At 43.9% G+C, this 121,896-nt stretch overlaps 2 protein-coding genes across 2 annotated transcripts; both read right to left on the minus strand.

Moving 5' to 3' along the window:
- Positions 1-11,956: 11,956 nt before the first annotated feature.
- LAMB4 (laminin subunit beta 4) lies at positions 11,957-97,112 on the minus strand. Its single transcript, XM_054016153.1, has 35 exons — positions 97,030-97,112; positions 95,466-95,531; positions 93,786-93,943; positions 87,161-87,296; positions 80,868-80,941; positions 79,846-80,034; positions 73,032-73,095; positions 72,623-72,837; positions 71,400-71,520; positions 68,296-68,484; positions 67,321-67,500; positions 65,171-65,280; positions 64,131-64,210; positions 62,959-63,109; positions 57,401-57,532; positions 53,093-53,278; positions 50,212-50,333; positions 49,156-49,276; positions 47,910-48,087; positions 43,173-43,316; positions 42,422-42,653; positions 40,875-41,032; positions 38,616-38,840; positions 37,992-38,212; positions 36,163-36,259; positions 34,784-35,159; positions 32,883-33,043; positions 29,800-30,005; positions 28,687-28,890; positions 21,202-21,346; positions 16,814-17,021; positions 15,901-16,039; positions 15,416-15,592; positions 14,230-14,383; positions 11,957-12,314 (listed from the first exon to the last, which is right to left on the minus strand). Exons 2-35 carry the CDS (start codon positions 95,497-95,499, stop codon positions 12,175-12,177), a joined length of 5,427 nt encoding a protein of 1,808 aa, XP_053872128.1. The 5' UTR covers positions 95,500-95,531; positions 97,030-97,112; the 3' UTR covers positions 11,957-12,174.
- Positions 97,113-101,827: 4,715 nt separating this feature from the next.
- Positions 101,828-114,134, minus strand: LOC128830457 (integumentary mucin B.1-like). Its single transcript, XM_054016285.1, has 4 exons — positions 113,945-114,134; positions 109,254-109,290; positions 108,431-108,539; positions 101,828-103,332 (listed from the first exon to the last, which is right to left on the minus strand). The coding sequence occupies exons 1-4, from the start codon at positions 114,089-114,091 to the stop codon at positions 103,185-103,187; spliced, it is 441 nt and encodes a 146-aa protein (XP_053872260.1). The 5' UTR covers positions 114,092-114,134; the 3' UTR covers positions 101,828-103,184.
- Positions 114,135-121,896: the final 7,762 nt, after the last annotated feature.

The raw sequence follows: 121,896 nt of genomic DNA on the forward strand, positions 1-121,896 counted from the left end.
AGCCTGATATTAATACAAATGTTTTCATGAAATAGTTCAGTGAAAATAGGGTTTGTGTATGTGTTGGACTGAATTGTTCCCCTGCAGTTTGTGATCCAAATGTTGCAGCATATGAGCACTGGGAAGAGAAACTGACCAGTCTGTTTTCATTGTCAAAGCTAAGTGTAAGGAAGAAAAACAAACAATATAAATGGTGAAAGTTAGAAGTTTTCAGTTTCAATAATCTAAGGCATTATTAGTAACACAGGAAAAGAATTTTTAAATACTATTTTTAACCCAGAAGTAAAACTTTAAAGGATAAAACAAGATGAACTGAATAGATTGTTTCATTCTGTGATCTGTGTGTGTCTGCTCACGCACACATGAGCAACCAGTGGAGACTTAAGGTCCTCCTCACTACAAACAGTGCTGTATAAAGGGATCTAGTTATTACACAGTTGTCCCTCAACCCAATTGCAAGATGATTCCATTTTAGTCCTGTTCACTCTGCAACTCCAGCTATGGTTTTGTAACCAGTTGCAAGTAACTCAGTTTACTTTATGTCTATACAGCAGCTTTTCTGTCATCACAGCTGTGTGTTTGCATTCATTCATTCAGCCATTAGTGATTATCTTCAAAAACTCATGGAAGATGGGAGAGATTCCAGGGGACTGGAAGAGGGAAAATATAGTGCCAATCTATAAAACCCAGGGAATTACAGATCTAGTCAGTTTAATTTTAGTACCCGGAAAGATAATGGAGTAAATAATTAAGCTATCAATTTGCAAACACAAAGAAGATAATAAGTAACAGTCAACATAGGTTTGTCAAGAACAAATCATATCAACCAATCTAATAGTTTTCTTTGACAGGGTAACAAGCCTTGTGTTTAGGTGGAAGTATAAACGTGGTATATCTTGACTTTAGTAAGGCTTTTGATACTGTCTCACATGACCTTCTCATAAACAAACTAGGGAAATATAACCTAGATGGAGCTACTATAACAAGGGTGGGCAAACTTTTTGCCCCGAGGGCCACGTCGGGGAATAGAAATTGTATGGCAGGCCATGAATGCTCACAAAATTGGGGTTGGGGTGCAGGAGGGGTGTGTGGGCTGGGACCAAGGGGTTCAGAGGGCGGGAGGGGGATCAGGGCTGGGGAAGGAGTGTGGGCTCTGGGGTGGGGCTGGGGATGAGAGGTTTGGGATGCAAGAGGATGCTCTGGCCTGGGATTTAGGGGTTTGGAGAGCAGGAGGGGGATCAGGGCTTGGTCAGGGGGTTGGGGCATGGGGAGAGGCTCTGGGGTGCAGGTTCCAAGCAGCACTTACCTCAAGCAGCTCCTGGAAGCAGAAGCATGTCCCTTCTCAGGCTCCTACGCGGAGGCACAGCCAGGTGGCTCTGCACGCTGCACTATCCGGAGGCACCGCCCCTGCAATTCTCATTGGACCGCTGGAGGGGGCCATTGGAGTGCATAGGAGGTAGAGCGGGGCCATGCTGTGGCTTCCAGGAGCCGTGTGGTGTGGCCCCCGACCCTGCTCCCCGTCTGGAGCGGAGCCGAGCCGTGTGGTCCAGCCCCTGACCCAGCGCCCCAGCCGGAGCGGGGCCGAGTCTCTGGTGTGGCTTGCGGGCTGGCTTAAAACAGCTTGTGGGCCAGATTTGCTATAGACAACCCTGTACTATAAGGTGGATGGATAACTGGTTGGAAAACCTTTCCTGGAGAGTAGTTATCAGTGGTTCACAGTCAAGCTGGAAGGGCATATCGAATGGGGTCCCACAGGGATCTGTCGTGGGTCCGGTTCTGTTCAATATCTTTATAAATTATTTAGATAAAGGCATAGAGAGTACAGTTATAAAGATTGCAGATGATACCAAACTGGGAGGGGTTGCAAGTGCTTTGGAGGATAGGATTACAATTCAAAATGATCTGGACAAACTGGAGAAAATGGTCTGAAGTAAATAGGAAGAAATTCAATAAGGACAAATACAAGTACTCCACTTCGGAAGGAACAATCAGTTGCACACATACTAAATGGGAAGTGACTGCCTAGGAAGGAATACTGCGGAAAGGGATCTGGGTGTTATAGTGGATCACAAGCTAAATATGAGTCAACAATGTAGTACTGTTGCAAAAAAAGCAAACATAATTCTGGGATGTATTAGCAGGAGTGTTGTAAGCAAGACAGGAAATAATTCTTCCACTCCACGCTGATAAGGATCAGTTGGAGAATTGTGTCCAGTTCTAAGTGCCACATTTCAGGAAAGGTGTGGACAAATTGGAGAAAGCCCAGAGGTGAGCAACAAAAATGAATAAATGACTAGAAAACATGATCTTTGAGGAAAGATTGAAAATATTGAGTTTGTTTAGTCTGTAGAAGAGAAGACTAAGGGAGGGGATATGATAACAGTTTTCAAGTACATGAAAGGTTGTTACAAAGAGGAGGGTGAAAAATTGTTCTCGTTAACTTCTGATGATAGGACAAGAAGCAATGGGCTTAAATTGCAGCAAAGGAGGTTTAAGTTGGACATTAGGAAAAACTTCCTAAGTGCCAGGGTAGTTAAGCACTGAAACAAATTGCCTAGGAAGGTTGTGGAATCTCCGTCATTGAAGGTTTTTAAGAACAGGTTAGACAAACACCTGTCAGGAATGGTCTAGTCATTATGTAGTTCTGTCTTGAGTGCAGGTGATTGGACTAGATGACCAGGTGAGGTCCCTTCCCATCCTACACTTCTATGATTCTGCTTAACCATTACTTGAGTATATTCTGGGAAGGCAGCTGTAACATTTTAGGGTGGAATCCAGACCAATGAGAGATTCTGTCACCACCTGCCCTTTGGGTGCCTTAAAATGCTCTACTGCTGTGGCTCACAGCCCAGCCCCCAACAGCATGCAGACAAACATGCAGTTCCCTGAGCCCCTGTGTGCTGTGCAGCCCTAGTTCAGTGCTCTGACCCCAGCAACCCCACTGTGCTCTCCACCAACCTTGGTTACTGCTTACCTCAACACCCCTCCCTCCCCGGTCCCAAATTTCCCCAAGACCCTCTGCCCTGAAATGTCCAGCCCTCTCCCAGAACACTCAGAGAATTAATAAGGTTTGTTGCTCCTTTAAAGAAACAAAAGCACAACTTATCACTTTAACTGGAGTTAACGATCACTTCAATTCAAACACAGCATGAGGTTGGCTTAGACTAAAAGTAAAACAGGTTTATTAACAAAAAGAGAGAGGTTTTAAGTTTGTTCAAATACAAGATATAAAGACAAAATGATCACAAGCAAATAAAAGTAAAAAATATTTTCTAATGGCTAAGACCTAATTTAACAAGCTACAGTCTTTGTTCAAGGGAGATTTCTTAACAAATTTTTAATCTTTGCCATCTTCTCTCAGTCAGGACCTTCCACAGATGTACAAGGGGCTTGTTTCACTTGTCTTCCTAGGTGAAAGATCTTTACCTAAGCTGGTTTCTCACCTATATTGAGTTCCCAGAGACTTCAACCCCCTTGGCTGAAGGACCAATCTTTCTCTGGCCCCTTGTGTCTGTCCAGTGATGGATGTCAAGATGGTTTCTTCTCTCTCCTTATATCTTCCCAAACTCACGGTTTTGTCCCCAGACTCAGGATGATCTTTTGCTGTTCTTCTCTTCCTGTGGACTTCTCATCTCCTTGCTGATTCGTATGTAAATAGGAATTCCATTATTTTTCGTCATATCTTGCTTAATTTCATTGCAGAGAGGTAGATAGCTGCCTTCCCTCTTGTCTGGGGGAAAAAACCTGTGTTTGGTCACAGACTTTAAAGCATAATATAAGTGAGTATTAATAATTCCTTATATAGTGTTAATACATACATTTTGCAATGATATTAATCATCAATGTCTCATTAGCTTTCATGAAAGATCTTACCTGGCATACTTTTATAGTACAGTAATATTGTATACCGTTAGTTGATTCAATTATTTATCATTTGAAGTTCAGACCCCCTGTCTTTACAGTTCAGTAAACTCACAACTTCTGTGAAAAGATGCCATGCAGTCTGGTGAAGACTTCATGCTGGTTCCTTCCCCCCACTAGTGACAATTGAGTTGTTACCTCCTCCCCTTGTCAGTTTGATGGCTTTGTTTACCTTTTATGTAAATGCACCTTCATTGTCTCTGCCTGATGACCAGGATGGTCAGCCAAGCAAATACACATTCCACTGTTTAGGGCAGACTGGCCTTATGCATTACTTGCCTGACACATTTTAAGAACATAATTCTAGCACATATCCATAACTCTTTGTACATGTCCTGTACATACACCACACAAGAATATCAATGATCTATTAGTTTTCCAATGATATTACTTGCCACCTTTTGGGTCTATATCATGACAACAGTGTGTTAGGTGTAGTGAGTCTGGCGGGCCTGACAAGAATTGCTGACACAGAGTAAGTGAACTACAGATGGACTGTGTCACTGTATCCCATAGTGCCTCAGCATCAGCTGCCTGTGCCAAGACCTCTGTGTATTTTGATTTTGTTCCCCCTTGTCCCTTCTGCCTAGATTTATGGGAAGAAGAGGCTGTTCTGCAGCTAACAATGTTCAGCTATTTAGACAATGTCCAGCAAGAGACAGTGCTGGGAATTTTAAACCAGCCCACATCTCCTGGGTGAAGGAGCCAGGTACACGCTCTGGGGCAGAGTCCCCAGAGATCAGGCACACCAAATGGCACCCTCATGGTGGAGGGAATGTGCACCGTGGGACGGATGTCTGACAGCTTACTAGTTAACATTAGCATGGCTGGAATGGTCAATGCAATAAAATACCAGTGTGCATGACTGCTGACAGGAACTGAACCACGTCCCAGATGAGGCAGCTTACTGCACAGTTAATATTCAACAGTTAGTAACCAATTATTAAGCATATGCTGTCGGGACGGAAATCATGTGTTTAACCAGCCATGCCCCTAACTCTTTAACAGCACTGTAAAAAGTTGGTGTGTGTGGATGGGGCCTCTGAATGTACATGAGGATCTTACTCATCTATCAGCACATGTCTAAGGTCTCATCTACCAAATGGAAGCATGCTGCAGCCGGCTTCTCAGTCACAGTTCTACTTGAAGTGCAGTCTGGCCCTAAGGCTGTTTCTCATTAGTGGTGAATACTGAAACTGAGCATTTCTGCATGCAGAATTCTCCTTTCTTCTCCTGGACTCTGTGGGGGCAGGAGGGGATGTGGGTGAGACAGAATTTGCTGGGAGAGTGGAGCAGTTTGTTATTGTAATGGTAGCTTTACTACCTCATCATCAATCACTGGGAAGGCAGGGGGGAGGGGATTGAGCAGCTGAGAGGGGCAAACAGTCACTTCTCAACTCCTACTCCTCTTCTTCTGACCTAATTATTAAACTCCCTGGGCTCCAGAAAGGGGCACATATGGGCTTAATCATTAGGCAACAAAGTTAGTTTAGTGCTGAGAGGAAAGTTTTACTAGTAAATAGATACCGGTAAGCTGGCCTGAAAGATGAAAGTATTTGCCTCCTGCTGTGGTTGCTGCTTTCTGGAAACTGTGCAAACAGCGAGAGGAAACATTTAGGCTGAAAGCAGAGCATAATTGCGGACTGGTAATTCAAAGAGTTACTTATTGAATATGGCCCCAGTCCTGAAAAGGCTTACACAGATGCCCAACTTTCTGCTCATGAGAAATCAGTGAGACTGCTCACATGGAGAAAGGTTACAAACATGCTGTGATGCTGGTTGTTGGCATCCTTTCATCTGCGAGAGATGGTGGGAATTGCAGCCTATGATGTAGATGGTTTGCAATGTCTCATGTGACTGAATAGTCCAATCCGAAATTTGCATGATCTTTGACAGTTATTGCAAATGTCTGTATCTTGGTTTGGAGCTTCTTGCTTCCTATGGGCTCTTTTCTCTTCAAGCTGTAGGAGCCAGCTTCTGTCATGGACTTTGATACCCTGGTGGAAACGATGGCACCACTTGTTATAATCACTTGCCAAGATTGTTCCTGGTCAGGATCAATTTCAAATTCCTTCATATCTTGCTTGCATGTGTCTTTATAGAGAAGCTTGCGACATCCTGTTGTTCTTGTTACCTCTGATAGCTCCCTGTATACCATGTCCTTGGGTATGCATCCATCTTCCAACCTACTCAGATGGCCCAGCCAGCACAGTCATCTTAGCTTGAGCAGGGCTGTCACACTTGGTAAATTTGCCTTTCAAAGAACCTCTGCACTGGTGACTTTATCCTGCCATTTGGTGTTGAGTATGCAGCGTAAACAACGTAGGTTGAAGCTGTTTAACCTTTTCTCCTGATGAGCATAAGTTGTCCATGTTTCCCCCACCATACATGAGAGTTCTGCTTGGTGCACTAGGATTTTGGTCTTGATGGTAAGTTTTGAGTTGTTCCATGCTTTTTTAGTTAGTCTGCTAAAGGTGGTGGCAGCCTTTCCAATGCGATCATTTACTTCTTCATCCAGTGAGAGATTGGTGATCACTGTAGAACCTAAATAGTTGAACTTTTGGACTACTTCTAGCTGGTTTGTATTTAAGGTGATTGAAGGATCTTGTGGAACCCCCTGTCCTAATACAACCATTTTCTTGATGCTGATGGTGAGAGCAAATGCCTGACAGGCACTTGAAAAGCGGTCTATGAGTTCTTGTAGTAGATCTTCATTGTGGGCTATGAGGGCAGTATCATCAGTGAATAGACATTCCCTGATTAGTACCTTTTTGACTTTGGTCTTTGACTTAAGTTGGGACAGGTTGAAGAGTTTCCCATCTGATCTTGTGTGGAGATACACTCCATTTTTCATGTCCTTAAACGCATAGTTCAAGAGTACCAAGAAGATTCCAAAGAGTGTAGGAGCAAGAACACATCCTTGCTTCACTCCGCTTTTCATCTCAAAGCTGTCTGAAGTGGACTCGTCAAATTGGACAGTTGCTCTCATGTTTTGTGGAATGAACGTATAAGACTTAACAGGGTTGGTGGGCATCCTATCTTTTCAAATATTGCAAATAGACCTGCTCTGCTGACTGTGCTGAATGTTTTGGTTAGGTCCATAAAGGTGATGTATAATGGTAGGTTTTGCTCTCCGCATTTTTCTTGGAGTTGACGCAGAGAAAATATCATGTCTATAGTTGATCTTCCAGCTCTGAATCCGCACTGTGATTCGGAGTAGACATAGGGTGACCAGATCACTGACGGGAAATATCGGGACGCGGGGGAGTGGGGGGGAGGAGGGCGGAGCAAAAAAAAAGTCAAAAAAAGTCAAAAAAAAAAAAAAAAAAAAAAAAGCTGTTTTGCAGGTGCCGGCCGCGCCGTGGCTGCTGCCCCTCCCGCCCCCCCTGGGCACATGCGGCACGTCCCGCCGCCCCACAGGGAAGGAGCTGCTGGAGTGAGAGGTGCGGGGCTCCGGATCCCGGCAGCGGCGGGGGAGAGCGGCTCAGGGCCGCGCAAGTGGGCACATAAAGTTTATCGGCTGGGGGGGACCCCGGCCGGCTCCTCGCCCTGCCCTGTAGGGGGGTAGTGTCCCCGCCCCTCCCCAAATCCCCGCCCTGGCCCCGCCTCTTCCCCATGCATGTGACACTCCTCCTCCCTTCCAGGCTTGCTGCTGTAAAGGTGGGGCAAGCCTGGAGGGAGGGGGTGGTGGCTGGCTTCCAGTTCCTGGAGCTGGTGAGTAGGGGCACTGGGCGGGCCAGGGGGGCTTGCCAGGGGGCTGCTCCCCCAGGAGGTAGAGGGGGGGGCCCCGGACCCCAGCAGAGGCGGGGGAGAGCGGCTCGGGGCCACACGAGTGGCCATGTAAAGTTTATAAGCTTGGACGGGACCCCGGCCGGGTCCCCGCCCTGCGCCAGCATGTTGCGCCGGCCTCCACAGGCCAGGTAAGGAACCGAGTCCCCCCTCCCTCCTTGTCCTGGCTCCTCAGCTGAGCGGCATTCCTCCTCCCTCCCAGGCTTGCAGCTGGAATGTCGGCGCAAGCCTGGAGGGAGGGGGTGGTGGCCGGCTTCCAGTTCCTGCGGCTTGTGAGTACAGGCACCGGGCGGGCAAGGGGGGCTGACAAGGGGGCTGCTCCCCCAGGAGGGTGACGGGGGGGGCTCAGCTGAAGATCCAGGATGAGGGGGAGAGGGCGACTCGGCTCCTTACCTGGCCGGTGGAGGCCGGCGCGACATGCTGGCGCGGGGCGGGGAGCCGGCCGGGGTCCCGTCCAAGTTTATAAACTTTACATGGCCACTCGTGCGGCCCCGAGCCACTCTCCCCCGCCTCTGCTGGGGTCCGGGGCCCCCCCTCTACCTCCTGGGGGAGCAGCCCCCTGGCCAGCCCCCCTTGTCTGCCCAGTGCCCCTACTCACCAGCTCCAGGAACTGGAAGCCGGCCACCACCCCCTCCCTCCTGGCTTGCCCCGCCATTACAGCAGCAAGCCTGGAAGGGAGGAGGAGTGCCACATGCATAGGGAAGAGGCGGGGCCAGGGCGGGGATTTGGGGAGGGAGCCAATGGGGGATGGAGGAGGCGGAGTCGGGGGGGGGTAAGAGCCCTTCCGGGAGGTCAAAATTGCTTGTTTGTCCAGTGTCCCAACCGCACATTGGTTGGGACGCGAGACAAACAAGCAAATATCGGGACGTCTGGTCACCCTAAGTAGACATGATTCGCCAACTGCTGTAGGTGCACTAAGATGACTTTTGCAAAAGCTTTTCCTGATACACTTAATAGCGAGATACCCCTGTATTTGTTGCAGTCACCCTTTTCGCCTTTATTTTTATACAAAGTGATGTTTGCATCACACATCTCTTGTGGTACCTCACTCTCTTCCAGCATTTAAGTAGCAGCTGATGAAGATATGGTAATAGGCTGTCTTTCCCGCACTCGAGGATTTCCACTGGGATGCCATCTTTTCCAGGAGCCTTGCCACTTGATAGCAAATCAATGGCCTAGCTTAGCTCTTCTACAGTGGGCTCCACATCTAGCTCTGGCATGACTGTAGAGCTGGTATTTGGTCCAGTGATTCGCTGGTGATGTTTCTTTCTTGTGCATATAGCTCTGAATAGTACTAGATATTGGATGCTAAATTAACTTCATTCTTCTGGGGGATGCTCTTTACTTTCTTGCTTTTCTGCCCACCATTTTCACTGTACCCCCTAAAGAGGTTTAACATAGTCCTATCCAACTTCCTTATGCCATACATACTCTTTCTTACAGCTTAGCAAGAACAATATGGCAACTATCACACTGATTATACTCAATCCAGTTGACAATTTCTCCTCTCCCTCCACCTTCTAGAAGCTTGAAAATTGGACTTTCAAAGCCAGGAGTGGACTAGCATTTTTATATTCATTCTTAATTTTATGTAAACAGTTTTAGTTAAAATATAGTTGGCCATGTTCAAAGCTAAAAGAAAGTTGAGCGACTTTTCTCTAGAGCTAGAGAGAGACGTATTTATCTAAACAGCTGAAATTGGCAGTGTTTTCCAACTACGAGCGTTGATTGATTTTGTTATAGCACTTTTTAAAAAAGTGATAAAAATGTAAAACACTAAACCAGAAATTATTTGCATACCAACATTAAGATGCCTTTGTTGGCATTAATCAAAGTTGTAGTTTGGCGCCATCATTTTCACAATGAAAGCTATTACACTGTTAATACATATTGTGCACTGCCTTGGAGCACATTTGTTTTGAATAATAAGAATATCTCTACAATCTCATCTATTCCAGTAATTCCCCCACCCTACTACCTCAGCTCTCATGGCCATAAAGCTACAACTCTGGAATTTTCTCTTTTATGGATCAAAATGCTGCTTGCCGTTAGATAACGAATGTTTCACACAACACCCCAGCATTAGAACATGTAAGGGCCTTTTATTACTGCAGAAAATTCTGAATTCTGTAAATGCCGGTGTGATTGCAAGAGCCTGGGGTTCATTTTAACACTCAGCGCTGATCTTTGCACATGGCAGTAGCCATACAGGTCCTTCAGAAAAACTGAACAAAGTAGATAATGGGATATCCTTTATTGGACAAGGGAGGTGAGAGTTAACAGTAGTAATTTTACCCAAGTTAGAACCATTGTTACTCCATAAAGAAGACAGAAATATAGAGGAGTTTGAAATACTGCCTGATAATACTAAGCACTGAAACTGGGATTTTCAAATCCTAGGATTTGGAGGCCTAACTCCCTCCAGCTCCTTTGAATATCCCAGCCTGATGCTTTCTGTTTCCTGTGCTTTGCCTTAGACACGCCTATACCAAAAAAAAAAAAAATCACATCTTTGTGTCTTATATGGTAACATTCTTCTTATGTTCTTGTTGAAAAAAGCAAGTCTTAGCATGTTAAATCTGATTTTCCTGAAATGCTGTATCAGTGGAGATATTAGGAACCACGGAACACAGATTTTCAAAACTTCATAGTCCTTTATATTCACTATTTAATAATAAATATTCTCAGAATGGTTTTTGTTGCACTAATGAAAAATGTGGGCAATCTCCAATGGCAAAACTAATACCTCTCAGTGTTCATGAATAGTAACCAAACAAGTTGTAGCCTATAGAGGTATTGATTTCAAATTCTGCTAAGATTGTTCTTTCATTGCACAGTTAGTACTTTTTTAAAACACTGATTCAGTTGTAGATTAATTAGAGCTAAACTGGTCTTTCCCATCTTCAATCAGAGCTTCGAGATGTGGGTTTATGAATCCCAGGAGTGGGTTGAGTTAACCCTCAGTATCTTGTTTGACCATTTAAGTGCCACACCCTTTATGATATAGGGCCTTGCTCCATAAACACTATGGGCAGGTGCATACTACAAACTTGCATCAGCATAGGCACTGCTGTAGCTCTTCTGGTGAAGATGCTCTAAGCTGATGGGAGAGAACTCTCCTGTTGGCTTAATAACTCCACCTCAACGAGAGGGGGTAGCTACATCAGTGGGAGACGCTCTCCTGCCCACATAGCGCCGTCTACACGGGGGTTAGATCAGTATAACTATGTCACTCAGGGCTGTGGATTTTTTACACTCCTGAGCAATGTAGTTATACTGATGTAAGTGTGTAGTGTAGACCTGGCCCACCAAACGTAAGTGCTCACTAGGACTGCTCTGGTAGTAATCACTATGCCGGGTAGTGTTTGCAGAATCAGGTGCATCATTGGTTTTTATAGCTATGACATCTTTATTATACAGCACTGTAACGTGGCTTTTTTCATGTGGATTAGATCAATTATATTACACGAGCTTTTGATCAAAACATTTCTTTAACCAAAGTTAGTGAATTTACAACTTATTCTAGTCACATTGGGAAGACTAGGAGTACTTGTGGCACCTTAGAGACTAACAAATTTATTAGAGCATAAGCTTTCGTGGACTACAGCCCACTTCTTCGGATGCATATACAGCCACCTAGTGTGGGAGAGGAAAATTGCAACCCATCACCTATGTCCTTTAATGGTCCGATGCTACATGAGGATACCTTCTGTGAACAAAGAGGCCGCATGCTTCACTGGGCTGAGCAAGGCTTGCTCCTCCCTGCTTTGTCCCAGCGAAGGTGACCAGATTTTTGAAGTGAATCCTGGGACCTCTGTCATGGGGGGACAGGGGTGGTGGTGAGGGTACGTAGGGGACAGTTCTGCTTAGCATCCAGAGGGTGTGCATGGGAGGATGACAAAGAAAAAGCACCTTTTCTTCAGCCATGCAAACTCTCCATCCTCACACTTCTCAGTTTCCACACCACCCTGTACAATTTGTCACTACACACACCAGAGGGCCACTGAGAGGACTCTCACAGGCATGAGTGGAGGTTCATTGAAAGGCCTGGTGGTGATGGTAGGTTGTCAACAGGTGAAAAACCTGGTGGGGAATAGCCCTCGTGGTGCACGTGTCCTTTGAGCCTGTTACCTGTGTCACTGGCTGAGCTACATTCAGATTCTCCCCTTTTCATCAAGAGGAGCTAGTGGGCTTACTGCTGGGCGTGTCTGTAAGAGTCAGCATGAAAAACAGCCCCCGCTAACTTCTTCAAGTATTTTATTAACAGGTTTTTTCCTAGTGCCATGTAAATTAAACTGGACTAAAAACCAACAGAAAATTAGATGATTCCATGTATCTAAGTACTGTACATGGCACTGGCTTAGCAGAATACAACCATTCAATTCTGAAAAGTTCAGAAAATGGTAAAAAGAGAGGCTTGAGCCAATTTCCATTGCCATTTGAGACAGGATGTTTTACCAGATCCTAACTTTTGCATGTAGCATATTTGTTTTCTTGCTCAGTAATGTCATTTTTTATGGCTATTACTTGATCCTCTAGTTGCTTTAGTTGATCAGCCTTATCTTGTTTAGTCTGATTCAGATCTTGGAGCTTCTTTGCCAAATCTGAAAGAAGAAAGTAACATTTAATGATGCATTTATTGTTGTGCAAGTAAAAACTGTGGATAAAACACAAGTGTTTTCTCCAGGGGATTCCCTGGAGAAATGTGTGATGCCGCTAAAACTATTTGATAAGAACACGTGTGTTTTATCCGCAGATTACAACAGCCTTCAAGATGTTTATTTTTCCAAGTGTGCTTTTATTGTTAGCCATTGTGAGTAAGGCTTTGTCTATGCTACACAGCTTTTAGCGACACAGCTGTGCCGCTACAGCCATGCCGTTAAAAGGCACACCGTGTAGTCACTATTTGTTGACAGGAGAGAGCTCTCCTGCCGACAAAAAACTTCCACCCCCCCACGAACGGCATTAGCTTTATCGGCAGGAGTGTGCTCCTGCTGACAAAGCGCTGGCGCTTTTCCTCAACAAAACTTTTGTCTTTTTCGGGTGGGGTGTGTGTGTGTGGTTTTTTTTTTTTTTTTTTAACACCTCTGAACAACAGAAGTTTTGTCGGTCACTTGCCAGTGTAGACATAGCCTTAGTTTGTGGAGACATTGTTTTGGTCAGCTGGTTCCAGTGGCAATGACTCAAAGGAACTGAGCACTCAGCAGTGTAAATAAAGGCTCACAGTCTGGCTCCAAATAACTCATGCTACTCTCCTTTATGGGAGTTTTATGCAAGTAATTCCACTGGCTTCTACGCAGTTACTCCAGATTTACACAAGGGTTGTTCAGAGGCCCCCAGTCCTTATCATGAAAACACGTGCATTGACGATGAATCAAAACTGCATTTCTTCATGATGTGCAGTCCTAGGATCCCCATCATCATCGTTTGGACTGGGGAATGCTCGGAGACAACAGAACAGGGTTATTTTTCTTCAGTGGCTTTTCTCAAGGTTTATTTCCTCTTGTGCTCCCCTTCCTATCCCCCATTAACATCCAAAAGGATTTACTCCCATGCTGGCATTTGCTGTTTGGTTATTTTTATAGGTTGCTCAGCCTGGTAGGAACAAGCCCAGTACTGGTCCCAGTGCTCCTTTCTTTGAAATCAGTGATAAAACTTCCATATGTGTCAATGGATGCAGGATTGGGCCATTCAGTAGACTGCTGCTATGTACTTTGATGGTTTGCTAGTGATATTACTGTGATTTACTATTGACACACAGTCTGTGACGCTAATAAAAGTAAAAACAATGAGGAGTCCTTGTGGCACTCTAAGGTGCCACAAGAACTCCTCATTGTTTTTGCTGATACAGACTAACACGGCTACCACTCTGAAACCTGTCTAATAAAAGTGAAAAGCCTAATGCTCAAACACCATCCCACCAGAATGTCCCAGCCACTCGGTGTTTGCATTCAGTTATGCTTTACAGATGTGCACAGAATCCCATCAGGACACAAAGGGCCTGATCTTACAAGGTGCCGAATATCCTCACTTCCCATTGGCTCCACTGGTGCTTGTTGTATTCCACCCCTCCCCACCCAACCCAAATTTTCACCACTTGAATAACTTTTCCCCATTCCCCAGGCAAACCTGCTGATTCCAATGGGAACCAACGGTGCTCAGTACTGGGCAGGATTGTGCTTTAGGATTGTTGCGACCGGTCTGTTTTTAAATCAATTTGGTTAAATCATTGCAGAACCCCGTGTGGACACTCTGACACTGATGTAAGCTTGGCTTATAGCAGCTTGTGTTAGAAAATGTACAGGCACAGCTAAACCAAAGTAACCAGTTTGAAACTTTGCACCAGTTTAACTACACTGGTTTTTAAACTGATTGTAGGTAAGGTAGTGCAGTGTGTGTGTGTGTGTGTGTGTGTGTGTGTGTGTGTGTGTGTGTAGACAAGACCTTCAGGTTATATTTCCGTCTTTCAGCATTTGCATATGTATTTCACTGCTGGGCATGGAAATGAAAGTGGGACACCTGTTATTCTTTTGATTTTTTCTTCAGTCTCTTCAGCCAGTTTCTCTGCTGCTTCTTTCAGCTGCTTCAGTTTCTCTAATGTTGCTCTTGGAAGCCCCTTTATTTTTACTTTTTCTTGCAGAATGGTGTATTTTCTCTTAAGGTTTGCAAATTCCTGCAACAACAAACAACCAAACAAACAAACCCCACTTTATTTTGTGTAACGATGTGCCCTGTAATTTATTTGACCTACGAAGAAAGCAGAGATTTTTCTACCTCATTTACCACTCCTCTCTGAATCACACATTATGTCTTTCATTCTTTTTAATCTAAAACTCACCCAGGATAAATATCCATTGGATGAAGCCCTAAAAATGCAAAATCCAGCAGAAATCAAAATAAAAACAATCTTGTCTGTTGAACAATCCAAAATAAAGAGAGGATGGAGCTGGATAATAAACATAATTTAAGCAGGATTTTAAAAGATTGTGTTATTCCTAGTTTATTTCCCTTTCTTGGTTTTGCGTTTGCTTCCATTTTAGACACAAGGCTCAATTCAGTTTTAATGAACTAGGCATAGCATAATTTTTACAAATTTGGTTTAATAATATTTACTTTCTGGCTCCATGCCTACTTGGTTTTGGTTACTGCGAAGGTTGCAATTTGATTTCTGCTGGAATTCATGTAGTGTAATGGCTCATTCAGTGCATACTTTGGGTTTTGATCTGTGCCTGTTTGTTATCCATACACAGAATTCTGGAAAATTTCTACCTAGCTCAGTGGGTATTTAAGAATTTGAGCTATATTGAGCATCAAGGGGAAAACACAAAACAGTTTTCTCTGAAGTCAAGTGTGTTAAATGCAAGGGACAAGATTGTGATACCTTCACTCACAATGAGTAGTATCTTGCCCCAGGATGTAATGTACTATTCAATGGGAGTAAGGATATCACAGTCTGGCCCAAGATTTGTGTTTGTTTAAACTGATGTAAGAAAACAGGACTATTGTTTGCTGGATAAGTTAAAATGGGAAGGAAATGCTTCTGATTCTGTGCCACTCTAAACTGGATGGCATAATGGAAAATTTAAATAAATCTTGGGAGGCGCATATATGCATATTTACACTACACTTTTCATTCAAAAACAGCGAAAAACATGTGGGAAGGGAAGCGATTTTCTTTCTTGAATACGTGACAGAAATACATTACTTTATCTGTGTCCATAGCTTGATTTTGTGCCTGTTCTGCATCTGCTTTTGCATTTGCAGCCTGGTTCCCATTCATCAGCATTTTCCTCTGCAGCATGGCAATTTCATCTTCCAGCTCAGACTGTTTTTCTGAAAAGTCCTTTAGTTCATCACTTGTCTTATTCACTTGATTCTCAGCCTATAGGAAAACAACCAGAAGGCCATACTCCCTTTATGCAATGTATAACTAACCTGCAAAACTCACCACTGAAGGATATTAAGGCAAACAGATTAACAAGTCCCCTTTAAAGTGGAACTGGTGCCACATCTGGGCCAAAACCTTTTCACATTTACACTGGTCTAAATTTGCAGTATCTTTGAGATCTTTGCATCGCAATCTAGGTTTTAGAAACAGGCTGTAATTTAAGTGAATTGCAAGAATCATAACATCACACAATAAATGCATTAAAAAGCTACAATCATTGGCTACATTGTACATAAAGATACCTGTGAGATTTTTGTCTTAATTTCTTGTATCTCTCCATTTAACCTTATGAAGGTGTCTTTGGTTTGTCCTTTCGTGCTTTCAGCTTCCTTCAGGTTATTTATCATTTCATCAAGAGGTGGCAGAGCTTTTGCTGCTTCCCTAAAATAAAAGTAAATAGTTGTATAATATTGTAATTTGTAAATCCAGTAAAAGGCATATTCTCAAATCCCTTTATACTCCCAAAACCAGAAATGCATTACTAGTCCCCTGGTTCCTTGAGCCCAGCATTCACCAGCTCTTCCAAAAATCTAGAATTGCTGGGCCCAATGGGATGGGAAAGCAACCCATCAAAAAGAGAAATCAACATAGACTTGAAAATTAAGTTTGGGGTGTAATGCGGCAGGCTGGCTGATGTTGCGCTATCATTCAGGAGGCCAAGAAGCTGAATACATTTTCCTCCTCCCCACATTCCTACTCTGGTTCCATATCACCATTCAAACCTCCCAATGAACGAGGTCCCAAATGAAGTGAAGAGCTTCCTCGGGTTGACAATTCTGCTTGGCTAGTTCAGCAGGCAGAGCAGTCAAGACCTAGCAGAGATGTAGGCCCAGATCCTCAAAGGTTTTTAGGAACCAAACTTCCATCAATGGGAGTTAGGTGTCTAAATACATGAGAGGATCTGGGCTGTAGCCTTTGATGGTTTACACAGCTTTGTGTGGTGAGAAAGGTGTCAGATCATTACCATTGGAGGGAGGCCCCAGTGCAAATGAAAAGTAGGAACATGCTGTAATGAAAGCCCTGAACTTATCTGCTGTGTAGCCCTTCCACCTGCTGGCTGGCATACTGAGTGACCTCACTAATGAATTTGCCTTTGGTACGTGCACTGCAATTTCATTTAGATTTATCACATCAGTAAGAGAATATTCTACTCACTCAGCTTGTTTTGCTTCCACCAGAAGTTTTTGGGCATCTTTCCTTTGGTTATTTAACTTGTTCACATTTATTTCATAGTCCTCACAGTGTGTTACAAGGTTCCTGATTTTATCAAGCATATTTGTTAGCTCTTGTGGAGTCCTTGGAAGGTTTACATCTAGAACATGCTTTGCAACCTTCTCTATGTCTTCTGGAGGTGCACTTTCATCTTTAACAAATAGAGTATAGAACATAATAAGATGTATCTTTCTACACCGTGAAATTTAAACATTGGTACAATGTCATGTATGCTGAGTTATGTTGGCTAATAAAGTTGACAAACACAGTAAGAAGGGGTCAAGCAATTCTTTCTCCCTTTTTTTAGTGTAATGTTATATTTCAAGGTGCTGCTAATCTGTTGTCAGAGCAGGATAAAAATGGATTTGAGCCTACTTTGAACTGGTGTATTAAAATTTGGGTGTAAAACTCAATCCCCAAAGGGTTCTAAATCACCAATGTATGCAGTGTTGTGGTAGCCATCAGTCCCAGGATATTAGAGAGACAAGGTAGGTGAGGTAATATCTTTTACTGAACCAGCTTCTGTTGGTCCAATAAAAGATATTATGTCACCCTCCTTGTCTCTCTAAATCATTGACACATTTTGCTGTGTTGTGCAAAGCCCATTTCTCCCCCCCACCCACCAGATCAAAGGGACACCAAGGTGAGTGTTGTGGGAACATGGCCACAATGTTTAGAAGGTTTCAGAGTGGTAGCTGTGTCAGTCTGTATCAGGAAAAAGAACGAGGAGTACTTGTGGCACCTTAGTGACTAACAAATTTATTTCGGCATAAGCTTTTATGGGCTAAAACCCACTTCATTGGATGCATGCAGTGGAAAATACAGTAGGAAGATATATATACACAGAGAACATGAAAAAATGGGTATTGCCATACCAACTCTAACTAGACTAATCAATTAAGGTGGACTATTATCAGCAGGAGGAAAAAAAAACTTTTGTAGTGATAATCAGAATGGCCCATTTCAAACAGTGGACAAGAAGGTGTAAGTAACAGTAGGGGAAAAATTAGCATGGGGAAATAGCTTTTACTATGTGTAATGACCCATCCACTCCCAGTCTTTATTCAAGCCTAATTTAATGATGTCCAGTTTGCAAATCAATTCCAGTTCTGCAGTTTCTCGTTGGAGTCTGTTTTTGAAGTTTTTTTGTTGAAGAATTGCGACTTTTAAGTCTGTACTTGAGTGACCAGGGAGGTTGAAGTGTTCGCCGACTGTTTTTTGAATGTTATAATTCTTAATGTCTGATTTGTGTCCATTTATTCTTCTGCGTAGAGACTGTCCGGTTTGGCCAATGTACATGGCAGAGGGGCATTGCTGGCACATGATAGCATATATCACATTGGTAGATGTGCAGGTGAATGAGCCTCTGATAGTGTGGCTGATGTGATTAGGTCCTATGAGGTGTCCCTTGAATAGATATGTGGACAGAGTTGGCAGCGGGCTTTGTTGCAAGCATAGATTTCTCAAGATTTTTAAGCCAGTCTCGTGGTTTTGGTTTTGAACATTTGGGGTTGGCAATCCAGTAACACCCAGCCCGCTGTGGTGGAGTAACAGCTGGGAACAGAGTCATCCTTTGCAATGAGACGTCTAAATTACTTTAGATTCAGCACTAGAAATGACAGTGGTGTGCTGTTCAGGGGGCACCATTAACTCCTTCATTCCTGAGGGGTAATTTTCTTAGACATATTTAACAACAAAGAACAGAAACAAAAGCTACTACATGGCAATGCTCAGTGTGGCTGAGTTAACATTGCCATAGGCACCTTCACTGTTGTATTTCCTGCCTTTTTAATTTGTAAGAGCAATTCATTCACCGTTGCTATCAAGTAAACAAAATCTACGAATCACTAGGACTTATGCACAGTTTTGCCTTTATTTTTGATAAAGTAATTTAATTGTCTCATTGCAAAGGATGACTCTGTTCCCAGCTGTCACTCCGCCACAGCGGGCTGGATGCTACTGGATTGCCAACCCCAAATATTCAAAAATTGTAAGTCAAACCACCAAAACCACGAGACTGGCTTAAAAATCTTGAGAAATCAATAAAGCTGGGGGTTTTTTTTTTACTTGCCTTCTGGTTTTTTTGGGTGGGTTTTTTTTTTTTTATATTTTTTTTAACCTTTAGGATTCACCTATTTTCCACAACAATGAGGCCTGGAAACTTTATTTTAAAATGAAAGCAGAGATGCTGTAATCACTTGACTTCAGGAATAGGTCACTAAGAAGAACGTCAAATATTGTGAGATTCACAAGAGCTGGCAACACAGATTTGGTGCATTCATTGTCCTAGCTATTTTTAAAGAAGGAGAGGAAGCAGGTCAAAGGAGGGGTGAGAGGAAAGTCCCCAGTTCCCTCCCTACCATGCAACAGTCAACCTGGTGCCTCTTAGTGAGCATGGAAAACTGCATCCTTAGGGGGTTGCTGGGCTTTATGCAGGTGAAGTGCACAGGGCCAGTGCAACCATTAGGCGAACTAGGCGGCCGCCTAGGGCGCCAAGTGGTTGGGGGCGTCAAAAAGCGCGCTCAGGGGAGGTGGTGGAGTGCAGGTGAGCTGGGGCAGGGGGGCGCAGGGAGGGCTGCCCGCAGCAAGTAACAGGGCGGGGTTTGCAGGGGAACCGCTCCTCGCCCCAGTTCCCCTCTGCTCCACCTTCTCCCCTGAGCATGCCGTCCCAGCTCTAATTCTCCTCCCCTCCCAGGCTTGCGGCGCCAAACAGCTGATTGGTGCCGCAAGCCGGGGAGGCGGGAGAAGTGGAGCTGTGCCGGCGTGCTCAGGGGAGAAGGCGGAGCAGAGGTGAGCTGGGGCAGGGATCTGCTGCGGGGGGGGCTGCCTGGGCGGAGGAGGGGAGCTGCTGCAGGGGGGCTCCCCGGCTAGAGGAGGGGGCGGGGAGCTGCTGCAGGGGGGGTCCCCCGGCTCTTCCCCATGACTCCCACCCCTGCTCTGCCCCAACCCCGCCTCTTCCCGCCCCCACCCCGCCCCCGCCCCGCCCCAGCCCCGCCCCCGCCCCGCCCCAGCCCCGCCCCCACTCCCCTGAAGACTGTAGCCAGGCCCGACCCTGCACTCACTGCATGGTAAGTGGAGTGACCCGACCCCAGCCTGGTCCACTCCCCTGGCTCCCAGCCGCTCTGCTGGCGAGTGCTGGGGGGCGGTTCTCCCCTCTCTCCTCCCCCCAAGCCTGGGAGCCAGGGGAGCAGAGCAGGCTGGGGCCCCAGGCCTCCACAGCGGGGAGCAGGGGTGGGACTGGCCCCAGGCCTCCATGGGGGACGTGGGGCTGGCTACTTCCTGCGGGAAGTGGAGTGACCCAGCCCCAATCCGCTCCGCTCTCCTGGGTCCCAGGAACCAGCCCCCAACACACACACACACTCGCCAGCGGTGCGGCTGGGAGCCAGGGGAGCGGAGCAGGCTGGGGCCAGGTCACTCCACTTCCTGCAGGAAATGGCCAGCCCCCCGTCCCCCAAGGAGGCCTGGGACCAGCCCCTATCCTCCCGTGGAGGCCTGGGGCGGGACCCCACACAGCCGCCCTGCGGAGGCCTGGGCCCCCCTCTCCCCGTGGAGACCTGGGGCATAGGGCACCAAAATAGCTAGGGACGGCCCTGGCTCCCCGAAATATCCTTGCACCGGCCCTGGAAGTGCAGCTCCCAGGGGGTGAGGATGCAGAGCAGGCCCCAGGCTTGTAGGGTGGAGCTGCAGATGCTCTGACCCACTTATGGCTGTTAGAGCTGCATGAATGTGGATACACCGCCCCCCTCCAAGCCACCCTTATTATCACCTTCTGGCGGCCTATTCGGGGCTGTGGAATGTATCACTGTGTCCTGATTTCTGCAGGACTAGTGGGGGAAGGCTGAATGTGCTTTGTGCCCCCCGCTGGCAGCCCTGCCTGTCTGGTCACTCCCCACATGTGAATCCCCATGGAGAACGTTCCATGCGGGAAATGCTCTGGAGCTTGTGGCATGACTGGACCAACAATTAGTTGTGTAAGGCAGTAGCCATCCGGAGTCCAGACCACTTGCATCCGCATGCTTAACATTAAGACCATTAATAAGTCGTTACAGGGTTGGGACTTAATAGATCTCTGGGAAATAGTCCAACATACTGATATGCCATAGGAGGGAGAGCTGTGCGAAACAGCATCGCTGAAAGAGATTGATCAAGTCTGAAAGTAAACAGCAAATGAGACGCATGTGTGCAGTGTGTGGCTGTTAAAGCTGAAAATGCCAGTGCATTTTGGGGGTGCCCAGGCTGAGGCATCATATTACAGAGCAGAGAGGTAAATGTCCTATGATATTGAAATACAGGAAACAGGATTCAAAGAAGAACTTTCCTTGCATATTTACCTAACAAAAAGTCTTTCACTTTTCTGATGAACTCCTTTGCATTCTCTCTATCAATTTCAGTTTGATTCTTAGTTTTCTCTAGTTTCCCATGTAACTGTGAGCCTTTCGTCTTGGTGTCTTCTGCCATTTTTCTGATGCTTTCAATCTGGAAATATTTTTAAATATAGTGTTATCCTCTCTAGGGTTTAAATGTCATTGTTTGGCAAGCTCGGCTCCCATTGGAACATATTAAAACAACACTTATAAAAGACTCCGGGCCAGGTTCTTGTCCTGTTAAACTGAGTGGGTGTTATAGCATTGACTTCATTTGGACTGACACCAAAGACGACATAACATATTCCTTCCATTTTTACAGACTATTAAACAATTATTGTTTTGAAGGCAAAAAATACCTACTGTTAAAAAACAAGATGCTGCACCTCACTCACTCTTAAAATGATATGGACATTCAGGTTGAAGGCGGGGAATATCTCATAATTGCATCTACTCCCCCCCCCCTTTCTGCTTGGAATCAGTGTAAAATGTAATATTATTACACTTATTATTAAAATTATTACATAAAGGATGGTGCCAAGGCTCATAGGTTTAAAATATGCCTTTAAAAGTTCAATGTTTCCATTAATACTATATTCATAATCATTTAGGGATTGTCTACTCTTAAAATGCTGCAGCAGTGCGACCGCACCACTGTAGCACTTCAGTTAAGACACTACCTACGCCGCTAATGGCAGAGATTCTCCCATCAGGAGAATCCACCTCCCCGAACCGCAGTAGCTGGGTCAAGGGGATCATTCTCCTGTCAGCCTAGTGCTGTATTTAGTATCAGGGGGTAGCCGTGTTAGTCTGTATCTACAAAAATAACAAGGAGTCTGGTGGCACCTTAAAGACTAACAGATTTATTTGGGCATAAGCTTTTGTGAGTAAAAACCTCACTTCTTCGGATGCATAGAGTGAATCCGAACTCTATGCATCCGAAGAAGTGAGGTTTTTACTCACAAAAGCTTATGCCCAAATAAATCTGTTAGTCTTTAAGGTGCCACCAGACTCCTTGTTGTTTTTGCTGTATTTAGGTTGGTTTAACTGCATTGCTCAGAGCTGTGTATTTTTCACACCTCTGACAAGGTAGTTAGTTATACCGACCTAATTTTCTACTGTAGACCAGGCCTCAGTTGATAGTTTTATTTTAATTAGCTATGTTTCAACAGTTTTTAAACAGCAAAACAGGTGTTTGTTTTGCTGGAGGCCATATTGTGCTTTAGGTGAAATTTCTATGCACTGGTTCTCTGCAATCCAGGGAGAGAATGCTTCAGACATGCTTCAAACAGATTAATTAATCCTTACAATTTCCCTGTAAGGTACTGTAAATATCACCTATATTTTATAAAGAAGGAAACTGAGGCCCAGAGAGGTTAAAGGGACATTGTCAACATGAAAAATCAAGTTTCTGTCTGAAAATGTTTGACCTATTTTTGTTACAAGTATCGCCTATGATTATCAGGATTGAAAGAAACTGGTAATGAGAATAATTTTTTAATATTTGTCCACTTTGTTTACTGTGCATTTGACAGGATTTTATGTATAGTCATTTTCACTGTTTTGTTGCATAGCTAGCAAGGGAGAAGTGGCAAATGAAGAGATCTGTATAAGACATCACAGAAACAGAACATCTCATATTTTAAAGACATTTTTAAAAGTGAAAGACAAACTATTTAAAGAGTAACAGGAGTACTTGTGGCACCTTAGAGACTAACAAATTTATTAGAGCATAAGCTTTCGTGGACTACAGCCCACTTCTTCGGATGCATATAGAATGGAACATATAATGAGGAGATATATATACACACATACAGAGAGCATAAACAGGTGGGAGTTGTCTTACCAACTCTGAGAGGCCAATTAATTAAGAGGAAAAAAAAAAAAAAAACTTTTGAAGTGATAATCAAGCTAGCCGAGTACAGACAGTGTGATAAGAAGTGTGAGAGTACTTACAAGGGGAGATAGTCAACGTTTGTAATGGCTCAGCCATTCCCAGTCCTTATTCAAACCGGAGTTGATTGTGTCTAGTTTGCATATCAATTCTAGCTCTGTAGTCTCTCTTTGGAGTCTGTTTTTGAAGTTTTTCTGTTGTAATATAGCCACCCGCAGGTCTGTCACTGAATGACCAGACAGGTTAAAGTGTTCTCCCACTGGTTTTTGAGTATTTTGATTCCTGATGTCAGATTTGTGTCCATTAATTCTTTTGCGTAGAGACTGTCCGGTTTGGCCAATGTACATGGCAGAGGGGCATTGCTGGCACATGATGGCATAGATCACATTGGTAGATGTGCAGGTGAACGAGCCCCTGATGGTATGGCTGATGTGATTAGGTCCTATGATGATGTCACTTGAATAGATATGTGGACAGAGTTGGCATCGGGGTTTGTTACAAGGATAGGTTCCTGGGTTAGTGGTTTTGTTCAGTGATGTGTGGTTGCTGGTGAGTATTTGCTTTAGGTTGGGGGGTTGTCTGTAAGCGAGGACAGGTCTGTCTCCCAAGATCTGTGAGAGTAAAGGATCATCTTTCAGGATAGGTTGTAGATCTCTGATGATGCGCTGGAGAGGTTTTAGTTGGGGGCTGAAGGTGACAGCTAGTGGTGTTCTGTTATTTTCTTTGTTGGGCCTGTCTTGTAGGAGGTGACTTCTGGGTACTCGTCTGGCTCTGTCAATCTGTTTTTTCACTTCAGCAGGTGGGTATTGTAGTTTTAAGAATGCTTGATAGAGATCTTGTAGGTGCTTGTCTCTATCCGAGGGATTGGAGCAAATGCGGTTATATCTTAGAGCTTGGCTGTAGACAATGGATCGTGTGGTGTGTCCTGGATGGAAGCTGGAGGCATGTAGGTAAGTGTAGCGGTCAGTAGGTTTCCGGTATAGGGTGGTATTGATGTGACCATCGCTTATTAGCACAGTAGTGTCCAGGAAATGGACCGCTTGTGTGGATTGATCTAGGCTGAGGTTGATGGTGGGATGGAAATTATTGAAATCATGGTGAAATTCCTCAAGGGCTTCTTTTCCATGGGTCCAGATGATGAAGATGTCATCAATGTAGCGCAAGTAGAGTAGGGGCGTTAGGGGACGAGAGCTAAGGAAGCGTTGTTCTAAGTCAGCCATAAAAATGTTGGCATATTGTGGGGCCATGCGGGTACCCATAGCAGTGCCGCTGACTATCTCCCCTTGTAAGTACTCTCACACTTCTTATCACACTGTCTGTACTCGGCTAGCTTGATTATCACTTCAAAAGTTTTTTTTTTTTTTTTCCTCTTAATTAATTGGCCTCTCAGAGTTGGTAAGACAACTCCCACCTGTTTATGCTCTCTGTATGTGTGTATATATATCTCCTCATTATATGTTCCATTCTATATGCATCCGAAGAAGTGGGCTGTAGTCCACGAAAGCTTATGCTCTAATAAATTTGTTAGTCTCTAAGGTGCCACAAGTACTCCTGTTCTTCTTTTTGCGGATACAGACTAACACGGCTGTTACTCTGAAACTTATTTAAAGAGTGCGCTCTCAGAGAATGACTTTTTAAAAAAATTACCTGTGAACTTAAATTAACTCTAAGCCCGTGAGGAATCCTATTGATATCAATGAGCATGCATCGGGACTTATTCAGGTGCATAATGTTAAGCAAGTGGTTAAGTCTTGGCAGGATCAGGGCCAATGTCTTGCAAGGTCACCTGTCGAGTCTGTGGCACAGTCAGGAATAGAATTTAGCTTTCCTGACTCCCAGTCCTGTGCTTTAGCCACTAGATGACATTTCTTCTCTGATGTAAAAAGGCAAACTGGGACAAAAGAGGTAGATTTTTCACTTTAGAAGACAATGACAGCACATCAAATATTTGGCTTACTAATTTTGCCACTGTTTGTAGTATTGTAGCCAGGTGTTGGCCCCAGAATATTAGAGAGACAAGGTGGATGAGGTGATATCTTTTATTGGACCAACTTATGTTGGTAAGAGAGACAAGCTTTCAAGCTACACAGAGCTCGTCTTCAAGTCTGGGAAAGGTATGCAGCATTTCACAGCTAAATACAAGGTGGAACAGATTGTTTTGCATAACTAATGAACACATATTGTGAGAGATCATTCAAAGTAAAGTGGCCCATTAACAGCTCTGCAGTCATAGGACAAAAAAGAGGAATTATTGAGTTACAGATTGTTGTAATAAATCATAAATCTAGTGTCTGCTGATTTGATCATTATCTGGTGGTTGGATTTCAGGGACTGCATAGCTGTCCTCCTGACAGTGGAGAGATTGTGGTAGATGTGATGTGCCAAAGGCACCATTGTAGTTCTTAACCATGATGACTATGTTAACGAGCCCGACTGACAACTGTCCAACACCATCTACTATAAAGAACTCAAAGACCATCCAACAGCACAATTCACAGAGAAATGTAAAGATATCACCAAATCTTTTCCTAAAAAAATCCAAGGGAAACTCTACAACTTCATCCCCCACGACCACACCCCAGGGACCTGCTACATACTTGCTGAGATATACAAACATAATGTCTGGCCCTGGTACTCTTACTGAAGGAATCTCAGGACTCATCGAAACCATCCTCAAACCACTCACCACACAAAGGGCCAGCTTCCTCCAGAACACAACTGACTTCCTCCAGAACCTCTGCAACATTAACAGTCTCCCTCCAAACACCATCCTTGCCACCATGGATGTCACTTCCCTACCTAGCAACATCCCTCGCAATGATGGCATGCGTCACTGCCTCCCTCAAATATCTACAAACAATGGACAACACTCAGCTATCCACTGCAAACACATCACTAAACCCATCCATTTCATCCTCACCCATAACAATTTCACATTCAACAACAAATACTGTGTCCAAACCATGGGAACAGCCATGGGTACTAGGGTGGCTCTCCAAAATGCCAATCTCTAAATGGGCCACCTTGAGGAAGAATTTCTGAAAACACCATGTGACGTTATTGATATACTCTGGGACCATATAGATCATTGTTGCAACCAAGGTCCTATAGTGGCACCCAGATCTTGTGTAAAGGGGGTCAAATGGGGTGTCTAAGACAAGGTTATGGTGTATGGGTTATGATTATGCTGTCTATATGTATGAATCAATTCTGTAGTTGAAGTTATGAATATTGGCTCTATACTGTCTGTGTTTCAAACTTGTGCTATGCTGCTGGGTGACATCCCGGACAAACTGGTGCTAGCTCTGCTTAGCCTGCTTGATGGCCCATTAAGGACCATCAGCTATACAATGGACCCATTGAGAGAAGGCAGATACGCCTTGTAATTCAGCGAAGTATGCAGGGACTGGCCCATGTGACTCCAGACTCCATTTTGCTGTAATTTTCCACAGTAAGAACAAAGGTGTTCTTACACCTGGAAAAGACTATATAAGGCTGATGCCTCATCTCCATCTGGTCTTCAATCCTGCTTCATACCTCTGGAGGGACTTTGCTACAAGCTGAAGCTTTGAACAAAGGACTGAGGACCCATCCCAGCGGGGGATGTATTCCAGAGACTTGATTTGAACCTGCAGTTTATTCCATCGCTGCTGCAAGCCTGAACCAAGAACTTTGCCATTACTGTATGTAATTGATTCCATTTAACCAACTCTAACTCTCATCTCTATCTTTTTCCTTTTATGAATAAACCTTTAGATTTTAGATTCTAAAGGATTGGCAACAGCGTGATTTGTGGGTAAGATCCGATTTGTATATTGACCTGGGTCTGGGGCTTGGTCCTTTGGGATCAGGAGAACCTTTTTCTTTTACTGGGGTATTGGTTTTCATAACCATTTGTCCCCATAACGAGTGGCACTGGTGGTTATACTGGGAAACTGGAGTGTATAAGGAGATTGCTTGTGAGACTTGCGGTTAGCCAGGGAGTGAGACCGAAGTCCTCCTAGTCTGGCTGGTTGGTTTGCCTTAGAGGTGGAAAAAACCCCAGCCTTGGGCTGTAACTGCCCTGTTTGAGCAATTTGTCCTGAGTTGGCACTCTCAGTTGAGTTCCACCAGAACCGCATTGTCACACACCACCCTATGATATACCTGAGATACATCAATGATATTTTCATCCTTTGGACAGATGACCTAGTCTCCCTCAGGTTTCCACCACAACTTTAACAACCAACACCCATCCATCAATCACTTTCTAGAACACTCCTGCACCCGCATGTACTTCCTGGACACTACAATCATCTTCAACAATGGAACTCTACAGATAACTGTATACAAGAACCTCATGGATCACCATGCCTATCTTCACAGATCCAGTAACCGCCCCAAGAAATCTTTATCTACAGCCAGGCCCTCAGATACCACAGAATATGCTCCTAGGAGGAAGTCCAGGATACAGATCTTAGCACCATTAAAACTGCCTTCACCATACAAGCACACTCCACAAGAGAAGTAGATAGCTTCAGGGAAATGGGCCACCCAAATACCCCAAAAGAACCTGCTTCAATACAGAAAAAAAAAAAAAACTTTTGACCATACACACCTAGTTGTCACCTACCACCCCACACTGGAACCCAGATGGTATTTCATTAAATAATTACAACCCCATACTCAACTGGGACCACATCCTGAAATAAATCTTTCCCAGTCCTTCTTCTGGCCCTCAAACATCCCCTCAATCTCAACAATCTCATCATCAGCAGGAAGCTCCCCACAGACCAGGACCCACCAACTCAGAGCAGCACCAGACCCTGACATAACAACAGATGCAAAACCTGCAGACATCTCTCCATTGCTATAATGATCAATACCCCCCACAAAACACCTTTCAAGATCTATAGGTCCTACACATGCCTATCACAAAATGTGGTATACCTCGTCCAGTGGATTAAATCCTCCAATAACAACTACGTGGGTAAAACTAGACAGTCACACAGAAAAATGATAAGACACAAAAACACTGCATCACCTGTGAGGGAACACTTTTCACAAAGCAATCACTGTATATCTGACCTCTCAGTCCTTGTCCTCAAAGGAAACCTTCACAACACGAGACTCGGAGCTTAAATTCATAACTTTGCTAAACACTAAAAATCATTGTCTTAATAAAGACACTGGATTTATGGCTTATTACAACAATCTGTAAACAATTTACCCCCCCTTTTTTGTTCTATGCCTGCAAAGGTTTTAATCAGCCACTTTGAATCCTCTTTCACAATATGTGTTAACTTCTTATGCTAAACAACCTCTTTCACTTTGTGTTTAGCTGTGACACTCGGAGTACCTTTCCCAGACCTGAAGAAGAGCTCTGTGAGCTCAAAAGCTTATCTCATTCTCCAACAGTAGTTGGTTCCATAAAAGATATTACCTGACCCACCTTGTCTCTGTCCCTTTTATAGTAATTGCACAATTACTTTCTGGACATGACAGTTTGTCTTAATTCCTGCATCATATTTGGCTGCCAAATTATTCCACAGAATACACTAGATTAGGTTATACAATACCTGATTTTCAGACTCTTGTAGTTGTCTAGTCAAATTATTTAACAACACGTCTGTCTCTTTAGCTTTCTTGACTGTGTTTGTAGAAAGAGGAAGAGTTCCATTACAGTTTGGGCCACCACATTGTTCATTTCCATTGCTATTTCGACATAAAGCTCTCCCACAACTTGTCATAACACATGACAGGTTTCCGGGTAGCCCACAACTCTGCAATAAAAGCACATTAATGGCAAGAAGCAACACGTGATGAGCGTTTCATGATTCTGAAATGTAATACTAGACAAGTAAGAATATTTGACATTTATTATGGCACTTTTCTCCTAAAGGATCCAGAAAGACTTCACAAAATACAATGCCACTGAGATGGATAGTGGGCAGTGAACCAGCTGACACACACTATATAATGGTCGATAAAGTGGGGGAGCCTTTTGGACAATGACAACAGTGAAAACTGCTAGTCTTACAAAAAGTGCTGTAGGATGCTGAGGCCCCGTGTACAGTATAAATATAGTCATGTCAAGGAATGCAGCTGGCTCATCCCCTCGCCTGGTTACATCTGTGGTTCACATCTGAAGTGTAGGCTGAACCTTAACTATGTCAGTAAAGCCATGGCCTAACCATGAAACCATAGGCCTAACTGTGTTATAAAACATGGTTAAGGTCCAATCTATGTTACAAACTGAACCATGCTTGTAACCAGGCTAGATAACAGAATTGTAACCGGGTTCTTTGACATGGCTTTAATCTCATGTTACCTTTAGACAAGGCCTTAATGTCCATACAGAGCAGACAGCACCTCTGTTTTTAAGACCTCATCCCCAAGATCCCTCCCACCTCACAGGGTCCTAGAGCCTGGGCTTCTGCCTGAGCCCAGAAATCTACACTGCAGTAAAACAGCCCCACAGCCTGAGTCCCGTGAGCCTGAGTCAGCTGGACGGGCCAGCCACGGGTCTCTAGTTGCAGTGTAGACATACCCTGAGATCTCCTTCTCCAGATTTAAAAGTATTGCAAACATTCCTTTAAAAAAAGAGCGTATATCAGTGTTACTGATTGGCAACAGCAAAAGCAAGTATTTTATTTATCTCCCATTTAAAAACAAAACCCATAGCACTTTACCTTTTCATTCAGTTTTTGGATATCTGGAGTCTTGAACATCCTGAGCTGCTCCAAGGTATAGTTTTCTTTTGAGGTTCGATTGCCTAACATGGCAAGTATGCCATTCCTGGCGTTTTCTGAGTATCTTATGATGGGGACTGCTCCACTGATTTTCTGTTCAGCAGATGATGACATTTGGTAATACTTCCTGATATTGGTGAAGTAATCTATACAAAGAGAAACAGCATGTAATATATGAGAGGCAGACCATATTTTTATTGTATCTAACAAATACATTCTTGATACATGATGAGTGGCAGTAGCTTCACTAGGTTGTCAGCTGGTTCTTGGCTCTGGATGAGAGAGGACATTAAGCTGGGGAAGCCAGGGATTGTGATTTTCTGTCAGGTTTGTGAATCTTTTATTTAGCCAGCTATGTAGATTTTATTTTAGAGCTCTAGTTATTGAAAGCCTAAAAACAGATATAACGGGGGTGGTTCCCACATCGTTTTTGCATGTCCAAGATATGGGACAGCCAAATAAAGATTCCAGTGTATGAACGGGTTCTGATTAATGACTCAGACAGCTATTTACTTATACCAAGGGCTCATGAGCTGATGGAATTATTGACTAGATGGAGCGTCCAGTCACTTCTGCCACCAGCCACTGTCAAAAAGCAGGATACTGGGCTAGATGGACCACCGGTCTGATCCAGTATGGCCATTCTTATGTTCTGCTCTTTTGTGGTTGGGATGGGAGAATTAATTTTGCCAACTGAAACCCCCCTAAAAATTGTCATTTCTATTATCACAATTCAGCAAAGTACTTAAGCCCATCCCTATTCATCATAGCACTTAAAAGTTAAAGAAGTGCTTTCCTGAATTGGGTCATAAATGTAGAACAGAGATTGAAATTTCTGAGGTTTCATTTGGCTCTGGAAAAATGCAATTTCAGGTTTGATGCATTCTTAATTTTTTTTTATTTCCCTATTAAGCCCATAAACAAGAGAAGAAATGCCTTCAGGCAAGAACCTTTCTTGTTTCCTTAGCTTAAGCTTTCAAATTTGTATTGAAACACAATAGTTTAAGGGAACATTTTTCTGAAACTCAAACATTTTGCAAAACTCAAAATTTTAAGAAAAAGTTGTAAAAGTTTCATAAAAACTACAGATTGCACTGCGTTCTCCCATCATGTTAATGTGTGCAGTGAGTAGAGACTTCATTGCAGTGAAGTATTATTTATAGGTCATTGCATATCATATGTCTCTATTTTCATAACCAACTCAGGGCTTGTCTATACTTAAAAAGCTACCGCTGCATAGCTGCGCTGCTGCAACTGCACCTTTGTAGCGCTTCAGTGTAGATATTACCTACCCTGATGGGAGGGAGTCTCCCATTGGTGTAAATAATCCACCTCCCCGAGAGGCGGTAGCTAGGCCAGTGGAAGAATTCTTCCATCAACCTAGTGCTGTCTACACAGGGATTTAGGTTGGCTTAACTGCACCACTCGGGGAGTGTGTGTGTGTGTGTGTGTGTGTGTGTGTGTGTGAGTGAATTTTTTACACTCCTGAGAAGGAAGTTATGCTGACCTAATTTTCTAGTATAGACCAGGCCTCAGCTGGATACTAGAGGCCTGATCCAAAGCTGACTGAAGTTATGAAAACTTTTAGCTTCAATGGGTTTTGAATCAAGCTACAAAGCCAGAGCTGGAAAGTTAATTTAATGAGTCTACATCAGTTGTGAATATTCATTTTAAGGACATTGATGGTTGTGTCTTTTCACTAACTCTAATTAACCACTATAATATTGACATGCTCTAGACTGCTAGCCAAACGAATACTTAGGAGGAGATCTATACACTACTGACCCTCTGTTTTGCAGGGTCTTATGCAAAGACAGACATGTGGGGTCCCATTCCCCACCCATGGCTCAGGCTTTCTAACCTCACCATACCCACATCACACAAAAGGGAAACAACTCTGATGTAGTGCTGGCACCAAACTGAGGAAAGATGGGGGGAAAGAAAAAACAGACTGAACAGGGAGGAAGGCTCTTGAGAAAGCTGGCAGTCTGGTGGCAGTGCTTATTGTTGGAGCTGTCAGATACTTGGTGGCAGGGCTAATGGATGCATAGGGCCATGACTCTGTATGTAGTATAAACCAGAGACTTCAGTTATGGGTGTTTTATATGAATGTCTGACTGTTGGTCTCAAAAAGGTTGAAAGCATGAAAAGGACTCGGAATCTGACCAAACGACATCAACAGGTTAAGCTACAAAGGTACATAAATCAGTGACCTGCTTATCACTTTGCATAAAATGTTCTTTCTTAGCCCTGCTTTGAATAAGTTTCTCCAGCTTTATTGATTGCTTTGAGAAAATCTGCACAAGTGATCAACTTGGGAATAGCACCATGTTGTGCTGAAACACTAGTGCACCAGCCTGAATGGAGGAGTCAGGCACAAAGGGGTGTGGCAGAGTGGATCAGTGCAGAGAAGCTCTGCATCTCAATTAGTTGTTTTCTTTCCTTCCTTCTTTCTTTCAGATTTATCTTTTATTCTCTCTTTCATTCTTTTAATCTTATTTAGCTCCATTTTATTCTTATTGAAATAAAGCAGCAAGAATCTTTGAATTTAGAGAAGTGCTTTATAGGTGAAGCCGTGTTATATCAAACTTGCTTTGATCCGCCAGATCCCCCGGGAGCACTGCTTTACCGCATTATATCCAAATTCATGTTATATCGGGTCGCATTATATCGGGGTAGAGGTGTATTATTAAGGCCAGTCAATGTTAGAGGAGGGAACAGAACCCAGGTCCCCTTAACTCCCAACCCATTATAAACCAGGGGGCTTTTGATGCCTACCTCTGCCTTTTTTACATGGCTCCTCTGGTATGAAATTCTGAATGCTTGAAGTCATGGAATTTTGAGCTAAAAGTGGATTTGCAAGTTGATATGTGAAAAAATGGTGGCAGTTTTTAAACTATTGAGATGTTATGGAAAGCTAAAATCTGAGCGTTTAAAACCATGCAAAATGAATTGGCAAAAAATTGTGTGTGAAATGTCATGAAAAATGTTCTCTTGTTTTGATTAGCTGTTGGTCTTCTTACCTTTGTGGCTCAAATTATTCAAATTGTAATACAGATGTATTTTCTGTTTCAGGTTTTCATACAGGTGGTCAGCTTCTTTCCTAATGTTGTCTGTGATCCCATTCAGGTCAGGAAATTCATCCATTTTATTGTGATGTAGGTCCATTTGTGCAACTTTTTGTCTACAGAAGCAAAGTGCAGTTGTACAGTAATCATTCTAGATTTATTATTAATCTAGGAGTGAGATACATATTATTTTAGATGACAACAGTTTATCATAGATCAGAAGGAAACATTCACATGTGGCATCATCATATTTAGGAAGGTCAGAGGACTAAGTGAAAAAAGGCCAGCATTTACATTCCCAATTTTATTGACACTTTCTGTAAGTATGTCATTCTGTGTGCTTCAAGCTCAGATCGGTCATGATAAAACCTGTTGTGGAGATTTATCAATCTTCCATTCCTCAAATGCTTGAAGTCATGGAATTTTGTTAAAAATTGCCAGTAAAGGATGTAGACAATGCTCTTGCAAAAATTTTTGAACATCAAATGTCTGGCGAGCCCCCAGATTCACATGTTCAAATATGTATTTGCATGTGCAGAGTGGGTGAATGCATATGTGATTGGCTAATTAGGCATTCAACCACTCTATTTGTGCATGCAAATACTTGTTTGCAGCATGCCATTGTAATTTTGCAATCACATGTCTTTTGAAAATCTGGGTGTTAAATCAGGCCTCTTAAAGTCTTTTAAAGTGCATCTCTGACTGTTATGTGTATTTAGTCACTGCCCCATTCCCTCTTCCAATGCTTCCTCCCAGCCTGGAGCTTCTTTCTGAAGTGTTTTTAATTGTAAGTTTTAAGAGGTGCTGCACTGGAGCCTTTCCTCCCTTTGTGCTCACCTTGCTCTGACTGGATTGTCAACATTATTGCTTCACCTCTTCCATTATTCTGATGTGATACCAATACCCCTTTAGTTTCACTCATATATTATTTGCACAATGTCTTGATACTGTGAAGCTCTTGTACATTAGTCAGTTATTAATCTATGTATTTATTACATATAGCTTCAGATACCTACTCACTTGTGAATATAGAAACCTCTCTGCCTTTCAGGGATTTATATATGCACTTGAATTATGTGCAAGTCTGTGCCCTGGTCTACATTACAAACATATGTTGGTATAACTACATTGCCCAAGAGTGTGGAAAATCCACATGCCTGAGCGACGTAGTTATACCAACCTAATTCCTGGTGAAGACAGCAGCTACTGCCTCTCAGGGAGGTAGAGTACCTATTCGGATGGGAGAAGCCTACCTTCGGTGAAGGTAGTGTCTTCACTAAGTACTACAGCGGTGCAGCTGCACCAGTGCAGCGCTGTAAATGTAGACAAGCCCTGTGTCTCAGGCACAAGCAATCCAGGACTCTGGAGTGCTTGTATTTGCCTACTGAGAGGATCTTAAGGCTATCGCAGTCTTTGTGGTCATTTTAAAGGATTTTGATCAGCTGGAAGTTCAGTTTGTCTGAGCACCTAAAGTTTGGAACTTCTTGAATCTGCAGCTGGGTACAGTTCAGAGCAGACCTGAGGTTGTTCTAAATTATGCTGGTGTGATGGACCAGCCTGCAGCTGACCTTGGGTTCAGGGAAGTGAAAAAGTGTTTTAAAGCCAACTTGGCCCCTCCCTCGCCTCAACTGCATCTGACAGGGCTGTGATGCAGCTGAGGATTTGAGCTGTTAATGGGATACACAATAATAAATCTATCCATGATTTAGGATCATTAATTGACAATCCAGTATCTGCATGGTGATCACAAACAGAACTATAAATATATTGCACAACTATTAAAGTAGAGTGGAAGATTGCTTTTCCAATTCAGTGACATTTATAATGCACTTCTGTTCTACAAGAGAAAATATTACCGAATGTAGTCATGAAAATCCTTGATGTTTAAGAGTGTCTCCAGTGAAAGAACAGGAGTTTTTAAAATTCTTTCTATTTCAGAAATCTTATCTTCTAAGCCTTTGAAGCGCATATCACAGCCAGGCCTTGTGTCTCTTTTATCTTCTAGATTTGCAGCAAATCTCATTAACCCCTGAACAGTTTGAGATAGGATAGTAATTTCATTATCCCACTGATCAAAACAAAGGTGACACCGAGAGCACGTGGGAAATTCTTGTTTGAAGCCTCGACCACACTGATCACAGAGCTTTCCAGTGACACCAATGCGGCAATTGCAAGCTCCAGTGTCTTTGTCACACTCGGGTTTGCGAGTTCCTTCCTCGTTACACGTACATGCTGCGGGGGGAGGCAGGAACATGACATTGCTTCTTTTAGATGTTAATTGAGTTATAGGGTAAAACATGAAAGAAAACGCAATTCAATACAAATAAACATTTTTTGCCATTTATTGACGTTATTGGACCATGTAGGCTGGGATTTTCAGAGGCACCTAAGTGAGTTAGTCCTAAACACTATTGCAATGTTGATCACAATAAGCAAAACACAGTTTTTATACAAATAATTTCTACAGCAGCGGTTCCCAAACTGTGGGTCGTGACTTCAAATGGGGTTGCATCATCAGCCGATGGGGTTGTGGCAATCCCTACCATTTTGCTCCTCACAGCGTGACCTCACATGTACAGTGTATGCGCGGTCACAATGTATGGATGACACCATTTTGCTCTACAAAATTGTGTCCCCCATGTTGTCTGGGGGTCCTGGAAGGAAATAATTCACTAAAATGGGTTCATACTGGCAAAAATTTTATGAACCATTGTATTACAGGTTTCTTTTATGCACCATTATATACTATTATTATCTGACAGTGAGATCTGTTAGGCTGGGCAATAATCTCCTTAGAGAAGGGCTAAATGCCACATCTTGTGGGTCATTTAAACTAGACTAGTCAAAACGCTATAAAATATACCATAGAGAACAATGCTGGAGTTGCATAGACACGGACTTGGTGATCTAACAGGTCTTTTCCAACTCTAATTTCCATGATTCTATGATAATCTTACAGGTGACAAACATGGCAAATATTATGTAACAGTTTTTAATCCATATTCCAGAAAAAAAGCTAAATCAAAACTATTTCTCTATTTGTACGTCTTGTCTGCTATATTCAGATGAAGGTGTAACATTTAAAGACAATTATCAGAGAGGTAGCCGTGTTAGTCTGAATCTGTAAAAAGCAACAGAGGGTCCTGTGGCACCTTTAAGACTAACAGAAGTCTGTTGCTATTTAAAGGTAATATTGTGATTTCTGATACAGTACAACCCCCCTAATAATACTTACAAATACAATGCATCCGTGGATCACCAAAGTAATTTTCCTCACATTCATCACAATGTCTTCCACTGTAGCCTAGTTTGCATGAACATTGGCCTGTGAACTGCAAAGACAGCCTTCAGTAAACAACTGCCAGCAATATGATTATGTATGCAGTGTTGTTGTAGCTTTGTCGGTCCCAGGATATTCGAGACACAAGGTGAGTGAGGTAAACAGAAATTGGTCCAATAAAAGATATTACCTTACCCACCTTGTCTCAGGAATATGATTTGGAAGAAATAGCACGACCCAACTGAATAAACATTTAATTCAATAGATATATTTTTTTGCTGTGATTTATGACATACAGCTGCACAAAGGATGTAGTGGGATTATTCACATGCTTTTTAAAAAACAGAATGAGTTACAGGATTGGCCCAAATCTCCCAAAAAATGTTACCATGCTCCAGCTGCTTAGTGACATATGGTTAAAAGTTGGGAAATCACACAGATGGAAGTGAAAACAAAACGGATGCATGGAAATGCCCTTAGTTTACTGAGATGAAGGATTTCACATGTTCCAGATCTCATTATTGACCTCTGAGAAGATAAATGGTAGACACTCCTAAACTCAGCTATCCCCGGCTATTTTCTGCCCATCTGAGGCAGGGTTTTTCTGTTGTTTATAGCAAATTTGCTTTATCAAATTCTTTTTCCTCCCAGACTAAACTACTGATCTTTAGATCCCAGTTTCAGGATACATTAACTGTAATTTAGAATCTCAAGGTTATATTGTGCAAATTGTCCCAGAAAACATATTTTGGAATTCAAACAATAAAATTAACCTGGTTAAATTAACTGGTGAAAGCTGTACTAACTTTCTAAAGGTTAAGATCTAATTTGACTAGGAAAAATTACAATTCCAACAATTAAACTAAAGAACAAACAAACAGAAAACACTTATAAAATAAAATCTGAAATTCTTTTAGTTAGAACTGTAGGATAAGATCCCACTGCCATGGAAGTCAGTGGCCAACCTCCCACTGATTTCAAAGGGATCAGAATTTCAACCACAGATTCAGCCTTGGAAAAACTTTGGATTTTTCCAGACCCCCCTGAGCCCTATAAAGTACATATAGATTAAATATGATAAAACATAACTCATTTCATGATAAGATATAAACAAATGACATGACTTCAGTCTGAGAGACAAGGTGAGTGAGGCAATATCTTTTATTGGACCAACTTCTGGGAAAGGTATTCCCAGTGGTCACAGCAAAATGGGAGGTGGAACGGATTGTTTAGCACAAGTAGTTAACATATTGTGAAAGACCATTCAAAGTGAAGTGGCCCATTAACACCTCTACAGTCAAAAATGTTACCTCACCCAGCTTGTCTCTCTAATATCCTGGGACCAACCTGGCTACAACAACATGACTTTAGTTACTACCACATGCAAATAAATACTTAAAAGGACACTGTCGAGGTTGCCGTTGGGTTCAAAATTTGACTAATTCTTTCCCCTTACACACACTTATAAAGGCATATAATCCTTGTGTGCCATTTCCACACAAAATGCTTCAGTGCTCCATTTCAGGAAGATACATGAATGTAAAGAGCTCATTGTTCATGAGCAAACCTGCCATAACAAAAGAGCATGTATTATATGATGCACCCAAACAAAAAAAAAATAAATTAATTTGTGACAGCTTCAAAGAAAGCTAAGAAATTGTTACTAACAATGAGAAAAACAAAAGATTTTGATAATTTATGAGAGATTCTTTGACCATGTCCTTTCAAAATGTCCCTGTAACTTCAGACATTACATCTCCCATCTAGCAGAGTCGTTATCTTGCCTGATTGCACTGGTTACTTTGAGAGTTTCTTGGGTTACAGTCACAGAACTGACATCCTATTCCATGAGACATGTTCCAGTAGCCAGAAGCACACTGGTCACAGGTAGAACCTATTACATTAGGTAAGCAAGGGCATACTCCAGTCATTCGGTCGCACAGGCAAACTCCATTTCCAGGTGGACATATTGCTGGGTTCACACCTGAAAAATTGCAAGTACACCCTGGAAAGAGAATGCCAGTTATTATATTGAGTAAAATAAGACAATGTTTAAAATACATTTAATACCTTTAATTCTTGTTTCTGTGTGAAGGGAACAAGTTTTTGCTTCTTTTCTTAGAGCATTGTACTGTACAGCATCTCATTTCATCGTGGACTCTCTCATATGAGCCATATACAGTGGGAGGAAATCTTGAAGAATGACTAGGAATGGCAATTCAACTGGCAGTGCTAACACAATTAGCGAGTACTGTATTTGTTCAGCACTTTGAAGATAGTGTTACATAAGTTTCCATCATGTGTCTACCAGCCCTGTAAAAGCCAACTCCTCTGTGCACCATGATTTCTTTAAGGGAGATCTTAGTTCTTGGTGATAATATCTACTTGCAATTGAATTGTTTACTTACTTCTGCAGTTCTGAAGAAGTGCTGATCCAAAGTAACCTGGTTTGCAGAACTGGCAGTTTGGTCCATGTGTGTTGTATAAACATTTTAAGCATTCTCCTGTAACCTTGTTACAGGATTCTGGATCTGTCGCATCGATATTATTATTGCAGGAACATGGCAAACACTGAGCCCCTGGTCTTCCTGGATTCCCATAGAACCCACTGGGGCACTCATCACATTGATTGCCTGCCAGAAAGGAAGGCAAAATCAATTGCTGAGTGCTAGGAACACAAATGAAATCATCTTTTGACAAAACTGTTTGACAATTCCTACTGCCTGTGATAACCTACATTTAGATGCGAGTTTCCCAAGTAACCTTATATTATCCAATTGGACATTGTTGCATTTGAGTTGTACAGTAGGTTAATATTGAATATACCACATTGGCCAGAGGCTGGAAATGTGCAGCCCTTCCCCCCACAACATCTCTTACCAAGGAAGTCCCTGCGAGAGTGGTTTTAGGAGTTGGAAAATTCTGCAGGACTCTCTGTGGAGTTTTTCCTCAAACAAGCCCATGTGAGGCTATGTAGTTTGCCACACTCATGGCATGAGCCACAGATCTGCTCCAGAACCAGCAGATCCCCATGATCCATACAGTTCCTGAGGGACTTAGCCAGGGCCATCCTCATATAGGCTCTGTTTCTTTATTGGCTCTGGGCCTCCTCATCACCCTGGCATTACAGCTGCAATGGAGTTCCAGGGCCCCTCCTACTTGCAGCTGCCCAAGGGGCTATATTACTTTATCTCAGAAATCTTCATGGGCTGGTTGGGGGCCCGTGTGACTCCACTTCACCTCTGGCTGGCTCACTCCCAACCAGCGCCTGTCCACTCTCTGGTCTTGGTCCATAACAGTCTCCAAAGCCTTTCACAGGCTCTTAGGAAGTGAGGATATTGCCAGACAGGTGGCTAACGTCTAACTGTGGAGATCTCCCATTGAGTGCAGATCTTGGAGGTATGACCAGATCCGCAGTAATTATTCATAGCAGAAGTCCCCTGGATAAGTACTGATCAGGACAAGTACAATTCTTCAGGGTTTAATCAGAACTGCAAAGGGCATTTGGCCTGAGTAAAGATTATGGAATTTGACACAGTGTTAGCACGTCTTACTATTTAGTTTGGACTAAGTAAAGGTGGCTACTATGTCAGAAGTTGGCAGCATATTTTGAGAACAAAAGGTTTTGTCTTATGTACATGCTGCCAATAAGAAATAAAGCCAGCACTGCCATTTCTACCTGCCACCTTCTCCTTTAGAAATGGCTGGTGAAAGAAAAAGTATCAACTATGTTTTTCCTGAGGGTCTTTGGATATAAACATCAGCTAACTTTATTTTCTGTTTTAAGCATTCATTTAAGGTAACTTTTTCCATCTCACAAAAATAACTGGTTTCATTCTGATGGACAAAGAAATGGAAAAGCACTTTCATTTCCCCCCTGGAGATTAAGACTAATTTGACACTAAGAAATAGAGTCAAGTTGCTCCAAAAACAGCAACATGTAAAATAACCCAGAATGAAACCACCCATTTGCAAAACAATAGTTAGGAGTAAGAAAAAACTCTGCGGTGATTGAGAGATCAGATCAAAACTCGCGTATAAAGAGCTTTTCTCTTACGGGGCAGCATTTTAAACCAACATTTTCAAAACAGTTCACTACTTTGGGTGTCTCAGTTTTTGGGTATCCATGGCTTGTTTAGTTCAGAGAGGATGAGCACCTGCAACTCCCATTGACGTTAGCTCAGCACCACTGAAAATGAGGTCTGAAGGGGTAGATCCTCAGCTAGTGTAAACTGTGATAGCTCTATTGACTTCAGTGGATCTGCCCTAAGAGTCTCAGATTGAGCAGCCGATATTGGAGCACACTTTCGCAAATCTGAGCCTTAATGCATAAGGAGTTAATAGAAGGACAGACAACAGGTTGATCCAGTAATAAATGAAAGTAGAAATAGATTAATTTGCTTCATTGAGTCTAGTTTTCTTGGGTTTCTTCTGGTTTCCTTAGTTGCTTGTTGGACCATTAATTGCAGAACTATTGCTTTCTCTGGATGGTCAGTTACTACATGATTTCCCCCTCTGTCCCAATCAACCAGACACTAGCCTTATTTATCTACCTTATTTTCATTATTCCACTCTATTGTTGAGCAGATGGGTGGGAGTTAGTTGTAATTTTTCAATCTTTCCTTAAGAACCGTAATATGATGAAAAATAAACTATATGTCTCATACCTGAGTAGCCCTCAAGACAATTGCAGATTAATTGCAAAGTGCGAGGATCTTGGTAACAGGAATGTGCAAAATATCTACTGCTTGCAGGTGACTCTGGACACATACATGGGCGACAAGGGTCTCTTGTGAGAGGATTTCCATAATAACCATTGACACACCTGTCAAAACAGTCACCACAGAGACACATTAAACTATCCTCATAACAGATATACCTCTCAGTCCATGCCGATAGCTTGGTTCATTCAAGTCCATGTTTTAAAATATGACAGCACTTGTCAATATAATGCTACTCCCATTATTTGGTACAGAAGTGTCCAGGCTTGAAGAGATTAAAGGAATTAGAATCACTGCTGTATTCCCCAAACACGGAGAAAATTACACATTTTATGTTAAAGGGGCATTGCCAAATAGTTCTGGCTCAATCATCCACCTCCTCAGAGAACCTTTTAGTTTAATTGGTAATGTAAAATTTTCTAAATGTATATATTTTAAATTTCCCACACCATCTCTGATACACTGAGTAACTGTTATTTATAAAGAACCCACCATATTTTTGCTCTGCTACTTCTAAGACAGCTAGTCTACCAGCAGAAATCAACAAATAGCCTAAAGGTCATATTGTCTAAACCATTTTCTAGCAGAACTCCCCATAGAATTCAAAGGGAAGTTCTCCTTACACTGAATGGGCGGAGATGACTCAGCCAAACTAAACTAATCAGCCAACCAGCCCTATTACTGTACCAGAATTATACTGACATCTCTTCTGTTGCTGCAAGAACAGACAAAAAGAACTATTTCCAGCCCCATTAGAAACATATGGGGGAAATAATTTGTCACTCATATGGAAAAGCTACAAACCAGCAGACAGAGAACTGTTCATTTAGGCTCCTCAAAGATTATTGCAAACACAAAGTATGAGAACAAGTATTGAGAACTATTATTGTTTTGGAAAATTGCCTTTAATAATTGGTATTATTCTAAGATATATGCAGCACCTTTCACATGCCTCAAGATACTGAGGGCTCAATCCTGTGAGGTGCTGAATGCCTCCTACCAGGTGTTGCAGCCCATTTTGGTCAATTTCACAGTCATTGGATTTTAAAAATTGTAAATTTCATGGTTTCAGATATTTAAATCTGAAATGCCAGGGTGTTGTAACTGTAGGGGTCCTGACCCAAAAGCGGGTTGTGCGGGAGTCACAAAGTTATTGCAGGACGGTTGCAGTATTGCCACCCTTACTTCTGTGCTGCTGCTCATGGCAGTGCTGCCTTCAGAGCTGGGCTGCCGGAGAGCGGTGGATGAGAGCTTGCTGGACGAGAGCCCAGCTTTGAAGGCAGTGCCACCACCAGCAGCACCATGGCATGTTGTGGTATGGCCACCCTTAATTTTGCACTGCTGCCTTCAGAGTTGGGCCCTCAGCCAGCAACCACCACTCTCCGGCTACCCAGCTCTGAAGGTTTGAAATGGCATTGCCTCACACTGAAAGATGCATATCAAGCTATCCACTAACATTCAGACACACTTTCTAGATGACAGCCCGTGCATACCTTTCACACCTACTTCCAGCTGTAAACCCGCTGCAGCTAAGGCATGCACCAGTCACTGGGTCACAAAGCTCTGCGTAGCCATTACATGGACATGGGCGACAGTTGGGAAACCCAAAATACCCAGCCAGGCACCGATTGCAGCATCGACCAGCAACCTCTCGGCGGCATGAACACTGTCCTGTCAGCTGATCACACAAAGTGCTCACTGAGCCTTGAGGATGGCACTCACATGCTAGATGAACACAAGAAAAAGCAGATGCTGTGTTATGGATCAGCTAAATCCTAAATGTATTTTCCTGAAACTGATCACCATCTGAGGCCATAAGACTGAGATGTGGCTTCACTTCGATGTGCAGCAGGGGTTGTAAGGGGTCAGAGATGATTTTTTTATTTTATTACTGTAGGTTCATAAATATCAGTGGCTGGAAATCCCCAAAAGTTTGGTGTGCATAAGCTTATCTGAACCTGCCGAAGTGGGCTGTGAATCACATGAGAAAAGCCTTCTAATAAGCCTTCTGGAATTGTCTGTTTCCAATCAGGCTGGAAGTACCATCAGAGCAATCATTTTTTCAGCACTTCCATTTCCATTCCCAGTGGGAGCCAGAAAGTGCAGAGTCATATGGAAGTGGGGGTTGGGAGGAAAGCTAATTGTGCTCTTTGAATCTCAAATGAGGTTCACTTGGAGGGATGGGTAAAGATTCAGTTTGCTTTTATATGAAGCACTGTTTAATGTTCAGTGTTTAGTACTTACAGTAACATCCATGGAAACCAAAACCAAAACTTCCTGCAGAACATCTGTCACAACAGCGACCTGCAACATTAGGTTTACATTGACACTGGCCTCCGAGTTGACTGCAGCTGGAGCTCAGGGACCCTTCTGGATGGCACTTGCATGCTGTTGGAAAGAAAATTTCATACACACATAATGAAAAATGAAGTTAACAATTTTCATGCTTTCCCCCTCCTTAGCAGGTTTTATACTCAGAGTTACCAGAGATGTGCTAAGAAAACAAAGCAGGGTCTAAGTCCCACAAACAGGGGGTTTATCGGCCACCAAATTATGTGCTTTGAACTATTTGATAATGTTACATTAATGATGATCTTATACCAGTCATCAATACGAGCCTTAAAGTTCTAATCTGGATCTGTAAAGTTCAGAATGTTGCAAAATTTGGATCCAGATATAAATACAGGGAAACCCCGCTATAACGCGCCCCGCGATAATGCGAATTCGGATATAACGCGATCATAAGGTGGCTCCCGCCGCCCCAAGCGCGCAAAAAAAAAAAAAAAAAAAAGCATCTAGAGCGCTGCCGAAGCACAAAACAAACAAACAAACAAACAAACAAGCGGCCAGAGCGCCACCGAAGAATCAAACAAACAAAAAAAAGCAGCCGGAGCACCACCGAAGAAAAACAAAAAAACAAAAAAAGGAAGGTGCCTTCCCCACTGCCTCTCCCCCCCACCCCTGTTTCTCCTTTTGGCAGGAAGAGCCATTCTCCTCCCCAGCTGCTCCTCACTCTTCCTCTACCCCTTTCACATCTCCCCTGCTCTCTGCTCAAGAGAAATTGACCGGCTTGAAACTGACCGGCTTTAAATGGTAAAACTTTTGTAACCCCGCTATACTGCGACCCCGCATTTATTGCGATCGAATTTTTTGGAACCCAATCATCGTGTTATAGTGGGGTTTCACTATATGCTCAAAGTTTGAGGTGTTTGGTTAAGGTCTAGCTCTAGCTAATACTTTTGAAGAGAGATTTGTTAATGTTTGGATTTGAACATGCTCACAAATCCATTTACAGACATCATCAATGAATGGAGGTGGTAATAGCAAATCATAAATCATCATGTTTCAGCAAAAAAAAAAAAAAAAGGAAATACCTTGATAATTACATCACTTGTGGTAATTCTGCTTAATGTCCTGGCTACCACCAGGAATAGCAGAGTTGTGTAATTAGACATGACTGAATTATGTGTTGCAAGTAATGTACCTGATGAATGTTCACATTTTTGTTCGCCATAATAGCATTTGTAGGCCCTAGCTGCAATGCTTATTTTATGGGATGCAACAATTTTCCCCCTCATAATTTAACCTACACTATAGATGGTGGAATAATATGTAGCAGATAATTTATTTGATGATTTTTTTTTTCTGTCAGTTGTGTATAAATTACTTGTGAATATTTTCCCCATTATTCAACTAGCCACGTTATTCTGTGTGTGAGAATTAATCTCTTTCTCTCTTTCACAGATACGCATGCACGAACGCACATGCACAGCCACCCACAGAGTGGCAAGGAATTCTTCAAATGGCAGAAATATTTTCTGGTTTAGATTGAAGAAAGGGTGATATTTTATCTGAACTGGGTTGCTCATTCTAAGCAATGAGACATTTGTTTGAAGGGCACACAATACTTTTCAGTGTACTGAGCAAGTCAGGGTAAGTATGACTTGGGTATTTTTGCAGGACTTGCTAGCAGCCACCAGATTAGGAATCACTGTTTCAGCTCAAATTTATCTGAGTCTTTTGGCTGCTGCCACAGTTGGACAGGGCAGTGTGGGTGAAAGGATGGCAGTTGGGCTATGTTTTTCCAGCACCAATCCTAGGCTCTGACCATGCAAACAAACAGTTACACATATGCTTCACTTTACTGCCATGAGTAATCCCATTGAAAACAATATAACTATTCACGGTAACAAAGTTAAGCCCATGCATAAGTGTTTCCAGGATTGAGGCCCTAGAATGTAATCACTACTGATTTTTTTTAAAGTAACATAAAGAACTGGAAAATTATTCCTGATGAAAATTGAAACCTGTTAGCTTTTCTAGCCATATTTGTGACAAGCCTTTTGGAAAGGATAGCATAAATACTGTAGTTTCCCATGAAGAGAAACCAGGGCCGGCTCCAGGTACCTGCCAAGCAAGCTCATGCTTGGGGCGGCAGATTCTACGGGGCGGCATTCCGCCCAATCCTAGGGCAGTACGGCCGCTTTTTTGTTTGTTTGTTTGTTTTTTGTTTGCCGATCCGGCCGCCTGTAGGGGGCGGAGGAGGGGAGCGCCCTGCTGGGAGCGGGCTGCGCGCTCTGTCTGCCCCAGCCGGTGCCAGGTTTGTAGCAAATCCAGCAGGGCAGCCCACGTCCTTCCCTCCCCGCCAACCGGAGCGGCGCAGAGCCCTCCCGGCAGGTGGCGCGGCGGGAGGGGCTGCATGGCGAGTGCCCCTCTGAAGCCCTGGCTGCCCCCCTTCTCTCTCTCCCCCCACTCCCTCCTCCTTCCCCCTGCTAGCCGGGGCACATCTGCAGCGCAGGGAGTCCCCCTGCACCCTGGCTCCGGCCGCCCCGCAGGTTTTTTTTTTTTGCTTTGCCGTTCTGGCCGCCCTGATTTTTTTCTTTTTTTCTTGGGGCAGCAAAAAAGCCAGAGCCGACTCTGATAGAAACTATGACTTTTATACCATGTAAACAAGCAGTTGTTACAATAATACAAGTAATAAATAGTAATAATAATAAATGTCATTAACTCTCTTTTTCTGATAACCATCCCCTCAAGAACAACAACAACACGGAGATGAATAGACCCTTTCAAGTATAACTCACAGAAGAGCAAATACACAACTGGAAAGCCAAGGACACATTTAAACCGAAGTCCAGTATTGCATCAAAAGAAAATAAATATTAGACTATGTCAGTGATAATCAGGAATCAAAACCACACATTGATAATGCAGCAATTGCAAAAAACTTGTTTTCTTTCAAGTTTGCTATGGGCACAGGAGGGCATGTTGAGATTACAAGACACTAGGTTGGGGTAAATGCACAACTGTCTTACTATATGTCCCCTAGTGGCTACCCTGACCAGTGGCGCTAAACATTCACAGCTCACACTACATGGCCAGCATTTGATTGCATGCTCTACCTGCTGTGAGCCCATGACTGACCTGTAGCCAGAGTCGGATTAACTCTCCTGTAGGCCCAGGGTTATTAGATTTTGTGGGGGCCCTGTACATAAGTCTTTTTCCTAATTTAAAACAAAATGATCACAATTATGGCATTGAGGCTATGAACGCTATACTAAACTTGCCTTTTAATTAATATAAAGCCATTCTGTGGTTACATTTCAGTCTTAAAACATGTAGAATATAGTTAAGTTATTTCAAAATAGCCTACTTCTTACCTTAGAACAGCTGTTATATTCGTTTCTTTCTGGGAGGGAGTTTGGGTGCAGGAGGGGGCTCCAGGCTGGGGCAGAGTGTTGGGGGTTCAGGAGGGTGCGAGGTGCAGGCTCCGGCCAGGAAACGCTTACCGCAGGTGGCTTCCGGCCAGAGGTGCAGCAGGGCTCAGGCAGGCTGCCTGCCTGCCATAGGCCCATGCCGCTCCCGGAAACGGCCAGCTGCTGGCACGTCTCTGCGTGCCCCTGAGGGGAGGGGGACAGCGTGTTTCTATGTGTTGCCAGCACCCGCAGGCACTGCCTCTGCAGCTCCCATTGGCCGGTTCCTGGTCAATGGGAGTTGCGGGGACAGTACTGGGGGTGGGGGCAGCGTGTGGAGCCACTCTCCCCACTTGCCGCCAGGAGCCGCAGAGATGTGCCAGCAGCCGGCCGTCTCTGGGAGCGGCATGGGGCCACAGCATGCAGGCAGCCTGCCTGAGCCCTGCTGCGCCGGGGCCCCCCTTAGCCCGAGGCCCTGGGATGCAGCCCCTAAAGTCCCTGCCTATAGCCACTATTACTTTACCTTTTCCTAGGGTATCCCTTTGCCCACATGCAACCACCAGATAGTTGTTACTAAGGCCATTCCATTCAAAGAACTTGTTTACATGGGGCTGCTAAGGTCACCAAACCTCCCTGCCTCAGGAACTAAGAGTCCCCAAATCTCTCCCAATTTAGGTCATTAAATAGGCCAAAGAGTTCATATTTTATACTGAGAAGCATGTCAGAATAGGGTGGTTACAGTGATCTTTAAAGATACCACAAGTATTGTCATTTTTAATGTTTTTGTGCTGTAAGAGAAAGACCGTCATATTTGTTCAGTGCTGATGCAAACAGCTGCTAGAGGAAGCCATTTGCAGTGCACAACGAATTTTATTAGTCCTACAAAATGCAGGAAACTATGCAACATGCTCTGAAGTGCCATCTATTGGCACTGTATTTATTAACTATTTATATCTACGCAGATATAGAGCACGCCTATAATAATATTCTACCGAGAGCATGTAAAGCAGGGGTTCTCAAACTAGGTGTCATGACCCCACAAGGGGTCGTGAGGTTATTACACGGGGGGTCGCGAGCTGTCAGCCTCCACCCTCAAACCACACTTTGCCTCCAGCATTTATAATGGTGTTAAATATAAAAAAAAAATGTGTTTTTAATTTATAAGGTGTGTCATACTCAGAGCCTTGCTGTGTGAAAGGGGTCACCAATACAAAAGTTTGAGAATCACTGATGTAAAGCCATCCATCAGTGGAAGCGTCTATACCATGCTGTTAGTACAGATACTTACGAACTGCTCCATTGTGAATACGAGCAGACATGCTCACTATGAGCCTTGCACACACTTCAGGTAGAATATGAGATCCAACTTCTGAAGCAATTTCGACACAGTGATACTGCTGGTACTCCTCTAGATCTTTTTGACTGCACAGGTTCTCCACTGAACTGATTCTGGGAATAAGTCCAAGCTTTGGAGTTGACAAAGAAAGGAAAGGGCGTTCAGAAAACTATAGTTTACCAAACTCTGCTACTTCATGGCTGGAAACCCTGAGCTCAGCCATTGCTAGACCTTCCATTTTACTGTTCCATCACCCAAATCCACATTTATTCTAAGGTTTTGGGTGTCGCCCTAGATTTTGAGATAAATGAGTCTGCATTATGTATATAGAAAACCAAATTATGGTATGTCCTCAGAATGATGTTTGTACAGAACTGCTGCTGAAGTCAACGGTAGCTGTATTTGTGAATCTAGAGGCAGAATTTGGCCAACATTTGTACATGAATTCTTGAGAGAGAGAAAAGTAGTTTGAAGAATTGAAGTCCAAACTTGGTCATTCTCCCCCCTTCCCCCCCTCCCCCATCAAACTCAGTTTTACGAAGATTACCAGAGAAACTGATGTTAAAGTATTTTAAAATTTTATCTGGAAATGAGCACAAACCAAATACCCACCTCCAAACGTCCTTGAAACTTGGGAAAAGTTTGGATATAAATTTCAAGTGTGACTCCCAGCTCTGCAATGAACCATTCCAAAACTCAAAATATGAACACTTCTGGGAAAAATCAGATCTAAATTTAGATCCAAACTCCAGGATTCACCTCTACGCATATCCAAAATTTTCCATGAGGATCACACATATTAGCTTAGATTTTTTAGAAAAGCTATGCACAAAGACCTGTGTGCATTTACCCTACTAATGATTGCACTTCATCAGTAAATGAACAAATGATCAATTATACAACCAACTGGCTAGTAGCATGTGCAATTACTGTGACTGGACATACGGTTATAATATTCAGACACAGAAATTAGTACACAAATACAAATCTGTATTTGAATATGAAAATATGTACACCCAATACAAATGAGTGTAACCACAAGCAAGCTTTTCTGTTTTTTTTTTATAAAATTTGATTTTAAATGGTTAAAATAAGAGTTCTAAAGGCTGTTCACAAAATATTTTGAATATGCCTCTGTCAAGAAGTATGAAACAGGTATAAATATTATTAAAAGGAAGTATGTAACAGGATTACTTACTGAATCAATCAAGATGTATGACATAGTCTTTGGATCAGAGGCAGAAGGCTGTGATAAATAAACATCTACAAAATACTCTACTCCTGGGTCTAAGCAGACAGGAGTATGCAGAAGTGCAATTCTGTTTAGAAGGAATAAATACAGGAGTCAATGTTCCTTTATCAAAGAGTTAATAGGTATAAAGTATTTGCTTAAGAAAATATTTAAAGGATGCAAACAAAGATTTGATAAGTCTTCTGTGTTCACATGCCTTATTACATACACATGGTCAGGAGAGACTAGATCCTGTGTGGGAGTTTGAGATGGAGGAGTGTGCAATTGACTGGGGCTCCTATCAAGGACAATAATACAAATAATAAATAATAATCGGTTGGGTGGCTTAATTTCACTGAAATAAGTGACAACCATTTGGTCACTGTAATGATTCACTGTAGAGTGGTTTTTAAGATGATGAACTTTTAAAAACATTCTATTTCTTGCTGGTATCCCAGTCCTGGATCTGGCACGAGCAATGTTCACCTGGTCATTCTGAGGATATTTGTGTAACTCGTTATTCACATTTGTGCACTTCCTACCATTCTTTGGCTGAGACATTAAACTGAAGTTGTTTCCTTCTGTTAGCTATGGAAGTGCAAGTTAAAAACCTTAAGGCAGTTCTGAAAAAAGGAGAAGCCAGGGACATCTTTGGGGTCTCTTGGCCAATATTTCATCTCTTTAATGAGGTAGGTTCTAATGCCCAACATTGTGTCTGAGTTATTGGTCCCGTAGCCAAAAGGGTCACTGTCAGGAGCTGGGCCTGCATTCCTTACTCAGGCAAATCTTTGACTTATGTGGAGTTTTGCCTGAGTCACGACTGCTGCATCAGGCCCTCAGATTGCATCCTACAGCTGCCCGGTACTTTGGTGTAGCAGCAGTGCGAAAGGCCACATGCCCTGTTCTAATTCTGAGTACATGCCATTCATATTCTCATGCATCTATCCCTTTGCTACAAAACGCCTTCGAGAAGAGCATTTGAACACTGAATATTTAGAGTTGTAAAGCAGGTAACATCCTCACCTCTTTGTAGCTGGCAGAGCCAATGCGTGTGGCTCTTGCAGAAGTGCCTTGTTTCTGCAGCGATCACTTGTCAAAGCACCAGAGGGGTTGACCGCAATACTTCCTATCCAGTCTTCTAAAGACTATACATTTGGGAAGAAAGTTGTGATCGTTTTCAAAAATACTTGAAAAATTCGCTTTTTCTCACATGCACATCAACCTGCCAATGTTACTGAGAGCCAAGCTAAATGATAACATATTGCAGTAATAACCACCGCATTCCCTTTTGTTCATTACATGGTATTTTTTAGAATGTTCTTAACTGAAAAGTGCAAGAGAGAAACAACGGTTAGTATAATCCAAAGAAGTTAGAAATGGAGGGTCAGCTCTTGAGCTGGTGTAAATGGGTACAGTTCCAATAAAGTCAGTGGAGCTGTGTTCATTTACACCAGTTAAGAATATGTCCCAAGCGGTTCTAATACAGAGTTCAGCACATAACTTTGCTCAAATTGCTAGTAAGTAAAAATGAACTGAGAGAACTTTGTAATGAGATTCTTAGAATTCTAAATGAATCGTCTAAATCTTCACCTGGGAAAATTTATATCATAGCAGCACAATACAAAATCACCGATTCATCCAGAGCCGATTCTTGCACTCTAAATCAATGGGAGTTTTGCCTGACTCAGAATGACTGGAGTGGATCTCTATGTAGATTAGTAAACTGTTTAAAGTATAACAGTCATAAGTGATAACCAGAATGGTGGTGTTACTATCAATATCTGAGAAGTGAAGGAAAAAAGGATGTTCAGCTGGGCCATGTACAGCTGAGCAACTCACATGTGGTTTATAGGAATAATTGCCAATGGTTTAATCACATCTAAAATGATTATGCATTTTTCAAGTGTCAGACATGTGGGCACAAGACAAAGTCTAATCAGGGGACACAGATCAGGAATTCTGGAGGGTGAGGTCTGCCTAGAAAATACTCCCCAGTTCTGGTTCTGTTTTGTTTTATGAATGACAATGGTATGTGGTGCGGGGGGAATCATGTGGGGTCAGGGGTGCAAGTAGAATCCATTTCTTACCGGTACAGGGGGAAAGGCATCAGCTAAAGGGGGCATGTGGCCTCCCCATGTGACCATCCATGTGACTCTTCCCTGCCCCATCCCCAGCCCGGGGCCCCCATGTTCTCCCTGTTCCCTCCCCATGATCCATCCCACATTACCTGGGGGGGGAAGGGGGAGGGCTCAGTCCTCCTCCTGCTGCGCCCGAGACTTCAGAACCGCAGCGGGGAAAGGAGCAGAACGTGGGGCGGCAGCTCCTCCGGCACAGCTCTCTTGCCCCCCGCCCTGCCCCCTGCCCTTCCACTAGGGTGACCAGGTGTCCGGTTTTCAATCGGAACACCCAGTCGAAAAGGGATCCTGATGGTTCCAGTCAGCACCTCTGACCAGGCCGTTGACTGTCCGGTTGGCAGCACTGCGCAGCGGGGCTGTCAGGCTCCCTGCTAGTCTCCGCACCATGCGGCTCCCAGGAAGCAGTCGGCATGTCTGGTTCCTAGGCTTAGGGGTGGCCAAGGGGGTCCACATGCTGCCCTGCCCTCTGCCCACAGACACAACTCCCATTGGCCACGTCAGGACAGGGGACGAACTAGCGCAACTCATGAGCACTCAGCAGGCGGTTGTTGAGGGGTCGTGGCGCACGCCTCTCCCACTGCTGCCAGCCCTCTTTCTCATGTTCCTGTGGCTGGGCTCGAGCTGTGGTGCATACCCTGTGGTGAACACCCCGCCCCATCACCAGCACCCAGGAGTTTAAGGTATTTATCCCCATCTCCGAGCGCTGGGAAAGGGGCTGCTGGAGGAGATGGGAGGAGAACGAGACAAACCCAGTGCCCAGCCCATCCTGGCAGGCTCACGGAGTCAGGGGCAGGCTTGGCCTGGCAGCACCGCCTTCACCCCAGCAGCACCGCTCCCCCCCCCCAAGTCTGGGACACTCCTCCTGAGTCCGCCACTGGTCCCAGCAGCCCTGAACTCTGGGCAACTCCTCCCCCCCAAGCCCTGCACCCCCATCAGTGCAACCCTCCCCGTCCCAACCCCCCCGCATCCCCATACCCCTCACTGTATCCCTCCCCAACTCCCTGCACCCCCATATCCCTCACTGTATCCCTCCCCGTCCCAGCCCTGCATCCTTTACAGCGCTCTCCCACCTATCCTTTCCACCTCCCAGAGCCGCTACCCTCTATGTCCCTCACCCCCCACAGCCCTGCACCCTATTCACCTCCATACACTGCTGCACTCCCATTATGTCCCTATACACCCTACATCCTCCTGCACCTGTAGCCTTCTGCCTCCCCCTGCATCCCCATCCACCCCACATACCCCCCACACCCCTCCTCTCTCCTTCACTGCCCCCTCTCACCACCACCCTGCTCTCGTCCTTAGCCTCTTTCCCTCCCCATCCTCTCTCCTCCAGAGAACATGTGTGTGTGTTGGGGGGAACCCATCGCTGCCCTCTCAGAAGGACAGTGTGTGCTCCTAGCTAGCATGTGCTGCCTGTGGCAGCATGTGCACTAACCAGCTGTGGCGCACGAGTGGGTCTGGTAGCCGGACCCTTGTCCTAGCACTAGGTTGGTTATCAGAGCCTGTTGATGCATAATTACTTCCCCCCCTACAGGCCACTGTGAAGCACATGGCAGGTTTTTGGCCCTATATATTCTATTTATGAGACACAAATATGATAGGATAAGGCTGATAGTTTTGCTCCAAACCTTTGTAGAAATCAACCCCATTTGAAAACAGATGTGTCAGTCCAAAGCTCTTGTTCTTCATTTGTCATATTACTGCCCTAGAACAGCATCTCTTAGGAAAGTATTAAAATGGTGAATTAAAAGTCTGAATTCAAATACCTCAGGTTCATAATGAAGAGCAATATCAAAGTCCATTGCAAAAGGAATGTTGCTGATAGTAAATCTTAATCCAGCGCCATTCAGGACACGGGCAAAGCCAGGACCTGTCCCTGTGACAGGTTTGCCAGGGGTGGGCTCCCTGAAAACAATATCCAGAGCAGAGTTCCTCCCAAATTGAACCCAGCCCTGCAAGAAGATAGTGACATTGTGAATAACAAATACAGGAAAAAGATAGGTGCTTCTGCTGCACAGATTCCTAGTTTCTGCAACTAGTCAGCATCATTTTGTAAACACGCTGAAGATCTGGTCCTCTAAAAAAACTCATATATAAAAATTAAAGTTATAGTCACACCTAGAAAACCTCTCTTGCTCTTTGTCTGGGGATTGTGGGAGCTTCTGGAAGTGAGACTGTGTCTGTTATGTGCTTTGTGCTCTAGCTGGGTTTCTGTTAGTCGGTTTGGTTTGGTTACTTTTGGTTTCTTTGTTTCAGGGGTATTGTTGGTTCCCCCCTTTTTTCCTTGGGGTGAGTGGGTGGTTTTCTCCATGGGGTTCACTTCAGATGGGTTTAGTGGTTTGACTTGCAAGCATGGGGTTCGGGGTGTGCCTGCTGTCTCCTGCACTGCAGAGGATGTGTTGCTGAGCGTTGGTAAGGTTATTGGCTGTGCTAATATAAAATCTGCCTCTCGAATAAGCAAATGTATAGTGACTTCCCTGGCCCAGGAGCAGTTTGTGAATCATTTAGTACAGTTGGGACTCTGGGTCAAGGAGTCTTTTGTTCAAGTATTTCCCTTGTTTACTCCTGCTAATAAAGTAGTTTTTTCCAATGTCCCCCTTCCTTCACAATGAGACATTGGTATCTGCTCTCTCCCACTATGGGAAGATAGTTTCTGCTGTTAGGATGATTCTGTTACGCTGCAAGAACCTAGATGTGGGGCATGTTGTGTCATTCTGCCACCAATTTTACACGGTTCTAAATAATCTGCAACAGCCCTCGAACCTAGTTTTAATGCATCACATAGATTATACAATATTTGCTACCTCTGAAAAAATGAAATGTTTCTAGTCTGGTGACTCCGGTCATTTGAGGGGTTCCTGCCCATGCAGTGCTGGATATGGGATCCCCTGGAGAGAATGTGGAACCCCAGGATAATGGGTAGGGGGCTGGGACATCAAGGGACCAGCACGAAACAGAGCCTGCATCTGCACTACCAGACTCTATTCCCCCCCCCACTGTAAGTGGTCTGCCATTGTACAGGGAGGAGCACCCCCCCCCCAAGCACATCTCTGTTGTGACCCCATCATTTGTGCAAGGACAGAAGTGAGTCCTGGAGGAGCAATTCCCTGCAGAGGAAGCAGAGACATGCTCTAGAGATGGGGATGAAGAACAGACCAATCAGAGGGATTTATGGAGAATTATTTCCAAAAGGTCTAAGACTTTGGAAGCCCCTGAGCTGCTGGCAGTGGCTGGAGATAGAGCTGTGTGCCCTGAGAAGGAGGATACCCTTGCACTGGGAGGTAGCACCATGCTTGAAGCATCCAATGAGGTACTGTCTTCCCTTGGCATGGTGAGTCCTCAAGCCCCCACTCCTGCATGGTTGCACTTATGGGTCCCAGCCTAAGGCTGAACTGCCTACCACTCTTGGGGCAATAGATATGCCAGCTACTCCCACTGAATCTCCCTCCTGCATGAATGATATGAATGTTCCAGCGGTGGCTCAATGTTCTTCTGAGCTGGTTGAGTCTGAGGGAGATGAAGAGGACAATGATGATCTCTCTGACTTCTCACTGGTTCCTGATGTCCCAGTCAGTCAGCTACATAGGAAGGGTGGTACAGTGAGAAGGAGATTAGTGACTTTTTGGATAGCACTAAAGGCAAGCAGTGAGTTGAGGTTGGGGCCTATATTCCTGATTTGCAGTGCTTTGTTCACTCTGCCGCCTTTGTCTTGAGAGACACCTTGGTTGATTGCAGGAAACATTTCCATCTCAAAAAGTTGTTGAGTAAAGTGAGGAAGCATGCAGGGGTTGTTCAAGATATACAGGCCTCTCCATGGCTTATTTTGTTCAAAGTACTTCCACTTTCCATTGTTTCTCTCTGCTGTTGGCTCTTTACTAGTCACTATGGTGCTGCTCAATTTTGGCTCTCTAAATAGTAATGGGTGCTGGGGTGGTCATAAAAGGGCACAACTCTTTGAATTTCTCAGACAAAAATGGGCCAATGTTGTCCTTTTGCAAAAGACGCACTCAGACCCTTATAAGGAGGGGAACTGTTTGAAGGAATGGAAAAGTGAAACTTTCTTGAGCCATGGTTCCAATGTCACTGCTGAGGTAGCTGTTCTCTTTTCCCAGAATGCTGGGGCACAGATCTGCTCTGTGAAGGAGACTATGCAGGGGCGGCTTCTCCAGGTGGATACACATATTGGCACTATTGTTTTTAATCTTTTTACTGTGTATGACCCTATTCTGGGGCGAGATCGTGTCTCCTTTCTGTAGACACTTGCCTATTCCATGCTTGGCTGTGACCCAGATACTACTATTGTGCTAGAAACGGATTTCAATTGCACTGTAGATTATGTTTTAGACAGGACCCATGAGGAGCCAGACCCTCAGTCAGACAGGGAACAGTACTATCTCCTGCAGACCTTTGGATTAGTAGATGTTTGGAGGTCCTCTCACCCCACTCTTAGAAAGTATTCTTGGCTGAACGCCCAGCTCTGGATTGATTACACGTTTTATACATTGACTTGCAACTTGGACGCTTTCTGGCTGACTTGGTGTGTTAACAATATTTTGAACCTGGTGATGATAATTAAGGCTACGATTTAGTCACGGAGGTTGCGGAAGTCACAGAATCCGTGACTTCCAGTGACCTCCATGACGTCAGCCTGCAGGGTATTCAGGAGCTGCAGGGTCGCCCACTTCCAGTGGGAGCAGGGAGCTGCAGATACCCCTGAAGCCTCTGATGGCCCTGGAGCTCCCAGCTGCCATGGGCGGTGGGGGAATCCCCAACCCCCCGGCTACCCTGGGTGGTAGGGGAACCCCCAAGTCCCCGGCCACCGCAGACAGCGGGGGAACCCCCAAACCCCAGCTGGCAGAAATCCCTGGCTGCTGGCAAGGCAACCACTGAGCCCCTGGCCGCTGCGGGCAACGGGGGAATCCCTGAGCCCCTGGCAGAGACCCCCAAGTCTCCAGCCACCGTGGGTGGCGGGGAAATCTGAGCCCTCGGCAAGAGAATTCTGCAGCTCCCAGTTGTGGCAGGGAAACCCCTGCAGCTCCTGGCCTGCTGCTGCCGGGGGTACTCTGCAGCTCCCGTTCAACATGGGAGGTGGGGGCACCCCACAGCTCCCGGCCCCCCGGGCAGCGGGGGGACCCCCAAAGCTGCAGGCAGCAGGGTACCCGTAGCCTCCAGCTGCTGCAGGCAGCTCCCAGTCCCTGCGCAGCTGCCCGGCTTCAGGCGATGTGGGGACCTGCAGATCCCCATTTTGTCAGGTATATTTTTTATAAAAGTCACGGACAGGTCACGGCTTCCATGAATTTTTTTTTTTTTTTTGCCCGTGACCTGTCCGTGACTTTTACTAAAAATATCCATGACAAAATCTTAGCCTTAATGATGATGCTTTAGTGATCCATATTTAATCTTCACTTAATGTTTAATGTGTTTTGCTTTATTTCATTCATGCCTTTTTGCTTATATATTGCAATTTTATAACATTTTAAAATACTTTTAATGTAATTTTATGTGAATAAAGGTGTCATCTCTCTCTCCATCTCTTTCTCTCTCCGTTTTCTAGATATAACTATCATCTATATTAAAATAGGGTTAATAGACATTTCAGGCTGTTTACTCACAGACACATTTTTTTGGGCAGTCTATAATCCATGACTGCAGATGTTTATAATTGGAAAGCTGACAATGGCTTAAATTGCAATGACGCTAATAGGTATGATGCAAGTATCCATGTAAGTCTCAGAAGTTGAAAATGAGCCCCCTACTAGGTTACATTTTTCTTTCTAAATAAATCTCTGAATTTAAGCCTACAGCTTGCCCCCTAAACATGGCAAAATAAGCCTGTGTGTGTGTGTGTGTGTGAGAGAGAGAGAATTATAAAATATCCAGCCCAATTGTATATGAACAACTGAATTAATGTATCCTATTTGCATAAGGATTCTGATACACAGGCCTGTAAATTCCAATTTCATAGTCACCAATGGTTTAACCCATTCCCTAAACCAAAACTCTTATTGCAATATTAAACATTAGCAGCATTTGTTGCAATTCTTTGTTGAACGATTACTGTAGTATCAGTTTACCTGTTCCAACCCCGGTTTTCTTATGCTTCGTTTCTTGCTCCTGTTTAATACAATATTTCCATTTTCAATGGTGAAATCATATCCTTGCTGCTGAAAATATACATCACACCTTGGTAAAGCTGTTGGTTTAACCTGAAAAAGAAAAATGGATGATTTATGTGACAGCGCAGTTTGAACAATCTTTAAGCATATATGGCTATGTAAAAATGAAAATCCAAACAATAGGCTATAGTCTCTCTTGGAGTAAATGGGTGCAGCTCCAAGAATGTGGCCCAATAAGCATTGAAAATATCTCTTTTTCTCAATGCATATGTCTTCACTGCAAAAAAACCCTTGAATTAGCTAACTTGGACTGAAAAAGCTGTGAAGACACAACACCTCAGCTTTTAACTTGGGTTAGCAGCTCAAGTTCAACCCCAGAGTCCCCCTTGAGTTGCTAACACGAGTTAAAAGCAGAGTTGCCATGTCGTCACTGCTGTGTAACCCTAGTTAGCTAACTTGAGTTAAGAACACACTTTTATCTGCAGTGAAGACACAACCACCGTTCCAACTAGCTTTTATTGCCACATAGACAATTGGCATTCCACACTCTGTCCCAGAAATCTGTTTTCTATTTCATTACTGGAACGTAGGTTGATTACTGCTTGTGATTATATCTGATCATTTTCAGATATGCCAAGCAAATAAATATTTTTTTAATTATCCCCTGCTTGTGGCTTCTCAAGGACACATAGAGAAGAAACATTTGTAGAAATCTTGGCAGAAGAAGAGAACACATTCCAGTAGAACCAAAGCTTGCATTATGGATGCACAACAGCAATGCCTATATTAAGAAACTATTTTAAATCAATAAAAGACATATGGACTGGCTCAGTTATGTGAACTTTTGAAGAATCTGGACTAAGTTCAGAGTCAGTGTATGCAGTGGTGTAAGCGAGTCTAAACAAGTCTATTAGAGCTCATGACGTTGCACCTCATAATGCTTTAGAAATATGCTTATGAGTGTAAATATGACATAACTGGAATATGTTTTATGTTAGATATGCCATGTAACATAACTTTGCAAAGGTTATGTTCTACTGAATGTATTCATCCTATTTGCATGCAGGTATCATTTTTATATTTGATGTTATGAGCATTGGCTCTATGCTTGTATTTAAAGTGTTTGCTGTAGAAAGCACCTAAGGCAGATTTGGTCAACATAGTGTGAAGAGGTTATTCAAGTAACTGGGAGTACTTGGCTAAAAATGGACCTTGATAGACACCAATCCACATCTGAGCTTCCTGGGAACATTTGGGCTAACATGTGGGCAATGGCTCAGACTGTAGAGAACTGAGTCAGGGATCGATTTTGGGATCAATCTTATTTATTTTTTTTTATTACTGACCTTGGCACAAAAAGTGGGAGTATGTTAATAAAGTTTGCGGATGACACAAAGCTGGGAGATATTGCCAATACAGATGTAAGCAGAGTCAGGATGAGCTCTACCCTGACATCTGGTGGTGAATTATGGCGAGTGTGGAAAAGAACTCCAGGGGCTGATCTTGTTTGCATAGGCACACCCACTCGCCTGGCAGGAAACAACAGCAACTCAAAGTGGTTACTTTGGCTGGTGTGGGATCCCCAGTTTCTCTGTTATTGGGGCAGGAAGAATAAAGTTTTGTTACCCTGATTCTGTGAATCAAGGCCAGTGGAACTGGTGTATGACAGAAGGACTGAGTGAGTCATTCACCATTACCTAAGTAGCATTTGCTTGTCAAGGGGCATGGGTTACAAAACCCAGTGAATTGAGAGAGGATGGGGACAGGTATTTGTACCTGATGGTGTGGCCCCCCCTCCCCGAGGGGGTTAAAACACCAATTGCACTACCTCCTCTCTCCACTGTTGAATGTCAGAGCTAACTTTGATTCCCTTAGGAGTCTAGTTACAGACTGCTGAGCTGAGTTCACTTTGGGCCAATAGTGCACCAGCACTGGGGCTCCCCTACTACTAGCTGAAATCACTAAGAGCTGAAATCACAAAAGAGCTAAAGCTATTTAAGAGCTGAGATCACTGAGGCTGTGTTAACTAGTGGGGGAGCCTGAAGCTCTTAGCTTAGCGGGGGTGAGCGGAGCGGCTCACAGGTCGGTGAGCGGAGCAGCTAGCAGAGCAGAGCCTTGTGGGAGCGGCCCAAGGGACGGCTGGAGGAGCAGCTAGCAGAGCAGAGCCTTGTGGGAGCGGCCCAAGGGACAGCTGGAGCGGAGCGGAGCGGAGCGGAGCGGCTCACAGGTCGGTGAGCGGAGCGGAGCGGAGTGGAGCAGCGCGGCTCACAGGTCGGTGAGCGGAGCGGAGCGGAGCAGCTGCCAGAGCAGTTCGTGGTGAAGGCTGCAGTGGAACCCCACGGAGAAGCAGCCGGTTGGCCTCGGATCACGTAAGGTGCCCCTTAACACCCTGCTCACCCCCCCCTTTGAACTCTGGGGCTGCACTGATCATGGACAGAGACTTTGGGGGGTTGTCGGACTTTTGGGACTTTTGTGATTCTTGGGTTGCTGGACCCAAGAGACTTTGGGATTGGTGGACTTTTGGGACCTTGGTGATTCTTGGGTCGCTGCTTTCAAGAACCAACGGGAGAGGACACGGCCCAATTTGCTGGGGTGGGTCTTCGCTCATGGTTTGTTCTAAAAACTCTAGTTGTGGTGTTTTTCCATTTAATGCTGATGTTGTTTACCTCATGTTATTAAACACTTTCTGTTACACTCAGACTCCGTGCTTGCGAGAGGGGAAGTATTGCCTCTTAGAGGTGCCCAGGGGGTGGTATGTAATTGTCCCAGGTCACTGGGTGGGGGCTCGAGCCGGTTTTGCATTGCGTTATTGAAACGGAACCCCTAGATACAGAACCCGGCCCTTGTTGCTGCCAACTTAGATGGGCAGAAGGGTTACACAGAGAAGGACCGGGATATCATACAGGAAGATCTGGATGACCTTGTAAACTGGAGTAATAGTAATAGGATGAAATTTAATAGTGAAAAGTGCAAGGTCATGCATTTAGGGATTAATAACAAGAATTTTTGTTATAAACTGGGGATGCATCAGTTGGAAGTAACAGAGGAGGAGAAGGACCTCAGAGTATTGGTTGATCACAGGTTGACTATGAGCCACCAATGTGATATAGCCGTGAAAAAAGCTAATGCGGTCTTGGGATGCATCAGGTGAGGTATTTCCAGTAGAGATAAGGAGGTGTTAGTACCATTATACAAGGTGAGACCTCATCTGGAATACTGTGTGCAGTTCTGGTCTCCCATGTTTATGAAGGATGAATTCAAACTGGAACAGGTACAGAGAAGGGCTACTAGGATGATTCGAGGAACGTAAAACCTGTCTTATGAAAGGAGACTCAAAGAGCTTGGCTTGTTTAGCCTAACCAAAAGAAGGCTGAGGGGGAGATATGATTGCTCTCTATAAATATATCAGAGAAATAAATACCAGGGAGGGAGAGGAATTATTTAAGATCAGTTCCAAAGTGGACACAAGAACTAATCGATATAAAACTGGCCATCAGGAAGTTTAGACTTGAAATTAGACGAAGGTTTCTAACCCATCAGAGGACTGAAGTTCTGGAACAGCCTTCCAAGGGGAGCAGTGGGGGCAAAAGACATATCTGGCTTCAAGACTAAGCTTCTTGATAAGTTTATGGAGGGGATGGTGTGATGGGATAACCTAATTTTGGCAATTAATTGATCTTTGACTATTAGCAATAAATATGCCCAATGGCCTGTGATGGGATGTTAGCTGGGGTGGGATCTGAGTAACTACAGAAAATTCTTTCCTGGGTGTCTGGCTGGTGAGTCTTTCCCACATGCTCAGGGTTTAGCTGATCGCCATATTTGGAGTCGGGAAGGAATTTTCCTCCAGGGCAGATTGGCAGAGGCCCTGGGGTTTTTTTGCCTTCCTCTGCAGCGTGGGGCATGGGTCATTTGCTGGAGGATTCTCTGCACCTTGAAGTCTTTAAACCATGATTAGAGGACTTCAGTAGCTCAGACATAGGTTAGAAGTTTGATACAGGAGTGGGTGGGTGAGATTCTGTGGACTGCATTGTGCAGGAGGTCAGACTAGATGATCATAATGGTCCCTTCCCACCTTAACGTCTATGACTCTATGAGTCATGCATGAATATATGACTTGCCCATGTGACTCCAAAACTCCATCTTGTAGCTGTAATTCTACACAGGGGGAGAGAGGGGTTTCCACCCACAAGAGAGACTGTATAAAGCCCTGGAAAACCCCTCCATTTTGTCTTCAGCTGGCTCAAGAGATAGCCTCTCCAAAAAGATCCCCAAAAAGATGCCTGAAAGAAACTAGAACAAAGGACAGTAACTACACGGGTGTGAGTGATTGCTGGACCCAGACTAGGAAGAAGTCTAATCTGTCAAAGAAGCTTATTGAAACATCTCTGAGGGTAAAATTTACCTGCATTTAGTTTCTTACTGTATTAGGCTTAGACTTGCATGTTTTATTTTATTTTGCTTGGTAATTCACTTTGCTCTGTCTGTTATTACTTGGAATCACTTAAATCCTACTTTTTATATTTAATAAAATCACTTTTTACTTATTAATTAACCCAGAGCAAGTAATTAATTCCTGGGGGAGCAAACAGTTGTGCATATCTCTCTATCAGTGTTATAGAGGGCGAATAATTTATGCGTTTACCTTGTATAAGCTTTATACAGAGTAAAACAGATTTATTTGGGGTTTTGATCGCATTGGAAACTGGGTATCTGGCTGTTGGAGACAGGAGAACTTCTTAAGCTGTTTTCAGTTAAGCCTGCAGCTTTTGGGGGACGTGGTTCAGACCTGGGTGCGTGTTTGTAACAGGCTAGTGTGTCTGGCACAACCAGGCAGAGCACTGAGGTCCCAAGCTGCCAGGGAAAATGGGCTTAGAGGTAATCCCAGCATATCAGGTGGCAGTCCCAAGGGGGTTTCTGTGACCCAACCCATCACAGAGCTATCCTAAAACTGGCATTAATGAGCAGAGGAAGACCCCCACCCCTCACATACGGGAAGCCACAGATGGGATAGAACCACTGAAAGGTTCTTTCTAATCAAGTGCTGTGGCCAGAGATGAAGGCCTGTGCCAGGCACCTCAGCACTCCAGAGTATCCAGCTGCTATCATGGCCTCTCAGGCTTTTTGGCAGCTGGCATAAACCTTCAGGATGCTCTAATTTACACTCGGGACTGGCCAGGTACCTGGACAACTCAAGACTGAAGGAACACAGAGGACACCTGTGGGCACCTCTCCACACTTCACCAAGGGCTCCCTGGTTACAGTCAAGGACTAGGGCCAGGGAGTGTCAATCAGTGTAATTTACACAATGAGGAATGTCATTTAAACTTACAGGGGAGGGTGAGGAACCCACTTTACATGAAATCATCTTCCATCCTCCTTTTGGTTGCTTTCCCCGCTACAGCACTCTCCCCTTTTCCCTCAGCATTCGACTGACACCAACCTAGACTGCCTTACACCAGTTTACACCACCTTACGCATTACCTCCGAATACCGCACCGAAAAGTGAAACATACCAAAGGTGCAGATCCGGAAAGTGGCTTTGCATGCTCTGCTTCATAGATATAATAATCCAATGGTAAAAAGAAGTAGCCTGGGGCTGGTTCTGTACATTGACGGCCCACAATGTTAGGAAGACAGTCACACTGCCCATTACTTGATGAACACCTGGATGAACAGGTGGGAAAGAAGAGGTGTAAGAGTCTCACCAATGCACATATGTTAACACCATACACAGGGGGTAGCTATTCTATCTTTGTTTTTATTCTTATTGTTCCTTTCACTATAAAATTAACTCAATTTTTAAATATTTTTCCAGCAACCACTATTTCTTGCTTGCAATGCTAGAGTTTATTCCAGTGCTTCCTTATTAATCATTTGGGAAAGGTATGTGTCTGTCAGCCTTGCTTGCTCTACCAGTTCCACAAACTGCATCATGTCCTGTATTCACTAGCTTGGTTTTACCTAACCATGTGCATAGAAACATACTGCAGGAGTTGCTATATGGGACCAGACCATGCACTCTAGTAACCTTTTTCCTGGAGTAATGAAGACCCTGACACAGTAAAGTATAGGGCCAATGTTTTCAAATGTGAGTGGCCTAAAGTCTGGCATTTTTTTAAAGCAACAGAACTCCATGTGAAAACCAGGCTATTTATTTAGGTGCCTAAACATGAATGTAGGAACCCAAGTTCAAAAATATTGTTCCAAACTGTACAATGTTGGGGGCCCTGTGCATCGGGAATCAGGTTGGGGTGGTTTGTACTTTTCATTTAACTGATCTTGAATCTTAATGATTTAAAATTTGCTTCAGAGAAAATATAAGGGCATGTCTACATAAATACTTACTGCGTAGCAAGCTAAGGTGTCAATCTACAGCTGTTCAGTGTGCTGCGCACAGACTGTACACATGGACCCTGCTGTTGCACACTAGAAGTTCCCTAGTACGTACTGACAGTTCCTGGTCATACTCAAATCCATTTAAACATCGCTAATAAAGTCACAAAATCTTATACACCAGGGTGATTTTACATTGCTCACACATGATGAAACTCTGTCTCTAAACTACCGGTTCTTGGTTTCTTCATTAACCACGAGATCCCTATCAAAAAGCTGCAATATATGCTGGTGTTAATTCAATACAATCAAAAGGAGAAAGATACTTTAAAATGAGAACTAAATGACTTACAAGTTATTGTGGGCTCCACCAATGTCACAGCCACACAGAGAACAGCCATATAAATTATTCCCAAGCCCCCAGTATCCTACCTATGATAAGAAAGGAAAATGTATTGATTTTTGACTGTGACTATTTAACAACTTAAATTAGAACAAAAACCCCAACCCTTTTTGACTAAGAAGAAACTCTACTCTCATTGGGACTCTCATTCATTTTCTTTCTGCAAAAGCTGGTGCCAGCATACTTGGCTGCACAAATGTTCACAAAAAGGACCAATCACGGATGAAGCTCAGTCATTTAAAATTTCAAGTGAATATTCATAGACAATGCTTTTCAATACTTGTCCAACCCTAACTGTTCCCACCTATATTTTCAGCCATGACAGCTTCCCCCATAACATAACATAAAGGGCACAAGCCATCAAGTGTTTTTAACAACAGTGAGTATGGGTAGTCTCACAAGGAATTATCTCCACCGTCACTCAAGGCTGTCATAGTGGGGACATGGTAGAAACTGCGGATGTCACTCACAAGGCAGTAGCCACCTGCCCCATCCCACTGGAGTCTGCTGGGGGATGTTCTTGGGGCAATCTAACTATCTCTATAGGGGTACAGCATTTGCTGGTTTAGTCATCTGAATCCTGCTCCATTGAAAACAATGGGAGTTTTGCCAATGACTTCAGTAAGAGCAGAATCCACCTATGTGCCAGCCAGCCAGACCTGGATGAGAACATGGTTGGATCAACTGAAGCACCACAGAGGTCTGTCTCCAGGTTGCTTTAATTAGAATAGATGGAGAGACTCATCTGAGGGTTCCTTGTAGCAAGGACTATTTGTTCTCATGCCCTTATCACTCTTTTTTGGCTAATTCTATGATAAATGTTGTGGCCTATGGGCCATTTCCACTTGGAATCGTGTTGTGTTCCCCTTTAACAGGATGTCCATGGCAGAGGCCATAAGGAGGCAGGACGTGGGCAAGGCAAAGACCTTTGAGGTTGTGTAAAACAGGATGCTACATGAAGCAATAACAAAAGCCTCCTGATTACATACAAGGCATTCATCACAATGTGGCCCTGTGACAAAGCGCTGGCAGAGGCACTCTCCAGTCACTGGATCACACATCGAGAAAGACAAGCTCCCAGAAGGGTTGCAGGTGCAGGCTGCAAGGAAAGAAACACATAATCACCTCCATTAGTGCCAGTGCAGGAACGAACCCTACACTGACTTTTGGTGTGAATTTGAAATAACCATTGCACTCAACTATCGGGGGAACAAACTGCAGAAGACCAGCTTCGGAATCCAATTAATACTTAGCAAACCAGCTGTTTCTGACGGGCAGATCATTTTCCTCTGGTATTTTTGGTGGGCATCTGGAAGGAGAAGCTCTGCTGGTATGCAAGGGATGGCTCTGGCAAAACATGTTGGACTCTTAGAAGAAGTTCTGTGCAGTGGTTTCTGCTGCATTCTTCATCTTTGCTCCTCTTTAGTATTCTCACCATTGCTGAGCCTAACCTCTGCCTTTATTACCCTTATTGTTATTTATTATTTGATAAGCACAATGTGTTTGCAAAATTTGACAGTCCCTGAGGAGGACAAGGATGCACAATTTCACTTGAAACTGGTTCAAAGAAGTGATTGGCTGAAAGTTCTTGAGAGTAATGCAGTCTGCAGCCTTTTGATACCCAGTGTGTCAGGTTTGCCACCTACTTGATCTTTACCAGCCCAATGTACAGGGCCTCCTAAATCATCCCCAAAAGAGTGCTCTCACATGGTAGTGCAGACCTCGGCTGTTTTGTTTCTGTTCCAGGTGGGTTTATATGGACTTCAAGTTCATGTTTTTATACCCAAAAAATATGAATGGAATGTTTGGCAGGGGATTTTGATGACACTCCCCTTTTCCTCTGTTTAAAAGGCACTGGTTTACCTGCCCAGGTAAATAGTTTCTATATGCTTTTGAAATACTAACCCAGGACATGACTCTGCAAAATCTGACATAAGATGCTTGCAATGGATATTTGTCTGTGTCATTAACAACCCTACAAACTGACAGCAGAACATTAGAACCTGGGATAGCATGAGTGCTGCAAGCCAGAAGGGCGGTGCATTGGGGGAAGGCATGCTGGGGAAGTCTTGCATAAAGCCTACCTGCACTATGAGTGATTCAAGCTAGTCTCCTTCATGATTACCCAATTACTCTGATACTTGTTTAATATAACTAAAAATGTCACCTGTTTGAAATCCCCCTTATCAAAGGAATCAGATCACATATTTAATATTCCTTCTATTTAAAAGAGAATGGGGCTAATTCTATACCATGTTTTTGGCAAATCGTATATTTCTAGTCCTATTCTCCTTTATTGACTGGTCTCCTTTATTGGGGGTACCTGATAACAGTCCTCAAATATGTTAAAGCTATTATAAAGAGGATGGTGATCAATTGTTCTCCTGAAAATAGGACAAGAAGTAATGCGCTTAATCTGTACCAAGGGAGGCTTAGGTTGGATATTAGAAAAAACTTTCCAACTGTAAGGATAGTCAAGCTCTGGAATAAGCTTCCAAGGGAAGTTATAGAATCCCCATCACTGGAGGTTTTTACAAACAGGTTGGACCAGAGGCGCTAACTTTCTGTTTTCCCTGGGGTTGTTCGACCCCTGCTACACCCCAGCCCCACCCCGCCCCCACCCTGCCTCTTCTCGCCCTGTTCCTCCCCTCCCCAAGTACACTTTGCCCTTGCTCCACCTCTTCCTACCACCGCTCCTCCCCTTCCCTCAATCAGGGCCTCCTGAACAGCAGATCACCAATGGGCGTGAGGCGCTGGGGGGAGAGGGAGGAGCTGATCAGCAGGGCTGCCAGTGGGTGCTGAGCACCCACTATTTTTTTTCCATGGGTGCTCCAGCCCTGGAGCACCCACGGAGTTGGCATCTCTGGGTTGGACACATACCTGTTAGGAGTGGCCTAGGTTGACATGGTCCTGCCACAGTGCAGGAGACTGAACTGGATGACTTTTCCAGGTCCCTTCCAGCCCTACATTTCTGGTTCGAGGATTCATTTCAGATAATTTCCAGGAAATATCACCTGGTGCAGTGACAGCAGACAACCTGATGTGACTTGTAAAGGGGCCAGATTTATTTTTTATCTGCCTCTGTCACATAAAAATAAGTTTTGAAAGGAAAAAAAGAAAAAGATCATAGTTTACGTACGCTGGCAGCCAAGAGGATCACTGCCACTCAGCCCATAGTAGCTCGGCCTGCACATGTCACAACGGATTCCCTCAACATTTTCCTTGCAAAGGCACCGACCAGCAATAGTTCCAAGAATAGGGTCTGTACAGCTTTCACACAACCCACTGTATAATGTGCCTTCTGGGTCACAATCACAGGCTACAAACACAGAAATTCAAATGGAGATGTGGAAATAATGATATTTAGAAATACTCATTAAAATGCAGGTTCTATAACTGCTATTATTAATTAAATATTTGTATTCAGGTAGTGCCCAGAGACTCCTGTCAGGATCAGGGCCCCAGAGTGTTACATACTCTACAAGCAAAGCCTCATCTTAACCAAAATTATTCCAAGGGCCTTCCAGGCAAAACATACTGGAGGGGGAGCTACCCATCCCTTGAAGAATGCAAATGCTCCCCTCTTCTCTTTGTGCAGAGGGAGGAGTCATAGCCCCATCTTAGTCACTCCGCACCCTCTTTCAGGTATCTAGCGTCTAGGAAAAACCAAACAATACACTCCTGAATAGGGTTCTGGTAAATCCATCTTGAAGGATGCAAGGTTTTAGGGAACTCGTGTTCGCCTCTTCTCTTGCACCTGCGCAGGGGCTGCCCTGAGTATGGCCATTTATGGCTATTCATATTTATGCTGATTTGTTTCAAGAAAGCTATCTTCCCGGCTGGACTTCAAAGCTGAATTCAGTGATTAGCCATAGTTGAAATTAATGCAGGTTCTTTTTCCCCATTAGCTTGAGAATGCTGTTAATCAACTGGTCTATACAACACTTCCGCTTCTGAGGTAGGCCAACATTTTAACATCTATATTGATTATTAAGTGTATCGATGAAGAAAGCACTTGGAGAGTGTAGCAGCTTACAAAGAGAACTGGAAATATTTTATTTTTATCCAATCATTGCTAGCCATTGGTAAAGAGGGGAAAGAACAGCGCACTTACGGATGCAGGCCCGAGGGTCTGAAATTGTTCTGAGGGGATCCCGGTAAAAGAAAGGCTTGCACTGATCACAGTGTTGCCCCATGGTATGGTGCTGACAGTCTTCACATACGCCACCACTGATGTGATCATTAGCTACGTACACGGCCATGTCAAAATGGCATCGGTATGAATGGCCATTGCATTTACACGCTAAAACAGAAAACAAAGTGTGGTTTATTTAAGAGCCAGAACATTTTGATTCATACTTCCGATCATGCTCCCACTGGAGTCAATTATTAATGTTAATATTATTTTTTAATTTGTATTACGGTAGTGCCCCAGTATGTCACTCATGACTACGGCCCCATTATGCCAGGTGATTTACAAGTCCAGGAGCTGTACATAGTACCATGCTCAGAGAGATTACAATGTATGGCCCAGATCCTGCAAACAATTACACTATGCAAGTTACAGAGTAGCAGCCCTGTTAGTCTGTATCCGCAAAAAGAACAGGAGTACTTGTGGCACCTTAGAGACTAACAAATTTATTAGAGCATAAACTTTCGTGGGCTACTGATGCATCCGAAGAAGTGGGCAATAGCCCACGAAAGTTTATGCTCTAATAAATTTGTTACTATGCAAGTTAGTAGTTCAAATGACTTCGGTGGGATTAGGCACTTGCAAAAAGTTAAGTACATAGATGAGTGTTTGCAGGATTGGGGCCTAATTGAAGACAAAATGGATCCAGTGAGTGTGACAAACAATAGTTGGGAACCAGGGCCGGCTCAAGGATTTTTGCCGCCCCAAGCAAAAAAATTTTTGGCCGCCCCCCTTTTTTTTTGTGCCCCCCTGCCCCCGGCCCCACCCCAACTCCACCCCTTCTGAACCCCTTCCCCAAATCTCCAGCCCTGCCTCCTCCCTTGGGCATGCCGCATTTCCCCCCCCATTGCTTCCTGCGGGCCCCCCGCGACCTCCCGCCCTAGCTCACCTCTGCTCCACCTGCTCCCCCGGGCACGCCACCGCTCCGCTTCTTCCCCCTCCCTCTCAGGCGAGGGAGGGGGGAGAAGTGGAGCAGCAGCGCGTTCAAGGGAGCAGGCGGAGCGGAGGTGAGCTAGGATGGGGGTTGCAGGAAGTAACGGGGGGGCACAGGAAGTAACGGGGTAGAGGAACAGCTCCCCGCTCCAGCTCACCTCCGCTCCACAATCACTGCCTCCCCCGAGCGCCCGCCGCTCGGTTTCTCCTCCCTCCCTCCTTCCCAGCCTTGCTGCGCGAAACAGCAGTTTTGCGCATGGCAAGCCTGGGAGGGAGGGGAGAGAAGCGGAGCATTTAGGGGAGCAGGCGGAGCGGAGGTGAGCTAGGGTGGGGGCGCGCAGGAAATAATGGGAGGGGGTAGAGGAACCACTCCTCGCTCCAGCTCACCTCCGCCGCCTCCCCCGAGTGCCCCGCCGCTTGGCTTCTCCTCCCTCCCAGCCTTGCTGCGCAAAACAGCAGTTTCATGCGTGGCAAGCCTGGGAGGAAGGGGGGAGAAGTGGAGCGGTGGCGGCGCGCTCAGGGCAGCAGGCGGAGGTGGAGTGGAGGCGAGCTGGGGCGGCGGGGGCACTTTTTCCCCATGCCCCAGAGTCAGCGCCTATGATGGCCGGCGCCAGAATGCCGCCCCAAGCACCTGCTTGTTTTGCTGGTGCCTGGAGCCGGCCCTGGAGGGAACGGAGAGGAAGGATGAGGGTAAAAATAATAATAAGTTCACTTGTTTACATACGTTAGCAATATGCATAACTGATCATTCTGAATAATTACAAACTCTTGTTTGGTGTGCTTTTTAAAATACCAACCAATCAATGTAAAGTGCCATTGGTTTCAGTGAGAGCAGTGTTGCCAATTCTCATGATTTGATCATGAGTAATGTGATTTTTGTTACTGCTGGAGCCAGTTTCATGGGATGTCTTGCCCTGCCCAGGGGAAAAGCTCCTCTGATAGGGGAGTGGGGAAGGCAGCCAATCTCTGGGGAAAGAACAACCAATAAGAGCTGCTGCAGGAGGCAGGCAGTGCCCCCCACACCTGCAGAAAGTGGGTCAGCTCCTCTTTATCCCTGTGAAGAGGGAGAAGAGGACACAATTGGAAATGAACAGCACCCCTCCCTCTCCCGCTCAGGCTTAGGGAGGATGAAAAAGACCTGGAGCTGACAATCCCACCTGAAATCCTGGCAGTGGGTGAATAGTCCCTGGGTGTGACCTCCCCCAAGCCTGGGAGTGGGGATGAAGAATGTCACAGCTGAAGTAAAGTGTCTGATTCTGATCTCACACTGTCTTTACCAGCATGAAAATTCAGTGGAGCGATTCACAATTTTCACTGCTATAACTGAGACCAGTCAGATGCACAGAATTTACAGATCAGATTCAGCCGTATGATCTGGCTGCTTTACATCACTGGGGGTGGCGCAAAGCAGCTGGAGCATAAAGGTAAATCTGGCCTAGAATGTCTTAGAGCCCTTGTGGCCATCACAATTTTGTGGTGTACTGAAGATGCTAGTAATCTACTGAAAAGAATACAGCTTTGTCTAAATAATATTCTCATTTGCAATAAAGACCCTAACCAGTGAATAATCCCTTTTGCCTTTTTTGCCTTTTCTTGTTCATTGTACTTTTACTCTTTACAGCGAATTGGAAATTGAAATAGCTCTCCTTCACTGAGAGCAACACAAATGTTAAATACACCTCTACCTCAATATAACACTGTCCTTGGGAGCCAAAAAATCTTACCACATTATAGGTGAAACCGTGTTATATTGAACTGGCTTTGATCCACCAGAGTGGATCCACAGCCCCGCCTCCCCTCCCCCCCCAGCGCTGCTTTACCGCGTTATATCCGAATTCGTGTTATATCGGGTCGCGTTATATCGAGGTAGCGGTGTATACGGATATACCACCAGGGGATGCAGCACAGTTGACATGCATCTCTCCTGAAAGTGCATCGCTGACACCTGAATCCATCTAGGATATCCTATTCTGCTGGGTTTAAGCATGAGAAACAAGCCCATGTGAAAGCTCAGCTGTCCTTGTAGGCAATGCATGGAATTGTACTGTGCTATCAACTATCTGATGAAAATTAAGTAACTATTTGTCAGGTACGTTTGCAAGCATTATCCTGCGATCCTTCGGCTGGCCTCCAGGGAGCATCATTGTAGAATTCTTTACATCTTTCACAGGACATGCCAGCAGTGTTGTGCTGACAGATACACCAGCCATGAACCTGCAACATGTCAACAACAAAAATAATTGAATTTTCTTTAGTCCATTGACTTTGGGCCATTTGGCAGGAAAAAAACACTCCACCCACACCCACCCCAATATAGTATTCTTTCATGTGGGATAATATATTACTTTTTGATTCTTGAAGACTGAAAACTTCCATAGTGCCTGAACCAGATCAGGTTGCCTCTCTCTCTTAGAGGAAGAAATTTAGTATGTTAATTATAATGAAACATGGTATTCCTGATGTTTGTTTCATCGCCAGAAAGTAACTGATTTCAAGAGTGACTTTGCCTTCTTTGCTGAGATAAGCTTTAAAACTACAAATTTGTCATTTGCCAAAATTGAACAGTTCTACATCATATGAAGAGTCTTATGTACTCGCATGGCTGGATAGATCCCCCCCAAAATGCTATATGCCAACCTAAAATGTTCACACGTTAAAATACCTAAGTAACCCTAGGCTTTTGGTATGCCAGCATAAGCAGAGAAATTCAGAGCCCTCTGGCTCCCTCATGTGACAGAAACAATTCTCAGTTACATGAGCAAGAGGCATGGACAGTGTGTGGAAACAATAACCAACCTGTCTTAAAGATATTGAACAAATTTTAGAAAAGATACTTCTACTGACAGAAACTGAGGTTTAAACACTTTATTCTGTTCCTGACTCCTTGGACAATCTGTTGTTCACCAGTGTGTTTGTTTTTAATGTAGAAACAGGAAATCCTCTTTGTGCTGATGACTCCTTTCATGCAGCGGAGTTTTCACCAAACCCTACTGGTGTTATGGAATGTACCCAATAAAGTAGCCATTCAAATCTGCACACAACACAGATTACTTACTGGATTACATTTGCACCATTACAGCTCTGGTATTTTCATGCTATTATTAACATGTTTGTGTGTCAGTTATTATAGAACTACCACTCTAGTGCCAACAGGGGTCAGATTCTGGTCTCTTTTAATCTGGCCCAGTGTTTTTAATGGAGGACGCAATGTTAAAATATTTTAAAAATGTTGAATCACAAATTACAATCCAAGGATAATCATCCAAAAATTACGATATAGGGAATCCCTTTTAGGACTGGAAGTTTTATAGCTTACCATTCCAGGCTGATAGAAAACATCACCCCGCAGTTTCTGCACTGGACTGCATTGGCTAGCATGACCATTACAAAAACAACTTCCACGGACAACCATTTCATAAACTGCATAATAATATTTTTCAAGGAGATCACTTTTCCTTCTTCCAAATAAAGTATCCCCAAGAGTGTGGAGTTTTGTGAAATTTATTCTCAGGTTTGTTAAGGTGATGAGCTCTGGGTTAAGAGAAAGGAAATAAAGAACCACAGTTAACCTAAAAACTCTGTTCACTTGAAAATCTACAGGGTGCTCAGCTGATGTAAATTAGCTACATTACGCCGAGTTACACTAGCTGAGGATCTAGACCATAGTATTTAACGTGCAAGACAAACAAATAACTATGTGTAAAGAAAACCCAAACTATACATACCCTGGATAGATTGGATATAAGGATTTTCTATTTCAAAGCTGGGATCCAAAGCTTTTAAGACAACCTGTAAAACAAATTACCGTATATACTCGATCATAAGCCGGTTCGTTTATAAGCCGACCCGCACCCAAGATGGATAAGTAAAAATGGAAATTTTTTATGACCCATTCATAAGCTGACTCTATAATTCAGGGGTCGGCAAACTTTGGCTCCCAGGCCACCAGGATAAGCTGCTGGCAGGCCAAGACGGTTTGTTTACCTTCAGCGGCTGCACACACGGACGTAAACCTAAGGCCTGGTCTACACTATGAGTTTAATTCGAATTTAGCAGCATTAAATCGAATTAACCCTGCACCCGTCCACACAACGAAGCCATTTCTTTCGAAATAAAGGGCTCTTAAAATCGATTTCTGTACTCCTCCCTGACGAGCGGAGTAGAGCCGAAATTGATATTGCCATTTTGAATTAGGGTTAGTGTGGCCGCAATTCGATGGTATTGACCTCCGGGAGCTATCCCACAGTGCACCATTGTGACTGCTCTGGACAGCAATCTGAACTCGGATGCATTGGCCAGGTAGACAGGAAAAGCCTCGTGAACATTTGAATTTTATTTCCTGTTTGCCCAGCACAGGAGAGCACAGGTGACCACAGAGAGCTCATAAGCACAGGTAACCATGCAGGCCAATAATCAAAAAAGAGCACCAGCATGGACCATACGGGAGGTACTGGATCTGATCGCTATATGGGGAGAGGATTCAGTGCTAGCAGAACTTTGTTCGAAAAGACGAAATGCCAAAACTTTTGAAAAAATCTCCAAGGGCATGATGGAGAAAGTCCACAATAGGGACTCAGATCAGTGCCACGTGAAAGTCAAGGAGCTCAGACAAGCCTATTAAAAAACAAAGGAGGCAAACGGTCGCTCCGGGTCAGAGCCGCGGACATGCCGCTTCTACGCAGAGCTGCATGCAATTCTAGGGGGGGCCGCCACCACTACCCCACCTCTGACCATGGATTCCGAGGTGGGGGTAATCTCAGCAGCCACACCTGAGGATTCTGCGGATGGGGAAGAGGAGGAGGAGGAGGAGGAGGAGGAGGAGGACAAGCTTGCGGAGAGCACACAGCACTCTGTTCTCCCCAACAGCCAGGATCTTTTTCTCAGCCTGACTGAAGTACCCTCCCAAGCCAGTATCCAAGACAATGACCCCGTGGAAGGGACCTCAGGTGAGTTTACCTTTTAAAATATAAAACTTGTTTTAAAAGCAAGCGTTTTTTAATGATTACTTTGCCCTGAGGACTTGGGATGCATTCGCGGCCAGTACAGCTATTGGAAAAGTCTGTTAACGTGTCTGGGGATGGAGCGGAAATCCTCCAGGGACATCTCCATGAAGCTCTCCTGGGGGTACTCCAAAAGCCTTTCCACAAGGTTTCTGGGCAGTGCAGCCTTATTCCGTCTTCCATGGTAGGACACTTGACCACGCCATGCTAGTAGCAAGTAATCTGGTATCATTGAATGACAAAGCCTGGCAGCATATGGTCCTGGTGTTTGCTGGCATTCAGGCAACATCCGTTCTTTACCTCGCTGTGTAATCCTCAGGAGAGTGATATCGTTCATGGTAACCTGGTTGAAATACGGGAATTTAATTAAGGGGACAGAGGTGGCCGTTCCTACTGGGCTGTTTGCCTGTGGCTGAAAAGAAATCCTTCCCTGCAGTTAGCCAAGCGCGGGGGGGGGGAGGGGGGGAATTGGCCCTGAGCTTTTCGCATTTGACTAGCAGGGATCTTCCCTGATACCAGCCACGCGGTGGGGGGAGGGATAAAGCGATCATCCAGAGAATTGGATGGGGGGGTAGTTTGTTTTCTGTTGCTGAAGGTTAACAGGAAAACCGAGCACTCAATGGGCTTTACCTGGTATGTGGGAAAGGAGGGTGCAGAAGCCGAAAGACAATGGCTGACCATGGCCGCATGCAAGCCGAATTCTTTTGCCCGGACCTGCGTCTGTGATCTCTAGCAGCAAAGCCACAGGCACTCAATATTAAGAGACAAAATGCGACCTTGCACAGAAATCACATGTTCTATGTAATGTGAATAGTGTTGTACACCATGAAAGAGTATAAGCATTGTTCTGCAAAATGTATCTTTTTAAAAAATTCTCTCCTTTTTTCCCTCCCTCCAGCAGCTGCAAATTTTTCAAGCCTCCCTCCTCCGTCCCGAAGGCTATCTCAGATAAGGAGTCGGAAAAAGAGGACGCGCGACGAGATGTTCACGGAAATCATGGAATCCACCCGCAGTGAAAGAGCTCATCTGAATGAGTGGAAGGACACGGTTTCAAAGTATAGGAAAGATACCAGTGAATGTGAGGACAGGAGGGACCAACGTGGGGACATGAGGGACCAACATGAGGACAGAAGGGACCAACATGAGGACAGAAGGGACTAACGTGAGGAGAGGAGAGACGCTCGAGATGAGAGGTGGTGGCAGGAAGATCAGAGGAGACAGGATGCAACGCTGGGTCTGCTGCGTGAGCAAACAGACATGCTCCGACGTCTGGTGGAGCTTCAGGAACGGCAGCAGAATCACAGACTGCCGCTGCAGCCCCTGTATAATCACCCTTCCCTCTCACCATGTTCCATAGCCTCCTCACCCAGATGTGTAAGAACGCGGGGAGGGGGGGGGAGGAGGCTCTGTGCACCCTCCCATTCCACCCCAGTGGATAGCCCAAGCAAAGGGCTGTCATTATTTTAACCTTTTTTTAGTGGCCTTTTCCTTCCCTCCGATCCTCCTCCCAAACCCCTCCCAGGCTACCTTCACAGTTCTCTCCCTCTTTTTATAATCAATTAATAAAGAATACATGATTTTTAAACAATACTGACTTTATTTCCTTTGAAAGCAAGCTGTGATTGAAGGGGGAGGGTGGGTTCCTTACAGAGAATGAGTCAATAAAGGGGGCAGGTTTTCATGAAGGAGAAACAAACAGAAATTTCACACTGTAGCCTGGCCAGTCATGAAACTGGTTTTCAAAGCTTCTCTGATGCACAGCGCTTCCTGGTGTGCTCTTCTAATCGCCCTGGTGTCTGGCTGCACGTAATCAGCAGCCAGGCAATTTGCCTCAGCCTCCCACCCCACCATAAAGGTCTCCCCCTTACTGTCACAGAGATTGTGGAGCACACAGCAAGCAGCAGTAACAATGGGGATATTGGTTTAGCTGAGGTCTGACCGGGTTAGTAATGATCGCCAGCGACCTTTTAAATGTCCAAATGCACATTCTACCACCATTCTGCACTTGCTCAGCCTGTAGTTGAACAGCTGCTGACTCCTGTCCAGGCTGCCTGTGTATGGCTTCATGAGCCATGGCATTAAGGGGTAGGCTGTGTCCCCAAGGATAACTATTGGCATTTCAACATCCCCAACAGTTATTTTCTGGTCTGGGAAGTAAGTCCCTTGCTGCAGCCATTTAAACAGAGTAGTGTTCCTGAAGACGCAAGCATCACAAACCCTTCCCGGCCAGCCCATGTTGATGTTGGTGAAACGTCCCTTGTGATCCACCAGTGCTTGCAGCACCATTGAAAAGTACCCCTTGCAGTTTATGTACTGGGTACCCTGGTGCTCCGGTGCCAAGATAGGGATATGGGTTCCATCTATCGCCCCACCACAGTTAGGGAATCCCATTGCAGCAAAGCCATCCACTATGACCTGCACATTTCCCAGAGTCACTACCTTTTGCAGCAGCACCTCAATGATTGCTTTGGCTACTTGCATCACAGCAGCCCCCACAGTAGATTTGCCCACTCCAAATTGATTCCCGACTGACCGGTAGCTGTCTGGTGTTGCAAACTTCCACAGGGCTATCGCCACTCACTTCTCAACTGTGAGGGCTGCTCTCATCTTGGTATCCTGGCGCTTCAGGGCAGGGGACAGCAAGTCACAAAGTTCCATGAAAGTGCCCTTACGCATGCAAAAGTTTCGCAGCCACTGGGAATCGTCCCACACCTGCAACACTATGCGATCCCACTAGTCTGTGCTTGTTTCCCGGGCCCAGAATCGGCGTTCCACGGATAGAACCTGCCCCATTAACAACATGATCTCCAAAGCACCGGGGCCCGTGGTTTGAGAGAATTCTGTGTCCATGTCCATGTCCATGTCCTCATCACTCTTGTTGCTGTGCTGCCGTCGCCGCCTCCTCCTCGCCTCATTTTTCTGGTCCTGGTTCAGCATAAACTGCATGAGAATGCACGAGGTGTTTACAATGTTCCTGACTGCTGTCTTGAGCTGAGCGGGCTCCATGCTTGCCGTGGTATGGAGTCTGCAGTGTTCACGCAGGAAAAAAGGCGCGAAACAGTTGTCTGCCGTTGCTTTCATGGAGGGAGGGGGGAGGATGTACCCAGAACCACCTGCGACAATGTTTTTTGCCCCATCAGGCACTGGGATCTCAACCCAGAATTCCAATGGGCGGGGGAGACTGCGGGAACTATGGAATAGCTATGGGATAGCTACCCACAGTGCAACGCTACGGAAATCGACGCTAGCCCCGGTACATGGACGTACACCGCAAATTAATGTGCTTAGTGTGGCTGCATACATTCGACTTTATACAATCTGTTTCCAAAATTAGAATTCTGTAAATTCGGATTAATCCCGTAGTGTAGACATACCGTAAATAAACAAAGTGTCCCGGCCTGCCAGCAGCTTACCCTGATTGGCTGGGACAGCAACTGGTGGGGACATTTTTTTGGGGGGGGGGCGAGAAGGTGGGGGTCAGGGGAGTAACCCCTTTGACTACCCCCCACATGACCCCACCCCTAGCCCAGGACCCCCACGTTCTCCCCCACAGATGCTTGAAGTTGGACACATAACTACATTCCTAAATGAGGGCTCAAAGCACTTATAATTGTGCTTGAAGTTAAGCCTCTGCTTAAGTGCTTTGCTGACTTGTAGCAATGTAGCAAAGCACGACCCAAATTGGTCCAAGGGAGCAGGGGTATGGAATTAAAGAAATAGCTAGCTCAGCCCTATGTAAAGCTGGGTTGGGGGTCAATATTACATTGATGTGCAGGATTCAGAAGGGAAGGAAATGGAGAATTGCTAACAAGCTCTTCAGGATAGTAACTAACATAAGAGACTGAAGCGGAAGAGATGAATGGGGGGGTGTCACAGGGTGACTGGGCCCTTTAAAAGCGAGTGGGGAATTGGAATCTGCTCCCTGTGACAAAGAGGAATAGAAGTTAAATAATTTAAATAGAATTCTCTTGGGTATCCTTCTACATAAATGTTTGCTGGTGAATCTAATGCTTTTTGCAAATATATGATCTTCATTTCCCTGAGAATAATGGTACCTGTTTTACTGAAAAATCAAAAACTGCTATGAAATTTTGTGTAACTCTTGTTTTTAAAAATTATTTTTTAGCCCTATGAAACTTACAAAAAATAAATTCCTAGTACAGTGCTTTTTATAAATTTGGAAATATTTCAAGGCTAATTAATACTAAATATCAGTATATAGCAACAGAGCTAAAATGAGCAGCTAATATCTTGTATACAGGTTTCAGAGTAGCAGCCGTGTTAGTCTGTATCCGCAAAAAGAACAGGAGTACTTGTGGCACCTTAGAGACTAACAAATTTATTAGAGCATAAGCTTTCGTGGACTATGCTCTAATAAATTTGTTAGTCTCTAAGGTGCCACAAGTACTCCTGTTCATCTTGTATACAGTTATTAGTGATGCATTAGGACACCTAAACATTGAATTTAGCTGTGTGCGTGCAGGTTGTATGAAGTAAAGCTGGGTGAATACAATATATTTATCTTCAAAAATAATTTAAACAATGGCTAATTATTTTTTAAAATTATTTGTGAATATTTTATTGGAACATGTTCATGAAATTTGTAAATATTGGTGAGTATTCACAAATTATTTTCCCCATTTTAGATTCTGGGCAAATAATAACAAAAATGTTAATAAAATAATGCAACATTTAATAAATATTATTTAACAAATAATATTCAGCTAGCTTTTGCATGAAGCATGATTTTTATGCATTATAAGTAGAGCTATTCAAATTTTTATGACACTTAAAGGCTGGTTTCAGATTCATACATGGGAATAAAGAGTGCCAAAACATTTGAGGCCTGTGAGACTTTCAGAAAAACTGGGAACAGAGCTTTTTTCTGTAATTAAAGTAGACTAAATTTCTGGAACCCAAGTTCCACACTGGAAGAAAGAGTATGTTGTAGGTGAAGGGAATAGGAGCAGAAAGGATGCAGGAAAACCAGTGGAGGGTGGTGCTAATCTAATGCTGGCCATTCTGATGCTTCTCCGTGGCAATTGCCATCAATGTCCCATGGGACTCAGTAAAGCTTTTGAGTCCCTTTACTGAAAAACTGGTGGGGGAGACAGAAGACCCTTTGGGGGGATTTGTTAGAGAGACCAGCCCTCAGCCCCACAGGTTGAAGCTAAAGAAGGGAGCCAACTGGCTGTCACCTGCAGATATCAGAGAATAGACTTCTGAACAGGTCAGCGGAAGTTTAGGGGGAGTGAAGACCTGTTGTGGGGAGGGACTTACGATTTAGAGTGGAAACCTGGAGAAACTACATAGTTTTGGATGAGTTTCTGTATGTGTTCATTTGAATCTGAAACTCAAAATAAAACTGAATGGTGTTGATTTTCTTCTCAGTGTAACCCATTGCAGGCATTTCCCCGTGTAAAACCAGTGTGTGAGAAGAATCAGACGTGGAATACAAACTGGCTCGCTGATATCTCATTGGCATGAGAAGAAAATCAGTGTAATTTGAAGTAAAAAAAGCACAAACACTGAGAAATACCTGGCCTTCAGTGGAGGGCTCAATGTCTGAATATCTTGGATCACAAACAATATCTCCCACTCCTTTTGCCGGACCAGAAGGGATGTTGGGGAAAGATTCAGCACAGTTTTGTGCAAAATATCTAAATATCTTCCAGGTGTGACCATAGTCTGCGGAGCGCTCAACCAACATTGCCGCAGGCCGAAATGTCTGGAAGAAACATTTTTGCAATAATTCTTTAAACAGACATTTGGAACAAGCTTTTAATAGAACTAAGAGTATGTCAGCAGCAAATGAAAGCAAATGGGAAGTGTGAGTGTAGCACATAGAGACGTACCCGAGCTAGCTTTGATCTAGCCACACCCACCCAGGACCCTGGGCCCACACTCAAGCAGCAGCCTGTGCTGCTATGGCTTCACTTCTGTTGTTACTCAAGCTATATCAAAGTTCACATGAGTATGTCCCCGACTGCAGTGTAGATATACCCTAAATAGAAGGGTTTCTCTCTACAAGGGGAAGTTTCCTGGCAAACACTCCTTCCAAATAATGCCTTTTCCGGTTTAGCTTATGTTGCTTTCATAAGCCCTAAGGTCTGAACCTACAAACCCTCTCCACATGGAACTCCAATAACAGCTGATGACAATTCCAAGCATGCGGGCTTGCAGGATTAATTCCCCAGTCAACTACTTGGGATCCTTGATTTTCTGAAATAGACTGTCTAAGTATGAACTGAAGCACATAAGAAACAGGGTTCATCAACTGAGTTCTCTCAGAAAAAATGAATCACTACTACTACCCAAAACTGGGGAAAATGGTGAATAGGCAATTTTAAGAGAACCAAGTAGGGGTCTTTTGGGAAAAATAGTATGTGACCATGTAATGAAAGACTATAAAATAAATCATACACACAGAGGGGCCAAATTAATGTTGCACAGGCAACCTTAATTCTGTCATTCCTAACTTTTGAGTGCTTGACTTTGCAACCATGATGTTCTTTACATAAAGCTATGTGAAGGCTCAAGTAAAATATCTAAACAGAGTACCTTAAAAGTCAGTATAAGATGGCTGAACTGGAATAAGGTTTCTAGGTCCAGTCTAATGCTAACATGGTCAATGCCTGAAAAGAAATTAAAAAACAGTGAGGATCAGTGATGTAAAATTACTTGTCTTTCCTATGGGTACACAACCTGCTATCATGGTTTATGCAGCTGTAGGTTTTATCACAAAAACAGATTTAAATTAAAAGTAGATGCTATATGAAAAAATATATTTCTGTGGTAGGTAATTCAATCCTGCTGTAGTTCCTTTGATTCAGCTGTTGAAAATAAGTTGATTCAAGGTATCGTGCTTACAATTTCTCTATAGATAAGTTAGTTCTTTTTATCAAATGCTTCTGAAATCCTGTGTAGTTACGAATGACCAGATCTAAATCATTATAAATCTTTGCTCCAACATTATAAATCAGAGAGAAAGAGAATGTATCATATTGCAGCAGTTCTCAACCGGGGGGTCCATGGCCCTCAGGGGGTCTGTGGCCCCCTGGGGATCCGCGAGCTGGTCTCTGGGGGTCCGTGAAGCAGGGCTGGGTTTAGACTGGCTGGGGCCCAGGGCAGAAAGCTTGGAGCCCCTAGCCCTGGCACCCCGTGGTGGAAGCCCCGAGCCCCAGGGCCCTACAGAGCAGAAGCCCCAACCCCCCCCAACTGCAGGGCTGAAGCCCGAATCCCTGAGTCCCCCTGCCCTATGGGATAGAAACTCTGATCCCCTCCCCCACCACCGCCAGAGCTAAAGCCTCAAGCCATGGCATCCCATGGGGCAGAAGCTCAGCACCCCGCTGGCAGAAGCCCTGAGCCCCGGTATCCCACAACTGAAGCCCTGAGGCCTGCCCCCTGGGCCCTGGAGTTTTTATAGCATGTTGGGGGTGGGAGGGACTTGGAAAGAACAAGGTTGAGAACCACTGGTTAGCATTATTCTGCTGTTTCTTCTACTTCTTCTGAGTTTTTCCTTTAGTTTTTGAGTTTCTTAGCTGGATGCCTGGCCAGCAGCCACCACTCGCTCTGCTCTGCCTTCAGAATTGGACGGCTGGAGAGTGGCAGCTGTTATAGGGTGGCTACAAGGGGGCTAAGGTAAATTTTGGGGTGGCTATAGCCCCCGCAAGGCCCCCCACTACTGCCCCTGCCACAGGGTCTCTGCTATGTGCTTCATCACTCCTGTTTGTGATGCCACTGTAGCCTGATTAATTATTACAATTATAATTATTTATTGGGATGCAACATACATTTGTCACAGATAACAGGTTCTTTTTCAGGTTGCTACTTGGAGTTAATTAAGAAGATAAAATTTGGTGAAGCAGACACAGAATCTTTAATTAACGTAGACAAATATCATTGAAATAATAGAAAAATCAGTCTGCACAAGTATAAAAATAAGATCAGTACAATAATGTGGTTTCCTGCATTTTCATACTTACAATCTTATATTGTGAAGACCATTCAAAACAAAGATGGGAAGGAAAAGTAAGGGAGAGCTGATTCAGTTTACACTGTCTTGGGAAACTGATGAACCCCAAAATTAGGGAACTAGACTGGATCTTTTATATCCCTTCTTTGTTTAAATTTTTGAAAACCCAACCATATTTGATCATCTTCTGTGACTGTAACAGATTAATACCTACCCCTCATCAATATGTGGCATATCTTGGGTCCACAATCACGCATCTTAATATTAACAACCCATATCATAAAATCAAAGAACTCAAGAGGTCGTCTAGTCCAGTCCCCTGCACTCAAGGCAGAGTTAAGTATTATCTAGACCATCCCTGACAGGTTTCTAACCTGCTCTTAAAAATCCCCAATGATGGAGATTTCACAACCTCCCTAGGCAATTTATTCCAGTGCTTAACCACCCTGACAGTTAGGAAGTTTTTCCTAATGTCCAACCTAAACCTCCCTTCAAAAGACCACGCTTATCTAAAATACACATTTTAATTACAATAGTAAAAAAAACTTACTTCCAAAGTCTTCCTGTCCTTTCTGTCCATCCATTTCTCCCTTCACCCCCTCTTCCCTCCTTACCCTCATTGAAGGAAGCAACAGCCCTTTGCTTCCAGATGGCTGGACAGTTTCCCTTTCTTTACTTCTGACTATCTGATGAACTAGTTTTAAGCAAAATTAGTAAGATATAAAATCCTTTGTTATGCCTAAAATCTTTGGAAACATTTTTTTTTTAAAGTTGGTGAAATTTCATAAACATGTGTATTGTTATGGAGATCACACACAGTAAATTAGTGTTCCCTTTTTCTAAAAGCAAAGAACATTGTTATGAACACACTAAACCTCTGTGACTGATTAATTTAAAATAATGTCTGTTTCAGTAAGTTAAATATGTAGTAATCTGGAATGATTACTTTATGAAGGCTAAGAGTACATTTAAAATATAAAATCAGCTTAGAAATGCTGATTAAGAAAATGTAAAACAGAGAAAAGCTGCATCATGTATTCCATAATATTTAATGTTGTATTCAGCAAGACAGCTGACTCGCCCTTACTACAAAGTTTTTTCAAATAAATGTCTGACAAACTTCAGGGCATATCAAAATACCTGTGACTGACATTTTTTATTCCCAAGTTTAGTGCTTTTAATTAAGTACCTTCTGCATGTCCATTCTGCGTGAGGGAGAGGGTACAGGGGTCTCTGCAGAGAACTGTGACTCTCCGCCACCGTGAGGCAGGCTGGGTGCAGGGCTGGCTCCAGGGTTTTGGCCGCCCCAAGCAGCCACAAAAAAAAAAAAAAAAAAAAAGCAGCGATCGCGATCTGCAGTGGCAATTCGGCCGAAGGTCCTTCGCTCCTAGCGGGAGTGAGGGACCGTCCGCTAAATTGCCGCCGAATAGCTGGACCTGCCGCCCCTGTCCGGAGTGGCCGCCCCAAGCACCAGCTTGCCAAGCTGGTGCCTGGAGCCGACCCTGGCTTGGCGTCTTGTTGTTCTTTCTGCCTTGTCCCTCCACCCCTGCCCCTGCTGGGCTGCAAGCTCAGGCTGCCGTTGGGCATAGGGGCACCAGTTTAATAATACTGCATAGGGCTTGCGGGGGGGGGAGGGGTGAGCCCCAGCCATGGAGGAGCCGGCGCGGGGCAGGGGAGCAGGAGCCCTGCAAAGGCAGCGGCGCCACTAGAGGGGAGCAGTCACGCCCCCCGCCCATCCTGTGACCTGGCACCCCCCTGGGGGGCCCTTCAGACTGCAACAGATGCATGCGGGCAGAGGCCCCCATGCGCTCCCCAGCTCCCCCCTCGCCACGCTTGGGATCTGCGGCTCCCAGGCATGTGAGCTGCTGCTGGGGCGCAGGGCCCTGAGACTGCTCCGGGAGAGGGAAGGGCAGTGGCGGCTCACACTCCCGGGAGCTGCGGAACCCGAGCACAGTGAGGGGGGAGCCGGGGGCCTCTGCCCGCATGCATCTGCTGCAGGAGCCCCCAGAAGGCAGCTCCTCCCTGCCGAGCTGCTGCAGCAGCCCAAGCCCAGCAAAGCCAGTGAGTGGACTCGGGGCGGGGGCCACTGGGGTGGGGCGGGGAGGGCTCATGGGCGGTGGGGGAGCTGTGCACCCTTCAGGGGGCGGGAAGGGAGGAACCTGATCTGGGGAGCAGCCCCTGGGCATGACTGGCCCGTCGGCTCTATAAAGGCTCGTTGGGATTTGCCCCTCAATGAACCGATGTTACCGGGAGGGGAGGAGGGGGCAAGGTGGAAGTTTCGCCTAGGGCGCAAAATATCCTTGCACCGTCCCTGCCTCAGAGTAAGAGTCATAACTTAATGGTAGACGGTGACCACAGGGAACACAGCAGGAACATGGAAGTAACCACCATAAACCAGTTTGGACAAGAAGTGGCAGGTTTGAGAATGAGCTAATTGGCATTAATATGTATGGATACTCTATCTTATAGAATAAGTGCACCCCAATATTATGCGGAGGAGGAATTTAGATTTGGGCATGGAAGGCTGGGTATTTGCATGAATATTCATGCTAGTGCTCAGGCCCTATGACAGGGCAAAGCACTATGTGGCATTAGCAGCGGTTCTCAACCAGGGCTCCGCAGCCCCTGGGGAGCCGTGAGCTGGTTTAAGGGGGTTCACAAAGCAGGGCTGGCTTTAGAAGGGATGTGCCCAGAGCAGAAAGCTCGGAGCCCCCAACCCTGACACCCCGCAGCTGAAACCCAGAGTCCCCCCGACTGCAGGGCTGAAGTTGCAGAAGCCCCAAGCGCGCCCCTCCCTGTCATGGGCTTAAAGACCCTCAAGCCTTGGTGCCCCATGGGGCAGGATCCTGGCAGCCCGTGGGCATGGGCGGCAGGTGAAGCTTCCCCTGGGGGAGTCTAGCTCTCCTTGTCCCGCTTCTTCCGCCCACAGCCCTACCCACACTCCACCCCAGGTCCCACCCCCGCTCAGCCCCCTCCCTGCCTGGCCCCCCCACTGCTGCGTTCCTCCTCTCCTTCCCCCCCACCCCCGTGAGGTCCCCACCACCTGCAGCTTGCCGCATCCATCCTCTCTTCCCCCATCCCCCACAAGGCCCCTGCCACTCACTCACTCCTCTCCTCCAACCCCCCTCCCCTGCAAGGCCCCCCTGGCCTGCCACTCACTGTGTCCCTCCTCTCCTCTACACCCCCTTCCCTGTGAGGCCCCCACTGCCTGCCGGGGTGTAGCAAGCGGCGGGTTGGGTGGTCCTTATGGGGGAGGGGAGGTAAAAGAGAGGCGGGACATGGCAAGCAATGGGGAACTCTGGAGAGGGGGAAGGGAAGTGGGGGAGAGGAAGTGGAGGAGAGGAGGGATTCAGCCACGCAGGTGCAGGCAATGGGGGCCTCAGGGAAGGGGCAGAGCAGAGACAGGAAGAGGTGGAGTGCAGGCGGGCGCCCCACAGCCCAGGTGTTCGCTGGCAGGGCAGCGGCAGCTGCGCTGGGGAAGTTTTGCCTCCCCTGGCCTATTATACCCACCACCTATGCCTGTGGGGTAGAAGCGCTAGCCCTGGTACCCCTAGGGTGACGAGACGTCCTGATTTTATCGGGACTGTCCCAAACTGTCCCGATCAGCTGCATGGCGGCGGCGCAAGCGCTGGAGGGAGGCCAGACACCAGCGTGTGTGGCGCGGCCGCACACAAAGGCTGGTGCAGGAGGCAAAGTCCCGGGGGGTGGGACCGGGAAGGCCGCAGGAGCAGGGGGCAGCAAGAACCCACCCGGGGCTGAGAGAGCCCCGCAAAGGAGGCACAGACCCGCCCCCTTCCCCACCCTGTAGCTGCCATAAGCTCCAGTGAACAAACCGGAGCGCTCCCCCCTGGGCCAGCTCCAGGGTTTTGGCCGTCCCAAGCAGCCACACACACACACAAAAAAAAAGCCGCGATCGCGATCTGCGGCAGCAATTTGGCGGAAGGTGGAAGTGAGGGACTGTCTGCCGAATTGCCGCCGAATAGCTGGACCTGCTGCCCCTGTCCGGAGTGGCCGCCCCAAGCACCAGCTTGCCAAGCTGGTGCCTGGAGCCGGCCCTGGCTCCCTCCTTGGTGTGTGTGGGACTGCCGAGCCGAGCCACTTCCTTCTTCCCCCGCCGCCTCCGCTCCACTCACAGGCGGGAGGTTTCGGGTTACAGCGCCCGCATCCCGGAACCCCCACAGCCGCCACGCCAAGAGAGAGGCGCGGACTCGGAGCAACTGCCCGACCGTCCTTCCTCCATCCCCGCTCCACACATCCCTGCTCTGCTGGCCTCCAGGCGCAGCTGTTGCACCGCACCACCTTCTTAATCTTCATGGCGGCCGCGCCACACACGCTGGTGTCTGGCCTCCCTCCAGCACTTGCGCTGCCACCATGCAGCTGATCGGTGCACAAGCAGCGTGCGTGGGGAAGAGGCGGGGCCAGGGCGGGGATTTGGGGAGCTATCCAATGGGGGAAGGAGAGGGCGGAGTCGGGCGGGGGAGGGCGTGAACCGGAGCGGAGGGCAAAAATTGCTTCTTTGTCCAGTGTCCCGACCAAACATCGGTCGGGAGGCGGGACAAACAAGTAAATATTGGGACAGTCCCGATAAAATCGGGACGTCTGGTCACCTGAGGTACCCCATGGCTGAAGCCCCAAGCCCCCAGCCCTCCAACCCCATGCTGAAGGCCCAAACCCTCCACATGGCCAAAGCCCTGGGCCGCACCCCCACTCTTGGGCCCTGGAATTATTTCAGCATGTTAGGGGAGAGGGGGCCTCAGAAACAAAATGGTTGAAAACCCCTGCCATATTGTCTTATGGTTTCATAAAGTGATGATTGCAAATATTGATTAGAATAAGCTAAACTAGCCAAGTTGAGAAACATTACTTGACTGTAACCTACCATTTTCTGACTGCCACCACTTCTTTTTCCGGTCTGGCTCAAAAGTTGTGATAACGTTTTCAATTGGGTGACTGTTGGGATGGGTATAGGGATTATATGGGTATCTGGAATCACAAAGGAAGCATTTCTGTTCACCCTAAAAAACAGAATAAGCAAGACAAACTATCAGTGCAATCTCTGCCCCCATTGTCCAGTAGATTAGCACATGCCTCGGTGTTTTCAGGATTGGGGCCTGTCTCTTGGGACCTGATTCTGCCAACACTCATGCACACACTTAACTTTACGTGTGAGTAGTCTCATTGAGCCCAGTGTGCTGTCTCATGTGCAAAAAAACCCACATGTGCATACTGTAGGACGGGGGCCTTGGTTAGCCAGAGCCCAAATTTGGGGACCATCAGGGCATGCCAGAAGAATACCTGTTTCCCCCAGTTTTTTTCTGAGGAGGGGGAGCTTAAAAGGAAAATGTGAATGAATTTGTGATGGTCTTTGGTACTGATGTCAGGAGGAGCTTGTTTCATGGGCAGGGAGTTGCCGAGGAGGAACTTTATTAGAAAATTAAAAACTCTTTTATCTCTTTTGTTACCGGTGCATAAAGCTTTTCAGCACCGGCAGTGTGAGAGAGAGCGTAATGAGATTCTGGAGTGAGGATCGGGGAAGAATTTGTGCTCGTAAGGCTGGAGAGGCTCTTGGAAGGAGAACCTATTAAACTGTTATTAAAAATTAAACTATGTTCTTAAAAATTAAATTGGTTCACAAACAGATATCTGAACAGCTGATTCTAACAGATTCATCCTTGGCTGCACATTGCTATTAAGACACCAAATACAAGTAACACATTTATGACAATATGAAGCTGGCTAGCAGCCTCAGGAGGAGGCCAGGTGACCCTTTTTCTTTATCCTGCTTGTGGAAGGCTGGGTGTTCTACTCACTTATGTTCTTATGTTGTATATAAAATGTTTGCATGTTTTTAAAGTGTATAATCCCCAGGGAATTAGTAAATATTGTACAGAATATTTACACGTATGTATGTAACGTATATAATTATTTCATAGCTTGTAAACACTAATGAATTTATATTATATGCAACCATTACTACAGTGTGTCTGACCCTGAATGTGTGTATATATAAATAGAAAAAATATCCTACACACTTCATTTTAAAATGCTATTTTTATAGAAAGCTAAAGCTACAAAAATGCTTAGTGGGGTGGAGATCACCAAGCCTCAGGTTTGTATGGACATGTATAATATGATACTGACTTTGCTTACTTTGACCTTGCATAGTAGATTTTTGCTCTCTACATGACAAGCATATGCTTGTTTTACATAGCAAAATCTGCCAGGTTACGTTAATCTCTGAAATTTGCAGTTTTACACCTTCTCCAATAGCACTTTTTCTTCTTTTCCTTGTAAAATTTGTATACGTACTAAGTAGAATAATATTTTAAATCACATATTTTACATAAGCATGCAATTTAGAAACATACAGTCACACTTTATAAACAGGACTAAAATATATACAGTGTTCTCTTTCTAAACATAAATATCAAGTTGTGTTTTGAATCTTGAATCAGAATTTTCAATAAAATGTTCAGATCAAGCCTTCAATGGGATTTCTTAAAGTGCCTAAAGTTAATCATCTGCATAAATCTTTGTTGGACTGTGGCCTATTCTGTTCCCTCTGTTACTCTGGATTTTCATTAGAACAGTATCATAACATTATTTCTAATGATGTTTCAGCAAGCTGCCAATTATGTACACAAAATCAGAGAACACACACTGAGCATGCAGTCCCAAAATGCTATTGCTGAAACAATGTATTCTAATTTCAATAACAATCTTTATTCATCTGCCCTCCTTTATGTTATTAATTAGGGCACTTAGTACTTTGCATCTTCCATTTGATGGCCTCAAACTGAATCTCACAACAGCCCTGTGTATGGAAGTATTAGTATCTTCATTTTACAGATGAAGAAAGTGAGACACATAGAGGTTATTAGTACAAACTATTTATAGAACATTTTCAGTGTACCTGACACTTTACAAAACATAAAGTCATACTCTCTGCTCCATAGAATTAACAATTTAAGGGGAGAAAACCTTAGAGGAAACAACAGATGAGATACTGGTTACAGCAAATGAAGGTGTGGAGAGATTATTGGTGAGTACAACATGGTAGCAATGATTGTGGGGACAAAATGGGTTTTAAGAAGAGATTTGAGAAGTCATGGGGGTGGGGATTGTCCGAGCCTTGGTTCTTCCCCACTCCCCTCCACTCCCTGTCCTATGCATGGAGGGAATGTAATCAACATCCTTTTCCAGGGCTGTGGTTACCCCTCCCTCTGAAGCAATATGATACAGGATTGGAAATTATGGGGATATGGATTAGTGATATGGGAATTAGTAGCTTTCTGCTGATCATCTGATGTAATATCTTTGTTAATCAAATACAAAGATATTACAAATACAAATGTTGACAATCATTTTTTCAGTTAATGTTATGTTCTCAGAAATAAAATAATAATAAGCAGAAATATCACAAAAAATCCAATGTAAAACAACGTTCACCCGCGTGTTCTCATTCGTGTAGCTTTCTTGGAGACAGATTCTAACTTGAGGTGTTCAGTTGTACCATGTTCACTAATCACAAATATTTACAATAACAGCTTTTCTCTTGTAAGAACCCTTGACATGGGTCACCAGTTGGAAAAGAATGCAGGACTCTCATTGGTTAAAAAGGCTGGCCTTGCTCCAGCAAAGCAATTATTTTAGCATGTGAGTAGTTTCATTGACTCCAGTGGGACTATTCACATATGTTAAGTTATGCATATACTGAAGTCCTTTGCCGCATTGGGGCCAGAGTGCTCAGCACCTTATAGGGTCAAGCCCCCAAAGCACAGGCCTTCACTCTTTGAGCTGAAGGAATAACCCCATTAGGTGGTAGCAGTAGTAGGCTCTTAACCTCTATGCAAAATAATAACTAGAGAGGACATGACACTTAACCAGTGTCAGATCACACAAATCATTGTGCTAATGTCTCAAGAATGGCTGTTCATCTTAACAATATCATATTCACATGATATTAAATAACAAATAAAAGGAAGTTCTTCTTCACACAGCACACAGTCAACTTGTGGAACTCCTTGCCTGAGGAGGTTGTGAAGGCTAGGACTATAGCAGCGTTTAAAAGAGAATTGGATAAATTCATGGAGGTTAAGTCCATTAATGGCTATTAGCCAGGATGGGTAAGGAATGGTGTCCTTAGCCTCTGTTTGTCAGAGGGTGGAGATCGATGGCAGGAGAGAGATCACTTGATCATTACCTGTTAGGTTCACTCCCTGTGGGGCACCTGGCATTGGCCACTGTCGGTAGACAGGATACTGGGCTAGATGGACCTTTGGTCTGACCCAGTACGGCCGTTCTTATGTTCTTATGTTCTTATCAAGGGTAGGCATGAGCAAACAAGATTATTCACTATTCATTATTTCTCATTCCTTAATCTCCTGGCTAAAAAAGTTGCAGTAAACAACATGTGCATTTAAGGCCACACAAAACAAATATCAGAGTAAATCGTTATAGGGAATAGTTCATGAATAACCATGTTGCCTGAGAATTGTTCATTCAAACTATTTGGTGGATAATTACAAAATGTGAAGAGATTCACAGAAAATAGGACTAATTCACAAACTATTTGAGAATGGAAAAAGTGGTTAAATTCATCAGATCGTTGATTTACAATGAATAAGATGACCAGCACTAGCTCGATATGCACCATCTGACTATCTTAGTTCTGGAGTATATTATACTTTAAACATGTCACAGCACTTGACCAGAAGGTGATAAATAGTAATTTTAAAATTACCTCTAAAATGAGCAATGTCTCATTAACTTCCTCTGCAGTTCACATCTGGTATTTAGTGAAAAATATTTTTTTCTCGTGATTATTTATTAACTTCATGGGACTATGTCCTACAGTCCTTGCTCAGGGAAACCCCAATTTATACCAGTAGGAAGTTTGATAACAGGCAATGACTGCTAGATATGCAGAGCCCTATCCATCACTTCCCTGTCGCCTACGCTCGGCTACACAGAGATGTGGGTCCCTTCAGAGCTGGGCTCCAGGGCATACACAGGGTGCAGACTCCCTCCATACGTTTCTACGCATCTGGCCCCTTATGTGGCAAAGCCAGATTGATTTTAGTGCAGGCAAGGCCCACTGCAGCCATGTGGAAGGGGACAAGATGCATCTATCAAGATAATGAGTTTATCTAGTGCAAACAGCTTTGAATTCATTGCAACTCACTGAATTACAACAACCCAAATAAATGTGTTGCAATGTCAGAACTGACAGTTTTAGCAGCTTTTTCGGGGGAGTGCTCTGTTTGCTCATGCTGGCTCCTATTCCTCTCTGACGTTCACAAAACTGTCCGGGAAATCAGGCTAACCTCCCTGCACAGTCAAAGAGCATACATATGCTGTTATGTTTTTCATACACAAAGAATGGTTGCTCAATTAATTATTTTTTATTTTAAATTACACAACGAAACAGCAACATAAGAGAGCACATTGTGTATGTGTCTCCTCTGCAACACACGACATCTAAACTGAACACAAAATGGCAACTGCATCCAGCAGACTCTTAGGTGCAGAACCCCGAAGGTATTTAGGTGCTTAACGCCATTGAAATCAGTAGGAGTTAGGATTAGATCCTGAAAGGCATTTAGGCACCTAAAAGATTTATAGGTGCAGTACACAAGAAACCAAATCTTGCCACTGGGGGTATATCTACACTTTGGGCTGGAGGTGTAATTCCCAGCACGAGAAGACATACCCAGGCTAGCCCACTAAAGGTAGAGCATAGCTGTGGTGGCATGAGCCATGGGAAGAGTTAGCCACCTCAAATATATGCTTAGCATCTTGGATAGGTATGTACTTGGGTGGCTAGCCCCTCACACCGACACGGCTACACTATTTTTAGTGGGCTGGCTGATCAGAGCTAGTGAGGGCATGTCTCCTTGAACTGGAATTCACACCTCCAGCTTGAAGTATAGACATAGCCTTACAAAACTACATTCTTCACATGCATGAATGCCCATCAGACTGACAAATACTGTGTATGTTTGCCTTTATGAGGCATTTTACAGGAAAACTACTTGAGGACGGCAGCAGCAAAGTGTCACTGGAGATTCATGTATTCATTTGTGAATACATTGAGCAGTCCTGGGATAAGAGAGAAGGTCCTCTCATGGATCAGTAACTGGTTAAAGAACAGGCTACGGGGTAGGAATAAATGGTCAGTTTTCAGAATGGAAGGAGGTAAATAGCGGTGCCCCCCAGGAATCTGTACTAGGACCAGTGCTGTTCAACATATTCATAAATGATCTGGAAAAAAGAGGTGAACAAAAAAGAGGGGGCAAAATTTGCAGATGATAGAAAATCTACTCGAGATAGTTAAGTCCCAAGCAGACTATAAAGAGCTACAAAAGGATCTCACAAAACTGTGTGACTGGGCAACAAAATGGTAGATGAAATTCAATTTTGATAAATGCAAAGTAATGCCTATTAGAAAACATAATCCCAACAATACAAACAAAATGATGCAGTCCACATTAGTTGTTAAAACTCAAAAAAGATCTTGGAGTCATTGTGGATAGTTCTCTGAAAACATCCGCTCAATGTGCAGCAGCAGTCAAAAAAGCAAACGGAATGTTGGAAATCATTAAGAAAGGGATAGATAAGAAGACAGAAAATATCATCATGCCACTATATAAAGCCATGGTACACCCACACCTTGAATACTGCGTGCAGTTCTGATTGCCACATCTCAAAAAAGATATACTAGAATTGAAAAAGGTACAGAGAAGGGCCAAAAAAAAAAAAAAAGATTTAAGGGTATGGAAGTTTAAAAAGACTGGGACTTTTCAGCTTGAAAAGAGATGACTAAGGGGGGATATGATTGAGGTCTTTACAATCATGAATGGTGTGGAGAAAGTGAATAGAGAACTGTTATTTTCTCCTTCACATAACACAAGTACTAGGGGTCACCCTGTGAAATTAACAGGCAGCAAGTTTAAAACAAACAAAAGGAAGTACTTCTTCATAGTACTTCCTTGAACAGTCAATCTGTGGAACTTATTGCCAGGGAATGTTAACTGTAACAGGGTTGAAAAAAGAAATAGATAAATTCATGGAGGATAGTTCCATCAATGGCTATTGGCCAAGATGGTCAGGGATGCAACTCTATACTCTGGGTGTCCCTAGCCTCTGACTGCCAGAAGCTGGGAGTGGACAACAGGTGATGCATCACTTGCTGATTGCCTGTTCGGTTCATTCCCTCTAGGGCACCTGGCATTGGTCACGGTCAGAAGACAGGATACTGGGCTAGATGGACCATTGGTCTGACCCAATATAGCCATTCTTATGTTCTTATGTCTCACTGATGCATTACCATTTCTGTTGAGAAATTAAACATCATCCTGAAGGCTACTACCAAGCTGTCTTCCGGCCCTAATAGAATATATACTTTCACCAGGTATATTTCTTGTCATCTGCTAATTATTTAAACATATCTAGAAGCATCTTCTTATAATGTGCAGTTATTTTATAAATAAGAATAAACCAACCTCAAGGTAGCCTATAATGCAGTATTTCTGAGGGCCAGTCAGTCCACAAACTGATGAAGCTGTTAGTTGCTCACTGCGACCCACTAGAAGATCTCCAATGGTTGGATGACAGGAGCCACTATCACAGTCATCCTCTGCATGCAGGAGACTTAACAGCACTGAACACAAAAGAAGACAAATACAGCTGTAATGATGTGACATGCTCGGCTATATGCTCCAGAGAAAAGCAGCTACACTGCAACATCACCTGAATTGTCCTTTGTCTACACTTTCCTTTTGTCCTTTGGTAAAGCTGCTTGACAGGATGCAAAAGAGCTTCTCTAATTCATAGGTTCATAGATTCCAAGACTAGAATGGACCATTTGTCTGACCTCCTGTATAAGATGGGCCATAGGAACTTCCCCAAACTAATTCCTGTTTGAAATAGAGCATGTCTTTTAGAAAAACATCCCATCTTGATTTAAACGTTGCCGATGATGGAGAATCTACCACAACCCTTGGTAGGTTGTTCCAATGGTTAATTACCCTCCCCGTTAAAAATGTGTGCCTTATTTCCAGTCTGAACACACCTGCTGCAGATCATTATAAATAAATTGGTAACTAGCATATTGCACATCAGTGCTAAAAATTTGATCAATATTACATTGTGCAGTAAACATGTGAAACTGCCAGGCAGTTGCTTTGTGCTTCATATGTATATATAGCAAGCACTGATGCAGTATTATTGATAACATCACAGGTGACCCCATGAACAGGGCCAGATTCTGATCTCATTTACATTAATATAAATCTGGAGTAACTCTGCTGATTTCAATTGAGTTGCTCCAGATTTATACCAGTGTAACTGAGACTGGAATCCAAGTCAGTGATTCCTTAGCTTGTCAGATTGCTTGAATTGAACCCCTGGCTTTTTCCAGGAGAAGATGGAAGTTTAGGAACAGAAAATAATTAGGAATCAGATAATCACAAAGCTTTATGGCTTGCTTTGCCCGACATGACTTTCAATATTTTCCTCCCAGTAAGTTAAGATTTTCCTTGCAGGGTTTTACCCTTTTAGGCAAGTTCTGTCCTGAAACATTGAACAGGAATGGAAGCCTTGGAGGCATCATTGTTTAACTCTGCTTGGCTGAAGTTCTGATAAAAATTGTGATCTAGGATTCTATGGGAAACTAGAGACATTATTAATGCAGTTTTAGAAATAGCAGAATAGCATCAATTAAGAGTGTTTGTAGGGAGTGCTGAAACTGTCAAACTTCAATTTATGGCTTAGGATATATTTCAGACAGGCAGCTTATTTACAAGCATTTTCAGTGGTCAAGTAATAGGAGTGTTTGATTAATCTGCCCTGCTTTGCTTCCCAGATTCACATTTATCAACTGTTGGCAGGCATGGGTTACCTGTTTTAGGGCCTGACCCAAAGCCTATTGAATACAATGGGAGTGTTTCCTTTGACTTTAACAAACTTTGAATCAGGTCTTTGGAATGGAGGTGCTGGAAAGAGGAGTTATTGTAGTGTTGCACCTGTGTCTAACCAGGACTATATTTCAGTAGAATTTAATAACCATTTAAAACACTAGAGGAAAGATGAAGCAATGTAATGAAAGGCTAGGAAAATATGTAAATTACACAATATTAACCAAAAAGGTTTAGCCTGGACATGTGTAAAGTATTTGCACTTACCAAACTTTAAAAGAATGATCAGCTCAAGCCACATTCTTTTATGTGACAACCAAACTAATTGGATACCTGCAGGAGGAAAAGAAACCTGTTATGACGTTTAACATTTTGCCTCATCAAACCTCTCCTAATTTGTACATTATGCTCAGAGCTGCCTTATATTAACTGATACCACTGAAATAAAAATACAAACAGATGAAAAGAAAATACAGGCTTTGATTTCCTGCTAGTGACTAACAGCTACATCAAAGCAAAAGAACACCTCAAAATTGCTTTTGATAAGATTTCAAAAGGTTATTGACACTTAAAAATAAAAATAAAATGCTATAAGCAGAAGTCCCATCTTATCATTTAAATATAACCCATTTAACCTTAAACAGATCAAGAGAGGCATGATAATTGTCTCATGCCCATATGCATAGCAGAAACAATGTTATGAGTGAGTCATTAAGCATGTGCAATGAGGAAAATAGTTAATAGCTCTGGACCAGGTGCTCATGCCCTGCAGAAAGGCTTGTGGAAGGGGAATCATTGGGAAACAGAGGTTTTTCTTGTGAGATTTTCTCTGCATCCTTCCCTCCAAGGGAAGGATTAGCAATCAGAGTGGGGGAGAAGCGAGACCTATAAATCCCAGGGGTCTCGGAGAAAGTAGATGGCAGTCTCTGTGCCTACTTGCCTGACACCTCAAACGAAGCCATGCTGTCCCCAATGTACATTATAACCCACTCCCTTTCAAGAGGGGCAAGCAGACACAGAGGACTTGTTGATACTGCTTGTAGCATTAACTTCTGTGGAGTTGCAGAGAATAGCAGCTTTCCAATTCCATCCCTGATCCTAATTCCCACACAGCCCTTGCCATGTGGCGTGAGCGAAGATGAAATTTCACAGGATACCATGGTAGGGGCATTTCAAGCATTTCAATGAAACTAGTCACATGAGTAAAGTCATTTACTTATTTGCAGGTTTGGGTCCTATGCAAGCATAGTTTGCAATCTCCATAATTACACAGCTATTTTCGCTATAATAGTTGGAAAAAATTCTAAAAGGACAACCAGCCTTCTGTGCTCTGTGCTGGGCTCTCATTATTTCAGTTCCCCCTAACGTACAGCAGCTTTGAAGGATCTTGAAGAACTATGTCTGAGAAGTTGAATAACCTTTGTGCAGTTGTGCTTTTGCTATCTAGTTGTAAAGGGAATTTCCAGCAGACCCAATTTCCTATGGCATAATTCAGCAGACATTTTCCTGTTGAGCTGAACTTCAAAATTTGATACTGTATGAAAATAACAGACAGACCTAAGTACAATTTTAAATACTGCCACTGAACAGCACTTGGACTTTTAGTAAGATACGTGTCAACAGTAACCCGTCTATCTATCTAGGTAGCTGTATGGCCCCATCACTACTACAGTATCTGAATTACTAATATTATAAAGTGCTGCACTAACAATATTCACTGAAGCCTACCTTTGTTGTTGCATTGGTTTAACATGTGAAATGACAATCAGCAAAAATGACATGCTGTAGCTCAATGCATAGCAGGAAAGTTAAATGTTGAAAAAGGTCTTACCTGGACCTGGGAAGATGAAGCGTTTCTAGAAATGAATGGAACAAAATGAAGACAGCAAGACAAGACATACCAGTGAGTTTCAGCTAAGAAAGGAAAGTGCTTACCCTCAGGCATCTGGGCGTAGAAGAAAGGGAGAACTAGTCTAAAACCTGCCAAAGAGGTGATTTGTGAAATCATTCGGCCTGAGTTTTTGCTGTTAGCAAATACATGTAGTAAATAGAAACAGTGATAGATATATTTAGAGCAGAAAATAGCATTGCTTTAGTTTAAGAATTAGTCTATGATTCACAAAATGCTGGCTTGTGTGTCTTTGATTCTGTGTTCCACTTTGCAGCTGAGAACCAACATATTTATATCTAATTTACAACAAAAGGTTAATAGCATATGAATACCCTAATTTGGGTAGGGACAATTAAAAGCAGAGTAGAGTGGACTTCCAACAGATGTGCACATTGACTTAAAGAATTGATCCTTTGTGTCTGAGGAGACGATGTAGAACCATACACTGAAAATAAGAGCTGGAAGGGCTAGTGGTACAAGTATAGCTAAGAGATCTGGCCATGTACCTAGAAGTACAATAGATTTCCTGGATGGCCCTGGACAAGTCACAGCCACATTTTCAAAAGGGGCTACTGATTTTGGGGTGTCTCCTGTGACAGGATCCCTGGGGTGTAGCCTGGGACTGTGGGACCGCTGTGCCCCCTGAACTCTCTCCAGCCTGGACTTTCTCTCATAATGCCTTGCTAGTGACAAGCAGCAAACCCCTCCAGGCGCTGTGATCACTCAGCACAACAGCATGTGGAGCCCCACACACAGCTAGATTGCATGAATGTTCTCAGAGCCACTCCTGAATCACACAGGGAAAGGCATCTGCCAGATCCCCCCAGCTCCCAGCACTGTACCTCAGGAATATGCCGTCTTGCACTGCTCAAGATGAGCAGTGCAAATTTATTAATTGGTTCACCACTTCATCAATGGAAAGTGGATATAAACCAGCCTTTGCAAACCTGAGCAGTTTTGCCACACACTTCAAACAAACTCACTGGTAAAGATAAACAGTAAAACAAATGTATTGACTACAAAAGATAGATTTTAAGTGATGTTAAGTGATAAGCAAAAAGTCAGAGTTAGTTACCAAAATAAAATAAAATATAAGCATGCAGTCTAAACTCTCAACCCTATTAGACTGGGTAACATCTAGATTAAGCAGTTTTTCTCACCTCACTGGATATTGCAGTTCTTAATATACAGGTTTGTCCCTTAAACCTGGGCTAGCCTCCTCTGTTGGAGTCTTTAGTTTTCTTCTGAGTGTCTTGGTTGCTTGCAGCATAGGTAGGGGCAGAAGAAAGGCCAAGCATGAGCCTGTTGTGTTCTGTTTTATACCCTCAGTCCCATGTGCTTGGGGAGCACAAGTCCAGGCATGTCTGGGGGCATTGCTGAGTCCCCGGCAAGGTTGAGCAATTCCCCTGGTCTGGCCTCATGCAGGTGAGTCATCGAATTGTAGCTCGCTTGCTGGACAATGGCTGTTGATGATTGTTTGACACTTTACCCGGGGCGTTGGTTACTCTCCTTGCTGTTGTCTCTGGGGAGCAAATATCTGCCTGATTCCCCAACTTACAGCATGTTTTAGTGACAACCATACAACACGATCGCATAACTTCATATGCACTAAAGAGATACCTATTCAGATAGAACAGTGAATTTCCTCACATGGCATGCTTTATATGCAAGATCATGATTATATAAAAATGAGGAATATGGGGGTTACAGAGTGCTCCCCCAAGGTACAGAATGTCACATCTCCAATTTTGACTCCCCAGTTTGAAACACTTTGATTCTGATTTTAAAAAATGCTGAGCACCCCAAAAATGTTGGGCACTAAGATGCTTACCATCAGTGGTTACTTTTGAAATTTTTAGTCTTAAATCCTCAGAGACTCAGTTTCCTTATGTATAATTCATTAGTTTGTTTGTAAAACACCTTGAGATCCTGTGATAGAAAGTTCTATAGATGAGCATTATTGTATAACTAGGTGATCACCTTTCTATCATTTAATTCTTATGCTGACCAGAAAGTTCTTAAATTCCTAAATTAAGGCCTTAGTGTTGTGACTGTTCTTCTGCCACCAGGATTGCCCTCACAGAAATAATTCACGCATCTATATTTTTAGAAATGTTTCTCCTCAGGAACACTTGTAAATTACTTATTGGAGCACAACATCCTCTTCTCAGGCTGACTTCATCCCCTAGTTGGTGTGTATTCACCTACTGGGGGTATGAATGATTGTAGAAGTGTTTTACATTTAGTGGGCATAAATACTGACAAATAAACACAAAGGATTAAGCAATAAATCATTTTTACTACAAGATGTACATTCTATTTTTCATGATTAAACAAGGTATCAGTGTAGATAAGGGTCAAATATTGCAAGAGAATATTATTCTTAGGATAATACTATATTGTAAAATAATGCTTGATCTTTTATTAATATATTTTGTAGGAAAAACATTTTTGTTGCAGAAAAATTATGTGCAAAAGGAATATAGTAGAAGATTTATGTATAAGTTACAGGTAGGTCCAGCCTTTTGAGTTATATCGGATCCCAAGCAAGAGTGGGGCCTCAAACTACTGGAGGCAGGGACTAAGAATCTCTGGTCCCAGCACTGGCAAGGGATCTGGATTTAGGGTGAGTCATCATTTCCACTGGTGGCTTAGGGGGATATGGAATTGGTCTATGACTTGTCAAGTCATCACAGGCTCGATGGTTGCAGTTGCTATGCCTAAGGTCCATCCTTGGTACAGCCTGATAACTAAAACACAAAGTTTATAACAAATCAATATAAGTTTCTTTCATAAAGACTAGCCAGACTATGATGGGGAGGAAGGGGTGTGTATGGAAGGATGACTGCTTAGTTTAATTTAGACTGTAGCAATATTTTACATCTATATTGCACTCTTCATTCTGTGGGGTCCAAAGAACTTTAAAAAATATGGACTGGATATTGTTATGTGCTGAGACCCCGTACCTCCCATTAAAGTCAATGGAAATGGGACGTTTTCAACAATTCTCATTGCAGAACTCCTGGGTCAAATCCTGAAGTCCTTACCCAGACAAAACTTCCACACCATCTTACATCCCTGAGGTTTCACCCAGCTCAGTTCCCAAGGAAACACCAAAACAAGGGACCAGATTTTGGACAGAGCTGAGCACATCACAGTGAGAGCTGCTGGTTTCTGAACATGTTTGAAAGTCTGGCCCAGGATGCTCGGCCCTTGAAAATCTGGCCTTGAGCTCTTTTGAAATTCTGGCCCCTTCCTTTAAGGTCCTTGCATTTTTATTAGAACTGGATGAAAAATTTACATTGAAAATATTTTTGATTAAAAATTCCTGTGGGATTACATGGAGATCTTCTCATGAACATTTTTGTCTTTGTCCTAATTTGGGGGGTTTTCACTAAAATAATCAAAAGGCTGGTTGTCAAAAACTGGAAAATTTTGGAGGTTTGAGTTTTTAATGAAAAAATTCACAAAAAAATTCAATGAAAACAAAATAAAACAAAAATATCTGTTTTCCTAATGTAACACACATCCTGACCAGCTCTTGTTTTTATACATGTAAGCCTATGGCAGCTTGGTAGCTCTAGGGAAGGAGCTCTCAGCTCCCATCTCTTGGTGAGCAGACCTCATTTGCATGTTCATTACCAGCTCTCCCAGTGTGAGCATTTTGATTAAAATACAATTAAGTATGGGATGTTTGGGTCATGAAATGTTGTCATCCTTATTGTGTGACAAAAACACAACAGAACTGTACATAATATGCCTTGAGCAAAGAGCCATACACTTCTGAGTAATGGAACTGGGACCATTGGGCGGACAGGGAGGGGAAGGGGGCTTTTACCTGGTATGGAAGAGTAAATCCCTGGTGGCAAGACTCTGCTCAAGACTCTTCATGCAGTATAATGGCAGGGCTGAGTGAACTCTTGGGGGGAACTAGATCTAGCACAACGAGAGCTGTAATCACTATCACTGGCTAGGAGCCTGAAGACCCCCATCTGTCATTGCAATGAGAGGTGACAATGATGAGAAATGACACAGAGGCAGATAGAGAAGATGGCAAGGAGATGGCATTGCAGGCAGAGGTGGTGGCAAGGCAAGAGATATAGCACAGAGATGGCATCATGGCTAGAGGTGGTACAATGAGAGATGATGCAGAGGTGGCAGCAAGGCATCTGTTCAAGAAGCCAGACAGCACTGCCCCCTCAGGCTTGGAGCTGGACCTGTTCGAGTGCACTCCTAAGCTCTGGGACTTCACTAACACCAAACCCTAAGTGGGGTGCCCCAGAGGGAAAAGGGGCAGGACATGAGGTGTCAAAGGGACATTTGTCCATTAGATGTTCACACCAGCAGGGGGGAAACAGAGGCTAAGGGCTACTGCCCAAGATGCTGTAGGAGTGGGTGTTTTTCTTACTATTTGTATAAACACATAGTTGATTTAGCATTGTTGTGTTTTCCCAAATTAATGCTGCGTTCCTTTCTCCCATTAATGAAGTTCTTTTTTGTTTTATACACAGACTGAGTGTTTGCAAGAGGGTAAGCATTGCCTGCTAGGTGTGCCCAGGGAAGGTATGTAGTTTTCCTCAGGGCCTGTGTATTTCTTTGTCTTCAGGGAAGCATGTAGCACACACTTAGCTGCTATGAAATAACTAATAACAAAATCAAACACCAGCTCACAATGAACTAAGCATCACATATTTTAAATGCAAAGAAATGTTTATTTGACAGATGTGATTAGTAAAGAGCTAATGATGAGAGAGAAATGTGTGATATTCATCTGTTTTGAAATGAAATCATGACTTGGGATATGTCTACGCTGCAGTCAGAGGTGTGAGTGCAGCACATGTAGACATACCCGAGCTGGCTTTGCGCTAGTTAATGTGAGTACCAATAGCAGGGAAGCCACCACAGCAGAGACTTCAGCATGAGCTGTAGAAGCCCACCTGGGATGCTGGGTACTTACTCAGGCAGTTAGTCTACGCTGAGGCCTGTGCTGCTGAGGCTTCACTGCTATTGATTCTAGTGCTCGCTAGAACACAGCTAGCTCAGGTAAGTGTACGTGTGTCCCAATCACACACCCCTTGCAGAGGAGACATAGCCTAAGGGCCCCGTGCAGTACCATGGTGAAAAACAGAACGGGTGTGTTTCTGTTGTCTATGTTGGGAAAAACACAATATTCCTCATTCATGGCCCAATCCTGCAACTCTTAACCACCTGTAGGATCAATACCTCAGTCACTGCACAGAAGTTCCCTGTATAGAGTAGCTCTGGGAGGGGCCTGGGATGCTTGTGTGATGGTAGCAGATGGTAGGAGTGGTTAATTTCCCGTGCACCCCTCCATGTAAATTTTGCCTCCCCCAATCAGTCATTAGCATGGACCTGAGTGTTGAATAATGCCTGCTAGCATCCTCTGTGCCAACCATCAGTGCTGGCACTTTGGTATGGGCACAGTGGAGCGGGTGGCCTTTATACCATAAAGGACCCTGCCAAACACAGGGTGTAAGCTGAAGGAACACTGCTATACACAAACATGCAGCTCAGCAAAAATCAGAATGACTGGCATGTGTCACTCACTAGCTGGGCCCTAGAACTAACAGTTCTTTGCAACTGATACACAATAGCAATTACTCCAGCTCTCAGCCCTGATACACCCCATGCTGATCTAGGAATAGGCGCTGGAGCTAGGAGTGCTGGGGGTGCAGCCGCACGCCCTGGCTTGAAGTGGTTTCCATTATATACAGGGTTTACAGTTTGGTTCAATGGCTCTCAGCACCCTCACTATACAAATTGTTCCAGCACCCCTGGATCTAGGCATCCTGGTACAAGATGAGGGCATGTTGCATATGTGTATCTATATAGGCAGTATAGAATGGGAGTGGATATGCTCCACAGAATAACTCGCTTGAGAGCTGTTCATGTGGGCTGCTCCTAGGAGTATGTGCTGTGCATCCTACGAATACCGGAACAAACTGGGCCCTATGTTTATTTTTGTTTATTTGTTTGATCATTATTGAAATCAGCTTTATATAATTAGAAAGGATCAAAATCACATCATAATTTGAAGAATAAAAGACTATTGATTTTCTACTAATAATAGTATCTTATGGTTTTGCACAATCTTTGCATGCACAAGAGAGAACATTTTTGTACTTGAAGTCAATTGTTTCCCTGTTGCAAATAAGAGTACCAACTTGAGCCTCAGTTTTATCTTCCAGGCAGCAGCAACACTGGCGTTCTTTGTAATCAAAGCTAAAGGGAAGAAAAAAGTTGTTGTTGGTAAATTGTATTGTTTTGAAATGTTAAATACAACTTCAGAGTGCCAAGAGTTAATGTAAATTTGTTTTTCATAACATCCCCTGAGAGCCTGACATCTCTAAGCACATAAAGAAGAGTATTTTGCAAGCTGACTGATCTGGCAGATTCGGTGTTATTCATAAGATACCTGTTTACTCAAAACTGCTCACTCGAAACAATAGAATCTATCTTTGCTATTTGTAAGACTCTTCTACCTTCATCAATCAACCCATTTCACAATGTTCAATTGTTCTTGTCTAAATTAACTGCTTACTTGCTTATAGATCAGGAAGAATGATTCTCCATAAAAGAAACAGCAGAACTGATTAATATGCATGAAGTTAGGAGTCTGGTTTTCCATTCAGTATTAACGTTGTGCACATTTACCCAAATTATTCCATATCTTAAATTTGCCATGCAGCATTCCCTCTCCTGCCTGTGATGTGGGAAAGAAACTGCAGGGAGGAGCTAGCCAGAGACTGAAGCCAGCAGGCAGCTGCAGAAAGCAGTTCAAGCAAAGACTGATAGACATAAGAACGGCCGTACCTGGTCAGACCAAAGGTCCATTGAGCCCAGTATCCTGTCTACCGACAGTGGCCAATACCAGGTGCCCAAGAGGGGGTGAACAGAACAGGTAATGATCAAGTGATCTCTCTCCTGCCGTCCATCACCACCCTCTGACAAACAGAGGCTAGGGACACCATTCCTTATCCATCCTGGCTACTAGCCATTAATGGACTTAACCTCCATGAATTTATCCAGTTCTCTTTTAAACCCTGTTATAGTCCTAGCCTTCACAACCTCCTCAGGCAAGTAGTTCCACAGGTTGACTGTGCGCTGTGTGAAGAAGAACTTCCTTTTATTTGTTTGTTAGACACTGATGATATCAGCCTTCTTTCTACAGTTTTCACTCTGAACATTCCATCCAGGGCTGGCTCCAGGCACCAGGCAACCAAGCACATGTTTGGGGCGGCACCTGGTAAGGGGCGGCCAATCTTGGAGTGGTGGGGGGCGGTGCGGCGCTCAGCAGGGAGCACTCTGGCGGTGCGGCGCGTGGCGCTCAGCGGGGGTGCGGCGCGGGGTGCAGCGCTCAGGGAGGGGTTCCGGCGGCGCGGCACTTGGCGGGCAGGGGGCGGGCTCCGGCGGTGCAGCGCTCGGCGGGGGGGGGTTGCTCCAGCAGCATGATACTCGGGGGGGGGGAGGGGGGCTCGGCGGGGCGGTGCTTTTTTTTGCTGCTTGGGGCAGCAAAAAAGTTAGAGCCGGCCCTGATTCCATCCCCTGTGCTGAATGGCTACAACCCTTTCACTTGCCTCCCTTCCTTGGTTTTACCTAATCCCTTCCTAACAACCCCACTGAAAGGATTTAAATAACAAAACAAAACCAAAATAATCACAGAGCTAACATAAGGCTTGCTGCCATGACACTGTTCACTTGCTTGTATGCTATTTTCATTTCCCCTGTGCTTTGTCTCTCTTGTCTCTTTAGGCTGTGAGCTCTTCAGGCCAGGGGCTGTCTCTTACTTATGCTGGTACAGCACCTAGCACAATTCAGGGTTGGCCCTGAGATGCAACTGTAATAAACATGATCATTTTGGCTGAAATCTCTCAAACTTGTGAGAGGCTGTCATTTGGAAATCAATTTGGCATGTTCTCATATATAAATTGTATTCATTTTCTTTCTGAAATGATTTACTTGTAAACAAAATGCTCCCTTAAATACTGTCTTTATTATACAATGAACACAATAAGGTACTTGTTCTCTACAAGGATGTTACAAGGAGGATGGAGAGAAATTGTTCTCTTTAACCAGGAGCGCCAAAGGCTTTTTTGCCGCCCTAGGCGGCAGAAGGTCCTGCCCCCGAAATGCTGCCTCCAACAGAGGTGGCGGAAGGTCCCGCCCCTGAAATACCGATGACGGCCGGGGCAGCCAAAGATCCAGCCGCCACGGTCACCGCCCCCCAAATGTTAGTGCCTTAGGCGACTGCTTAGGTCGCCTAATGGGTTGTGCCGGCCCTGTCATTAACCTCTGAGGATAGGACAAGAAGCACTTGGCTTAAATTGTAGCAAGAGCGGTTTAGGTTGGACATTAGGAAAAACTTCCTGTCAGGGTGGTTAAACATTGGAATAAATTGCCCAGGGAGGTTGTAGAGCAGGGGTCAGCAACCTTTCAGAAGTGGTGTGCTGAGTCTTCACTTATTCACTTTAACTTAAGGTTTCACATACCAGTAACACATTTTAACATTTTTTTGAAGGTCTCTCTCTATAAGTCTATATTATATAACTAAACTATTGTTGTATGTAAAGTAAACAAGGTTTTCAAAATATTTAAGAAGCTTCATTTAAAATTAAATTAAAATGCTGATCTTACGCCGCTGGCCTGCTCAGCCTGCTGCTGGCCTGGGGTTCCATTCACCTAGTTTGGCAGCGGGCTGAGAGGGGCATGCAGCCGGGATCCCACACCGGCAGCAGGCTAAGCGGGGCCGGCTGCCAGGACCCCAGACCACCAGGGGGCTGAGCAGCTCAGCCCGCTGCTGGTCTGGGGTTCTGTCTGCCAGCTCCTGCCAGCCGGGGTCCCGGCTGCTGGCCCCGCTCAGCCCGCTGCCGGTCTGGGGTCCCGGCCCTGCCCACATAGAGTGGGTACCTACCTTCTCCCTGGTTCAAGCCCATTCTCTTCCTCTCTCTCTGCACTGAGCTGAGGGTGAGAGTGCACTGAGCACAGGGTTGGGGGTGAAGGAGCAGGCTGGGGGTTGGGGTGCAGGGTCTGACCAGGAGCTAGAATGAGGGAGGGGGCTCAGGGTTGGAGCAGGAGGTTTGGGTGTGGAGTGCTTACCTGGGACAGCTCCCATTTGGTGCGAGGGGTGCAGGTGGGAATGTGGGGGGAGGGGTGCAGGAGCTCCCATTTAGTGCCCAGGGTGGGGGTGGGTATGGGGGGTGCAGGAGTCAGAATGGCGGCTGGAGGTGTGTGAGGGGGTGCAGGAGTCAGGTTGTGGGATGGCTGGGGATGTGAGGGGTGGTGCAGAAGTTGGGCTGGAGTTGTAGGGGGTGCAGGAGTCAGGGTGGAGGGCTGGGTGCATGAGGGGGTGCAGAGGTCAGGGCAGAGAGCTGGGTGTGTGGAGGGAGGTGCAGGGGTCAGGGCAGAGGGCTGGGTGTGTGTGGGGGTGCAGGGGTCAGGGCAGAGGGCTGGGTGTGTAGGGAGTGGAGGGATCAGGGAAGAGGGCTGGGTGTGTGTGGGGTGCAGGGGTCAGGGCAGAGGGCTGGGGTGCTCAGCTTGTAGGGGTGCTCCCAGCCCCCTGCCATGTGCGGCTCACGGCAGGGGGCTGGAAGAGATATGCCCCAATTCTCCCCCTTTCCCCAAGGTCCCATCCCCGCCTTTTCTCTGCCTCCTCCCTGGAGCAGCAAGCATGCTGCAGCTCCACTTCTCTCCCTCCCCTCCGCAAGGGCGATCAGCTGATCAGCGCAGGGAAGGAGAGGAGGAGGGGCAGGAAAGCACCATGCTGGGGGAAGAAGCAGGGGAAGGGGAGCTTGGCTGTCGGCAGGACCAAGCTTCTGCCTCCTGTCCCCGCAGGAGAGAGCGGTGGGTGAGGTGGCTGAGTAGGGCCGGGACCCCGGCAGGCGTCAGGCAGCAGCATGCCATTAAAAATCAGCTCACATGCTGTCTTTGGCACGCATGCCGCAGGTTGCCAACCCCTGTTGCAGAATCTCCATCAATGGAGATTTTTAAGATCAGGTTAGACAAACACCTATCAAGGGTGGTCTAGATAATACTTAGTCCTGCAATGAGTGCAGGGGACTGGAGTAGATGACCTCTCAAGGTCCTTCCAATCCTAAGATTCTATGATTCTATTTTGTCAGAGCTGAAATCCAACTATTGTAATATTTCATCCTCTGATGCATCGGTAGGAAAAACAAAACCAAAAGACAAATTCTCCTTGGCTATAAGTTCTCTCGCTCTAGTGTGTTCAAACTCCTTTAGCTACTGTTCTGTATTTTGTTTTGAAAGTTGCTGGGATAGGTACAGAGAGGTTTTATTTATAGCTTCTAGTGAAGATTTACATCTGAATAAAAAATAACAGAGATAATGGAACTAGTGAGGAACAAAGGCCCAGATCTTCAGAAGTATTCAGGTGCCTAACTCCCATAGATTTCAAAGGGAGATAAGCAGCTAAATACCTTTGAGGATCTGGGCCAAAGCTTCTGCCTCACAGTCGCACACTCCCCTGTGCAAGAATGTCTTGTGCAGGGCTGGCTCCAGGCACCAGCAAAGGGAGCAGGTGCTTGGCGCGGCCAATGGAAAGGGGCGGCATGTCTGGGTCTTCGGTTGCAATTCGGCGGCAGGTCCCTCACTCCCTCCGCCACCGAATTGCCGCTGAAGAATGAAGCGGCGCATTAGAGCTGCCGCCAAAGTCCCGCCGATCGCAGCTTTGGATTTTTTTTTGGTTTTTTTGCTTCACCACTTGGGGTGGCAAAAAAGCAGGAGCCGGCCCTGGTCTTGTGAGGGGAAGGATTCTCAGAGTTCCAATTCTTGGCATTTCCTTCTCCTCATTCCACTGCAATGTTCCTCTTTCTAATCCAGCAGCTGTCTCAGGATCCACACAGATTTTGGGACACCAGCAAAGGCCCATTGCCTCTACACTTTCATCCTCTGCTGCTACCTAGTGCTGTTTACAAAGCATTAACACCTCCCAGTTGGATTTCCAGTGGGAAACCACTAGTCTTCAGAAAAGCGGCTGTTCTCAGATTCTAACTTTTTTCACTCCTGGCTTCACTCAGCACTATACTGTACTCATATGGCAGCTTCTGCAGGATTGGGCACAGAGGGGACCATGATGCACACTAAAACCAATTTTCCCTCATCTTTTCCATGATAGTGACTTACAGTGAGTTTGTCTCTTCTTCAGTTGTGGAAGCACAGTAAGAAAATAGGGCACTCGGTCTTTTATAGTATCATTAAAAAAATCAAATAATTTGTTCTTAGACAATTGAAAATCTCATACAAAGACATTTCCAATAACAAATCAGTCTGGATTTTATTTAAATGCAGCCTAATAACTTACTTTTCTTTTTTTCTGCAATGATCACTGCATTTGGATGCATTAACTGAAGTGCTACAATGTTTGTATGTAAACTGGATGACTGTAGGCACCGGCTTACACATTTTCTCACCTAAAAGAGAGATTACAGTCATAAGTGAAGACTTGTACTGAACTGCACTAGTTAAGAACAAAGTGTGCCTATACTGACTGTATTAAATAATAATTTAGAATGTTCTGCAGATAAGATTGATGGGCAGGGTATTCCAAAGTGACTAGTAAGTTTTGGATGTCCCATTATTTTAGGTTCTCAATTTGAGACAACAGAAAGGGGCTTGATTTTTCAGAGAGTGGGTGGCTCAGCACCGTCTAAAAATCAAGCTCCTTTAAAGGTGACTAATGTTAGCCACCTACAGTCATGAGTCAATTTGGAAAATCTTGTCCAACATTTTTATTTGCAAATAGTGTTTTAATTTAGTTTCAGCAAGAAAACAAACCGAAGAACAAATATTGCCTGGTAAACAGCAGGTTAGGTCATTCCCATTTAAGTTACAAATTGACCACAGAATAATGCCCAATAGGTTTTCAAGCTCAGAAGTTTTTGCTATACCCTTGTATAGCCTTTCATATCCCACATAGCAGCGTGAAGAGTGATTATTGAAGTACAAGGCTAGATTTACCAATACGTTTTTTAAAAGGCCAATCATATTTCATTAAAAAATAATAATCAAAACCACATTTCAGCAAACTGTAATGAAAGTTAAAGAACCTCCACTGTAAAACAGCAATTAAAATAAGGTTAGTGCTTCCAGTATCTATCTATCTATTTGAAGCAAAATACACTTACAGGTACGGAGACAGCAGCAGTCTTTCATATTGTGTTCCTGAAAAATAAAATGAATAAGTTAGTATCTAACTGGAATGTCTTCTTCGTAACAGTATCTGCTACTAAGGCATAATATTGATCTTACTCTATTAATGTTCTACATAGCAAATTAAACTGTTATGAAAAGATAATATTTTCATCCATCCTAAATTTGCAACCAAGTTCCAGTGTAATCCACCTATTTATAGCTTTTCCATAACTACGGTGGCCTGAAAAATTGACAGGTTTACTCTGACAATAAGGTGATAATTTGCAAGTTAAGATGAATTCTTCTTCAAAGTTTGAATAAATGTTATTGTGCTCTTTTGGAATTACAGAAAATTACAAATTACCCTGATGGAGAAATTTGTCTTATACTTAATTCTTCTTCATGTCCTTCTAGTTTGAAAAAGGCTCATTGCCATCCTTGGAAACTTTTCACCAAATGAAATTTCTTTGGAAACTCATGCACAGGTAGTATTTGAAGAAAAAAAGTTTTAATTAAGCAAAGGATAGGATGGGTGAGCTAGTGACTTCACACAGCTCCTCTACATCAGGAACAAGGAAACATGGAACACTGAAAAGACAAGTAAGACAGGCAAAACTTCTTTGATCATTTTAACTTGAGCTTGCTACTATATATGTACACCAAGGAACGTTACAGTTAAGAAAATCTCCAAATATTGAAAAGTATGGAAATGAACAATTAAGGAAAGGTAGATAAATATTCAAAGATACTCACAATTCATACAATACAAACTTTTAAATGAATATACACATATAAATTATGTACAATATTCAAAAAACCTTAACTTTGCCCACGCCAGAGCCACTCTCCATCTATCCAGCAACAAGACATTTTGAAATCACTAGTTACAACTTAAAAATGTAAAACACTATGCAGACATGTTGGCTCCCAGGTTTCTCTGAGGTAAATAACATAATAGCTTTGTTTGAAGCATTGGACATTCTGAGGTCTGCAACCTATAGGCTAGATTCTCTACTGCACCAAGTTTCCATTGGGTGCAGCAAGGGGATGTGGGTACAAAGGAGTTGGTTGTGACTCCCTGATTTTGGGGTTAGTCTCATGTCAATCCTGGTGAAGATTAAAGTAGCCTAGAAGCTTCTCAAAGCTTCATGGCCCCCCCAAAGGGATTGTCTGCAGTCTGGGGCTGTTGGAGTGCAGTGCAACCCCAGCACACCTCTCATTGACTCTACTTTCCCTTTGGAGAACTCCCTTGCCTGGAGAACTGGAAAGATAACCTTCTTTCTTGCCCTTTTGCAACACAAAAGCAGTGCCAAGGGATCCAGTCTCTAAGAGGGAATGTGGGCCACTACATTTAGAGTGCAGTGGGTGAAGGAGGACATCTAGTCTGAACCAGGAAGGTGCGGCATGGCGGAGGATGGTCTCTGAGTCACACTAGAAGAGTGAGTAGGGAAGAGAAAAAGGGATTTCAATTCCATGTAGCATGGAGTAGATTTGGCTTTCTGATTCAGTTGAATATTGAATGGGAAATGTTCCTAGACTGAGGAAAATATGGAAAATAATACATGATACTTGTGGTCTCTTGACCATAGTAGGTGGGTGGGCATGGGGAGAGTTGAGTCTCTGGTCTGTAAATGGAAGATAAGAAGAAAGATGTTGATGTCTCTTCAAAAAAGTGTGTATGGATGTGGGAGGAATGAAGTAGAGCAGGGGTTCTCAACCTTTTTCTTTCTGAGCCCCCGCAAATATGCTATAAAAACTCCAGGGCCCAGCGGGGGAGGAGGGGAGGGGCATGTGCTCAGGTCTTTAGCTGTGGGAAAGGAGGGAGCTCGGGGCTTCTGCCCTGCAGTGCAGCAGGGCTGGGGGCTTGAAGCTTATCCACAGGGCCAGGGGGCTCGGGGCTGAGAATGGCTGAACTAGAGGATGGTCTGTCTGCCATATGTGGTGGATGGGTGCTGGTTTGTAAGAGTTTGAAGCATATCACAGTCATTGATGGAAAGTCAGTTCTCTTGTTTGTTACTGATGCTGATGAGGCATAATTGGGTTATAGGCCCTACGCTGGTCCTCTGCAAAGGGGTTAATTTCACCCTGAATGAATTAGTGTGTGAACATAACTGTTTCATTAAATACTTCATTCAATTAATAGTATTCTAACAGCTTGCTTACATACGGCAAAATATTCACTGACTAAAGTACTTGTTGAAAACGGTGATAACTTGTTGAATGGTGTATTTGTCAAACACTATTCAGTCAGTTCTAGTTGGCAGTACATTTCTTCATGGCTAGGGCTAGGAAGCAATAACATTTCATGGTGTGGAAGAGCATGAAGCCCTCTTGGAAACGATACAAGGAAATGTCAGAGATGATTTGTTAGGAAACCTTTGTATTAAGAAGTTAGCTATCTGCTCCATGCCAGAAGCTTTCTGAGAGCTTCAAGACATGCTAGTCCTGGGAACATGAGAGGAAAACATCCCTGTGTTGCAGGGCAGGGTTCCTTCACCTTGGTCTGCTTACTGCAAATAATCCTCACACAGAAGTTATGGCAAGTTCAACACCCAATGCTTTATTTACAGTTCCTCACAGCTTAAGATGCTTACATTCTCCCTAGGTACAGGGCGAGAGTAGGGCAAGTTCTTTCTGCCCTGAGAGCCTGGGATTCTGCAACCCTTCATTCCAACCTACCTCTCTTCCTCTTCCTGTCTCTCTTTTAACTGTCCTAATTGATTAATTATTCAGTCTTTAACCCATTATCTCCCTAATTTACCCCAGGTGGGGATGCTTACCAAGCCTAATGCTACTCACTGTCTGTCATATCCTAGTTTACTTTGGATACAGTTTTACCTGTTATCTGACTGTGCATTTGTTACCTGGAATGCCAAAAGGTACCTCAAATATGAGAAACATCATATATATCAGAGATTAATTTGGCCCATTGAGTTGACTAGGTAGTTTGTGTTGCTGTTTTCCTCTTATACTCACTGCAACGTAGCATATAATGGGATAAAAGCAAGACCAGCAGATAGAAGCAATGAAGGTCTGCAATAGGTACTTTATATCCCAGTTTGATGCTACCTGAGTCTCTTTCCCACAGCTCATTGTAGCACTTAAGACAAAGTGAGAAATTCAAATGTCAAAATGCGGTGAAGTTAGAAAGAAACCACTGCATTATATAGAATGACTTCAGCCTCTCCTCAAGGGACTTTTTTTCCCCATGTAGATGTCCTATGAGGTGCTTTAGAATGTTATCTCTGTGTGTCAGAAGAAGGGAGTCGCTAACAAATAGAGGAAGTAACTTCAGCAGGAACAAAGTTATCCATGTATTCGCCCCCTTCCCCATGCTTAGCTGCTCTTGAGAAATGTGCCAGACCCACCAACTGCCATTTTCATGGCAGTTCCTCTTCAGTGGCTGGGATCACTGTTCCGCTTTCATGTGCTCACTGTTTCAATTAGCATGTCTTCACATTTATCTAATACATTTTACAACATTACATTACTGTACATCACACATTTATTAACCTACATTGTCACTGTATGAAGACAAACTATACCATTCTATCTGCTGAAGGTTAAATCCAGGTCCCACTGAAATCAATGGTGAGCATTCCCCTGGATTTTTATGGAACCACAATTTGGTTCATAAAGAATGGCAGGAAAGGAGCCTATGAAGGCCTCCAGGACAGTAGCTGATGTCACTGTGCAGGTGCATATGAGGAGGATGTAAAACCAGGATGCAGCATGAACTGCTTCTATTGTGAGGTAGATAAGCAAACATCCAACAGGCAGCGCAAATGTCAAAGACATACAGTTTAAAAATACAGTTCCAACATCTAAGTAATTTAAAAATCTGATAAAATATATCCTTACATTTTTCATTATCATGTTCATTATTTTGCTCAGGGTCAAAATCATTGGTAAATATCAATGGATATTTCCCCATTACAACTTAACAATAAATGACTCCATGCATAATAAAATAATACAACATTTTATAATCCTGCTCCAAACTCCTGTAGCAATACAATGGTAAATAACAGTGTTCTGGACTGTCACTGTTTAATATTTTTGGTGTCTGATATTTGTTTTAAATAATGTCTGCTTCAGAGCATAGTAAGTAAGTGCAAAGACAACAGGACCTTGGTTTATAAGTTCTCATTCAAAAGATACTCAGCCAGTGAGCTTCAGGAAACTTATCTTGCCCATCTTGGAAGCATGAACAGCTAAATTGACACTTCTGGGATTTTAACTTGTGGTTCCATGGAAGTAGGTATTTTAAATCTGATATTTAGACCACTAAGTTAGCTCTTCTGCGAAGCCATTTAAATCTATTAATATATACATGTTAATACATAAATTTACTGTAGTACAATGACATACTGACATGTAAACTTTCACTTATTTTAAGATGTTGTCAGTACCCATCACTGTAACATCTGAGGGCTGTATAACATTAAAGAATTGTACAAAAAAGTCAAATGCAAAAACTTAAGAGTACTATCCCTTCTTTCCATGATCCCTGGAAGTATGATGAATGATACAGCAACAGCATAAAATAAAACACAGTTATGTAATTCTTCTAGACTGACCAACAAATACACGTTTTAATTTCTCTCTCTCTCTCCAATATTTTAACTGCATTGGAAATGGAGAGAAGCAGCACAAACGTCCCCCTCTGATTTTCCGGTCTCACCTTAATGCATGGAGGCTTGGCAGTGGAAGCATCCACACTGTTAGACTGGAGCAGCGGGCAACATATGGAAAACCAGCAAAGCCAAGCACAGAGACAGCCAGCAGCAAACACTGAGAGGGGGAAATGCCTCTTGTTTTCAAATGCCATTGTTGTAGAAGTAACTGGTTTTTGGGGACAGCGGGAAAAAGGATCTTCCCCTTGCCTTCTCTCTATGTGCTATTGATCCTCAACAGCAAGAGGTCTAATATTCCTCTGCTCCCACCTACCCTGCCCCTTCTTTCTCATTGGACAACTATGTAACTGAGCCCAAGCCCACTGCACTGGAGAGGAGGGAAACATGGGCAGTGGATGAAGCTTCCGCTTCTGAAAGTTAGCTCCCCAGGCTGCCCCTTCTGCCCGTGGCCACGCCCACACTGCACCCCTGCTCTGCCAGTTTTATTAGTGTAAGGCCTTCTAGAAGTAGTTATGCTAAGCAGTGGTTCTCAACCTGCAGCCTGCAAGCCACTTGCGGCCCAATCAGCACACAGCTGCTGCCCATGTGACATCCTCAGAGCCATACTACCTGCATGTGACTATTGATGTGGCCCACATATCACATAGAGAGCTGCATATGCGGCCCACAGTGGTAAATAGGTTGAGAACCACTGTGCTGAAGGCTTTGTTTTAGTTGTGAAAAGTGCAGGCCTAAGATAATAACCCCTGGTCATAATTCTGCACTCTCACTTGGAAGAACAAACAAGTAAACACAAAGAATACAGTACACCAAAGAATTCTGCTAGAAGCTGATTTTTAAGGGGGCTTCAGCACTCTGGTTATTAGACAATTGAACCACAATAACCTATAGGAATTATTAAGAAATGAGTGATGTGGTTTGTTAAAATTAAGAGGCGTGATTGTGGACCCTCGAAATGACACATATTGATGAGGGATAGGTATTAATCTGTTATGGTCAAATGATGATCAAATATGGTTAGGTATTCAAAAAAATAAATAAAGAAGGGGTATAAAGGATCCAGTCTAGTTCCCTGTTTTTTGCGTTCATCAGTTCCCTAAGACAGTGTCAACTGAATCAGCCCTCCCTTCAGATGGGCTGCACTTACTTTTCCTTCCCATCTTTGTTACTAATGGTCTTCACAATGTAAGATTGTAAGTATGAAAATGCAGGAGACCACTTTGCTGTACTGATCTTATTCTTATACAGACTGATTTTTCTATTATTTCAATTATATTTGTCTATGTCAACTAGAGATTCTGTGTCTGCTTCACCAAATTTTATCTTCTTACTTAACTTCAAGTAGCCACCAAAAAAAGAACCTATCTGTGATAAATGTACATTGCACCCCAATAAATAATCAATTATAATTGTAATAATTAATCAGTCTACGGTGGCATCACAAACAGGATTGACGAAGCACATAACACAGAGCCTGTGGCAGGTGCAGTGCTGGAGAGGGGTTTGCGGGAGCCATGGTCATCCCAAAATTTGCCTTAGCCCCCTGTAGCAGCTGCTGTTCTCCAGCTACCCAGCTCTAAAGGCAGAGTGGAGAAAGCAGCGGCTGCTGGTCAAGCACCCAGCTCCAGCAACAGCTCAGGATTAAGCCCGGGCAGGGTGCTGGATCTGAATGAGCTCTCCCCTGACATCTAGTGGTGAGCTGTGGAAAAAGAATTCAGAAGCTGATCTCGTTTGCATGGACACACCCACTCTGCCTATGTGCTCAGCATGATGGGATTGCTTGCCCAAATGATCCCTTATGGCTGGTGTCAGATCCCCACTCTCCTTGTTATTGGGGCAGGAGTAATAAAGGGTTTTTATCCTTGTTGTGTGACCCGAGGGCAGCAGAACTGTACCTGACATACCCCAATGGAGGGACTCACCCTCAACTGAATGGCACTCGCTAGGCAGGGGACATGGGTTCCAAAGCCCAATGAGTTAAGAGAGAGTGGGAATAAGTACTTGTATCTGGTGGTGTGGGTCTTCTTGAAGACCCTTGCTCTCTCCATGATATAATAAAAGAACTGGTTTAGATTCAACTGAATCTTGTTACATGTAGCCGAGCTGAAATCACTGATACCTAGGTCTATGTATTAGACCTACTTTGGGACAGTGTCTCTACTGCAAGAGACTGCCCAGTGTACACTAGCAGTGAGGCTCCACTACTAACAGCTGAAACCACTAAGTGTGTGTGGGGACCTGAAGATATCTTGGCAAGTAGACAGCTGGTGGAGAGGCACAGCAAGCGGCCAGCAGGGAGGCTGGTGGAGAGGGCCAGAGCAGAGCCCCACTGCAGTGCAGCAATGGGCCATTGGCTCAAGCAAGTGCCTGAGCAGTGGAGTGTGTAAGGTGCCTCCTTATTCCCCGCCTCCACACAGGTTGGGAGGTGAACTCTTGGGCTGCACTGGCCAAGGACAGCAACTGTGAGTGGGATACAGAGACGGGACGGGCACTTTAAAAGGACTTTTGGATTGCTGGGCTTAAGAACCAACTTATTGGGGGTGGGTCTTTTGCTCATGGTTTGTGTTTATGAACCCTAGTTGTGGTAAGAAGAACAGGAGTACTTGTGGCACCTTAGAAACACCTAATTGTGGTGTTTTCCCAAATTAATGCTGAGGTAATTCCCTCCTTTTATTAAAAGTTTTTGCTACACTCAGACTCTGTGCTTGCGAGAGGGGAAGTATTGCCTCTCGGAGGTGCCCAGGGGATGGTGTGTAATTATCCCAGGTTGCTGGGTGAGGGCTCGAGCCAGTTTTGTGTTGTATTGTTGAAAAGGAACCCCTAGATCAGGGATAGGCAACCTATGGCACGCGTGCCGAAGGCAGCACACAAGCTGATTTTCAGTGGCACTCACACTGCCCAGGTCCTGGCCACCGGTCCAGGGGGCTCTGCATTTTAATTTAATTTTAAATGAAGCTTCTTAAGCATTTTAAAAACCTTATTTACTTTACATTCAACAATAGTTTACTTGTATATTATAGACTTATAGAAAGAGACCTTCTAAAAACATTAAAATGTATTACTGGCACGTGAAACCTTAAATCAGAGTGCTAAATGAAGACTCGGCACACCACTTCTAAAAGGTTGCCAACCCCTGCCCAAAATACCGAACTGGGAGGGATAGCTCAGTGGTTTGAGCAGTGGCCTGTTAAACCCAGGGTAGTGAGTTCAATCCTTGAGAGGGCCACTTAAGGACTCTGGGGCAAAAATCAGTACTTGGTCCTGCTAGTGAAGGCAGGGGGCTGGACTCAATGACCTTTCAGGGTCCCTTCCAGTTCTATGAGATAGGTATAGCTCCATATATTAACCTTGCTGCTGGCTCCACCTGACAGAAGGGTTACAATAATCATAACATATTTATAGTTAATTACATATGTAATTATTAATAATTATATAATATATTAATGACTAATAACTAATACAATTACTAATATATAAAAGAAGGAATCTCTGTTTATCAAACAATATTGGAAGCTTGGGTATTTACAGGTCTTAGGGGCTTTGTAGCTATACATTTTGTAACCCATAAGAGAGAACCACCAGCTGTCATGGAGTTAAAAACGGTTTATATAAAAATATAGTTTAAATTGGAAAAAAAAAGGAAATACCTCTGGCACTCTGTGTCTGTAATAAATAATAATAATAAAAAGTAAAAAAGAATAGCTTTTAACCTAAATTTGATTTAAAATAAGATTTGATGCACATAAATCAATGATGTAGTTAAACAAAGACAATTAACACTTTGTCATTGTAATTTAATACCCTTTAGGTATATCAGGAAGTTATAAAGTTGGGTATCTCTTTAAACAAGGCATTTCCTTATGTAAATGTAAAAGGTAAATAAGTAAGTGAAAGTAGGGTAACACCCCCACCCACACACACACACACACTCATCATCTCTCTGACCTGCGAAGTATGGCAAGTAGAAAGAAGAAGAAGTAAAAAAAGAAGCAAAAGTATAAACTCTTAGGTAAATTATAGTATTAATATATATAAATTGTTTCATTCCTTACACATTTGTATTGACCAACGTATCAGAGCTACAGACCTTGTTGTATTCAAATTTCTTATTTATTCATATGTGTATTTTTAATGTAACTAATCAATTGTTGTGTGTTATTATCACAGAAGTTTTAGGAATCAAGCTAGTCTCAATTCCGGACTCAACCTCCATGGCTGTGGTGAAGAAACTAGCAACTTATAGCCTTTTTGCTTTATGAAGAAATCATCCTTTCAAGGAAGTGATGAAGTCTCTACCAAAGAAAACATGGTAACCTTTGTTATTCACAAAATAAATCACAATTTAATATTATAGATCCCAATTCATCACTTCTATGAACGTATCTAAACTTATTTCTCGAAATTTTTTTATAATTCCCTTTTTATTTCCTCTTCATAAAGCATGTGTTGTTATCGTTTTCTAAATGATTTGTTTTCTTACAGCATATGAATGTTCAAGAAAAACACCTTTGACTCCTAATTAAATAGTTTAACTTATTTTAACCGACAAAATTAAGATGTAATCTAGCTAAAATGCACTGTTAATTCAAGCAGTTTTTTCTAGGTATCATCTTGTTTAAAAATTAACAGATTTCCAGTGCCCACCCACTTTATTGGTCAATACAGATGTTAACCAAGGATTGGGCAATTAATTTTAATCCTCAAGTTTTCTAAACCTGCTCTAAACTGTAATGTCCAATGAATTTTTTAGTAGTTTGCATTATGTATTTAATCCTTTGTTATTTATAAATATATGGTGCCCAAGTAAACGTAAGTTTTCATATTTTATTTTATATGTTTAAACATTGCAATGTTGAAACTTTTTCCTTTGTCAGTTATGTTTTGTCATAACTATTTTTTTTAAATTTGGGGGGGGGGTTATTTTGTTGTAACAAAAACATTTTTTTGCACACAAATGTATAAAAATACAACTTTTTGTGGTACGACCCTATTTCAATATTATCAGGAAATAACCACTACTATTATATTATTGTAACTGTCAGAAAAAAATGTGGCGGGTCAGACCTAGTGGTCCGTGCAATGACCTGGAACCAGAACCAAAAGGTTAGAGTCAGAATCAGGAGTCAAGAATAGGTTGGGAACAAAGCAAGAGAAGGGCTGAGAGTTAGGTTGGAGCAAGGACAAGGGTGGAGGAGGCTAAGGCCTGTGGAGTCTGTCATTACTATCAGGCAGGGGAGAGTTCCAAGCCATGAAGTAATACTGAGCAGACAGCTACTGTTTCTCTCGTGAAGTTTATATATCGGCCTGAGAGTCACCAGAACGGCTCCCGGCTTGTGGATTGTCTGGAACCTAGCACAGGAATGACTCCTCAGTTTATGTAGGTTAATCAGGATCACCTCACATAATGATAGTTCAGTTATTTTGCAAATGTCAATCATAAATATAGGCATATTTACCATAATGTATCATTTTATTATAAACATTTTTTTAAATTGATCAACATTTTGTTTAAAGTATTTGTTCATTTTGATTTGGTTTTATTAAGGAATATGGCCAATTGTTCGGCAAAACCCAGGTTAAAATTTGTAAGTTCATTAAAAACAAAAACATCACAATATTAATGTAGAATTAATAGCTATAAGTGTGTTGTAACTAAAATGTTTTAAAATATAACAGTATATATTGTTTGGTTATCTGTGTTGTAAATTGTTAAATCAAATTATTTTAATACAAATACAAAAGATTCCAGCTAAATAACATGATATTGCGGTAATTATCAAAGCTATCACCCCCCAAACCGGGGCGTTTCTGGGACCCGAGGCCTGATCTGGAAAGAGCCACCTTGGATCAATCTGTGACTGATATGCTAAGGTGTCTGGGCTTGTAAATTATAGGTTGATTCAACAAAGTTGTTGCAGAAAGCCACATGCACAACATATACTTCATCATACACTGAATTGGCAAGAGTGGAATTTTATACAATAGAACCTCAGAGTTATGAACACCAGAGTTACGAACTGACCAATCAACCACACACCTCATTTGGAATTGGAAATATGCAATCAGGCAGCTGAGATGGAAAAAAAAAGCAAATACTATACAGTACAGTACTGTGTTAAACATAAACTACTAAAAAAAAGAAAAGGGAAAGTTTAAGAAAAAAGATTTAACAAGGTAAGGAAACTGTTTCTGTGCTTGTTTCATTTAAATTAAGATGGTTAAAAGCAGCTTTTATCTTCTGCATAGTAAAGTTTCAAAGCTGTATTAAGTCAATGTTCAGTTAGAAACTTTTGAAAGTACCATAATATTTTGTTCAGAGTTACGAACATTTCAGCTAAAACCTCCCCAGCGCATTATCCACGATCTACAACCTATCCTGGAAAATGATCCCTCACTCTCACACACCTTGGGAGGCAGGCCAGTCCTCGCTTACAGACAACCCCCCAACCTGAAGCAAATACTCACCAGCAACTACACACCACACCACAGAAACACCGATCCAGGAACCAATCCCTGTAGCAAACCTCGTTGCCTACTCTGTCCCCATATCTACTCTGGCAACAGCATCAGAGGACCCAACCACATCAGCCACACCATCAAGGGCTCATTCACCTGCACATCCACTAATGTTATATATGCCATCATATGCCAGCAATGCCCCTCTGCCATGTACATTGGCCAAACCTGACAGTCCCTCCGCAAAAGAATAAATGGACACAAATTGGACATCAGGAATGGCAACATACATAAGCCAGTAAGTGAACACTTCAATCTCCCTGGTCATTCTATTACAGATTTAAAAGTCACTATCATTGAACAAAAAAACTTCAGAAACAGACTTCAAAGAGAAACAGCAGAACTAAAATTCATTTGCAAATTCAACACCATTAATCTGGGCTTGAATAGGGACTGGGAGTGGCTGGCTCATTACAGAAGCAGCTTTTCCTCTCCTGGAATTGACACCTCCTCATCTATTATTGGGAGTGGACTACATCCACCCTGATTGAATTGGCCCTGTCAACACTGGTTCTCCACTTGCGAAGTAACTCCCTGCTCTCCATGTGTCAGTATATAATGCCTGCATCTGTAACTTTCACTCTATGCATCCGAAGAAGTGAGGTTTTTTCTCACGAAAGCTTATGCCCAAATAAATCTGTTAGTCTTTAAGGTGCCACAAGACTCCTTGTTGTTTTTATAGATACAGACTAACACGGTTACTCCCTGATACTTGAACATTTCAGAGTTATGAACAACCTCCATTCCCGAGGTTTCATAACTCTGAGGTTCTATTGTAGTGCATCCTCAGTTGATATTTTATTGGATTCTTTTCAAAGTCATTTTGATATGTACTGCGCTTATACATTTTCATCATCCTGGTATTTTTGCGGGTTCATTTGTTCAAATGGTTCACCTCTCAATTATGCCACTTTGTTATTTTATGTTAGTGTTTTAGCTTCTTGTTTTAGTGAACTCCTTTATGTTTGCAAGATAAAAGGTCACTATAAATTAGGGCTGTCGATTAATTGCTGTTAACTCACATGATTCACTCAAAAAAATTAATCGTGATTAATCACAGTTTTAATCACACTGTTAAACAATAATGGAATACCAATTGAAATGTATTAAATACTTCCGGATTTTTTTTACATTTTCAAATATATTGATTTAAATTACAACACCGAATACAAAGTATACAGTGCTCTATACAGTGATTCCAAAATCTGCACTGTAAAAACATAAACAAAAGAAATTCACCTCATACAAGCACTGTAGTGCAATCTCTTTATCATGAAAATGCAACTTACAAATGTAAATGTTTTTGTTACATATCTGCACTCAAAAACAAAACAATGTAAAACTTTAGAGCCTACAAGTCATAGAATCATAGAAGATTAGTGTTGGAAGAGACTTCAGGAGGTCATCTAGTCCAACCCCCTGCTCAAAGCAGGACCAACCCCAACTAAATCATCCCAGCCAGGGCTTTGTCAAGTCAGGCCTT

This window comes from Malaclemys terrapin, chromosome 1 (assembly GCF_027887155.1).
Source record: "Malaclemys terrapin pileata isolate rMalTer1 chromosome 1, rMalTer1.hap1, whole genome shotgun sequence".
Classification (NCBI taxonomy): Eukaryota; Metazoa; Chordata; order Testudines; family Emydidae; genus Malaclemys; species Malaclemys terrapin.

Bases quoted from the DNA above. Each gene is read 5' to 3' on its own strand.
- LAMB4 (XM_054016153.1), bottom strand. From the start codon at position 95,499: ATGTGGCTTGAGCTGATCATTCTTTTAAAGTTTG. The intron at 43,317-47,909 runs GTAAGTATCTGT...TCTTTCCAACAG, and splicing joins TATTCACAATGGAGCAGTTC to CATGCAAGTGCCATCCAGAA. The intron at 14,384-15,415 runs GTAATGTATTTC...TTGTTGTTGCAG, and splicing joins AAGCTATGGACACAGATAAA to GAATTTGCAAACCTTAAGAG.
- LOC128830457 (XM_054016285.1), bottom strand. From the start codon at position 114,091: ATGGCATTTGAAAACAAGAGGCATTTCCCCCTCTCAGTGTTTGCTGCT. The intron at 108,540-109,253 runs GTAAGTGTATTT...TCTCTCTTTTAG, and splicing joins CTGCTGCTGTCTCCGTACCT to GTGAGAAAATGTGTAAGCCG. The intron at 103,333-108,430 runs GTAAGTTATTAG...TCTTCCCTTTAG, and splicing joins CATTGCAGAAAAAAAGAAAA to CTTTGATTACAAAGAACGCC.